This window comes from Thalassophryne amazonica, chromosome 1 (assembly GCF_902500255.1).
Source record: "Thalassophryne amazonica chromosome 1, fThaAma1.1, whole genome shotgun sequence".
Taxonomy (NCBI): Eukaryota; Metazoa; Chordata; class Actinopteri; order Batrachoidiformes; family Batrachoididae; genus Thalassophryne; species Thalassophryne amazonica.
Window position 1 is genome coordinate 166,730,720 of NC_047103.1, and position 121,896 is coordinate 166,852,615.

At 40.3% G+C, this 121,896-nt stretch overlaps 3 protein-coding genes across 3 annotated transcripts; all 3 read left to right on the forward strand.

Annotated features, from left to right (window-relative positions):
* The first annotated feature begins 2,175 nt into the window (after positions 1-2,175).
* Positions 2,176-35,723, forward strand: mrps9 (mitochondrial ribosomal protein S9). The gene is given in 12 exon segments (XM_034178807.1): positions 2,176-2,286; positions 5,027-5,209; positions 14,631-14,693; positions 18,062-18,092; positions 18,180-18,259; positions 25,637-25,722; positions 27,210-27,226; positions 27,229-27,284; positions 28,788-28,956; positions 31,854-31,962; positions 32,519-32,688; positions 35,430-35,723. Coding segments are annotated over 12 exon segments (1,143 nt in total). The 5' UTR covers positions 2,176-2,199; the 3' UTR covers positions 35,522-35,723.
* Positions 35,724-38,924: 3,201 nt separating this feature from the next.
* On the forward strand, positions 38,925-60,070 carry LOC117517695 (SLAIN motif-containing protein 1-like). Its single transcript, XM_034178821.1, is given in 10 exon segments — positions 38,925-39,302; positions 41,123-41,259; positions 45,390-45,433; positions 45,435-45,534; positions 46,110-46,223; positions 46,357-46,506; positions 51,785-52,141; positions 56,596-56,745; positions 56,855-57,167; positions 59,581-60,070. Coding segments are annotated over 10 exon segments (1,788 nt in total). The 5' UTR covers positions 38,925-38,961; the 3' UTR covers positions 59,663-60,070.
* Positions 60,071-83,068: 22,998 nt separating this feature from the next.
* LOC117517707 (T-cell surface glycoprotein CD3 zeta chain-like) lies at positions 83,069-119,442 on the forward strand. The gene is made up of 8 exons (XM_034178828.1): positions 83,069-83,268; positions 104,136-104,233; positions 108,111-108,155; positions 109,769-109,834; positions 115,030-115,065; positions 115,236-115,289; positions 117,227-117,256; positions 117,380-119,442. Exons 1-8 carry the CDS (start codon positions 83,208-83,210, stop codon positions 117,443-117,445), a joined length of 456 nt encoding a protein of 151 aa, XP_034034719.1. The 5' UTR covers positions 83,069-83,207; the 3' UTR covers positions 117,446-119,442.
* The last annotated feature ends 2,454 nt before the right edge of the window (positions 119,443-121,896 follow it).

The following is a 121,896-nucleotide window of genomic DNA, read 5'->3' on the forward strand; positions in this document are numbered from 1 at the left end:
GCTAAAGACAAACAGGTCCGGTGTAAAGTTTCCACAGTCAGTGATGGTTTTGGGTGCCATGTCATCTGCTGGTGTTGGTCCACTGTGTTTTCTGAGGTCCAAGGTCAACGCAGCCGTCTACCAGGAAGTTGTAGAGCACTTCATACTTCCTGCTGCTGACCAACTTTATGGAGATGCAGATTTCATTTTCCTACAGGACTTGGCACCTGCACACAGTGCCAAAGCTACCAGTACCTGGTTTAAGGACCATGGTATCCCTGTTCTTAACTGGCCAGCAAACTCACCTGATCTTAACCCCATAGAAAATTGTGAAGCGGAAGATGGGACACAGCAGACCCAACAATGCAGAAGCGCTGAAGGCCACTATCAGAGCAACCTGGGCTCTCATACCACCTGAGCAGTGCCACAGACTGATCGACTCCATGCCACGCCACATTGCTGCAGTAATTCAAGCAAAAGGAGCCCCAACTACATATTGAGTGCTGTACATGCTCATACTTTTCATGTTCATACTTTTTAGTTGACCAACATTTCTAAAAATCCTTTTCTTGTATTGGTCTTAAGTCATATTCAAATTTTCTGAGATACTGAATTTGGGATTTTCATTAATTGTCAGTTATAATCATTAACATTAAAAGAAATAAACATTTTAAATATATCAGTCTGTGTTTAATGAATTAAAATAATATACAAGTTTCACTTTTTGAATGGAATTACTGAAATAAATCAACTTTTTCATGATATTCTAATTATATGACCAGCACCTCTAAATTCTAGGTCTGTTAGTGAAGCTACCAGCAACTACTTTTGTATTTCTCTGTTAATTTACCGCTGTTGAACTAAGTGTAGGTGCTTAGGTGCTGTTATTTCCAGCTGACTGATTCTGTTCTCTCTCTATATATCTATCTAAGGTACCATTGCCGGATGTGAGGATCTGGGTTCTGACAGGCTGACATAGTATGATGAACTGGTCAAGAACAGATTTTACCCTGTCAACATCTGGAATACCTTGTCAACAACAGGAATCAAGACTTTGTGACTCTGAGGTCTCGTCCTAAAGATTAACATTGCACGATTATGCACTTTTTTGGACCCTTTTTTGGACCTATGTGAAAATTAACACAGCCATGTAGAAATTACATTTTTTTATAGCAAAAATGTCCAAAAATGCCTTATCTTCCTATAAAAGACAGTAAAAATAAATGTATAAATCAATAAAAACTCCAGAATTCATAGGTCTGGGCAGCTTTGCTTGAGCTGCTGCCCCCGCGACCCGACTCCAGATAAAGCGGAAGAAAATGGATGGATGGATGGATAAAACATGATTTAGATCAAATTAATTTTTAATGAGTCTTCCTCTTGATAATATCCCCATGTAAGTTTTACACCAGATGCCCTTCCTGACCCAACTCCACATTAAATGGAGAATAGGGAGAGGTGGTTTAGAACCAAAAACCTTTCACTCAAGAAACAAGTACACTCACCTTGTCCACCAACTTGTTTCAAGCTTTTTCCATTAATACATTCTTCATGGATTTTAACTACTATTAGTTTGATTTTTGATTTTATTTTATTTTAATTGTGAAATATTTCTCATGAGGTTTTTTTTTTTTGGGGGGGGGGGGGGGGTCTTTTACTCCAGTAACAAACAAACAAAAACATAACCCAACAGCAAAGACAAAAAATGCCAATATTTTAATATATGATATAAATGAAAAACTCCAAACTTATTTTTTAACCTGGGATAAATTAGATTTTTTTTTTTTTTTAATAAAGACGATTTCTAATGTTTATAGTCTTCACTAGTTCATATTTGTAAATTTTTAAGCGAATGCATTCATTTATTGTTAATTAATAGTACATTAAAATTAATTGAATAATTTTATTCTGATTATGAAAAGAACAATTTTTACCACCAGCAAACACCCATAAACTGATAATTTAATTTTAACAATAAATTCCAAAATTATTTTTAATCTAGAACAAACTGTAAACGTTTAAAATGAACTACTTTAAAATGAGTGTTTATTTGTTATTTTGCAGTCATTTCATTTAGTACAGTAATAGTGGGGAGGGGTTGGGGGTTAACTTAATTTAACAGTTTAATTTTTATTTCGTAATAGTCTTTTATGCATTATTTTTTGCACACGTTCTCTGACGTAAAGCGGTGCGATGATTACGTCACTTTCGTCAACAAAGATGGCGTCCCCCTGTGTGCACACCGTGAGATGCTTCCTCGGATGCTTCTTTAAATTAAATGCAGTCACGTTACAGTTTCAGCGGCAGGTAGAAAAAATGTTACGTTGTTTCTTAAACGTTTAGAACGTCGATGTTTTATGTTGAGGTGAGACACGTGGCGATAAAAAGTGACGCCCTTGAATTAGCATTAGCATCCATCAGCAGCTGTCAAATACGCGACATAAAAATTAATACAGGCGAAAGTCTCTAATATGAGTGTGGATAGCTGAACCGAAGAAGAAATATGTTTCAAAAGATAGACATTTTTTAGATAGTCAGTAAATTACGGGACCGGACGGCTAGCGCGTTAGCATTTTCCAAATAAAAGCGTCGTTTGTTGCTGTTTTAACGTTATTTTCCTCTTTTCCTCTTCTGTTTATTGTTTGGTGTGTAACACAAAATATTAGGGGGAAATCCATATAACAATCAGGGTGGCAAGTAACTGTCACTGCCACTATTAAATGTTGTTTTGATCAATTCATTAATATTTAAATGTTGGGGCGGGAGAAATAAAGAAAGGAAGGGAAATAAACCCATTAATGTTTTTGCAAAGCAAGAGGACAATAGGAACGACTGGTTTTGTTTGCACAAGTCCAAATCTTGACAATAAAAAAAAAAAAAATCAGCAGAGGTGGGACGGTTTGGAGACAAAGTCAGAGGTGAAATTGAGATGGTTTGGACATGCAGAGGAGGGACCCAGGGTATATAGGGAGAAGGATGCTGAGGATGGAGCCACCAGGCAGGAGCAGAAGAGGGAGGACAAAGAGGGGGTTTATGGATGTGCTGAGAGAGGACATGCAGATGGTTGACGTAACAGAAGAACATGCAGAGGACATGGTGAGATGAAGATGGATAATCTGCTGTGGCACCCCTTAATGGGAACATCTGAAAGAAGAAGAACTGCAAAAGTCTCAATGCAGACGCCAATAAAATCAAATTGTGAGCGGAGAAAAAAGCTGTGCATTCACTTGAATGGAGCATGTTCAAAGCAAACAGCACACGTTGCGCTCTGCGCTCGTCACCCTATAAAGCTCGACGCGTGTTGTAGTCCAAGCACAAAAATAATCACTGCGCACCGATCTCACTGATGTTCAGATCAGGGAGTGTGTGCCATGCCGTCCTAGGTCACTGAGAGTCCAGTGAGCTCCATAAAGAAATGCCTTCTCCAGATTTTTCCAGAGTGGTATTTATCCTGAGAGTGCTGTAGAAATAAATTTATTAATGTGACATTCTCTCCAGACATTGTAGGCATTCTTATTGTACTTGAAAAGAATTTAAGATTATGAACTCATGTCTGCTTTGTTTTCTTTTTCTTGATGATGAGTTTTTATTCACTAATACAGTTCAGATTGCAATTTATTATGACATTATATTTCAGACACCTTGTTATCATTGTTCTTTAAGTTAATTATACAAGTTGAAAGCACATCCCCCCCTTTTTTGCTGCTGATTTGAAAAACAAGCCAATCTGTTGTGACTTAAAACCGGGATCCAATATAAACTGGGAATGTTGTTATCTGTGACATCTCTCTGTGACATCTCTTATGCAAACACAAAAACAGGGTTTGATTTAACGCATCCTTTTACGCAAAAAACACTAAGAATAAAAAATGATTTTACATACACACAGCATCCTTTGGATGTGGAATGACCAGCATGCCAAATCTGGTGGTACTTGTTCTGTTTCAAACACTGTGTGTAGCTCGGCTTCATCATGAGAGTTTTGACTTTTTTTTCTTCTTTTTTTTTTTTTTTTTTTGCCTAGCTGCAGGGAAAACATTTCAGTCAGAGTGGGGGGACAAAACGTGACGAGACACAGAGCACAACAGTCAGAGAATGTGACACTTCACTAAAGAAAAGTTAATCAGGCAAACAAAATCCTGTTTTGTGATTCTTTCACAGTGATTCAGCTGTAAAACACAAACAGATGGCAGCCAAAGAAAAAACCCCAAAAAATATATTGTGGCTGACTGCACGAGTAAAGTGCATGTGCAAGTAGAACCCCACTGACAATGTTATTTTTTGGCGGTTGATACTTATATCGATATTAGAGAGTTAAAAAATTGACAATGGTGATATGCAGATAAAGAAAATAGTTTTTGATCAAAATATCTGAGTAAAACAACTTCCCTTTCATTTTTAATGCTGTATACAAGAATAATTTAAATATATATATATTTTTTCAATTTTCACAATTTCATTACAAAAAACAAAACCACCTAAAACTATCACAACTTACAATGGAACATTTTAGAAAATCTCCGACATCATCATAGCATACTGAGACACTGCAGCAGCTTATTATAAAAACTACAAGTGAAAACAAAAAAAATGTGATGATAATAGCCTGTGCACACTGGGCAGGAAAGATAAATGGGTTGCATCCAGTTGTACATCACATTTGAACTCATGTGATAACACAAAAACAGCCTGCTTCCTCTGGACCTCTTCTGTTTTCTGGTATCACCTTGTGCATAGTGTGATTTACTATCTTGATATTTCAGCACACGTGGATTAGTTAATTGTTTTCTTGCATGCCTCACTGTGTGGATGATGTAAGTGTGGTGAGTGCTTGAGGCTGTGAGTTTGCATTGTAGGCACCTGCCCCAGCAGCTGATCTTAAACAGGAATTTGAGTGAAAAGCACCTGGTGGAGTATCTGGTTGGAATGAACATCACAGATTGTTGGTCCACCATAGTGTTTGGCCACCAACCATGTAATGGGTCACACTTCTTGGCATTAGCTACCAAGTGTTCTGCACTAAACTTCATAAAATGTTTCTCTGCAGGTCCTGAGGAGGCAGATATGTGTGAGCGCTGCACTCAACGGGAGTAGAGTAACATCTAAGAAGTCTGAGAAGTTCACAGAAGAGTTCATCCAGAAGCAGGTGGAGGAGTTCAACATTGGGAAACGGCACCTGGCAAACATGATGGGGGAGGACCCTGAAAACTTCACCCAGGAGGACATTGACGTAAGAAACTTGGCGTAGTTTTCTGTTGGTGATTTGGTTGCGTGTTGCTGTATCCACCTTGTTGCTGCTTTACTGAATGACTTTGAGTCTTGTTGGGGAACCACCTTGGCAGGTCTGGCAGTCTGTCCTTACCACCTCAGAGTAGCCGCCTGTGATGTGGCCATTCTCTCGATGGGTTTTAATGGTGCTTGGAAGAGGTTTTTGTTAGGATTATGGGTGAAAGCATGATGAACACCTCAGTTAGATTTTTATATGGTGACAGTAAATTTAGTTCCTCAGTGTTTCTTTTCAGTCAAAAAATAATCCCAGCTGATTAACTTAGCATGATGTACAGTAAAATTTGCCTTAACCGGCACTCGCTGGACAACAGCAAAAGGCCCAATGTTTTTGTATAGTTTTCCATGTAATAAACACTTTATATACTGGATTTTGTATAAGAGATTTTCACTGGCATTGGACAAAATGTCCTGTCCAGTCACAATGCATTTCCATTAAAACCCCTTGCATGTATTGGACAGAGCAGTCTGGACATGCCCAATAACAGAGATATGAAATGAAGTTCAGCACTGACACTCGCCGATTCGAGGAAAGTAGGTACCGTATTTCCTTGATTAAAACACCGGCCGTTTATTTTTTCAAACCGTGTGCCAAAACGAGGCAGGGTTTAATTCACAGCCAGTGATTATTAACAAAATGCTGCTTGCTGCCTGCACGGTGATATCGTGTTAGGTTTCACACATATCCCTGAGTGTGACAAACCAAACCGCTTTAGGTCAGAGCCCTCTGTCTGGCTGTGAACCCTCTCCAGAGCCTGATGTGCACCTACTAAAAGACAGACTGAGAGGGCTGTGATTGGTTACTTTTCTGTTTTCACTCCTTCCTCCCCAGTCATATTTTAATAGTTTTTGCAGTGTGCATGTCGATTACATTTCAGTCATGCATAAAATGCGTTTGGCAGAAAAGTCTGCAAATATGACCAACTTTACAACACGAAATCAAAAGATGCTCAAATTACCCACAATTCATGGAGGAAATTGTATGAACCGAATCATTGATTTGGAGGTTGATGATTGTCTGAAAGTTGGAGCTCGTTGAGTGACAAATTAATCCAGAAAAGGCCACTGTTATTGCATTAAGACGCAACAGAGAACTTTAAAAGGGTCACGTGCATGTCAACGTCATTACATGGCCACAGAGTTATGGAGCTGCAGAACCTACAAAGAATGGAGAGGTCTGTAATTTTTATTGTAGGTACACTTCAACTGTGAGAGACAGAATCTAAAAAAAAAAATCAGAAAATCACATTGTATGATTTTTAAATAATTTGCATTTAATTGCATGAAGTAAGTATTTGATACAATAGAAAAACAGACCTTAATATTTGGTACATAAACCTTTGCAATGACAGAGGTCAGACGTTTCCTGTAGTTCTTGACCACGTTTTCACACATTGCAGCAGGGATTTTGGTCCACTCCTCCATACAGATCATCTCCAGATCTTTCAGGTTTGGAGTTTCAGCTCCCTACATAGGTTTTCTATTGAGGCCAGTCTGAAGACTGGCCAGGCCACTCCAGGACCTTGAAATGCTTCTTACAGAGCCCCTCCTTAGTTGCTCTGGCTGTGTGTTTGGGGTCATTGTCATGCTGGAAGACCCAGCCATGACCCATCTTCAGTGCTCTTACTGAGTGAAGGAGGTTGTTTGCCAATATCTCACAATACATGATCCCATCCATCCTCTTTCAATACAGTGCAGTCATCCTGTCCACTTTGCAGACAAGCACCCCCCAAAAATGGTGTTTCCACCCCCATGCTTCACGGTTGGGACAGTTTTCTTGAGGGTGTTCTCATCCTCCAAACTCAGCGAGTGGAGTTTATACCAAAAAGCTCTGTTTTGGTCTTATCTGACCACATGTCCTTCTCCTATGCCTCCTCTGGATCATCCAGATGGTCACTGGTGAACTTCAAACGGGCCTGGACATGTGCTGGCTTGAGCAGGGGGACCTTGCTGCCCTGCAGGATTTTAAACCATGACAGCATCATGTGTTACTAATGTAATCTTTGTGACTGTGGTCCCAGCTCTCTTCAGGTCATTGACCAGGTAGTTCTGAGCTTTCTCAGAATCATCCTTACCCCACAAAGTGAGATCTTGCATGGAATCCCAGACCGAGGGAGATTGACAGTCATCTTGTGTTTCTTCCATTTTCAAATAATTACACCAACAGTTGTTGTCTTCTACCAAGCTGCTTGCCTGTTGTCCTGTAGTCCATCCGAGCTTTGTGCAGGTCTACAATTTTGTCCCTGGTTTCCTTAGAAAGCACTTTGGTCTTGGCTATGGTGGACAGGTTGGCGTGTGATTGATTGAGTGTGTGGACAAGTGTCTTATACAGATAAAAAGTTCAAACAGGTGCAGTTAATACAGGTAAAGAGTGCAGAATAAGAGGGCTTCTTAAATAAAAATTAACAGGTCTGTGAGAGACAGAATTCTTGCTGGTTGGTAGGTGACCAAATATTTTTTTTCATGTAATAAAATGCAAATTCATTATTTAAAAATCATACAATATGATTTTCACTTTTTTTTTTTTTTTTTTAGATTCGGTCTGTCAGAGTTGAAGTGTACTTACGATAAAAATTACAGACCTCTATATTCTTTGTACAACCCCTGGCAATAATTATGGAATCACTGGCCTCGGAGGATGTTCATTCAGTTGTTTAATTTTGTAGGAAAAAAGCAGATCACAGACATGACACAAAACTAAAGTCATTTCAAATGGCAACTTTCTGGCTTTAAGAAACACTATAAGAAATCAAGAAAAAAAATTGTGGCAGTCAGTAACGGTTACTTTTTTAGACCAAGCAGAGGAAAAAAATATGGACTCACTCAATTCTGAGGAATAAATTATGGAATCACCCTGTAAATTTTCATCCCCAAAACTAACACCTGCATCAAATCAGATCTGCTTGTTAGTCTGCATCTAAAAAGGAGTGATCACACCTTGGAGAGCTGTTGCACCAATTGGACTGACATGAATCATGGCTCCAACATGAGAGATGTCAATTGAAACAAAGGAGAGGATTATCAAACTCTTAAAAGAGGGTAAATCATCACGCAATGTTGCAAAAGATGTTGGTTGTTCACAGCAGCTGTGTCTAAACTCTGGACCAAATACAAACAACATGGGAAGGTTGTTAAAGGCAAACATACTGGTAGACCAAGGACGACATCAAAGCGTCAAGACAGAAAACTTAAAGCAATATGTCTCAAAAATGCACAACAAAACAAATGAGGAAGGAATGGGAGGAAACTGGAGTCAATGTCTGTGACCGAACTGTAAGAAACTGCCTAAAGGAAATGGGATTTACATACAGAAAAGCTAAACGAAAGCCATCATTAACACCTAACCAGAAAAAAACAAGGTTACAATGGGCTAAGGAAAAGCAATCGTGGACTGTGGATGACTGGATGAAAGTTATATTCAGTGATGAATCTCGAATCTGCATTGGGCAAGGTGATGATGCTGGAACTTTTGTTTGGTGCCGTTCCAATGAGATTAATAAAGATGACTGCCTGAAGAGAACATGTAAATTTCCACAGTCATTGATGATATGGGGCTGCATGTCAGGTAAAGGCACTGGGGAGATGGCTGTCATTACATCATCAATAAATGCACAAGTTTACGTTGATATTTTGGACACTTTTCTTATCCCATCAATTGAAAGGATGTTTGGGGATGATGAAATCATTTTTCAAGATGATAATGCATCTTGCCATAGAGCAAAAACTGTGAAAACATTCCTTGCAAAAAGACACATAGGGTCAATGTCATGGCCTGCAAATAGTCCGGATCTTAATCCAATTGAAAATCTTTGGTGGAAGTTGAAGAAAATGGTCCATGACAAGGCTCCAAGCTGCAAAGCTGATCTGGCAACAGCAATCAGAGAAAGTTGGAGCCAGATTGATGAAGAGTACTGTTTGTCACTCATTAAGTCCATGCCTCAGAGACTGCAAGCTGTTATAAAAGCCAGAGGATGTGCAACAAAATACTAGTGATGTGTTGGAGCGTTCTTTTGTTTTTCATGATTCCATAATTTTTTCTTCAGAATTGAGTGAGTCCATATTTTTTTTCCCTCTGCTTGGTCTAAAAAAGTAACCGTTACTGACTGCCACAAATTTTTTTCCTGATTTCTTATAGTGTTTCTTAAAGCCAGAAAGTTGCCATTTGAAATGACTTTAGTTTTGTGTCATGTCTGTGATCTGCTTTTTTTTCTACAAAATTAAACAACTGAATGAACATCCTCCGAGGCCAGTGATTCCATAATTTTTGCCAAGGGTTGTAGGTGGGAAAACCTGCAAAATTTGACAGTGGATCAAATACTTATTTGCCTCGCTGTATAGTGGATTTAGATTATAACAGACAGAATTCGCTGGTCCACCTGAATCCATTATATGTGAGTTTTACTTGTCATGTTGCATAATTTCTGAAAGTTTCAGTCTACTGTTAAAAACAAAAATCTGGTGGCACTTTGAACACAGCACCATTTACCCACTTTTGCATGTTACCAGTGGCCCTTTTTCTTTTGTGCATATTTTGTTTGATTCCTATGAAAACAATATTTAGCAGGCAGTCAACAGATGGCAGCAGTGATTTACTGTGACCCCAGCCCATCAACAGTGACTACTGTTTGACCTCCCAGCATGCACTGTGGCAGCAGCCATTTTGGCTGGAACCATGTGCTGTGTTGTTACTCTTTTTCTCGGTTTTCTCAGTTCAAAGGTCTGGTAAATAATCATTTTTGTGATAATTGAACTTATTTTGCTACTTAAGTAAAGGTCTCATGTTTGTTGAATCACATCAATAGGAAAAAAAAAAACACTTAATTTATAAATTATTTGCCAAAATGCGAGTTCTAAGATACCTTTTCAAATGTCTGTCCATTACTTCAACAGCCATTTTTGAACCAACTTTATGGCTTTTATGAAAAAAAACCTGAAGTTTAGTAAATACTTTCTCCTTCTATTAATGTCCGTATACAACTGAAAAGTTAGTTATTTTGTAAATAATCCGCAGGAGTGCAAGGTTAAATGTAGATGTCTGTCCATTACCTCAAGACAAATATGCAAATTGCCGTCTGACTGATACTCAAAAATCTGTTTTGGCAAAATTATAGTACTCCTCACATTTTATGAGAAATTTGGATCATCCTTATGAATGTTTATTAGTTAGAAGAGCAGAGTTGGTAACAGTATACCTATTTTTTGTTTAATATCCCAACAAAAATGGCTTGGAGGGCAAAATTTATTAATACAACTGAGTATTTTTAAAGAACTTTGACACAGTGATACATGCATGTTCTCAATTCAATTCATTAAAAAAATAGCTTCTTCTTTTTTGTTAAAACCAAGTTAGTTTAGTTTAAAAGAAAGACAAATCTTTGATAACACTAATCATTGGATTTAGTTTTACTTTGAAAAGTACTAAAAATGTTTTTAAAAATGTTTAGGGTTTTTTTTTTTTTTTTGACAAAATAAATTGCTTGGTTTATATTGCAGAATATGGTGAAATTGGTATTTCTTATTTCCAGGTCACTGAAGCAGCTTAGTCACCGTGTCTGACTCCGAAGATGCCGTTCCTCTTTACACTATTGGCTGTGAAAGACAAGTGTTTTAATATTTGTTTTGATTGATAAAATATGTTTATTTCTGAAATCTCTACAGAACAACAGCTTTCATTTGATATATTACACTCGTGTCTACTGTAATTTTCATTTTTAAGTCCTCAGGCGCCACATTTTGGGGCGTTTACCATGCTTTCACTCTAATGGAAGAGTGAATTCAAATTTGAGGTGGATACAGAAAAAGGAACTAGGATAACATTTTAAAATTAGCATTTATTGTTAGCCATTAGTTTGCTGAAACATTGCCCCCACCTGGACTTCAGCACTGTTCAGAACAAACGGTGGGCTGTTGGTCCTCGACTCCCTCTGAGGCTACACTTCTCCAGCAGAGAAGACGTAGGCTCTCATCCGAGGATCCTTGTGTCCGCGGATAAACTGCTGCACCAATGGCGCTTGACTGATACGCTCCATGTGTAAATGTTGCCAAGGTGCCCTGTCGTTCAAGACCACTGCTTGAGATGGACAGAACTGTCCTCTTTTGTCTCAGATAGCCACAACTGGTTTAAAGTTTCATCAACTTTGACTGGCGGAAGAGGAGATGTGTGTTAAAGCGCTGGCCTCTCATTTAGCTCATCATCATTAACCGCTGCTGGACTCTCAAGGCAGCTGGGACAACTCTGGTTAATACACAGCGTCAGGGATGTTAGCAACGCCATCACAACACATGTGCATGCTTATTTCAAACTTGGCTCCACCGTAGCTCGCTCCACGTCAACCATTTAGCGTGATTTCCCACTTTTCCTTCGCCCGTTCCCCAGCGTCCCTCGTTGGTAATGAAGAGAGCTGTTGGTGCCAGGCTGTGAAAGCCAAAGTGACGGCTATCATCCCAAACCTGTGCACGTGGATGGAGAGGGGAAAATGTGGGAGGACTGGAGAGTGCAGAAGGGGGCGCATGTTGAGTCCCTGTTCACTGGATATGAGTCCAGACTCTTCAGCTGTGACACTGAAAAAGACCCAAGAAAAATCAACACGATGTTTACAGCTGGGGGATAAATTAGCGTGCGCACTGTCAGGCACAAAAGAGCCATCAGTATGTTTGTAGGAGGGAATAAAGGAAGAATGTGAAAATTTTAAGAAGTACAAAGGAGCTGAGAAGTTACTAATAGCAAATGTTGCGACAAATGAAATAAGCTTTTTGTGTCTTCTATGGGTAAAAATTTGGGGTGTACTTTTTTCTCTTATAAAATAATCTGATATGGATCTCGACACATGGGTTATGCAATCAATTTCTCTTATTCTTGCTGCCAACTAGAGCTGCACTTGATTCCCACCACTAGGGGGGCTGTTTGCAGGATCTCTCCAGAACACGGGTATTCACCCTATTGATGTATCCCATAATCCCTTGCGTGCCAGAGAGTGCAGTCAAACAACATATAGAGAATCCACATGATGACAATTGTAAATTAATATTATACTACAAAAATGTAATTTTTTATGTTTTTTGTCACTTTAATAAGAGACTGCATGCATGATACCCTGTAAACTTGCTAAAACAATTCTAACGAATAATCCGTGTCTGCTGCGTTTAATCTGCGTGGAATTTAATAAGCACAAACCGAATTTCAGACATATTATATTAGTCTGGAACAAAGAGGACAAACAGTGTTGTAAAGAACAATAATCAAGACGTTAAAAAGCAAACTTCACTTTCCCCCAGAACGACATGATCAGGAAGCGAGCATGGCTCACAGCAGCTCCCATTGAAAATAATGGAGAGACAGCCTGTGATTCTCGCATGTTTACATAAAACAAATGCAATAACGTCTAGAAACCCAGAGAATATATTCATGAGAGTTTTAGGCACAATATAAAAATAGTTTTATGTTGTGATGTTAATGGTGTTGTCCTTGTGCAGCGGTTAAAGTGCAGCATGATCAGAACGTCTCAATGCAGTTCTCAGTGTTACTGAGATCTTGCAGCGCGGCAAGCTCTCCGAAGTTTTGCGGGATTTGAAACGTCAATAGGGCGAATAGATTTGAGTGACATTTAGTTGACAGGAAGGTCTTTGGTCATGGAAGAGTTGATTCAGTTTTGAGGCAGGTGGGGCTCAAGCATGGTTTTAAGGGGATATTCACACTGGTGTCAGAGTGTGAACACTGTCATACCGCATGAATGTGTAAAAGTGGTCTGGAGTCAAGGCCAACTGACATATCAGTTGGTCGATATCAGCCGATATGAACCTCTCACTATCGTATTGGTATTAGCATTATTTTTGCCCATATGAAAAGTTAAATTTTACTGAATAAACAATGCAGAAAACACTTGATGTCATGACATAGTTTGGGCAGCAGACAGTGATTCATTGGCATTCTTTACAGTGTTCTCAAGGATGGCTAGAACCCCCATCACTCCTTGGTCAAATTAGCTACAAAAGACAGAGGCAGAGTGACCAGTTGCAATTTATTTTCATTCAGAGTTGGTGTATTACAGCAACAAGAGAAGAGTGGTTGCTGTGCTGCCAGCTGGGTGGGGCCAAAATAGACAAGACAAGGATTATTATTATTATATTTGTTTTTTTTTGCAAATGCAAAATGATGGAACACAGCAACTGCCATTCCCAGTGAAGGCAGTGGGATGTACCAGTTTGAGGGCTTGCTGCAAAAATCCACTGTTCACATCTCCACCTGTGTACATCTGACAGTTCCTTTTGTCCAAACCATGTCAAAGAAAATCCGATGTGTTGTCCACTGCACATTTTTTTGTCCATCTTGTGTATTTTTGGAATTTAAAAGTCCATATGTTAAGTAACTTCACAAGCTGTGGTGTGCACATGTGCTACACTGAGGTCCCTGTCTATTATTTAATTCGCCTGCAGGGAAAACGCTGCGTTAAAAAGTGATTTCCACATACAGAAAAAAGTGAGACATGCTTCAGAAAATGTTACTTATCTTTCAAATTATTTGAGGGTAAAGTGAAGTAAAAGTCCTGAGGGGCAAGCTGTTTTTCTAGACTATGTATAGCCAAAGAAAACCCCATCAGGAGACATTTGTCTGAAGGCGCTAGTTTTAGTAATTTTGTCAGAGCTGCAGTTTGTCAGATTTGGCGCCCTCATGTGTCACGGCGCAGCTCGGCGACGATAGGTGATGATAAGGCTGGTTCTGCCTGGTTGTGTCCCCTGGGGTTCTCTGCCATCCTGTGCCAGATCTCGGGGGGACACACAGGTCTGTCTTTCTCTCTTCTCTCCTTCTTTCCCCTTTAACTTCTCCTCGCTTGTCTTTTCCCTTTCTGTCTCACTCCTTCGCGTGCACGCTGGGTCTTCTCTTCCTGTTTTCTGTCGTTTTGACAACCTTTAAGGCAGCAACCTGCTCCCTTCCTGCCGCACCTGCTGCCTCACTAATTGAAGCGAAAATGCATGGAGAAAAAAAGTAGAAAGATGGTGGGAAGGAGAAAGACAGGAACAGGCTGTCTTAATGAGTGCACTGGGGCCAACATGTCTTCTCTCACGCTTGCACATTTCCAGCACCATCTGTAGTACCGCTAATAATGCGGACACACGGCGGCAGATGAACTTGGACTGAACTGTTGCTTGTCTGTGCTGTCCTCTGCTTGCTGTCACCGCGGCCAAAAACTCGCCTTTTCCTGCTCCTCTTCTCGCTTGCCTTTTCTTCATCCTGGCCAACAGCTTGTGCTTCTTCTTCTGTCACTCTGGCGGTCAGCTGTGGTGCTCTGTTGTTCAGACATGTCAGCACGATCATAATTAAACATTTTTCACTTTGTAATGCATCTTTTTCTCTCTCACACACACAGAACAGCATCGCCTACCTGTTTCCCTCTGGCCTGTTTGAGAGGAGATCTCGACCCATCATGAAAGTAAGTGCAGATCTGAAGAGGTTACGTGGAGGTTACCCTGAAGATTTGATATTTCTTTGATATCTGAAGAATCCCATTGTAAGAACAAATTCCTGAACAAACTGCAGAATAATTAATTGTGATTTTCAGTTTTTTGTGGATTTGACAAAGGAGCAGAAATATTTGGTCACACAATCTGTGCAGGAAGTTCAGGAGTGCCAAAACCTGCAGTTCCATGAATTGCTGCAAAAGCAAATCACTTTCTCGTAGAACCCCATGTTAAAATGTCAAAATACGCTGCAGAAATACATGTTTACTGCAATCTGGTACAAAAAAAATGTTTTGGTCTGTATAGCTAATTTCCACAATGACGACTGTAAATGGGCTGAATTTTTATTTAACTCCTCCGTTTAAGCTATTTTAAGCTCTGAATTTCCAATTAATTAGGGGTGTGGTCGCTTTGATGGACAGCTCATGAGCTGTGTGGCTGTGGGCTTGACCGTGCTTGTCCTTTCTGAGCATTTTATTACAAATATCTGTGTGATACAGCTTGCTTATTGGTGTTGAGTGAAATTTATAATGTAATTTAATTTGTATGTTAGCACCATTAGCACTGTTTAGCAGGTGTCAGTTGCTTGGTGACATTAGTTGCACTGGTGGTGTTACAGTTTTTGAGGGTCTGCCCGTCATACAACCCCAATTCCAATGAAGTTGGGACATTGTGTCAAATGTAAATAAAAGCAGAATACAGTGATTTTCAAATCCTCTTCAACCTATATTCAGTTGAATACACCACAAAGAAAAGATATTTAATATTCAGACTGATAGACTTTATTGTTTTTGTGTAAATATTTGCTCGTTTTGAAATGGATGCCTGAAACACATTTCAAAAAGCTGGGACAGTGGTAACAAAAGACTGGGAAAGTTGATGAATGCTCAAAGAACACCTGTTTGGAACATTCCACAGGTGAACAGGTTAATTGGAAACAGGTGAGAGTCATGATTGAGTATAAAAGGAGCATCCCCAAAAGGCTCAGCCGTTCACAAGCAAAGATGGGGCGAGGATCACCACTTTGTGAACAACTGTGTGAAAAAAATAGTCCAATAGTTTAAGAACAATGTTTCTCAACGTTCAGTTGAAAGGCATTTAGGGATTCCATCATCTACAGTCCATAATATAATCAGAAGATTCAGAAAATCTGGAGAACTTTCTAAATGTAAGTAGCAAGGCTGAAAACCAACATTGAATGCCCATTAACATTAAATATCTTGTGTTTGTGGTGTATTCAATTGAATATAGGTTGAAGAAGATCTGCAAATCATTGTATTCTGTTTTTATTTACATTTCACACAACATCCCAACTTCATTGGAATTGGGGTTGGCATTCATTTTCAATCAGGGTGGGCTGTGCCGCCAGCTAGGTGGGGCCAAAATAGACAAGAGGTCTATTTTATGCTAATGCTGAGCAACGCCACATTGCGACTGCTAATCAGAGTAAAAGTTTAGTACGATGTCAGCTGGCTGTTTGCTCGAACAAAACCAAGATGGCAGAAAACGCTCCGCAACAGCTTATATTTCTGTGTAAATCTAATATGTTTGTCATTTTTCCTCATATATATTCTGTAAAATATGGCATGAAATAAACACTTTTTAATCTAAAAATGCTGCTTTTTTTTTAACCTGAAGTGATATTCAAGACATTTTATGTCAATGTTAGCATGCTAACCAGTGGTATAAGAACATCACTGTGAAAGACGGAACGAAACAAATCAAGCAGATTTTTTTTTTTTGTATTAAAAACTCATCATGATTCTCAGGTTTTTCCATCCTTTGTAATTTATCATCAAACACTCATCAAATGACAAACTCCAACACTTTGTTCCCCTCATTTGAAGCTAATGTGACCGCTAATGCTTCATGATCCTGGATCCAAAATATTTTCCCATCAAATTCAAAATATCAGTCTTCTCACCAAATTTCATTAATGTGCACTCACAACTTTATGAGTTAAATGTTACTGTGTGTCAAACAACTGGATCTCAGTTCCACAGTTTGTTCCGGATCACCTCCAAAATTGAATCACTTACTGTGGGGAAAATAAGTATTTGACCCCCTGTCAGTTTTGCAGGTTTTCCCACCAACAAAGAATGAAGAGGTCTGTAATTTTTATCGTGGGTACACTTAAACTGTGAGAGACAGAGTCTATAAACAAAATCCAGTAAATCACATTGTATGATTTTTAAATAATTTGCATTTTATTGCATAAAATAAGTATATTTGACCTCCTAGAAAAACAGAGCTCAACAATTGATACAGAAACATTGGTCTGCCATTACAGAGGTCAGACATTTCCTGTAGTTCTTGACCAAGTTTTCACACACTGCAACAGGGATTTTGGTCCACTCCTCCATACAGATCTCCAAATCTTTCAGGTTTGGAGTTTCAGCTCCCTCCAAAGATTTTCTATTGAGTTCAGGTCTGGAGACTGGCCAGGCCACTCCAGGACCTTGAAATGCTTCTTGCGGAGCCCCTCCTTAGTTGCCCTGGCTGTGTGTTTGGGGTCATTGTCATGCTGGAAGACCCAGCCATGACCCATCTTCAATGCTCTTACTGAGGGAAGGAGGTTGTTTGCCAAAATCTCGCAATACATGACCCCATCCATCCTCCCTTCAATACGGTGCAGTCGTCCTGTCCCCTTTGCAGAAGAGCACCCCCAGAGTATGATGTTTCCACCCCCATGCTTCACTGTTGGGATGGTTTTCTTGGGGTTGTTCTCATCCTCTAAACATAGTAAGTGGAGTTGATTCCAAAAAAGCTCTATTCTGGTCTCATCTGACCACATGACCTTCTCCCATGCCTCCTCTGGATCATCCAGATGTTCACTGGTGAACTTCAAACGGGCCTGGACATGTGCTGGCTTGAGCAGGGGGACCTTGCTGCCCTGCAGGATTTATACCATGACAACATCATGTGTTACTCATGTAATCTTTGTGACTGTGGTCTCAGCTCTCTTCAGGTCATTCACCAGGTCCTCCTGTGTAGTTCTGAGCTTTCTCAGAATCCTCCTTACCCCACAAAGTGAGATCTTGCATGGAATCCCAGACCGAGGGAGATTGACAGTCATCTTGTTTCTTCCACTTTCTAATAAATAATCATAACAGTTGTTGTCTTCTACCAAGCTGCTTGCTTGCCTGTTGTCCTGTAGTCCATCCCAGCCTTGTTCAGGTCTACAGTTTTGTCCCTGGTGTCCGTAGACAGCTCTTTGGTCTTGGCTATGGTGGACAGGTTGGAGTGTGGTTGATTAAGTGTGTGAACAGGTGCCTTTTATACAGGTAACAAGTTCAAACAGTTTTGTCATATCATTCACAAAACTCTCTTTATTTTTTAGCATCCAGAGGAAATATTTCCAAAGCAGAAAGGTACGTGATTCAAGTCATGTTCCTCTGGATATGTTTGAACATTTGTGAGTGTCGTCTAAACTGGTCCACATCTGTCTTTCCTTCCAGCTGTCCAGTGGGGAGCGGACAGACGGCCTTTCCATTTCTTGTTTTACACTGGCAAACCGTCGTACTACTCCCTTATGCACGTGAGTATTTCAGCCTTCAGCTGTCGGGCTTTCAGCTGAGACAGAAGTGCATCTTCATCCAGCTCAGATCCGCACTCCTGCACCCTCGGGTCATATTCTATTCAGAAAGAGCGAGTTTAGAGGAGTCTCTGCTGTCCCAGAGGGCTCTGACATCAGATCCTCTGTTCCACACAGCTGGGGTGAAGCGGCAGTGCAGAGATTAGATGAAGGTAAAACAGGGAGAGAGGCTGGAGTGAGGGCTCAGGTGTAGTTCAGCTATAACAGGTGAACATCACATGTTCTAATAAAATGACTACACTAAGCGTCGGGTGTTCGGACTCCGTATGGACGTATCGAACAGTCTTCAGCACAGAATTAAATGTGAGGATCTGCAGAGTTTTTAGCTTTGTTTGTTTGCTAGGTTTGTCAGTGTGCCTTCTGTGGTATGATGCTAGGACTCCCTCTTGTGTCAGTTTACATACAAGCAGTGGTGGGCACACTTCCGATAATCTGATAACACATAATTATCGAAGATAATGTTTTCATTATCAGATTATCTTTTTAGATAAATTTAAAAACCATCATCGGACTAATTATCTTCCGATGAATTACCATCCGATAACTTTTAGACCGATAACGTACTAAACTAAGCTAACAGTGAAAAACATTTTTAAAACTGTTAAAGCTGTTGAGACCTACCTGTTAAAAGTTTCCTAATAAGCATGTTTTTCTATCCTCTGCAAACAGAAACCACTCTATCGTCTGTAAGCAAAAGAGAACTGGTGACCAAAAAAAAAGTCATTTCCTTTAACACTATACTAATATAATCGCAATGTCATCCAGAGGCATACATGTTTAACTTATGGTTCAAATTTTAACCACTCATTTTAGACAAGTTATTTAAAATTATTGTCATGTCTGAAGTTTATAAAGTGAAAATATCAGATATATGTTTTCGTTTTAAAGTAATGTGCTAATTTTTAAGGTTTTGTGAGCACATGCTGTGCCAGGCAGCAATGCATTATGGGTAGCATAAGGTAATCTCAGATGTTCACGACAGGACAAATGCATTTCAGACACGCTGTTCAGGGTCCACAGATAACAGCATTAAACTCTAGTGCCTAAAACTCTTGTGAATATATTCTCTGGGTTTATAGACGTTAGTGTATTTGCGTTTGTTAAATTCCACACATCTTAAATGTAGCAGACACGGATTATCTGGAATTTTGTTTGACATTTTTTCAAGGCCGCTACTGCCATCTACTGGCCAGGAGTGTTCATGGCAGTATTAAACGTCTGGGTACATGGCTGCTCTCAAGTGTTGGTATTGTCCATTGTCCAGGCGCTTTTTGTGTGCATATATTTGTTAACTTTGTATTCTAAAACTATGGTTTAGAAGTAATTCCGACTCCTTATCGGTCCACACGGACGAGGTTGGCGCCATGTTTTAGTTTTTCTGGAAGTGACGACAAGAGAATAAGGCTCCTGATTGGATAGAATTTTAATCAGTACCGCCACCCAAAGGTTTGGCAGACTAATTACAACACATTTATATGGTTCGATGCGGATGGATTTTTTTTTAAACGACATAGTGTGGATGAAGTTTTTTCCCCAAACTGAAAGGGTAAGCTATTCGGTTTTACAAATACCCAACAACGTGTGTACATGGCCTTATGTCTGTGAAAGGCACTATATAAATAAATTTACTTACTTACTTACTAATATTGAGTGCACGTTTTACATCATAAAAGTTTTAAAACATGCAATTGCGATGACACTTCCAGGGCTCCGTAAAAATGCCTGTTTTTACAAATAAAAATGGAATATTTTACAAAAGCACATTTATCTTTAAACCAACACATGACACACGTCACATTAACGTATTGGTTTACATAATGGATTACTGAACCAATCACTGTTTAGCACTTTTACCCAGAATGCTTTGCGGTCTGTGTTTGTTACAAAACCTCAGAATTAGTGCCTTATTCAACATTAAAAGATATATGTTAGATTTTAACTTTGTACAAATGACAGAATTGACATTAATGGAGTTATTATATCAGTATTTTCAAAAAAACATAAGTTAGTATGACTTTATTTTTCAAGACCGCCGCCTGACCGGAGTGTTGAAAGTGAGTTGGCATTATGGCTGCACTTGGTGTGTCTCTGTGGTGGGAGTGCTGTTGTAAACAAGAGCTTCCAGCAGGGGCAGAATGTTAAAAGAAAAATGATTATGATTAATAGAGCTGATTTTGTGGGTGCTCTCAGGATTTGTCTGTGCTGCTTCCTGCAGAGGGCAGCATGGTCAAACATTCTTGCTTATTCTTTAGGTCTTTTACTGCTTTTGATGCTTTCAAAAGCGATCGTGTTAAAAATCAATTACAGCTCTTTAGTAACTGCAAATTGTTGTGTGTTGGGGGGTTTGGCTGGATGTTTTTGTGTTGTTTTCTTTTCTTTGCTCTCCAGGTGGTATGCAAACTGGTTTTTGTCTGTGGAGACGGTGCTGGCAGAAGAGTCCTTCACCCTCATCAGCATTATTAGCTGCACCTGTGGAGGATGTTCACGTGCAGGCCTACTGACTCGCAGCACCTGTGGATGATGCTCACGTGTAAACTTAAAGACTTTCAGCTGAAGCAGATAATGAGATGGCGTTCTGCATTTAAGCCATGAGTGGTTCAAGCAGAATTGCCGGGAACTCGACCTTGTGACGTTCGTTTGTGAGACGCTGAGGACCGCGCCAGGGTTTGACACATCGTGCCTGTGAAGGAGGACGGGTGAGGGACACATGCTGTCAGCACACATCAGAGGTGATTATTGTCTGAATGATTGTTAATAGTAATTTGGCATTTTGTTACGCAGTATATTTGAACATTGATGAGAATTGTGCAGTTTGCTTCTCACTGCCGTGGCGTACGGACTGATGATCCTCCACCTGTTGTGAGAAGCTGCTCATTTACATAAAGCTTAAATTCAGACCTGAATGTGTTGCTGATAGTGTGTGCCTCTGAGGGATATTTGCTGTAGCTCTGTTGACTTACCTCACCTTTTCCATCCTTCACAGAGTCAGTTTGTCGTGTCCACCTGGGGGGTGTTTGGCGGTGAATCTGAGTCCAGAAGCGCCGAGGCTTCGATCCTTTTGGGCGCTGGAGAGCGCGCCGTCCTCACTCCGCCAGACAAACCAAATATTTATGTTGTACACTAATTATTGCACTGGAGGGGAAATAAAATTGTTTTGTTTGTGGAACCGCTTTCTGGTTATTAGCGCTGGGTTTCGGTCAGACGTTGGTCCGCTCCTCAACCTGCGTCTGCACATAACACAAATGTCCCATAGACAACACCGGAATTTATCGGTTATCGATTATCTGTAGCTTCTGATACATTTTTGAGTGGTTTATCGGTTTTTCTTTATCAAAGATAACTTTTCAGTTATCTTATTATCTGTTATCGAAGTTAATTTTTTGGTTATCTGTGCCCACCACTGCATACAAGTGCCATAAAACAGTGACAGTTGGGCATGTGAAACACTGGGAAACATTCCAAAGCCTTCTCTGTACTGCTTCATCTCGGCATGAAACCATATTGCTGCTCACAGATCTTCTCCTCTTTTCTAAGCATAGCTTCTGTTATTCTTTCCCATAACTTCATGCTGTCGCTGATCACGTTTGTGCCTCTGTAGTTACTGCAGTTTTGCACATCACCCTTGTTCTTCAAAATCAGTATCGGCATACTTCTTCTTTACTCTTGAGGCATCCTCTCACTTTCATACGTAGATTTTAATTAAACAGTCTGGTGAGAAACTCCACTAATCTCTGCTAAACATTTCCATTCCTCCACTGGTATGTCATCTGGACCAACTGCTTTTCCACTCTTCATCGTCTTCATAACTGCCCTCACTTCATCCTTATTAATCTCTTATACTTCCTGACTTATTCTGTCCACATCATCCACCCTTCTCTTTCTTTCATTTTCTTCATTCATCAGCTCCTCAAAATACTCCCTTCACTTTCTCAATACTCTCTCCTTCCTAATCAGTACATTTCCATATACCTCCTTTATCACACTAAACGGCCACACATCCTTTCCAGGTCGGTCCCTTTGTCCGGCCAGTCGCTATAAGTCCTTTTCTCCTTCCTTAGTGTTCATGTACATCTCGCTATATCTTAGCCTTTGCCACTGCATCTCCTTGTACTCCTGTCTACTTTTCATCACTTCTCTGACTATCCCAATTCTTTTTCACCAACTTCTTCCTCCTTATTTCATGAACATCTTCATTCCACCTTCAACCAAGTCACCCAGTACCTTCCTAGCTGTCTCCCTGTTTAAAATTACTTCACCTCCATCCAGTGCTTGTCTCACCTCCTCCCTGAATATTCATAGATCAGTCTTCCTCCTTCAACTTCCACCATCTGTTTCAGCTCTCAGTCTCTTCTTCACTTCTAAAGTCATCCCACAAATCACCCTCCAATGCTGTCTTGCTACCATTTTCCCTGCCACTACCTTGCAGTCTCCAATTTCTTTTATTTCTTTTAAGGGCTCAGTGGTGTAGCCAGAGGCACGAGGAGTCCGAACGTCCTCCCAACCCACTTGGACTAAAGGTCCACTTTTGAAGACATTTTAAAAACTTTTTTAATATATATTTTAAAACTAAACACACTGGATAAGTAGCAGAAGGTGATTATGACTCTCCCCTCTTGGGAAGATCTATACGGTTCCTGCTGCCTCAGACAAGTCCAGAACAGTTTATTAGATCCAACTTGTCCTGGACACTCACTGTTTGAACTGCTGTCCTTAGGCAAACGGTTCAGGACAGTAAGAACTTGGACTAATAGATTAAGAAATATTTTTTATCCTGAAGTAATAATAACACTCAGTACTGCACTAAACGTGACTCCAGTATGACCATGTAGGACCAGCTGAATGTAAAATACTATGCACATACATACAAATACTGAGATTTTATTCTCTGTTTTTATTTAAATATTTGCGTATAGTACCTTTTCATTCTTTACATTCTGTTTTTTTTTTTTGTAACACCAACGGACTTGTGCAGTCTTGTTGTATCTGATATACAACGACGACAAAGGCCGACTTAAATTGAGTTGAAATTGAATTGAATGACTCTGTGTCCTCATACTACGCTTCTGTTAAACCGGACCTCTACTGATCCAGTGCGGAAAGTCAGTTTATGAGTTGCAGTGGTATTTTGATGGTACGTAACGTTCTGGCCCCACCCCAAATGTTTGACTTTTGATAAAATTTAAAATTTGTAAAATTTTGGGTTCTGCACAGTCAGTGCTTCTTGCAGTAATAGTTTGAGTTTGTGCACGTACAGTGCTTTTTGTGTAGAAATTTTGATGTTTAGTGAGCTTTGCATAAAAATACATGAATGCTGTCCACTTCGGCCGGTCGTCTGTCATTTTATCTGAACATTTCCCTGTAAATTATTCTTCAAAGTTGTTGAGTCCAGTGTTAGCAAGCGTGCAACACAAGCTCCGTATACATCCGACTGTTCTTTCTGATTCCACCCCTCCCCAGCAGCCGTTCGGTGGCTGGTCGGAGTGGCAGCGGATTAGGCACACTCTATCAAAAAGGAATTAAACATCTGGTGAATAATTTACGGGGAAATGAGTTCTCACCCCGGTGCTGGTGACAGGGGGGAGGGGTCTGCCTGAGGGACGTGACCGGCGTGTCTGCCCTCTCCCTGTCTGTCCGTCTGTCTCTGCTCTCCTCACCGTGATGTCGTCGCCTCAGGTTGTTCTCGATGCCAGGCTGATCTAATGACAAACGAGCCCTGAAAACACCTCGCAGTTTATTTGGTTTATGCACCACGCTTCCTCCCAGCTTTGCTCTGGGCTCTTCAGCTCACAGTGTGTGAAGTGTGATACAGTCACAAAAATGTCAAATTTTTTTTTCTTCTCTACAAGTTAAATCGAAGCGACCCAACAAACTACTGCAATGGTCCACAATTCCCAGTGGACCTTTTGAAAATGTGAATTTTTTCCAGTTAACGTGACAGAAAAACTGTCAGAGATTCATTTATCTGTTAAACATACAACCCCAATTCCAATGAAGTTGGGACGTTGTGTAAAATGTAAATAAAAACAAAATGCAATGATTTTCAAATCCTCTTCAACTTATATTCAATTGAATACACCACAAAGACAAGATATTTAATGTTCAAAACTGATAAACTTTATTGTTTTTGTGCAAATATTTGCACAAAAACACTGAGGATACTAATTGTGAATGTCCTCAGTGTTGTTAGAAGGAAAGGTGATTTAACACAGTGGTAAATATACCACTGTCCCAGCTTTTTTGAAACGTGTTACAGGCATCCATTTCAAAATGAGCAAATATTTGCACAAAAACAAAGTTTTTCAGTTTGAACATTAAATATCTTGTCTTTGTGCCGTATTCAGTTGAATATAGGTTGAAGAGGATTTGCAAATCATTGTATTCTGTTTTAATTACATTTAACACAACATCCCAACTTCATTGGAATTGGGGTTGTAGAGCCCAGATTTTGTAATTGACTGCTACAAGTCCAGAGCATCATTACATGACAGCCATCTACTGCCAGTGTTCATGGCAGTGTGAGCAGCCACACATTCGCTAAAAGTGATGAATCACTTAACAATCAGAATTTTCAGTTTTCAAATTGCCATTTTTTTCACAAATGAAAAAAATTACATATTTACAAATACAGATTTATTTGTAACACCCACCACACGTTTCACCAGCCAACTACTGACGTCAGGAAACTAATGTACCCATAATGTAATGCGGCATGTGTATCGAAACACTAAAACCTTCAAAATTAAATTAAAATAAATTAAAATTAGTGCATTACTTCATCACTAAAACATATAGCTGATATTTTCACTTTGTAAAATGAAAGCCGTGATGGTAATTTCAATAACTTGTCAGGAATTAGTTTGTTTAAAATTATAACCATAAGTCAAAACAGTCTGCCTCTGCAAGACTCCAGTAAAATGACCGGCAGGTCTGTATGGTGTGAAGAGAAATGATTCCCCCCCTTCACTCTGATCACCAGGTCTCTTTGCTGAGAAAAGGTGATCTGAGACAGAAGTGCTGACTCGTTGTTGTGTCAGTAGCTGCCATGTACTGAAGTCAATACGGAAAGTTAGCGGTTTAGCTTTTATCTGTAACTTCTGCTAATTTTTTTTAGGGATTTATCGGTTTAGCTTTATAAAAGTTAACTTTTCAGTGAGCGGATTAATGGTAATTAAAGCTAACTTTTGGTTAGCTGTGCCCACCACTGTTTATTGTAGATCTGTACTTGATGTTCATTTTTCTCATCCTGTCCCAGTCACCATAAATGTGTGAGGTCTGACTCTTGTTTTTCTGTCATCCTGAATTAGTCATTGTTGTTTTTAGGAAACATTTGATAAATTACAGAACATTGAGAAGTATCAGGATCATCTGATGGCTAAGGGGCTCTTTTCCAAGGACTCATCAAAGGTGTAAGTGAAGGAAGAAGGCACAAAAGTCTTTCAGGTGACCTTTGACCTTTGTTCATTTAAGGTTAGAACCATCATGGGGTTTTTGTGGGACTTGCACCTGTGCCGCTCCATGCACTCTCCTTTGATCCAAATCTGAACCAAGATCGAGAGTCAGACTTTTATTTACGTTTTTAATGGACTTTTCATTGATTGGTGAAATTGTCACTTCTATTTATTTCTACGATGCCAAATCACAACATAAGACGCTTTAAAGCGCTCAAGACCAGGGCTGCCCAAATCTGTCCTAGGGGGGCACGTTTTCATGTCTAACTACACAACTGGCACCTGAATATTTAAATCCAGTGTTTCCAGTTCCTTATTGGCTGAGCACACCTGCGGGTATCTTGTGTCAAGTGGGTGAGACGTGGGCAATTGAGTGTAATATGTTGTAATCGGACAACTGTTCTCAAGAGCAGATTTTAACAGGAATTTTAGCTTTTTTGAATAAGTGGTGAAAATGCGGTGGTAGAGCTTATACATGCACAAAAAATGATTGTATAATGGGAATCGTATGAAACTGACTAATCAGCAATAATTGGTTACTGTCGTTATAGTTGAAGTAAAATAGAAGGTAATAGTACAGACTGAGATTAGATGAATTTTGGTTCTGATTAAAAAATAAATATATAACAAATTTGGGCCATATTGCTAAATTTGAAATTGTGGCCGAAATTGATTCAGGCAGATGATGTGAAGATGAAGTATTTCCATGTATGTAATATGTTAAACTAGGTCAGATAAATGAAGACTAAAACATCGTTTCTGAGGTAGGTAAGGTTAGACCTTACTTGTGTTGAAGCACCTTGAGGCAGCTTTGTTGTGATTTGATGCTATATACATGAAAAATGGAAATTGATTTTTAAATCACATGGCTTCTTATTTCTGTTTTTAAAATAATAATAATAAAATTACAGGAATTTAAACTTTATGAATCATGTTTTATATATATATATATATTATATATATATATATATATATATAATGACCCTCATGGCCTGCCTGCAGTACCTCATGGCCCACCAGTGGGCAGCGGACCATACATTGGGCAACCACTGGGTCCAGTATTTATCCACCCCCATGAGCACATCTCCTGACAGTGTTAAGGGAAAAACTCCTTCATTGTTTATTTTTAATTAGAAGAAAACTGAAGCAGCCCATACTCACTGAGGTGACCATCTGTTGACAACAAAACAAAAGCACAACAAAGAGTGCAGGACATGCAATAACACAAACTGACGCTGCCAACGACAGTCTGCTGACCCTTTGGCTCCTACTCATCGATGACATAATTCGTCTTCATATCTGCTGGTCTGCACAGAAATGATGCAGATCACGATTCTCTGGGTAAATCCAGTCATCGATCTGTGGTGGTTTACACTGGTAGGCGAAGGTCTGTAAAGCAGATGATGGTCTTCCATGGTCCTGACCACCTGATTTTCTCCTTCAAGTTCTTTAGGATCAAGTCGGGGCTCACAAAGGAGGAACTGGAGGAAAAGCTGGTGGAGAACATCTCAACCCACAATGTAAGATCAGCCACAGTCACTTCCTGAAAGACATATTCAATCTACAGTATTTCGAGTGTTTATCTCCACTGGAGGCCCATGCATCGCATCTTGCACATTTTCTTTTCCTCACACTTCCTTTTCTGAAGATTCCTTTCTGCATTTCAGTTTTTCTCTTCCAACACAAACAAAGGTTTTTAAGTAACGTTGCCACATTTGGCAGTAAAAAGGTCTCATTTTAATTTCTGCATCATCTCCAAATGTGTGATTTTATCTGATCCAGGCAGCAGTCGCATCACCAAATAACACTGCAGAATCCGGCTTGCTGTTACATGGTTTACAGTCTCCCCGGGATCAAGTTCTGCCCTCCAAACTTTAAAGAATGAGTTTTCTACCACTAAATGTACCAATATTCAGAAGTAAAACAATGTACAATACCAATATATCTGCAGATATATACACATTTAAAAAATGAAGTGGGACAGAGGAGGGTTTTCTTTCACCAAAACATCAAATCTAGGCTTACATCTCAGATGTACCTTCTGGCAAATTGTAGCTGAAGTTTCAGGTCTTCTTTTTAATAAAATCCTCCTCTATACCACTTCATCATGAAGCTGTATAACTGGGGATACAAATGCAAAATATGCACTATGGCAATTACTCCAATCACAAGTAGAGAAGCCTGTAACTTCTTCTGGGTTGTCTGGGTGTCTTGGTGGCTTTCCTCACTCTTCTCCTTCTTGCACAGTCATACAGTTTTTGAGAACTGTCTACACAGATTTACCATAGAGTGCCATACTGTTTGTATTTTTTTTATAACTGATGTAAATAAAGTTCAAGACAGTGACTTGGAAATGTTCATGTATCCATCTCCTGACTTGTCTGAAGAAAAACTGGCAATTAAACTGATTATTTACAGGTATTATACCAAAGGGGCTGAATACTTATGTAACCCATCATCTTGGCTTTTATAGTTTAATTAATTTATATCAAGTTGTAGAAATTTACTTTCAGTTTTATTCTAAGGAAGATAATTTTTTGAAATTTTTATATTAAGAAGCCTGATTTACTTTTTGTATTTGAAATGCCATAAACAAATTAAAATGCGTGAAATACCAAGGGGGCTGAATACTTTTGCAACCCACTGTAACTATACGTATAGCCAGTGACCAACCCACATGCATCACACTGCCTTCACTCTGATTGGCAGTCGCCATGTTGCCTTCACTCAGCATTGCATAAAATAGTTTTTTCGTCTATTTGAGCCCCACCCAGCTGGCGCCATAGAGAACACTTGTCTTTTGTAGCTGTAAAGTGCCCACTCTGACTGAAAATGAATGACAGTTGGTTGCTTTTCCGTTGCCTAATGTTACCAAGGGGGTAATGAGGGTCCCAGCCACGCTTGACACATTGTAAACAATACCTCTGGTGTGCCCTCTGCTGGACAAACTGTCAGGACACTATTTCCAGCAGCCAAGTTTGTTTTTCAAGGTGTGTCTGCGTGTGTGTGTGTGTTTTCTGCAGTACGATCACTTCATCCAGCTGATGGAACGCTTGCTGTCGATGCCGTACTGCAGCAGAGAGGAGACGTTTATCCAGTCGTTCCGCATGCAGCTGCAGTCTCAGTCCATGAAGCAAACTGTGACCTCGCTCCAGAGGGATGAAAGGGGCGTGGCTTATACCACTGCAGAAGGTGAGGTGTAAAAGAAAAAAAAAACATCCCCAGCTTTCATGGTTCCACAAAGATTAGTTCCACAAGTCCAACTTAGTCCTTTGAGTCAGTTCTCAATATGACTTGGTGAGGTCAGGCTCTAAGCCACGCCCATTTTCATAATGTTCCTTTGTTTTAGCACCAACAAAGTCACCCAAAGTTTTCTAAATTTTGCGTTACCATTGTAATATATTGATATTACAATAGCTGAGATGAAACTGCAGAGGTAATTACTGTAAAAACTGTTCCTCTTTTTTAAACACACAAAGACAAAGTCACCATTTGGAGTGGATTATTAAGTGATTCGGTTAATCAGTAACATTAAATAGATTTTTTTTTATGCTGGTGAAAATGTTGGGCCTGGCTTTGGAGAAATACCGATACATGTTTTATGGACGGAGTCATAGTTGATTGATTGGTTTTAAATAATGAGCATTTTTACTCCGTTTTCCTGCTTAGCTCACCTAGCAGCTAGCTTAAATAGTTAGCATGTAGCTTGCTTAAATATGAATTTGTTGATCAGATTTTTGAGTAGATAATGCTAACGAAAACCCAATATTTGTATTGTTCTTATTGTTTATTATTAGTTTTCATCATTATTATTATTATCATCAAGAACAACAAATGCGTGATTTTGTTTTGTTTTTTGTTTTGTTTTTTTCAATATAGCTACAAGTTGCACTGGAGCAGAAGTCGCAGTACCTCCCAAACTAATAAAAATATAAAAATTCTTTCAAAAAAATGTAACATACTCCGGAGAATACAGTAAATAATTTATCTTTGCATTTGTGGAATAAGTCATTCTTCGTACTGCATACAGGAAAAATCGGCCCAGCATGCATTGCTTCGTCAACATGTTTTGTTGTTTTGTTTTTCCCCAGACGGACGACTTTTGCATCTCATTGTTTTTGATGTTTGACATCCATTTTTTATTTTTACGTGTATACGAGAAAACCGCACAGCTTTATCTGATTTTTGCAAGAGTGTGACCATGAGAGCTCAGAGAGGAAGCGATGTCGCTGTAGTGACCTTAATGGGACAGCTGTGGTGTGGATGCGGACCTGTGACGCAGTTAGCACAGCTAGCTGTGTCTAGCAATGTCTACGTTTACTGACTGTAAGTGGACACATGAATCAAAAGACACAAAGGAGATGGTGGCGGTCGGATGTTTAATGATCATCATGCGGAACCTTGAAATATCAAAGGTCACGAAGCTGTGTGAAGATGCAAATGGTGTCCAACAGCAGGACGGTGTTGTTTCTTAACGCTGGCGGCGCCACTTAGCGCGCAACCAGGAGAACGGCTGAGTGTAAATCTCTTCAAAAGGAGGCACATGATAATACGAGGTCTGTCAATAAAGTATCGGACCATTGGCTGGGAAAAAAAACTGGCTTACCTGGACGGTTGGAAACCTAATCACCCTCGAAGTACTCTCCTTGGGACTCCACACACTTCTCCCAGCGGTGTTGCCACTGTTGGAAGCATTCCAAAAACACCTTTTTTGGGATGGCGCGCAGCTCCGCCGTCGTCGCAGCCATGATGACCTCTCTTGTCTCAAATCGGGTTCCTTTTAATGGTATTTTAAGTTTTGGGAAGAGCCAGAAGTTGCAAGGGGCCATGTCAGGGGAGTAAGGTGCCTGTTGAACCACCGGAGTCTGTTTTTTGGTCAAATAAGTCTGAATTAAATGAAAGGAATGAGCTGGTGCGTTGTCGTGGTGGAGGCGCCAATTTCCTCTGGCCCACAACTCCGGTCTCTTGCACCGCACACCATCACGTAGACAACGGAGGACATCCCTGTAATACTCCTTTGTTATTGTTTGACCCTGTGGTGCGTACTTGTGGTGTACCACACCACAGGAGTAAAAAAAAAACAGTCAGCATTACCTTGATCTTGCTGCACACTTGGCACGCCTTCTTCGGTCTTGGCGACGTGGAATGCTTCCACTGTGACGACTGGAATTTCGTTTCCAGATCGTACCCGTACACCCAGGACTCATCTCCGGTGATTATAGTGTCCATAAAGCTGGGATCAGTGTGAATGGAGTCCAGCATGTCCTGTGAGACTTCAACACGATGTTGCTTTTGCTCCGCCTTCAGCAACTTTGGCATGAACTTCGCCGCCATATGTTTCATGCCCAAATCTTCCGTCACGATGGAATGTGCCGAAGTCCTGTTAATGTCCACTTCCTCCGCAATTTCTCGGACAGTCACACGACGATCCCGCATAACCACAGCGTGCACTTTGGAAACGATCTCGTCATTTCGGCTCATTGATGGCCGACTGGAGTGTGGCTCGCTCTCCACCGTTGCGCGCCCGTCTTTAAACCGGTTGTACCACTCCTTAATCCATGTGCTGCTCATGGCTTCATCCATGAAAGCCGTTTGGATTTTTCAAATTGTTTCTGCCTGGCTGTCACCAAGTTTCTGGCAAATTTAATGCAGTAGCGCTGCTCCAAGCGTTCGGCCATTTTCTCTCAGGAAAAAATCCGACGAGGGGGGTGGAGCGCTCCTCCCACAAGCTGTGCTCACAGGCGAACGAGGGTCAACCTTGTCTGATGCAATCGCACATGATTCAAATCCATATAACTTAAAAAATAAAATAAAATGGACTGTTACTTTATTGACAGACCTCGTAATTTGCCCCCTACTGGAGCCTGGATGGAACTGTATGCGATAGAGAGAATTTATCTACACTGGTTAGCTCCGCCTCCACACCCACATCACAGTAGCTCCCTGCCCCGCCCATTTTTCAATAAAAGAATCTGTATGTTTATTGACTGTTGAGTTTGTGCACCTCACACATTTTAATTTTACTTGGCGATAAGAAGAAAGAAAGAAAAAGTTGATTCTTTTTTCTGTTTGTCTGCTTTGACTTTCAGGACAGAGAAAGACGTCGACCTCATCGGTGGTCCTCAGAGACGGTGGTGCCGGGCGCATCACCATCAATGGCCAAGAGATGATCCAGTACCTCCCCGTGCTGCAGGACAGGCACGACCACTGACCGGCCACCAGCGCCAACAAATAAAGCTTTGCTCCTTTCATTCACGCATTATCTTTAAAATGCAAAGTGTCGTGTGTTTTAGCCCCGAAAAAATGAGAAAGCAGCGTTTTCTCCCTGCGCGCGGTGTGGACCTTTTTTTTTGTAGTGAGTTAATTACACAGTTGAGTGGTCATGAGGATGTCCACAGCTATATTGTTGTCACGCTGTGTGAGGACGGGCTGTAATTGGAGCACAGAGGTGACACTTGACTTTGTCAGCACCCGTCGGCCATTCAGGCCGCGACACCATCCAGAACGCACTTTCTGCCGCATCTCCTGCACTCGCTTATCCTGCTCCTGCTGAGTCAGACAATACTCAGTAATATGTGGTGGTGAGATTGTTAAAGGAGGCTTTCCTCTGTGCTCAACTGAAAAAACATTAAACCGGCTAATCCGGCGCGGGTGATACCGCTATCTGTTTAATAGCTGCTCATCCGCGTTGTATTCTTTAGCCTCATTTTTTTTTAATCTGTCACTTATTTCTTCTCTTTTTTTTTTCTCTCAGAGAGCAGCTGATGTTTCCGCTTCAGTTCATGGACATGCTCGGCCGCTTCGACCTGGAGTGCACAGTGAGCGGCGGTGGGCGCTGCAGCCAAGCGGGGGCGCTGCGGCTCGCCATCTCCCGTGCCCTGCTTGGCTTCCTCTCTGAGGGAGATGTAGAGAAGATGAGACAAGGTAGACCTCTTTTTTTTTAACCCCTACAATCTTCAAGATCCCATTTTCAGGTATCTATTGATAATGTATGGAAGCTCAAGGTCATGCTCACGTTTTTACCAAATTTTACTCTCGGTCACAGCAAACAACATGAACGCGCAATCGTTTCATCATGGTATGCTGTACTTAAAATGTTAACGTGGATGTTTTGTATCTCGAGGTCATCCTGATGTTTCGTATCCACTTTTTTGGGGTCAGAGGTCGTTGTGAATGTAGCTGATGCTCTTTTGTTGAAGTTGAATGTCATCGTACTGTTTATGACCTTTTAGTTGGGTCAGAGGTTGTTGTACATGAATACACTTTCTTTTCATAAATGCATAATGCAATTTGTTTAAAATTCCCCTGTAGCTCAAGGTCCTGCTGTTCTTTCTTACCTACTTTTGATTGAGTTAGTAGTCATTATGTATGCTATTGATACTTATTTATTTCATAAAATCATGCTCCGGTTTATCGTAATTTGTGATGTTATATATGCCTCAGGGTCATACTACTATTTCTCACCTATTTTAGTTGGGTCACAGGTTGTTAGAATGATTAGTCCTCTTTCAGATAACCAAGCTGTGATTTACAGTAGTGTTCAGAATAATAGTAGTGCTATGTGAGTAAAAAGATGAATCCAGGTTTTGGGTATATTTCTTATTGTTACATGGGAAACAAGGTACCAGTAGATTCAGTAGATTCTCACAAATCCAACAAGACCAAGCATTCATGATATGCACACTCTTAAGGCTATGAAATTGGGCTATTAGTAAAAAAAAAAGTAGAAAAGGGGGTGTTCACAATAATAGTAATAATAGCATCTCAAACCTATTATGTTCAAACTGCTTTTTTTTAGCAATCCTGTGAATCACTAAACTAGTATTTAGTTGTATAACCACAGTTTTTCATGATTTCTTCACATCTGTGAGGCATTAATTTTGTTGGTTTGGAACCAAGATTTTGCTGGTTTACTAGTGTGCTTGGGGTCATTGTCTTGTTCAAACACCCATTTCAAGGGCATGTCCTGTTCAGCATAAGGCAACACGACCTCTTCAAGTATTTTGACATATCCAAACTGATCCATGATACCTGGTATGTGATATATAGGCCCAACACCATAGTAGGAGAAACATGCCCATATCATGATGCTTGCACCACCATGCTTCACTGTCTTCACTGTGAACTGTGGCTTGAATTCAGAGTTTGGGGGTCATCTCACAAACTGTCTGCGGCCCTTGGACCCAGAAAGAACAATTTTACTCTCATCAGTCCACAAAATATTCCTCCATTTCTCTTTAGGCCAGTTGATGTGTTCTTTGGCAAATTGTAACCTCTTCTGCACGTCTTTTATTTAACAGAGGGACTTTGCGGGGGATTCTTGCAAATAAATTAGCTTCACACAGGCGTCTTCTAACTGTCACAGCACTTACAGGTAACTCCAGACTGTCTTTGATCATCCTGGAGCTGATCAATGGGTGAGCCTTTGCCATTCTGGTTATTCTTCTATCCATTTTGATGGTTGTTTTCCATTTTCTTCCACGCGTCTGTTTTTTTGTCCATTTTAAAGCATCGGAGATCATTGTAGATGAACAGCCTATAATTTTTTGCACCTGCGTATAAGTTTTCCCCTCTCCAATCAACTTTTTAATTAAACTACGCTGTTCTGAACAATGTCTTGAACGTCCCATTTTCCTCAGGCTTTCAAAGAGAAAAACATGTTCAACAGGTGCTGGCTTCATCCATAAATAGGGGACACCTGATTCACACCTGTTTGTTCCACAAAATTGACAAACTCACTGACTGAATGCCACACTACTATTATTGTGAACACCCCCTTTTCTACTTTTTTTACTAATAGCCAATTTCATAGCCTTAAGAGTGTGCATATATTGAATGCTTGAACTTGTTGGATTTGTGAGAATCTACTGAATCTACTGATACCTTGTTTCCCATGTAACAATAAGAAATATACTCAAAACCTGGATTAATCTTTTAGTCACATAGCACTACTATTATTCTGAACACTACTGTATGTTGTGATTCTGTTGAAGTTCAAGGTCATACTGCTCTTTCTTACCAGTTTTTATGTGGGTCAAGTTAGAATGATTACTACTCTGACATTTCTTAAAATCAAATCGCAAATTTTAACATACCATTATTATTATTATAACATTATAACATAAATTATTACCAAAATACCAAAATTACTATTTATTTTTTGTGCAAAAGTGTAATTAATAATCTCAACATTATTTACACCATCTTCTTAAAGGCAAAACACACAAAACATTTTTTATATACAGCTATATAAATTCAGCATTAAGGGGTTAAGTTGGGTCAGAGGTTTTGTGAATGACATTATTATAATAATTATTATAATAATAATTAATATTAGTAGTAGTAGTAGTAGTATTTTAAATTATGATATGCTGTCTGGCACCAGCAGCCATGCCACATTGTCCCCATGGTCATGCTTGGTTTGAGCTTCAGTAGATCCTCTTGGTCATGTAACTACATTTCCAGATTATGTTGTTTTGACAGTTGAACAGGTGTACCTAATGAAGTGGCCAGTGAGTGCAAAATGGTCATGTTTCAGCATCTTTAGATAAATGTAAGAACTAAAATACTGTCCTGCTCAGGTCTGGTATTTTGATTTTTTTCAGATAAAAACAAGTGCTTAAAAGAATTTGAACAATTTGTTTCTTTTTTTTTTTTTCCTCCAGCTGGTTTGCTGACTCCTGACCCCAGGGTGAAAGAGAGGAATAAGCCTGGCCAGGAAGGAGCTCGAAGAAAATTCACCTGGAAGAAACGCTGAAAACAGACACAGAATGTGAACACTGAGGTGGAACATTCAGCTCGACTGTTGGAAATTACTTTTTGGATCACAGTGACGTCATGTGGAGTGTCTGGCCTCAACGAGCTGCAGTGTGCGTCTTTTACCACCAGATGGCAGTCTGTGATTAGGAATCAATGAAAATGCCTTAGTGAAAATCAATAAATGAATTTTGTTTGCCCCCAGATACTAAGATGTGTTTCTTTTGATTGAATTTTACCGGCTTTGCCTAAAACCTGTTTTTGACCTAACTTGTTGAAAACTTGTGTGAAAGATCTTGTTTCCTGCAGCAGAAACGGATGTAGAACTGAGCGTGCAGTTCCTCTGCCAGAGCACACACATCCAACTGTTATCACCAGCCAACACATGAGGGCACTCTGGTGTGTTCTCTCCTTTTGTGATGTCATAAAGCAAGAGGCTATTACAGGAAAAGAGAAATTAAATACAAATCTCCTAAATTGAATCATCCCTGACTCAGGGACCAGCTCTGCAAAAGGGTTGAAGCCAGAACAATCACAGAATCTTTGCCCCTTTGTGGATCAGCGGAGCCGAACGTTTTCTGCCTCACAGGTAAGTGGATACCAAAAAAAAATGCTGTTTTCACCAGTAAGAGTGAGCTACTGGTGCTGTGATGCACCAGTAGGAGCTCACTCTATTATTATTCAATGCTGTGACTGAATAATTCCAAAACCTTGAGAAGATTTTAAAATTATCATAAGCAGTTGCTCTGTCAAGCACTAACCACTAGGTGTGAGTAATGTATGGAAAACGACTCCAGGTTTTGATTTATTGTGGTTACTGAGGATTTACTCTTATTTTATTTGAGATTAAACTGGTTTTTATATGTGAATTTAAAATTTTGTACACTTTATAATCACATTTAAACCTAATTTACAGGAGTTTAAATGTCTTAAACTGGATTTAATCTGGTTCCATAGACTTCCCCTGCCAACCTCAATCATTTGTTTTGAAACCGCAGCGATTAAGGGCAGTTTAAACAACATAAAAGATATTTTTGAAATACTATAAGCTTGTGTAAATGGACTGTACTTGAGACATTCTATTTGACAGTCAATTATTTTATTTCATGGAAGATGATGGATATTTGACTACGAGGCACATTGAATAAATGTTTTACACACAAAATTTATCTTTAATCTTTACATTGATCATTACATTGTGATTTACGGATTTTTTTTTTATTTTATGTCTCTCACAGTGGACATGCACCTAAGATGAAAATTTCAGACCCCTCCATGATTTCTAAGTGGGAGAACTTGCAAAATCGCAGGATGTTCAAATACTCATTTTCCTCACTATATATATGTGTGTGTGTGTGTGTCGTAGTGACTCAAAATTTCATATAATGAATAAATGTGACTTCATTTTGACTTTCAAAGAAAAAGTTACATTTGTTGTGATGTGCCATTACAAAATTTTTAAAAAGCCTCACTTCTTAAAAGCTGCAAGACCCCAAATTGCACTTTTAACTTTGTAAAATAAAAAAGTAGTGTGGTTTTTTGTTGTTTTTGTTTGTTTTGTTTTGCAAATCACATTTGTTGTCAAAATCCACCATGAAATTGTTTCAACAATTTCTCTGGTGTGATGAGACAAAGATTGAACTCTTTAGCATCATGTTTGGAGGAAACCAGGCACCATCCCAACAGTGAAGCATGGTGGTGGCAGCATCATGCTGTGGGGATGTTTTTCAGCAGCAGGAACTGGGAGACTCGTCAGGATTGAGGGAAAGATGAATGCAGCAATGTACAGAGACATCCTGGATCCTCCAGAGCGCTCTCGACCTCAGACTGGGGCGACGGTTCATCTTTCAGCAGGACAATGACCCTAAACACACAGCCAAGATATCAAAGGAGTGTCTTCAGGACAACTCTGTGAATGTCCTTGAGTGGTCCAGCCAGAGACCAGACCTGAATCCAACATCTCTGGAGAGATCTGAAAATGTCTGTGCACCGACGCTCCCCATCCAACCTGATGGAGCTTGAGAGGTGCTGCAAAGAGGAATGAAAAAACTGCCAAAATATAGGTGAACCAAGCTTGTGGTATCATATTATTGCAATATATGTTAGTCACCTTTGTTTAATGTAAATATTTTTCTTTACTACTGTACCCCTTACCAAAAAGTAGTATATGCAAGTATGTTTCAAGTATACTTCTAGTTTACTTTTTATATACTTATCAGTACTATTTTTTGGTAAGGGACAACTTCTTGCTGATGCAAAAAAAATATTTTTCCCCATTGTGGGATCAATAAAGTTTATCTCGTCTTCAAGAAGACTTCAGACTGTAACTGCTGCCAAAGGTGCATCAACAAAGTATTGAGCAAAAGGTGTAAATACTTATGTACATGTGATTTCTTTTCTATTATTATTTTATTTTAATAAATTTGCAAAAATTTTCATGTTGTCATATGGGGTGTTGTGAGTAGAATTTTGAGAGGAGGGAAAAATTTGAAATGCCATAAATTAAAATGCGTGAAATGCCAAGGGGTATAATACTTTTGCATCCACTGTATATAATATATAATATAAATTTGCAAAAAAATCTCAAACACTTTTTTTCACATTGTCATTGGTGGGGTATTTTGTGTAGAATTTTGAGGAGAAAAAATTCATTTCATCCATTTGGAATGAAGCTGTAACATAAAATATGGAATAAGTTCAGTGAATACTTTGTGGATGCACCATGTGTGTGTTTTGTGTGTGTGTGTGTTTATGTATATATATATATATATATATATATATATATATATATATATATATATATATATATATATATATTATAAACTGAGGTCAAATTTGTTTGCTTTTTTGAGTTATATTAATGAATTAGAATTTGGATGTTACAATTCAAATCAAAATTTCGGCCGTTTTAATTTAAATTCACATTAAAAATCTCAATTTTAGATTTATTTATTTTTATTACACTTGGATGATCCTAACTCAAATCGAATTTTATGTGTGTGTGTGTGTGTGTGTGTGTGTGTGTGTGTGTGTGTGTGTGTGTGTGTGTGTGTGTGTGTGTGTGTGTGTGGTTTGCCTATTAGTTAATTGGAAAAAACAATTCGGGTATTCAAAATTTAAATATTAAAAATATAAACTGCAAGCTTCTGAGCCACAATAAGAAAAAACTGAAAATGTTAACTTCGTCAAAACAAGTCTAAAATATAAATGTGTTTTTTTTTTTTGTTTTTTTTTTTTTTTGCTCGTTCCTGCGCACGCGCACTCCTCTCAGCGGTTTTGACTTCAAAAGTCTAATTTGGACTTTTTGTGACGTGTATTTTTTGAGCCGCCGTCGGGGTTTTATTGATCAGATTTGGTCTTTTGAACAGGTTTGGTCGGTTGCGGTGAGCCGGAATCGGTCCCGTGTGTTTGCGCCCGGCGGTCGGTGTGGATCCGGATCGGATGGAGGCGGCGGCGGCGGCGGTTCTGAAGCCGCCGGTCATGGCAGAGGTGGACTGTAACAGTAAGTCCCTGAACGCAGAGCTGGAGGTGAAGAAGCTGCAGGAGTTGGTTCGGAGGCTCGAACACCAGAACGAGCAGCTGCGGAACCGAACCGGCGGCGGGCCGCCGAGCCCGCTGTTCCACCGGAGCCTGTCGCCGGATCACTTCATCAGCCTGCGGCCGAACCGAGCCGCAGTGTGGCATCATCAGGAGGAGGAGGAGCTGTCGGTTCTGGACGAGCTGGAGCTCCTGGACCTGGACCTGGACCCGGACCCGATCTGCGCCTCGGATGAGGAAACGTGGTCAGTGTCTTTGTTTCGCCGGTCGACGGATTCCATCGGTGCTTTGCTCTGCGACCCTCCAGCAGGGATTCGAACCCGCAACGTCTGTGCAAAAAAAAAAAAAAAATCTAACCAATAATTGTTGAGGGACTGGACCGTTTGGGCTCCGCGTGCACGCGTAAAAACGCTGTGATTTCAGTGGATTCTGTCAATTAATTTCATGGAGAATTACAGGTTCTGCAAAGAATCAGGCTGTTTGATAGATAGATACTTCATTGATCCTTCACAGGAAATGATGCTGTTGCAGCAGCTCACACAGACAGAAATTTCGTACATCTGTCATTATCATATAATGTAAAATAAAATAAAATGAAAGTGCAAATCCACAGACATCATTTTAACAATCAATGTGCATTAAACAGCCTAACAGCAGCCTGGAGGAAAGTCTTCCTAAAACTCTCCGTCTTGCACCTCGGTGCCATCAGCCTGTGATTTTTAACCCGCCTGTCAGCAGGTTAAAAATAAGATTTTGGAATCAACTGTCAAAAATGCAGGACTGAGGGGGACCGGGGACCCTCACAACGGCCTGTGTCAAGAACACCCGGCGGCAGGAGGACGGTCGGGCTTGAGGACGCCCTGTGGTGGCAGGGTGGTTGAACTCGAGGATGGAGGGTGGTGCTTGAGGGCACCCTGCAAGGTGAAGGTGGTTGGGCTCAAGGATGGGTGGACGGTTGAGCCAAGGATGCCCTGCAGTGGGTGGACGGTTGGGCCGAGGATGTCCTGCGGTGGGTGGACGGTTGGGCCGAGGATGTCCTGCGGTGGGTGGACGGTTGGGCCGAGGATGCCCTGCGGTGGGTGGACGGTTGGGCCGAGGATGCCCTGCGGTGGGTGGATGGTTGGGCCAAGGAAGTGCTGCATGAACACCCAGTTCATAGCTGCAGCTGCAGAATAGCTTTAAAAATGGCTAAATGTATGTGATTCCTTCGATCTTTGAAGAATTGGACCACCTGTGAGGGAACATCATCTGCGACATTGTGTGGCAGGTTTGTCTGTGTCTGATCGAGTTTGTTTCACCCAGGGGCTGGAAACACCCACATATCTCCTGTTTGCAGCCGATGGATTGCTACTTTCAGGAGGTGGGTATGGACAAGCTGGATGGTTACCATCCATGACTCAAGGTAGATGTTGATGGTTGCAGCAACATGTGAATGTTCCCAGACCTGACCTGATGCCCGGGTTAACAGTGATCACCACTGGCACTATTTCCCAGCAGCGTTCTGGCAAAAACTGTGCTAACAATTGGGGTGTAGAAGGAGAGATGGAGGAAAAGGTTGGTTCAAAAAGAATTTGCATAGTCAGATGAAGAAAGTAGACAATGGAACAAGGAGATGTTGTACAAGTGGGAGAAAATGCGACTAGCCAGCAGGGTGTGAAGTTGAAAACAAATGAAGAAGAAAGAGACCTGCATCAAGTGGCCCGACAGGATGTGCAGCAGGGTTGAGCCATAAAGAATGCAGGTGGAAATGTGCTGACAAGTGAGGAGAGTGTGTCGAGAAGGTGGAGGCTGTACTTTGAGGAGCTGCTGAATGAAGAAAGTGAAGATGAAAGAAGGCTGGATGATTTGCAGAGTGTGACTCAGGAAGGGTGACAACTTAGTTAGAGAACTGTAGAAGCTGCATGACCAAAATGACTGCAATACAGTTAAACTCCATCTAAAATGGGTGGACGGTATTGCTCAAAAACATACAGTGAAAGAAATGTATCTACAGTCTGCAGTGAGTGATTGCTAATTATTTCTGTCAGGTTAACGTGTTTTGTTTTGGTTATTTATTTAATTCCAGGTTATATTCATCCCTAAAACATAAGGAGACTTCTGATTACTCGCTCACACCTCTGCAGTGGTGCCGGCAGGTTCTAGACGGTCCCAAATCAGAGGTGGAGGCCGCCAGAAGATCGCTGTCCCTCCGACTGGAACAAGGTCTGTATATACGTATATATAGTGTGATTCAATACAGGCTTCACAATGCGATTATCCCGCTGCATCGTTACACAATAAATTGATAGATGCCAAATTTTTGCTATTGTTGACTTCTGCCACCTCAGATGTTGGCAGCAGAAACCTTTTGTGACGTTTGCTATGAATTTGTGTTAAAGATTCTCATTATTGAACTTTATGCAGATGATCTCCCAGAAATTAAATCTGTCAGTTTTCGGCTTCTAAAAGCAAATCTGCTGTTTCTAGTGGATTTAATTATTTTGTCCAAATTGCAAGGGGGACTGTGGCAAAAGGGAAAAAAAAAATAGATTTAATTTAAATGAATTATTTAAATGCTAATCAAGTGGTGGTACCTGAGTGGGGGTTCTGGTACCTACATGGGGGTTCTGGTACCTGAGTGTGGAAAAGCACTCCTTACTTTGTGCCCACAGTGATCAGGGTGTCTAATGTTAGACTCTAATCTGTGTCATGGCATTAGGCAGGTCAGGATCAGGTCACATGACCTGCCTGTCAGCCGCGGTAGAAGGCTTCACCTGATTAGTTTAGGCATTGGCGAGCGAACACATCGCAAACGCTGTGGGGAGGGGGGTACCAAAAACTCTTCTGAGGAGTAAAACCAGACAGTACAAACAAAAGAAAAAAAAACATACAAATGGATGTTTAATTTCTTTATTGTTTAAATTCAATCACCTCATTTCCGTTTTATCCACTCGTTTATTTATCTGCACTGACTGAGTTGTTTGGTGATTCAGATGGTTGCTGGTAAATTGTCATTTCTGAGATGATCTGAATCTGACAGTTTTCCTTTAATGTTAAAGTCAGGCCTGATTTATGACATCATAAAGACCTGATACAGAAAAAAGTCCGATTTTGATCAGTCTTCCAACTCTAATTTGAGTCCTTTTTAATGGGGACAACTGGGTTTGCTCACAAATTTTATAGTAATTTAATTTTTTTTTTTTTTATACTAATTTCTTTTTTTTAAGACAAGTGATTACTTACTATGTCTGGATCAGGATGTCTGGATTTTAATGTTTGTGTCGTTATTAACGAGCACGTCAATTGAGTAATAATGTAGCGAATCATGTGTGCATGTTTTCCAATCATTCTAAATGGACACAAAGTTGAAGATAGTGAAAATTAGTTTTTGTAAATCTGCCTCAGGTTGATTTGTGAGTAATTGTGTAAATGTTTTATGAGCAAATGGGCTTCTGAACTTTGTCATATTCCAAACAATGTGTCAGCTGACCAAATGTTTGGTGACCAGGCTGTTTTTTAGTGATGTCATAAAGAGAACTTTATTTATTTATTTTATTGCATTTTGAAAACTGGATTTCATGTCTGCTGTGTGTTTACAGCTAAACCAGGAAAAAAATAAATAAATACTGAGTCAGGACTAAAACTGATCAGCAGGATCGGGTTTGGTCCCGAAACCATTGTCATAATAGCTACATATTTGTCCATATTTGTAAAAGTAATATTGCGCTCATACACCTAGCATTAAATTTTTTTAAATGTCAATAATAAATAAGGAAACTCCCCAAAGGTTTTTGAAATTAAATTATTAAATTATTTGTTAAGTCTGTGCATTGGGATAATTATTTAATGAGTGGGGAGCACCAGGTGGTTGTTCTTTGTTCATGCATTTTATGTCAAATTTGGCACCTCCTAGAGGCCATGCCCGTTAATTCCCACAGTAAATCGGATCTCATTCCCATGTATAAATCAGGTCAGGTTAAAATAGGATAGTTTGCACACAAAAGCCTCAAAAACTTGATTATGAGCTGACTGTGAGCGCCATCTATCTGCAGCGCTCTGCTGTCAACTGTAAAATGCAAACAGTTCCAGTTGTATAACTGGTTATTGAAGAATTGCAGCATGGAGAGATCAGATCTTGTTGCATCAGATTTTGTCTTTCAAAATTAAAATAAGATAAAAACAAAATAAACACTAATTTTGTGATATATACTTCCTGCAAAACGAGTTTGAAGAAAGTCTGAGTTTGTCACAATAACCACTGAATGCAAAGTGATTTTTAGTTTTTATGGCTCTTAATTGCCGAGTCTTTAATGGGGTTTTGGGTCTTGGGTCTTGGCGTGGATCCCGATCTTGTCGTCTGGATTCTGCATTGCCTCAGAGGTTGTGATTTTATCTCTCACCGCCTCGACTACAGTCTGAGCACTACTTGAAGCCGCAGAGAGAAAAATCCTCCCACCAGCTCGTCCCGCTTCTTGCAGAGTCGAGAGAGATGGAGAGTCGTTGCCATGGAAACCATTTACATGAAAAGAATACGCCTCCGTCTCTGTTAAGTGGCTTGTAGTGGCACAGATGAGAGACAGCTCCTCGTCCTGCGCGTGTCGGCACCAGTCAACGTGCATGTGTGTTAAAATGCAGGTGAGCTTTCGTTCTGTCGTCCGCACCCCGTTTTGGTCATGATGTCACTGCAGCTCCGCCGCCGTCAGGCTCCGCTCGCCGTCTGAGAACAGTCAGTTCAGTGTTTGAGCCGCTGAGGTTCGTCTGTGATGAAGGCGGCTGATTGTGCTCCAAGCTGCTGAATGGTGACAGTTGGTGAGCTGCTAATGTCACCGCCACCCAGTACGGCCCATCGCAGAGGTCAGTCCAAACCCCGAGCCTGCAGCCAGCGTCACCGAGGTCTCTGCTGGGAAATTTGACAGAGGATAAATATACTAAACACAAATTTTCACCTGACGCTGTCACTTCTTGTGGACTTGTGTAGCGCTGCTTTTGTTGCTGCTGTAATTGCAGCAGGATTTTGAGTTATTTTGAACTTGTGGAGGTTCCACCTGGTTCAGGTATCGGCCCCTTCATGTCATCGATGTTCCCTCTCAAACTCCTGCCAAAATTCTACATTAAAATCAAATAATCTGCCTGTTTTTTTTTTCCGAAGGATTCCTTCTTAGAGTGAGCAGCCATACCATTATCTAGGTTTGATTGGTGATGAAGAGCTCGACTCCAAGATGTCGCAACAGCAGTGTTGAAGGGGATGAGCCTCACGATACAGCATCAGTTAGTCGGGCAGCGAGTCAAAAGAATCATCGGACGTTTACATTCTGAACTTTAGTGGTTACAAACTGTAAGAACGTGAAACAAATTGTGTGTAAATTCCATAGTTACTCACTGAGAGAGTGACGCCACCGTCTGATTGGCACTCGACCGTGGTGATGCCCAGAGGGACTCGACTCGTACCCGGACTGTGGGACTTCCTACAGAGGACTTGGACACAGACACGTCCCACGTTACCAAACCGCCAGTGATATGAGCAGAAAACAAGATCAGACTTCTTAAAAATGTTGTGAAAAGCTGGAAGCACCAGGTCCCTGATGATTTGTAAATGTACAGCGCCATCCAGTGGTGGTTTGGTTGAAGTACAGCTGAGTGAAAGGATCCTGATACCCCTATTCCACAGAGCGCCATTCCTTCACGTTTCATCCCGAATAGCAAATCGGGATGCGTTTTGAAGCATCACAGCAGCTCCTTGATCCATCTTTTGTTAATCTTGAACAAACTTGGTATCCGCAGTACTTACGACCGTCATCAGCACCACTTTTTAAATCGAGGTGAAATTTTTAACCTGTTCAAAAATTTCATCCTGATTTGACATATCGGCACCATTATGCGATCACTTCTAGGTGTTCGTAGTCTTAACAGCTTCAATCACGTTCAAACATCTTTAAACGGGGTCGTCCCAGTGAGTACAGCTTGAAACATCTTTGTTTGTGCTCCATCGGGGTAAAATTTTGAAGTGAAAGCAGCGTTTGTGGAGGTTCTGGCTGAGAATGCAGCTGGGTGCAGCTTTACTTTCATTTTCAGTCAGGTTGCCAGGTCTGCACTTTATAAGCCAGCCTGAGAGGAGGCACGCCAGAGTAAGCCGTTTCATCCCATTTTTTGCACTTTATCTAAATTGTGGGTGATTGTAATAGAACGGCGCCGTGTGGAGTAGGGGGTGTTAGACTTTGTGTTTGTTTGAAGATTATGCTTTTGTTTGTTTCAGTGGCAGAATGTTAGATTTTGGAAGACACTTTTTTCTGACTCGAACATGCTTGATTACAGGATTGGAACAGTGAATGTCGGCTTGTTGTGCCCTGCTTCAGTCTCTAGGTGGCGTGGCTCACTGTCCAGCTCCCCATCGTCTTCCTTGCCCCCCGGCCCCCCCTCAGGGTCGAGTTGCTGTGTCGCCCATCACTGTTTCTCCGTCAGTAAAGTCCTGCTCCACCCCCCAGTCCTCTGAAAGTCATGGTAAACCGCCACCCTATTATTATTATTGTTGTTATTTTTCATACCTGGAGATCCGTGTTATAACCGGGTCTTAACCGGTTAAGACGTAAAATGTTCGTTGTAGTTGTTCAGACACAATGTTCTAAATCAGCCTGATTTGTTCTTGACAAACTTTTCAGATTTTCAGGTTCGAGAATTCACAGTGGGTCCACGTTTTTTTTTTTGTTTTGTTTGTTTGTTTTTTCCAAAAGTGAGTGAGACTTGTGTCCTGCCACTGTTACTGCGGTTGATATGGGGGGATCCATGTCACATTTTGTGGTGATGGATAAGACGTACGTTTTCGTTGTTAGATTTTGGCCAGTCAACAGTTTGCAATGCCGTCGATGCTCATCTCATGTCTGGATTTTAATGTTTGTGTCGTTATTAACAAGCACGTCGATTGAGTAATAACGTAGCAAATCATGTGTGCATGTTTTCCAAAAGCAGGTTTTTAATTTGACGGTACATTTTAGGATTCAGGTGCCGTTTGTTTAAACTCCAGTCTGCAGCATGAATTCTTCATCAAACTTCTAAAATGTTTCCTCTTCCTGTCTTAGCTCCGCCCCTCTTCTCCCCACTCCAATTCCATCAGACATCGAGTCCGGTCGGGAAGGAACTCTCCCCCGTCGCCGAGAGGACGCCCACGTTCCTCCCTCATTTGGCCAACCGCAGTAAGCACAGACAGCACTTCTCCTCTGCCTCATGCTTTTCAGAATAAAAGTCTGTGTATCTGTTACAGTCCTAAATCAGTTCATTAAAACGATGAAAAAGACTCAATCAGCCAAACAAACGTTTTGTGTGCAGGTCGTCTCCTCCGGCACTCGACCCTCAGTCCTCAGTCGTCAGTGGATGGTGATGTTGGCGCTGCAGAGATGGACGATGACTCCATCAGTCTGGGATACAAACTCCATGACCTCACAGACGTCCAGGTCATGGCCCGCCTGCAGGAGGAGAGTAGGTTACACACCTGTACTTTTATTTTGAAAACAAATATTCACCGTGCATAGATGAACTGTCTTATTGCGATACATGGATGCCTCGTGTTATCACCCACTGGTCGGTGCTCAGCTGCACACCAGGAACACCTCTGGGTTTATGAACTTTGCTCAAGAGACCATGGCAGTTTTCCTGTCTGACAGCGAATCGGACCAAAGATCCTGGAGTTATCAGCTGCCTCACTAATGAGATCATCACCTTTAGTCCATGAGAAAGAAGCCAATTTTAACGTACTTGATACACTAAAGAACTAAAGAAGGGGGTAGAGTATGCTGAGGCTGGAGCATCTGGAATCATGAGGTTGGACAGACATGCTTAGAGATGCTGATCCAAAGGTCCAAATCTTCAGGGTCTCTTCAGAGAATCCTTATGTATCAGTATTTCTGTGTAGGCATCCATCCCACTTTGGATGGAGCAGCTCTCATTTCTAGAAATCTGGCCAATTTTCTTAAATCCTCCAAACCGTGACTATACAGGGTTGGGACCAGGAAGCAGAGTTGTAGTCTTACACACCTCTCTGCAGCTTCTCTCCCCCTGCCATCCCTCATTACCCCATCCCCGTAGAGACGGTGCCTGCTCCCAGACAACCAATAACCAGTAAAAATCTATTTAAGCATAAAAATTCTAAAAGAAAAAAAATAATATAGCACCTTCAACTGCACCACAGACTAAAACAGTTAAATGTGGTCTATTAAACATTAGGTCTCTCTCCTCTAAGTCCCTGTTAGTAAATGATATAATCATTGATCAACATATTGATTTATTCTGCCTTACAGAAACCTGGTTACAGCAGGATGAATATGTTAGTTTAAATGAGTCAACTCCCCCGAGTCACACTAACTGCCAGAATGCTCGTAGCACGGGCCGAGGCGGAGGATTAGCAGCAATCTTCCATTCCAGCTTATTAATTAATCAAAAACCCAGACAGAGCTTTAATTCATTTGAAAGCTTGACTCTTAGTCTTCCATCCAAATTGGAAGTCCCAAAAAACAGTTTTATTTCTTATTATCTATCGTCCACCTGGTCGTTACTGTGAGTTTCTCTGTGAATTTTCAGACCTTTTGTCTGACTTAGTGCTTAGCTCAGATAAGCTAATTATAGTGGGCGATTTTAACATCCACACAGATGCTGAGAATGACAGCCTCAACACTGCATTTAATCTATTATTAGACTCAATTGGCTTTGCTCAAAATGTAAATGAGTCCACCCACCACTTTAATCATATCTTAGATCTTGTTCTGACTTATGGTATGGAAATTGAAGACTTAACAGTATTCCCTGAAAACTCCCTTCTGTCTCATCATTTCTTAATAACATTTACATTTACTCTGATGGACTACCCAGCAGTGGGGAATAAGTTTCATTACAGTAGAAGTCTTTCAGAAAGCGCCGTAACTAGGTTTAAGGATATGATTCCTTCTTTATGTTCTCTAATGCCATATACCAACACAGTGCAGAGTAGCTACCTAAACTCTGTAAGTGAGATAGAGTATCTCGTCAATAGTTTTACATCCTGATTGAAGACAACTTTGGATGCTGTAGCTACTCTGAAAAAGAGAGCTTTAAATCAGAAGTGCCTGACTCCGTGGTATAACTCACAAACTCGCAGCTTAAAGCAGATAACCCGTAAGTTGGAGAGGAAATGGCGTCTCACTAATTTAGAAGATCTTCACTTAGCCTGGAAAAAGAGTCTGTTGCTCTATAAAAAAGCCCTCTGTAAAGCTAGGACATCTTACTACTCATCACTAATTGAACAAAATAAGAACAACCCCAGGTTTCTTTTCAGCACTGTAGCCAGGCTGACAAAGAGTCAGAGCTCTATTGAGCCGAGTATTCCTTTAACTTTAACTAGTAATGACTTCATGACTTTCTTTGCTAATAAAATTTTAACTATTAGAGAAAAAATAACTCATAACCATCCCAAAGACGTATCGTTATCTTTGGCTGCTTTCAGTGATGCCGGTATTTGGTTAGACTCTTTCTCTCCGATTGTTCTGTCTGAGTTATTTTCATTAGTTACTTCCTCCAAACCATCAACATGTCTATTAGACCCCATTCCTACCAGGCTGCTCAAGGAAGCCCTACCATTAATTAATGCTTCGATCTTAAATATGATCAATCTATCTTTATTAGTTGGCTATGTACCACAGGCTTTCAAGGTGGCAGTAATTAAACCATTACTTAAAAAGCCATCACTTGACCCAGCTATCTTAGCTAATTATAGGCCAATCTCCAACCTTCCTTTTCTCTCAATAATTTTTGAAAGGGTAGTTGTAAAACAGCTAACTGATCATCTGCAGAGGAATGGTCTATTTGAAGAGTTTCAGTCAGGTTTTAGAATTCATCATAGTACAGAAACAGCATTAGTGAAGGTTACAAATGATCTTATGGCCTCAGACAGTGGACTCATCTCTGTGCTTGTTCTGTTAGACCTCAGTGCTGCTTTTGATACTGTTTAGCATAAAATTTTATTACAGAGATTAGAGCATGCCATAGGTATTAAAGGCACTGCGCTGCGGTGGTTTGAATCATATTTATCTAATAGATTACAATGTGTTCATGTAAATGGGGAATCTTCTTCACAGACTAAGGTTAATTATGGAGTTCCACAAGGTTCTGTGCTAGGACTAATTTTATTCACTTTATACATGTTTCCCTTAGGCAGTATTATTAGACGGCATTGCTTAAATTTTCATTGTTACGCAGATGATACCCAGCTTTATCTATCCATGAAGCCAGAGGACACACACCAATTAGCTAAACTGCAGGATTGTCTTACAGACATAAAGACATGGATGACCTCTAATTTCCTGCTTTTAAACTCAGATAAAACTGAAGTTATTGTACTTGGCCCCACAAATCTTAGAAACATGGTGTCTAACCAGATCCTTACTCTGGATGGCATTACCCTGACCTCTAGTAATACTGTGAGAAATCTTGGAGTCATTTTTGATCAGGATATGTCATTCAATGCGCATATTAAACAAATATGTAGGACTGCTTTTTTGCATTTGCGCAATATCTCTAAAATTAGAAAGGTCTTGTCTCAGAGTGATGCTGAAAACTAATTCATGCATTTATTTCCTCTAGGCTGGACTATTGTAATTCATTATTATCAGGTTGTCCTAAAAGTTCCCTGAAAAGCCTTCAGTTGATTCAAAATGCTGCAGCTAGAGTACTAACAGGGACTAGAAGGAGAGAGCATATCTCACCCATATTGGCCTCTCTTCATTGGCTTCCTGTTAATTCTAGAATAGAATTTAAAATTCTTCTTCTTACTTATAAGGTTTTGAATTAGGTCCCATCTTATCTTAGGGACCTCATAGTACCATATCACCCCAATAGAGCACTTTGCTCTCAGACTGCAGGCTTACTTGTAGTTCCTAGGGTTTGTAAGAGTAGAATGTGAGGCAGAGCCTTCAGCTTTCAGGCTCCTCTCCTGTGGAACCAGCTCCCAATTCAGATCAGGGAGACAGACACCCTCTCTACTTTTAAGATTAGGCTTAAAACGTTCCTTTTTGCTAAAGCTTATAGTTAGGGCTGGATCAGGTGACCCTGAACCATCCCTTAGTTATGCTTCTATAGACTTAGACTGCTGGGGGGTTCCCATGATGCACTGTTTCTTTCTCTTTTTGCTCTGTATGCACCACTCTGCATTTAATCATTAGTGATTGATCTCTGCTCCCCTCCACAGCATGTCTTTTTCCTGGTTCTCTCCCTCAGCCCCAACCAGTCCCAGCAGAAGACTGCCCCTCCCTGAGCCTGGTTCTGCTGGAGGTTTCTTCCTGTTAAAAGGGAGTTTTTCCTTCCCACTGTTGCCAAGTGCTTGCTCACAGGGGGTCATTTTGACCGTTGGGGTTTTTCCGTAATTATTGTATGGCCTTGCCTTACAACATAAAGCACCTTGGGGCAACTGTTTGTTGTGATTTGGCGCTATACGAGGTCTGTCCATAAAGTATAGGTCCTTTTTATTTTTTTCAAAAACTATATGGATTTCATTCATATGTTTTACGTCAGACATGCTTGAACCCTCGTGTGCATGCGTGAGTTTTTCCACGCCTGTCGGTGACGTCATTCGCCTGTGAGCACTCCTTGTGGGAGGAGTCGTCCAGCCGCACCGTGAAAAGTCCTTAAAGCGACAGAATCACCTCAAAATCTCTCATCAGCCGTTAAAATTTTCACTGAAAACCAGCTTAATTTTTCGAACCATGTCCACTTCGATGTGTCTCACAGGTTTAGAAAAAATTTTGATCAAACAAAGCGCCAGTCTCTCAGCAACTTCTCAGACGAAGGAATTCCGACGAGGGGCTGGACGACTCCTCCCACAAGGAGTGCTCACAGGCGAATGACATCACCGACAGGCGTGGAAAAACTCACGCATGCGCACGAGGGTTCATGCATGTCTGACGTAAAAACATATGAATGAAATCCATATAGTTTTTGAAAAAAATAAAAAGGACCTATACTTTATGGACAGCCCTCGTATAAATAAAATTGATTTGATTTGATTTAGGCTCTCAGTTGTCCAGGTGGTTGACTAAAACTGCTTTGATCTGAGTACCCCATCAAAGATCAAAGCAGTTTCAGTCTTTTGTTCATGGTAATGAGTCATTCACACCATCAGGAGAGGCGTCAGTCCCAGCGTTAGGAGGGACAGCTGCCCTGTCATTAGGAGGTGCTAACTAGAGCACAATAGGTGCTAATTAAAGCAATTGTTTAATCACTAGCCAATAGCAGGTTGCCTCTCGGTAGGAGGCGTCTGGTTAGGTTTAAAACTCCAGCTTTTGTTGGCTTCTGGTTTATTCTTCTCTACAAGAGTCAAGACAGAAGTCAGACTACCAGAGCAAGAATTTTAGCTGCGGAAGCTTCTGTGATTTGAAGTGAAACGTCCTCGCGTCAAGCAACCCAGTCCAGTCGAAGATTCAAGCTCCTCTATTATGTATCAGTAGAACGACGGACCGTTACTTTGGGCCACTCTAGTGAGGCCACGCCAACTTCAACACAGAGTCTTGCTTTTTTAAATCTAAATATTGTCTTCATCTTACTGTGTCCATTGATGTCTCCTGCTGTCTTTCTGTCTCCTTTGTCCCTGCTTTTCTAAAACTTTTAACTTCTAGACCTTAGAGCTCATCGCTGCTTCAGCTTCATTAACCTCCAGAGGTGACGAGTGTGTCTTTCTGTGTCGCGCGCACGCTTGTTTGTTTTGCTCGCCTGTCCTCATTTCTGGCTCCGTCAGGTCTAAGGCAGGACTACGCCAGCATGTCATCTGTCCTGGCCAACCGCCGCAGCCAGAGTTTCACCTTCCACCTCAACCAGCTCAGCGCCGCCCCCGACCTGGAGGAGGAGGACGAGGAGGAAGAAGACTACGGCCTCCTGCCTCCGCCGCAGCCGCGCCTCACCCGCCTCCCGCACTCCCACACCTTCTCCAGCGTCCGAGACTGGCAAAGAAGCACCAGCTCCCTGTCCACCCCTCCTTCCACCCCCTCCACACCGCCGCGCCCTTCCGCTGGGTTCACCTTTCACGGTCAGCATCCAGGACTAGGACTGGGCAGCCCCTATCTGTCCGAGCAGCAGGTCTTCAGGCCAGGACCAGGTGAGGAACACCATCAGTTTTCTCAGACTTATTGTCTCAGCAGCAGCAGGAATTCAGATTTCTCTCCAAAATACAGATTCAGTCCCCATGAGAGTAAAAAAAATTAACCTCCTTTGGTTCTATATCTGCTCAAGTATCAGGATTTGTGAATTTTCAGTGTGTTCAGGGCTGGTATGATTTAAATCACTGTTAAAAAAAATAATCAAGAAGACCATCAAAAATTATTTTTAATAAATCAGCACCTAAAACATCATCAAAATATGAAGTCAGTACCATTAATTAATGGTACTTATGATTACTTGGACAAATGATGACTGTAAATCTCATCAGTAATGTCCTGTTGAGATCACAGGTGGATTAATTAGAGGATAATCTCCAACAGGGTCCTGCTCAGTCATAGATGTGAATGAAGCCTTTTTCTGACACTGCTTCTTATGATGAGAAGGAAGCCTGAAAGTTGCAGCAGCGTGAACGTTGCATATGGCTAAATAAGTACCAGATAGGACTAAAATGCTTTCAGATATTCAACAGTAACATTTTCCAAACTGAGAATTTCCATTCAGATAATGGGACACGTTAGTTTGTCATCATTCTATTTAGCATGGAATAACCTTGCACATGTTGTATTTGCACCTTTATGTTTTAACATGTCAATAAAGATTTTAACTCAGGATATTATTTGTATAGTCTCATTTAGAAGAGTGAAATAATTAAAAATGAAAAAAAGTCAATTTAAATCAATAAAGGTCGATTTCATTTAAAAAAAAAAAATCAATAATCATGACTTTTTATATAAAAAAGTTGATTTCTTTACCCACCCCGAGTGTGTTATATAAAGTAAAATTGATGTTTGACTTTTGAGTTTTGGGGAAAATACACATTTTTGTTGAGCTGTTCATTAAATTTGTAAAAATACAATCAGAACTTTTTTAAATAAAAAAAATTTTATATACAACCCCTGGCAAAAATTATGGAATCACCGGCCTCGGAGGATGTTCATTCAATTGTTTAATTTTGTAGAAAAAAAGCAGATCACAGACATGACACAAAACTAAAGTCATTTCAAATGGCAACTTTCTGGCTTTAAGAAACACTATAAGAAATCAAGAAAAAAAGATTGTGGCAGTCAGTAACGGTTACTTTTTTAGACCAAGCAGAGGAAAAAAATATGGAATCACTCAATTCTGAGGACAAAAATAATGGAATCATGAAAAACGAAAGAACGCTCCAACACATCACTAGTATTTTGTTGCACCACCTCTGGCTTTTATAACAGCTTGCAGTCTCTGAGGCATGGACTTAATGAGTGACAAACAGTACTCTTCATCAGTCTGGCTCCAACTTTCTCTGACTGCTGTTGCCAGATCAGCTTTGCAGGTTGGAGCCTTGTCATGGACCATTTTCTTCAACTTCCACCAAAGATTTTCAATTGGATTAAGATCCGGACTATTTGCAGGCCATGACATTGACCCTATGTGTCTTTTTGCAAGGAATGTTTTCACAGTTTTTGCTCTATGGCAAGATGCATTATCATCTTGAAAAATGATTTCATCATCCCCAAACATCCTTTCAATTGATGGGATAAGAAAAGTGTCCAAAATATCAACATAAACTTGTGCATTTATTGATGATGTAATGACAGCCATCTCCCCAGTGCTTTTACCTGACATGCAGCCCCATATCTGTGGAAATTTACATGTTCTCTTCAGGCAGTCATCTTTATAAATCTCATTGGAACGGCACCAAACAAAAGTTCCAGCATCATCACCTTGCCCAATGCAGATTCGAGATTCATCACTGAATATGACTTTCATCCAGTCATCCACAGTCCACGATTGCTTTTCCTTAGCCCATTGTAACCTTGTGTTTTTTCTGGTTAGGTGTTAATGATGGCTTTCGTTTAGCTTTTCTGTATGTAAATCCCATGTCCTTTAGGCGGTTTCTTACAGTTCGGTCACAGACGTTGACTCCAGTTTCCTCCCATTCGCTCCTCATTTGTTTTGTTGTGCATTTTCGATTTTTGAGACATATTGCTTTAAGTTTTCTGTCTTGACGCTTTGATGTCTTCCTTGGTCTACCAGTATGTTTGCCTTTAACAACCTTCCCATGTTGTTTGTATTTGGCCCAGAGTTTAGACACAGCTGACTGTGAACAACCAACATCTTTTGCAACATTGCGTGATGATTTACTCTCTTTTAAGAGTTTGATAATCCTCTCCTTTGTTTCAATTGACATCTCTCGTGTTGGAGCCATGATTCATGTCAGTCCACTTGGTGCAACAGCTCTCCAAGGTGTGATCACTCCTTTTTAGATGCAGACTAACGAGCAGATCTGATTTGATGCAGGTGTTAGTTTTGGGGATGAAAATTTACAGGGTGATTCCATAATTTATTCCTCAGAATTGAGTGATTCCATATTTTTTTCCCCTCTGCTTGGTCTAAAAAAGTAACCGTTACTGACTGCCACAGTTATTTTTCCTGATTTCTTATAGTGTTTCTTAAAGCCAGAAAGTTGCCATTTGAAATTACTTTAGTTTTGTGTCATGTCTGTGATCTGCTTTTTTCTACAAAATTAAACAACTGAATGAACATTCTCCGAGGCCGGTGATTCCATAATGTTTGCCAGGGGTTGTATATGCAGTCATCATTTGACAATAATGAAGAATAATTTGATATTTTGAGTGGACCTCAATTCATTATTTAATTATTGAGCTTTGTTTTTTTGGGGGGGAGTATTTTTTTATGATCATTTAATTATATATATTTAATATTATTTAATATTGAAATATTGTTATTGTTATTATTATGATAAAATTATTATTTTAATATCAATAATCGACTGGCTCCCAGGAAAACTAACCAGTCCAGAAGAGGCCTGCCAGTCATACAATGTGAGCCTCACGTTACTGTCTTTATTTTAAGAATAAATATTTTTAAATAAACCACATGCACCAGTGATGCTGCTAAAATGAAATTAGTCCCTGATTTTTATGTGGGGTTTTTTTTTTGTTTGTTTGTTTGTCTTTAAAATGTTCAGTGTTGACACAAATGAATTGATTTGGCCAAAATGTCTGAATGTGTTTGAGCCACAAAAACTTTGTGCACATTAACATTCTTCTTGCACTTTGTATAAAACTCTTATCTTTTCTAATGATTGCACTACTTTTACACTTTGAGTCAAGAAAATCACGAACGTTTGGAGTTTTCACGCAACATAATGTAGCACTGATTTGTTGTAATATCCGATTTTAATCTGCACCGATACGACCACAAATCTGCATGTTTGTTACTGTGTTTAAGAGTTTTAATAAAAGGTTGAATTCATGTAAAATTGATGCTTAATTTTTGAATTTTGGCGAAAATACATATTTTTGATGAGCTGTTCATTAAATTTGGAAAAATACAAACAGATTTTTTTTTTTTTTAATAAAAAAAAAATTCACATATGCAGTCATCATTTGACAATAATGAAGAATAATTTGGAGCTGACTGGCTCTTATTTTGAGTGGACCTCAATTCATTATTTAATTTTTGAGCTTTGTTTTTTGGCGGAGGAGGGTGTTTTTTTTATTTAATTATATATTTTTAGTTTTGTTTAAACTGTACAACACTTCGTATTTTTTTTTCTTGAAAGTGTTTTTTATATATATCATAATAACAGTAATATTCCTTAACCTCCATAAGAACAGAGGCGTCCAGACAAATTTTATTTGGCAAGATTGAGAACATTTACATCTTATTTGTGGAGAACGCTTTGAGGTAACTTTTGTTCTTATTTGGTGATAAATCAATACATTTAATTGATTATATTTTGCATGTCAGGAAGCATATTGTACGTACTGTATGACACAAATTGGCAGTGGTCATCAGCGGTTAAGATGATGATTTTGTGTTGATGGTGCACAAAAACTGTGAACCCCTTTGTGATCTCAGAGTCTCACTGATTCATGTTTGTTTGTTTAGTGGGATTATTTTAATCTTCTTGAGGATGGAACCTCAAAGAACAACCGCAACCAACAGTTTTTGCCTGTTTCCATTTACTATTCAGACTTTCCGAAAAACATATTTTAAAGGGGTCGAATAAACAAAACATCTTGAAAGTTCCAGGCGTCTACAACTTTATGTAAAAATCTCTCTTGTTAGAAATAAATTTAAGGTGGAAAACTTTTTACTTGTCTGTGACATACGTCACGGAAGTCCATATTTGGTAGGAGTGAGCCAGTCTGCACTCTGCGATGCTCCCACTCCACCTGTGGGAGTGAGACGGATGGTCCAGACATGACAAAAAGTCTGTTAAATCACCCGATTTAAATTTTCAAAATGCATCACAACTTTTTTGTGTATATTTGTTGAATAATTTGTCAGTGTCCAAATCATGTAACTCTCCAGCATCCATCAGTCCAAAGTGGACTATCAGTGTGATTAACTTTATTGATTTGTGTGTGTGATTGACAGATAAGTTGCGGAGGAGCATGCCCAACCTAACCAGAACTCCCAGCATGCCTTGTGTGCCCATTCTAACCAATCCAAGTGCTTCCCCGTCTTTACTTCGTAACAGCCAGAGCTTTGATTCTTCCAGCGGCCTCGCCTTCCTCCAGCCCTCTAGTAAGACCTTTTTTTTCTTTGCTGTTTGGAGATGAAACTGTGTTTGAATCTGGTTTGTTCAAAATGAATGAATTCCTCTTTTCCTGCTGTAATCTCGGTGCACCGGCAGTCCCGACCCCGGGACAGCTGCAGAACCGGGTCCAGAGTGTGGGGAACTTTGCCTCTCTGTCCCAGCAGCCGTTGAAGGCCACCGCTTACGTCAGTCCCACCATCAAGGGCTCCGTCTCCATGGCAACCTCCAGCAGCCTGCAGGCGCTCAACGTCAGCGGGGTCAGCAGCGGGATCCCGCTGTTTGGTAAAGCCACCAGCAGAGGGGGCAGTTTGACTGTCACCACTCCTCGTAGTAGCCTGCCTCGCCCTGCCTCTTTTGTCTGCACCACAAGCTCCACCCCCCACAGCAAGATTGCCCAACCAGCACGCAGGTAGTAGGCGTTTAATAAACTTTTGCGTGGGTTTGCCGTGAATGCGCTCAGTTTTGGGGTGCTTAAAATATATCGGAGCATTTTTGACTCTGGCAAAGGCATCTACTCTGAGTTCCAGTTGCATTTAAAAACCTGAAAATTAAAAGATTTTTCTTAGACTGCAGAGCATCAGGCAGCAGTCAGCTTTTTATGATGTGAGTAAAATGTGCTGCAGTCTTGTCCCAGAAATATTTATTTCACCACCAAAGACCTTATGCAATATCAAGGTTCGATTGTTAGCAGGATTATTCAAATTTGCTTTGAAATTTGGTGTCGGGTTGGGACACAAGCAAAGGAAGAACTCGTAAAGTTGTGGTGGTCCAATCCTGATGAAGGAGAAGATCCAAACTGCAGAACTTGCATCGTAATTGCTGACCTGTGATAGTGATCACTGATCTTTGATCCTGATCGCTCATCTTTGAACCTGTTACTGAACTTTGATCCTGATTCCTGGTATTATATCATAGTTGGTGATTCCCAGATCCAGATGAAAGTTCTACAACTGGGATTATAAAGCTCAATGTTCAAATTCAAACCATAGTGATCAGGATCAAAGACCAGAAATAAGAAGCAAAGATCTGGCTCAGGATCAAAGATCAGCAATAAGGAGCAAAGATCAGGATCAAAAGTCTGTTTCCTGATTGCTTTTCAAAATCGTTTGTTATTGTGGGGGAGGGGTGTTTGCACTATTTAAATTATACTACAACATCCCAGTTTTAATGATCATATAGAGTGCATCCTTATTGAACATAAATTTCAGTTTTGAGGAGGTCTCTTCTTCTTCCAGGAGATGAAGCTTAATAAAAAAAACAATAAAATTCAGCGTGAATTGAAACTTGTCAAGCTGTCAGTCAAAAACACCAATATGACCTTGAGTTTGAATGTTGAACCAATGTCTTTTTTTGTTTAATCTTTGACCTTTTATAGCACCATCACTTCCACTTAAGGTATTTAATGCAGTTTTCTGTAATTCAGACTGACAAAAAAAAGTTAGTCAAAACAGAAGAGTGGACCTTTGACCTTCCATAGCATAATCTGTTATCCAAAGAGGATTCAATAAATCAGAAGTATTTGTGAAGATAGAGTGGTAACAGTGATGGACAGGTGAGACTGATATCAAACAACAACATTGTCTGGGTACAAAAGTATAAATGGCAACTAAGGTGACTTTATTTTAGTTTTTGTTTTATAACAAGAAAACCATCTTTGCAAAAAGAGGAAAATTAAACTGAAATATGTCAAGATTTGCGTGAAAGCAGAATGAATTGTACAAATACATCGAGGCAAATTTAAAAACCACCTTTAAATTTATACACACAAGCGCACACACACACACACACCACAACATATATATATATATAATATATATATATATATATATATATATATATATATATATATATATACAGTGGTATGCAAAAGTTTGGGCAACTCCTGATGATTTCCATGATTTTTTCTTTATAAATCATTGGTTGTTTGGATCAGCAATTTCAGTTAAATATAGGCAGACAAACAGCTTGAGTTTATAGGATTTACAGAAAGTGGCAATAATTCTTTAAACAAAATTAGGCAGGTGCATAAATTTGGGCACCCCAACAGAAAAATACATCAATTATTTAGTAGATCCTCCTTTTGCAGAAATAACAGCCTATAAAAATGCTTCCTGTAGCTTCCAGTGAGTGGATTCTGGTAGAAGGTATTTTGGACCATTCTTCTTTACAAAACATCTCCAGTTCAGTCAGGTTTGTTGGTTTCCGAGCATGGACAGCCCACTTGAAATCACGCCACATATTTTCAATAATATTCAGGTCTGGGAACTGAGACGGCCATTCCAGAACGTTGTACTTGTTCCTCTGCATAATGGTCTTAGTAGATTTTGAGCAGTGTTAGGGTCGTTGTCTTGTTGAAAGATCCAGCCCCGGTGCAACTTCAACTTTGTCACTGATCCTTTCTCATGACTGGATTCACCTGTGTAAGGAGGTCAAGGGTCAGTGAACTTACCAAACCAATTTTGTTTTCCAATAATTAGTGCTAAATGTATACAAATCAATAAAATAACAAGGGTGCCCAAATTTATGTACCTGCCTGATTTTGTTTCAGTAATTATTGCACACTTTCTGTAAATACTAAAACTTAATTGGGGTTTCATCTGCTTATATGATGTATTAACTGAAATTCTGATCCAGACAACCAATGATTTATTAAGGAAAATTGTGAAAATTCTCATTGGTGCACAAACCTTTGCTTTACAAACTGTATATACTTTTTAGTGATAGCTGATTTTTATTTATTTAATTTACTTATTTATTTATTCTTAACTTTTTTCTTGATGGCTGATGCTGATTTTTTTTTTCATGTTATGATTTATTTCCAGTTTACTGCCAAAGAGCTTGTCCACCTTCAGTGCCCTTCGTGACACCACCTGGAGAGACGGTTTGCTACTGCATGATGACTGACGAGGCGGTGCAGTGGCGCCCCCACTGGCTGGGGTCACACACTCCATCTCAAGAAAATTTGTTCCCTGGACAAATTAAGGTGACCCTTAAATCCAAGATCCTGCATAGATGAAGTAAACCTTATCCAGCCACACCCCGGTCCCGTCCGGTCCCTATGCAGACTTTCTTCTTCGGGTAAACCGGGTCGTTTGTGCGCATCGGGCCTCGTTTTACCGCTGGCCGAGTTCTGTCTGTGCCAAAGGGAAATCTGTCCTTTTGTCACTCATGTGCAATAATCTACTGGCTTCCAGGAAAACTAAACCAGTCCAGAAGAGGCTGCCAGTCGTACAACGTGAGCCTCACGTTACTGTCTTTATTTAAGAATAAATATTTTTAAATAAACCACACGCTCCAGTGATGCTGCTAAAATGAAATTAGTCCCTGATTTTTACTTTTTTTGTCTCTAAAATGTTCAGTGTTGACATGAATGAATTAATTTGACCAAAATGTCTGAATGTGTTTGAGCCACAAAAACTTTGTGCACATTAACATTCTTCTTGCACTTTGTATAAACTCTTATCTTTTCTAATGATTGCACTTCTTTACACTTTCAGTCAAGAAAATCACAAATGTTTGGAGCAACATAATGTAGCACTGATTTGTTTGTAATATCCGATTTAATCTGCACCGATACGACCACAAAAGTCGCACCTTTGTTACTGTGTTTAAATGTTTTAATAAAGGCTGAATTCACTCCGTTCCTCGATTTATTTTGAAAACTGACGCTAACATATTTTCAGAATAACACATCCCCTAGGGTCATACTGTTTCGAGCAGCTTGAGGGAGGATTTCTAAAATTCTGTTTATGCTTCATAAATAGTACCACCCTGTTAAAATTCAAAATATCTGCCGCCACCTTGTGCTGAGTTTAACATACAGTTTTTATCATTTGTACTCAAGGCTCACAAATAAGCAGTTTCACCATCTGATGGATGTCGTCTTTGAAAACCACACTGGTGGTCTTCTGTAGGAATGTTTCTCTAACTTCTTGCACCATGTGAAATTCTTAAAGTCACTGGAACTGCTTGAGGAAGAACAAAGGTTTGAACCAACATGTTACAAGTCGGCCATGCACTTGCTTGATCCTGTTGCAGTACATGTCAGCAATGTCCAAAATCTTAGCCCAGTGGGCTAACATCTCAGAAAACCCTCTGCTCTACACCTTCAACCTTCTACAGGGATCCCAAAGTGTTCTCAGGCCAGATGTAAGGATGTGGAAAGACCTCAAAAGGGATATCCATGGAGTTTCTATGAGATGCCTCAACCAGCCTATGAATGAGCAACAGTTCTGAGCCTCTTCCAGAAACCTTGTCCCAGGAGCAAGCACGTTGGTGTAGCTAAGCAACCATATGCAGTGTTCACAATGAAGCCTAAAAGGACAACCAATAGGCAAGGAGCTTAGTCCTAGAGTAGGTAGGTGAGTGGATCAGTAGCTAGCCTGCCAATATGTAGACCTGGGTTTGAATCCCCTTCAGGCTACCTGTCTGTGAACTGTGTCCTTGGTCAAACCACTTATTCTACGCTGTGTCAGTCCACCCAGCAGTCAGTGGGTAGTGGGTACTGACCTTGGCTGGGGAAGGAACCTGTGTCAGACTGGCATCCCATCCAGTGTGAGTCGTAGATTCATCCACTTGAAGCTATAGAATCCAGAGATACGTAGCAACACCAACGGGCCTCAGGACTTACAGCTGAGGCCCAGCCACACCAGTCAATCAATGACCACATCGATGGCGGATCAGTCGCTGATAACTAGGACATTCCCCCAGTTTTACCAGAAGACTCAACTGCTTAAAGAGAAGGAGTTTATTACAGAAGTTGTTATTTCTAATGTTCGTTTTGGACTTGGTCCCCATTGCGGCAGTGAGATGAGCCGTGTCTCTCGAATTCCTGCCTCTTTCAATCGTGGGGAGCGGATCCCATCCCCCCGCAACAGATAGGGACCAACTGGTGGCGGAGGGAGCTTCGAGCAGCAACTGCAAACAGAAGGAAGTGAGTAAAACAATGAGCTTTTAATGGTGAATTCTGCACCATATTGGTTTCGGTAATGTTAATTAGAAGCAGCTGCTTCAGATTAAAGTGTGCAGCTGGATTCAATTAGCTGAATGAATAAGGAGCTGATTCATGAGTCTTCTGCCAGAACAAACACTACGCTGCATTTCCAACCCCTACACAAGTGTTGCTTCACACCTCAAGCGACCAAACTATTTAGCGACTAATATGACCAAGTGGTGTTATTTATAACCCATTGACTTTATATTGGAATACTCTATATAAATGATTGTTTAGGGTTCTTCATATTTATTTCACTCTCTAATATAGTTGTCCGTCGTCCTTTTCATCCTCACTCTGGGCATCAAGAATCAGTCTCAATGCTTGTGAAACTGTAAATCTTGCTATTCTAGGTCTGTTGGCTTCCTTGCAAAACAGTAAAATATGATGATTAGAGTTGGCAAATTACAATACTATCTGAAGATACAATGTCGAAAATCTCAGATCTTTCCTGGGAAGATCTTATGACCCCACACATGGTATACTTGCCACACAGCTTGGTTGATCTTAGCAAAATTCTGTGAACAAATGCAGGACAGATGGACTGACAAATTCATGGTAGGAAACTTTTTCTGTTTAGAATTAGAAAATGGTGCACAAAATACAGTGAGGAAAATAAGTATATGAACACCCTGTGGTTTTGCAAGTTCTCCCACTTATAGAAATAATGGAGAGGTCTGAAATTTTCATCTTAGGTGCATGTCCACTGTGAGAGACATAAAATCCAGAAATCACAATGTATGATTTTTTTAATAATTTATTTGTATGTTACTACTGCAAATAAGTATTTGAACACCTACCAACCAGCAAGAATTCTGGCTCACACAGACCTGTTAATTCTTCTTTAAGAAGCCCTCTTATTCTGCACTCTTTACCTGTATTAATTGCACCTGTATAAAAGACACCTGTTCACACACTCAATCAATCACACTCCAACCTGTCCACCATAGCCAAGACCAAAGAGCTGTCTAAGGACACCAGGGACAAAACTGTAGACCCGCACAAGGCTGGGATGGACTACAGGACAACAGGCAAGCAGCTTGGTAGAAGACAGCAACTGTTATGATTATTTATTAGAAAGTGGAAGAAACACAAGATGACTGTCAATCTCCCTCGGTCTGGGATTCCATGCAAGAGCTCACTTTGTGGGGTAAGGATGATTCTGAGAAAGCTCAGAACTACACAGGAGGACCTGGTCAATGACCTGAAGAGAGCTGGGACCACAGTCACAAAGATTACATGATGCTGTCATGGTTTAAAATCCTGCGGGGCAGCAAGGTCCCCCTGCTCAAGCCAGCACATGTCCAGGCCCGTTTTAAGTTAACCAGTAATAATAATAATAAAGGAAAGGGTGCTGTCAAGGATGACACCCAGACTCTTGACCTGAGGGGAAGGGAGGACAGTGGAGTCATTGATAGGGATAGGAAACCTGCTGGATTTGGAGATAGTGGCGGACATGCCTACAAGGAGGACTTCAGTTTTGGAGCTATTGAGATTGAGAAAATTGGAGGAGAACCAGGTGTTGAGTTCCTGTAGACAGAGGGTGAGGGAGGGAGGAGGAAGTGATGAAGGTGTAGTGGAGAGGGTAGAGCTGGGTGTCATCTGCGTAACAGTGGAAGTGAATATTGTATTTACGAAAGATGGAACCAAGAGGGAGAATGTAAATAATAAAGAGAAGGGGCCCCAGGACAGAGCCCTGAGGCACACCAGCAGAGACAGGGAAGGGGATATATTTGTGAGATTTGAGCTGAACAAACTGAGTATGGTTAGAGTGATAGGAAGTGAACCAGAAGAGAGGAGTGTTAGAGATGCCAATAGACTGGAGTCTGTGGAGGAGAGTGCTATGGGAGATGGTGTCAAAAGCTGCTGTGAGATCAAGGAGGATGAGATTGGAGAGTAAACTAGAGTCAGAAGCTATGAGGAGGTCGTTGGTTGTTAGTCGTGAGATGGAAGTGAAGTTGAGAGGCAACAGTTTTTTTTGAAAATTTTAGAAACGAAGGAGAGGATTGGAAATTGGGTGGAGATTGTTAAAGTTATTAGGTCCAAGCCAGGTTTTTTCAGAATGGGAGTTATTGATGCAGTTTTGAATGATGAGGGACAGTTCCAGAGGACAAGATTCGTTATAAGGACTAGATGTTGTAATCCCTGATGTTTGCACCACTTTTACTTCAGGACTTCTTGGTGAATGGCTGCCATCAGGCTTTCCCAGCGGGACACATCATCAGTTGTGTGCCTCAGCGACACAGGGTTTTTCGGCCATTTATCACAAGACACCCTCTGCTTAGGCAGGCCCACCACAGGTTGATCAAGCCCGGGTGTGTGTCCCACTGTTACATGTTTGCCCTAGCAGCCCAGGTGGGGTCACTCCTTTTCAGCCACAGCCAATGACTCGTTCTCTCTGCAGTGTTGGCCAGCTCCTTGATGGCTTGTCTGTGCTTCTGGCCCCTGATTCCGAGCTCCCTAAGGAGCTTTACAGTTGTTCTGCTACGAAGCCTCTACACCCCACCTCCACCGGGCGCACCCTTATTTTCCATACTCTGTCCTCTGCCTCAGCTACTAAGTTGGAGTAATGCAGCTTCTTACGCTCGTACGCTTCTTCGAAAGCGTCCTCCCAAGTAAGTTCCATGATGTAGGCGAGCCGGCAGGCATTAGACCAGAGGACAAGATCTGGTCGCAAAGTGGTTGTTGCGATCTCCAGGGGGGAAATGAGCTTCTGATCTAGATCAACTTGCATCTGCCAGTCCCTGGCTGCACTCATTGGGGTCAGATCGGGGTTTGAGAGGCTACCTCTTGGTTTGTCCCCCTCCCGGACAAACGATAGAGGTTGTCGGCTCACATCCTGGTTGTTAACAGGTTGGGCATTGATGGATACCCTTTTGCACTCGATTTTATCGGCTAGAGATCTGAGGACCTGGTTGTGTCTCCACATATATCTGCCCTGAGTGAGGCTAGTCCTACAACCAACCAGAATGTGCCTGAGTGTTGCAGGGGTTGTGCACAGGGGGCAAGATGGATCCTTTCCAAGCCATAGCTGCAAATTTGTGGGAGAGGGCAGCACATCATATATAGCTCGGATGATAAAGCTCAGCCTATTAGCTTCCATGCCCCAGAGTTCGCTCCATGTGAGTTTCCTCTTCTCTGCACCCTCCCACCTCATCCAGCGACCCTGTTTAGCTTGTGCTATGGCTTTGGAGCATCTGGCTGCTTCCTCCTGTCGGCGCACCTCCTCTATCACCATGGATCGACGTTCCGTTGCAGATGCCTTTTGCCAGAGACGTCTTACAGTTCCAAGGCCAAAGCCTCCTCTGCCTTGTTGGACATAGCCCACTACATCACAGTGGAAAAGAGCAGATTTACCCTGCAGTACTGCTGTGCCTGGAGTCCACTTCCTCCCTGTTGCTAGGGTAAGAGCGATGCCTCTCACCACCGGGTCCCGGGAGTCAGTGAGGGACATGTTCAGCCTCACCTTGGCACACTTGAACTCTTCAGCCAGACTAGAAATTGGCAATGACAGAGCTCTGTCACTGTAGAGACCAACACTGCTGAGGCATTTGGGAAGCCCGAGCCACTTTCTCACATAAGAATTCACCAGTCTCTCCAGTTGACTGGCATGGCTAACTGAAACCTCGTACATGGTCAATGGCCACAAGAGTCTTGGAAGCAGCCCAAACTGGTAACACCAGAGCTTCAGTTTTCCGGGTAGTGCAGTGTTGTTGATTTGCTCAAGGCCGTTAGCTGTATCCTGCCGTAGTTGCTCAAGCTGCCAGGTGTCTTTAAGGTCTGCATTGTACCATTGTCCAAGGCTCTTGATGGGCTTTTCCAAGATTGTTGGAATTAGCTCATCGCTGATGTAGAACTGCTCGCCTGTCAGTTGGCCTTTGACAATGGAGATGCTGCATGACTTGCTTGGCTTAAACTCCATTCTGTTGTGTGGGCCACTGAAGAGGAGGTACTGCTGGCCCACCACCACCAGATGGCGCCCTGCTTGAAGTGCGGGCTTCAAGCATGAGAGGGCGTCATAGCAACCGGGAGTGACAGCTGTCACTCGTCATCAGCACCAGCTGTCACTCATCCACATCACATCACCAACACCATAAAGGCCGGACTGCAACTCCACCTCCCCGCCGAGAAATCAGCTACCAGAAGAGGTAATATTCTCTGCTGTGTCTGAACCCTGACTTCTTGTCTGAACTTCTTTGCAGCCGTTTTTCCTGTAGTCGTGCCTTATCTGTGGGATTGGCGTTTGGTGTGATCAGCGACGGCTTCGCTTCACACCCGAACCAGATAAGTGGTTAGATAGGAGCTGCACGAGTGTGTGATTGGAGGTGGAGGTGCTCAGGAATGTTCATGAACTCTGGTGCGGAAAAGAGTGCGTGGAGAACTAACCTGGATGCTTGGGGAATAATTGGTGTTGAAATTCGTTACTAACGTGCCGGCTGATAGCATGCGCTGTAGGGGTTAATTTAGGGGAGTATACTGACAAATAGATACAAGGTAATACAAGGTTATTTAAAGAGTTTAACAGAGACTGAAGTGAAATAAGTGAGAAAAAGAGTTTAACAGAGAATACATGCAGAGGAAGCACAAGATAAGCGCCTGAGGGGGCGCAGTAGAAATACCGTACGTGATAAAAAGAGAAAAGTGCAAAGTAGCACAGCTGACAGTAAGTAAAAGAGCTCAATAAAGGACGTCATTTTTTAAGAAAAGAGAAAAACTATAAAAAAAAATAAAATAAATAGAGAGTTAGTGCAGAATACATGAGAATTAATGAAGCAGAAAATAGTGCAGTAAGGCACCAAATACACGCTTGTGGGGCGTGGGAGAAGAATAAGTAATTAAGTACACAGTAATATGAGTTTTTTATAAGAAAAGAAAAAGAGAGTATTTTCAGTGCAAAGGCACATTAAGCTCACGAGGAGCTCAGTAAGTGAAGAAAAAAGTAGAAGAAAGTGCAGAAAGGCACAGGATACGCACGCGAGGCGCGGTAAGGCGTAGAAGTAAATGAAATATTGTATGCTCAGAGAGGAGCTTGTGAAAAAAAAAAAAATATTAAGCACAGGATACGCACGCGAGGCGCGGTAAGGCATAGAAATAAATGAAATATTGTATGCTCAGAAAGGAGCTGGTGAAAATAATATATTAAGCACAGGATACGCACGCGAGGCGCGGTAAGGCGTAGAAGTAAATGAAATATTGTACGCTCAAAGAGGGCTTGTAAAAAAATAATATATGAAGTTGCTGGCAGCGCCGGAGAAGCTGTCTAACGTGAAGAAGAGAAGAACACATTGGTGTTAAGTGAATAAAAAGGTTGTTTAAAGCCGCGGAGTGAAAAGTGGCAGAAGTCTAGATAGAGATATATAGAAAGTTGTTTTTAATAATTTTTGTGTATAAAGCTTTTGAAGATTGGTGTGTGGGAGAGCGGGGAGTTGCAGGCAAAGCTGTGAGGGCTTGCAGGCTGGCTGACATACAAGATTAATGTGAAAGAGTACGAGGAGGAGGTGTTTAGACCCAACAGAAGGACTTGGGAGGTGCATGACAGGCAGAGAGGAAAGTGTGAAATAGAGACAGTGAAGAAAAAGACAGGAGAAAAGACTGCTATGTAAATACAGAGAAGGTAGATATTATTTCAAAGAAAGAAAACTAATAAACAAACATAGCAGAAAAAGACAAGAAGCAGAAAGTTAAAAAAAATTAGAAGGAAAATAGAAAGTCGAGAGCAAAGACATTAGGAAGTGTTAGGGTTGTAAGAGGATTAAATAAATAAAATTGGTTATAAATCAAAAGAGATAAAGCTTAGATTATAGTGAAAAAGCTGACAGACTGATCAATGCTTGGGACAGTCATTGATGGGAGACTTAAGTGATGATGAAATGAATACTACTCCCAGAACATTACTTGACTGACGGAGACATCGAAACCCAGGGAATCAGGACACATTTTTGGCTGGAAAGGACCTATTTTGACAGGGTAGGAGCAGAACATTGGCAGGACGAACAAGAGATCAATCAGAAATTATGGCAGATTACTAACGTAATCAATCTGAAGCAAAAGAAAGAACAATTCCCTCTAATTAATTGGGAGCTGCTGATAAGACGTCTGTGGCATCAGGGTTTAACCCCGTGGCTGGAGCTGCTTTGTGCTGATCCTAATAAAGAAATTAGCATACCATTAAATCATTTAATAACACTGCCAACCGATCCAGGTGAAGAACTGTTTCCTAGGTTGACTCTGACTGTGGTCCCAAGGAAGGTTCGGTGGGAAACAGGTAAATTTTCATATTTAGTTAAAGAAAAAGAAGACGGGCATAACAGTTGGAAATTTAATCCTTTTAAGGGTTTAAAATACAAAACAGGTGTTACAGCCGGCAAGTTATTGGTCTGGATCAGGACAGCCCCTGAGGGACTACCACAACACCATAGAAACACCTCACATAGCGTTTGTCAGGGTTACATGGGTAACTCTCAAGGTCAAGGTCGGGAAAGTACCCCGCTAGACTTAGTACTAAGAAAATATCCAGGAAAACGCACTAAGGCCAACCAATGTATGAGAAAGTGGCACAAAAGGTCACATGGGGGCAGGCAATGGCCTTTGGAGGGATCATTTGATCCGGTGATGTGTGAAGCAGTTGCGGTAGAAATACAGAAAAAAGAAATTAAAGATCAGCAGAAGAACGTAAATAACAACAAAAAATGCACTGAAGAAAAAGAAGTTTTGGCCTTGTTCAAGCAGGAAGCACAGAGGCTACAGCAGAAAAAAGAAAAAATGACAGAGGAAAGATCCAAAGACACTAAAGCCAGTGCACCGAGCTGGGAAGCAGAGCCACCCCCATATAAACGTCATGATATGGGAAAGACAGCTGGACAATTTCTATTAGGAACTCGTGAAGAGGACCAAGGCATGGATGTGGAGGGCAAATTCACACTGACACTAAAAGCTCGAGAGCCACAAGGAGACAGGTCCTCAGTCTGTCAAATGGATCATACAAGGTCTCCAAGTCCGAAAGTAAGTGGTCGCTCACCACGACCAGCAGGGGGGGGTCACAAATAACAGTGACACGGAGGCAGACGAGGATAAAGAGAGAGACCTGAAGTCTCCGCCTGCACATCGAGGTCCACTGAAAACCGTCCCCTCCCACCATAAGTCAGCCGACTGGACCTTCACAGGCTATAGAGGCTCCGAAGAGTGGCACAAGAGCTTCTGTGACACACTGGATCTGGCCAGAAGAGATAATGAAGAACTAGCTGAGCAGCTTCGGCTAGCGAAGGAAAGAATACAAAGACATAGGGACGCCGAGGAAAGAAGAATATTACAACAATCGACGCCCAATCAAGGGAATCACATGATAGAGCCACCCACCCGAAAAATTTCTGGTGAGATCGTCATTGAGAGTGCAAAAGAGGCCCGACTCAGGCAAAGACAACAATGTGTAGCCAAAGACATAGCGGCTTAGAACAGGATATAACCAACTGGATAGACTGCCTGGAACCAGTCAGTCGCACTCGATCTGGAAGACAGTATGGAGCCCCCACAGAAGAAGAGGAGGACGAAGACCTCATATGCCCATTGGTGGTTAGAATTGGTCATCATGTGTATACCCCATGGAGCTGGACAGACATGGTGGGGCTGGCCAACAGGCTGCCAGACATCACCCAAGGAGCTGGGAGATGGATAACTGCCTTAGAAGAAGGCACTGCAGGGGTAACCTTGTCTTTAGGTGACATAAAAGCCTTGCTAATGCATGTCATGGGAAAACATGACACTGAAGAATTAGCAGGAAAGGTTGGACTAACACAGATGATGGGCACTAATCAACATGATGAAGTCCCCTTTAATCGCTATAGAAACTCCATGTGGGAAGGACTGAGAAGAAAGTACCCTGAGGTCTTGGATCCCTCTAAATTGGATGATGAGGAGTGGACACCTGAAGAGTGCCCAAAGAAGTTCCTGCACCGATTCCATAAGAGATGGGCGGAGGAAACAGGAAATGCATGGAACCATTCTCCAGCAACTGAAATCCTGTTTAAAATAACTGTAAAAAAGTCTCTACCAGATGAGGTTCAGAAAGCCCTAGATGGAGTCGTGGGACTATCAAAAATGAATTGGGCTTTATACTCTGAGCATATTTGTCACCATCTTGAAATCTACAAGAAAGAAAAACAAAAAGAAGAAGATGCAGCAAAATCCCTGACGAAAAAATTGGTGCAGATGCAGTTGGGAGAGCTAACCAAAGTCAAGAAAGAAAAAACAAAGACCCAGGCACCAATGATGACCCCTGTTCCTTCTGAGCCGGCAAGCACAGGCCCTACGGCAAACACTGCTGCCACCATACAGGCACCTGTGGTAACAGCCACACAGAGCCCCCAAGGAGCAGCAGGAAGGACTCCTACAGGAGAAGTCTCAGCACCAGTGGAGCATCACTATCACTACCATAGCACTGGCACACCTGGAAATGGACCCACCTACAGTCATGGGTGGAGAGGAGAGTCACGGAACTTTCAAGGTCAAAGAGGAGGGTGGCGAAGAGGATCTCGCCAACCTTCATTTGGAAGCAGATTCCAGAACTCAGCTCCCAGGAACAGTCAAGCGGGACCGCCTATGGGATCAACACCCCCAATAGGGGATCAACCCTCTAATGAGTGTTGGAGCTGTGGACAACCTGGACATCGAATGAGAAATTGTCCGGCCCGACCTTGGGTTGGACCCTCTGCCTATTGGCAATAGGGGGGCCTAGAGAAGACAGAGGGGGAAACGGTGGCATTGGCTATTTCGATGATACCTAAGGAAGAGCCAACCGTCACCGTTAATATACAAAACAGAGATTTCCCTTTCATGGTGGATACAGGGGCAACATACTCTTGCATAGGGAAAATGGGCGCTCATCTCCCCCTCTCTGGGTCTGTAATTAAGACCATCGGCTTCTCTGGGAAAACTCAAATAATACCTTTTACACGCCCACTTCCTGTAACGATTGCAGGAAAAACAATTGAAGCACCCCTGTTATACTCACAAAATACACCTGTGAATTTGCTGGGAAGAGACATTTTATGTAAGCTACAAACCCAGATAGTGTGTACCCATCAAGGACTGCAAATACACTTTCCTGACGAAGCACTCGCCAACATTATGGTGCTTATGGACATGGAAAACAAGGTCCGACCTGTGCAACCCATGGTATACTGGCTGAAGTTACAACCAGAAAATTCAAATCTTCAACTGGAATGGGAAAAATGGAAGCCCTGGGCAGAACAACACTATGCAGCAGTATATACACCTAGTTTACCTTTACATGTCACTCTGATGTTCAATGCCAAACAAGAACAGGCTGACTATGCATGCTGCTGGGATGCATTGATGAATCAACGGCTGTTTCACATAACCACCACAGAAATTTATTTAGGCCCCCAAGGGGCCGCAGTTTCTGTCAAGCTAACTTCGGCTGAACAACAATGGTATCAAGTGCCGAATGCCACGCCTCATGTGACCCTTTTAGTCTCAGAAAAGTATGAATCCCATGACCTAGGTCCAATGGTAAAGACAGCCTCAGAAGTTGAAGAATGGCAAAACATGGAAAGTCCACAAGTACATCTGTCAAAAGACCAGCAGTTTATACGAATTAATTTAAAAGTAAATGATGAGGCAATAGCTCAAAAAGTGGAGCTCAATCCTAGATCAGAGGGACAGATGGTGTTATCGGCCCAACAAGAGAAATTGTTAGAGCAAATACCACCAGTGGTGTGGTCCAAAAGCAAAACAGATGTAGGACTAGTAAAAACAGCCTTACCAGTAAAAATAAAAGTAAAACCGGGAGCAAAACTGCCTCACCAAAGGCAGTATCCATTAAAACCTCAGGCTATTGAAGGCATAAAACCAGTAATTAAGGGACTAATGGCAGCTGGAGTTTTAATAAAAACTGCAAGCCCATGCAATACTCCTATCTACCCTATCCCTAAAAACAATACCAAAGAGTATCGGCTGGTACATGATCTGCGTCCTATCAATGCAATAATAGAAATGGATGCACCTATAGTACCTGATCCGCATACTATACTATCAAGCATCCCTGCTGGAGCAAAATGGTACACAGTAATAGATCTGTGTTCAGCCTATTTCAGTGTGCCTGTGCACCCAGACTCACAACATTTGTTTGCATTCACATTTCTGGGACAACAGCTAACGTATACACGGCTACCTCAGGGACTGAACCTGTCCCCAGCCATTTTTAACAAAGTCCTGGCTGAAGATTTACAACACCTTGACATACCCAGTACATTGGTGCAATATATGGATGATCTCCTTATTGCATCAGAGACTCAAGAACAGTGTGAAAAGATTCATTAATTGTATTGCATGCATTGGCAGATGGAGGTCATAAAGTAAGTAAGGACAAATTGCAGTTCTGCAAACAACAAGTAGAATACTTGGGAAGACAGTTGTGTGGGACCACGCAATGTATAGCCCCAAGCCAAGTGGAGGCTATGATCAAGGCTCCCAAACCCCAAACAGTGGGACAGATGCTTTCATTCCTTGGGATGGCAGGGTACAGTCGGCCGTGGATTTGTGATTATGCTATAAAAACTGCACCTTTGCGTGCCATGATTAGAGCAGTGGGGCAAACAAGCAATGCAGCTCTCCTCGTCTGGACAGATGAGGCAACGGGAGCTTTTGAGGCCCTAAAAACAGACATGCAATCTGCTCCCGCGTTAGGTAACCCAGATTATGGGAAACCTTTCCATTTGTATGTTACTGAAAAAGCTGGTTATGCTTGTGCTGTACTAATGCAGGAAACAAATGAAGGAAAACAACCATTGGCCTATTATAGTACAAAGCTTGACAACATTGAAACAGGATTGCCACCATGCTATCAGGGTCTAGCAGCAGCTGCCTTTGCATTTCAAAAAGCATCATCCATAATCATGGGACATGCAGTAACGTTGTACACGTCGCATCAGTTACATGCCCTGCTAACCAGTCAACGTTTTGTCTTAACACAAGCTAGACGCACTGGATATGAAGTTGTGTTGTCCGCTCCAGAAATAACAATACAACGTTGTCACACGGTGAATCCTGCCACCAAATTGACCACACCGTTAGATGGTACTCCACATAACTGTGTGGCAGAGACAGAGAAATTTTTGAGAGCCAGAGAACATTTGTATAATCACGCCATAGATGCAGATCTAACCCTGTTCGTGGACGGCTCATGCTTTCGGGATGCCGCGGGATTGCATGCGGGTATGGGGATTGTTAAACTAAACACGGATGGCGAAACCTTTGAATTACTGGAGTCCCAAGGAATTGATCAGCCTTGTTCAGCCCAACTGGCAGAAATCAAAGCCTTAACTATGGCTTGCCAGATAGCTAAAGATCAACGTGTTAATATCTACACAGACTCAGCCTACGCTTATGGCGTATGTCATGTACATGCAAACATTTGGAAACAAAGGGGATTCCTGAGAGCAGATGGCACCCCTGTCACTCATGGAGAAGCGATTTCCCAACTGTTACAAGCTCTCCAATTACCATCTGAGGTAGCCATCATTAAATGTGCAGGTCATCAAAAGAATAATAACATCATAGCTCAAGGTAACAACTTAGCAGATGACGCAGCTCGCAAAGGAGCACAAGGAGAAAATATGTTTCCCCTGCTAACCATCCAAGATTGTGCCCCACTGGTTTCATTTGACGCACTGATAGTGGCTCAAAGTAGGGCCAGTGGAGAAGAAAAACGAATGTGGGTTAAACGAGGCGCTATTGAGACACGCAGTCAGGGGCCAGCAGACAAGCTGTGGCGCAGTAGTCATGGACATTTTGTGTTACCCACCAATTTATTACGACATGCAATCATTTGGGCCCACGGACCCGATCATTGTTCGCGAGTCCAAATTATGAACAAACTAAAAGCTGTCTGGTGGTCACCATATATGGCAGCTACAGTGGACCGTTTGTTGAATGAGTGTGAGGTATGTGCACAGTACAATGTCCGGAAATCATTCACAGCCCCTTTAGCCCACATTCCGGTCCCTGATGGGCCATTCAGACATCTTATGATGGATTTCATAGACATGGGAGCTGAAAATCGAGTTAAACGAATGAGATATGTTTTGGTAGTGATATGCAGATTCAGCCGATGGATTGAGGCAGTAGCCTCTGCAAATCAAGACCATAAAACGGTAGCCAAATTTCTGTGCCGAGATGTCTTTCCAAGATTTGGCATTCCAGATACTATCTCATCTGACAACGGTAGGGCTTTTATAGCCAAGGTTACACAAGAAACATTCAAACAATTGGGTATCAAACAGAAGTTTGGGTGTGTTTATCACCCTCAATCAAATGGGGCGGTGGAATGGGCTAATGGCATTTTAAAGAACAAACTAGCAAAAATCATAGCAGACAGCAATGGCAAACTAACCTGGCTGGATGCGTTGCCGCTTGCTTTATTGTCAATGCGCTCACAAACTAACCGACTAACCCATTTGACACCATTTGAAGCTCTTACAGGTCGGCCGATGCCTATTCCATACCTGAGAGGACCCTACGAAGGACCATCGCTGGAGCAGCTACAAGACGAATGGCATAATTACCTGAGACAGTTAACCCAAATACACAAAACTATCTTTTTGCAGGTCAAAGGTGCTACAGAAGACAGAGAAGCAGAGATTCCACTTGAAAATCAGAGCATCCAGCCTGGTGATCTGGTTTACGTCAAAGTGTTCAAAAAGAAGTGGGACAGGCCCCGCCGAGAAGGGTTGGTGGCCCAGCGCCCCTGCGGCCTCGGCAAGCTCGTCTTGGCAGAGCCGCCGGGCCAAGGGGGGAAGCAAGAGAAGCCAGAGACCCTACAGCAGCACCGAGGGATGGCCACGCCTCCCTGCAGCCAGAAGAAGCACCGAGGGAAGGCCACGCCTCCCTGCAGCCAGGCGAACACCGGCCAAGGCGCTCACAGAGACTGATTGAACAAAGACGACGCACAGCTTCAGAGAGTAGTGGATCCCTGCCAGATAGAGCAGCGACAGACTCAGATGCAGACTCAGAAACAACTGGAGACGCAGGCCAACAGACAGACAGAAATACAGACCGACAGATAGACAGGCCACAGGAGACATCAGACTCGGACAGCAACTCAGTAGATTTACCGACAGAAGAACCGCAGGAAGTACAACCCAGACAAAGCACAGATACACCACACATCCCTAGTGACAGCTCATCTAGTGACGGCTCACTCAGTAGCACATCTAGTAGCACATCTCAACAGTCACCAGAGCAATGATTAAGGAATTATTCAAGGGATTGACAATACTACTGGTGGTCAGTATGGGAGAAAATAGACATCCAAAACATACAACGGACTGTGCCGTGGCCATGGCCGCAATAGCAGCTAAACAAGGCATTCTAAACACAGGAAAAACATATAATTTGGTATACATTAAATCAAAAGCCTACAAGAACATAGGAATACAGGGAAAGCTGGGGGATTACATATTAGGCGAAGCCATTAGCATCAAATGTGAAGAGGAGGGAACACTCAACATAGAGGTAATTTGTGATAAAGGAGGATGCAGGGAAACCAAGCAAGACGTAACTGTTACAGTACATGAAGCCACAAAATGGGTAAAAATCAAACCAAGGAAAAAGAGGACAATTAGAAGCCTAGAAACAAGCAGTCACTTAGGGAGATGGGATCCCAGTACAGACCTAGCCCGCACACAAGGGTTGAAGACCAATTTATTTTACCAATGGTTGAAATTTTCGGCTAGGCAGATCAGTGAAAAGCCTTGCATAGCCTGTCACCGGAAAGGTGTGATACCTCAGGCTAAACCCCTACCTGATATCAACAACTGTTATAGGAGCCCCCAACATAACTCAGACCAAGCAGAATGCTATACACAATGTGTTATGAAAATGGCAGTAGGTGATGAAAAATATGCTGCCGACAGTAAACTTTGTCCAGTGCCTCTAAGTACAGAAGGAACCGTTCCACCTATGATTAAAATAGAGAAAGGGATGATACACCCATTCTGTATAGCTAAAGGCTTAGTAGCACAATACATAAGCGATTGGCAGGTAGGGACGACCCAGCCAAAACACCACATACAGTGTATGCAAAGCAGCAAGAATACAAACCGGCCAAAACAGCATGGAACATTACCGTCTGTCACACCCTGCCAGCAGCAGGCATACAGTGTGAACAAATAGTACCGGCCACAGGGGGGTCTGTAATTGGACTGAATCTCACCCATGCTTCATGGGTATCTACTCCAAATTTAGCTAAGGGAACGGTACCCTTAGCTGACATCTTTTGGATATGCGGACAAAGAAGGAAACTCCTGTCATCGCTGTCCCCTAATTGGAAAGGCCTTTGTGCTCCTGTGATGCTCACAGGAGCTATAACAGTAATTGAAATGCCAAATTCAATACAACCCATGCCACAGAAACTTCGTAAGAAAAGAGGAATAATGACGTTTAAAACAGACTACAACATCACAGTAAGAAACGGGATACCAGAAGGGATACCCCGACAGTTAGAAGCCATAGACAGTAGCAGAGTTAAAGCAGATGAAGACGCGGATAAATGGGGATGGGCATTGGCGCTGTTCGGGGTTACGCCAAAAATCCGTTCTATGTTCCAGGAGGTGCAGTGGATTAATTACTTGTGGTATAATCAGCAAAGATACCTGAACTGGACATTGGCAGCAGTAGGACCCTTAACCGAACAGCTGCACGCCACCTCGCTAATGACAATGCAAAATAGATTAGCTATCGAGATGATGATGGCTGATGAACAAGGAGTTTGTATTATGATCAAAGCCACCGAATGTTGCACAGCTATTCCCATGCGTACAGGGGAAGACGGAAATTTGACAGAGCTCTTAATCACACTTGAAGAGATGCAACAGGAACTGTTAAGTAACTCCATAGGAGGGAGAGATGAAACTGACGATTCTGGATACATTGTAGGGAATGGAATGAATATTGGCCCACTGTTTTCACTGTTTGGGGCTCTAAGGAGAGGGTGGATATCATGGAAAGACTGGTTATATCAGATAGGTGTAATCTTGGCACTAACAGGGGTGGCGGTCTTGCTGGTAATATGTTGTGGTATTCCCTTGATAAAATTTCTGGTCAATAAATTGATTTCATCCACAGTAGGACAGCTCCCACTGTTAGCCATCCGAGCCCTAGAAGAAAGCACAAACGAAACAGACAGAGAACCAGAATATATGGAAATGGATGAAATACCAATTATCCTCCCCGACAGCCCCCAGCTCCCTAATATTGTGACGTATACCCCAGATAGGGAGGACTGGGATGGACCGTGCTTGGTGATATTGTAGACGAGGAAGAAGACATGCACGCACATTTACATTCACACACATGCACCCACAAAAATGAGGGATAGGATAGACAATATCTGAAAGAATGACATGGAGCTGTAATAATGAACGTATATGTATATTACTAGGACACAGGAGTATGGCTGAGAGACCAGACTCCCCTGATCAGGGACCTATGCCTGATCTGCCTCTATCAAGTCTGATTGGACTCTCAGAACTGTTTGGAGAAGAGGATATACAGGAGGGATGGTCGAGACATGATTGGTCGCCACAGCCGCCATCCATCCAGCAGCTAAACCAGTTGGCAACAGAAGGATCTTCATCGTTCCAGCACCTGGCGATGACGGCTTCACAGAATCTGCCTGCAGCAAGAGTCGGCCCAAGGACTCCACCATCACCTGAAGGACCCTTTGGACTCAGGAACACACCCCTTCCGCAGATGCCATGGAGACAGTCACATGTGCCAGTGGCAACGATACCCTCCAGGGGAGGCAGCCAAGGTCGGCCATATGCAGCAACCGCCCGAGTGCATCCTAGACCCAATTCACTGCTAGGACCTGTCCCCAGCTTTCCACCCCCAAGGCAGGAGAGTTATTCTGATCAGCCCAGTACCTCTGGAGGAGGATCAGCAGGGGTGGACCTTAGCCGAACTCACCCACCAGGACAGAGGGGAGCTTTGTACAGGCTGCTAAATGCCCAGAGTGTCCCAACCACTTGCCTGTGCGACATCAACAATACTCCGCCCACACACGAAATGCCTTCCCCCTTGTACTTCCTGTCCCCTGGACTGCACAACCTTAATCTGGTCATGGTCACCCCACAGGACATGGCAATCTTGGTTCGAGAGCTTCGTCTTCCACAAGAGTCTGTTCCAAAAACCTTGGAGCAGCTCCTGCCCCTCACAAATCACATTCCCCATGAGCTATTTGAGGAAATCATGCCACAACTAAGTCAGACAGCTGCATACCTGTTCAGGATACACCATGACAATGCCAACATCTCTTGTGCTCAGGAGGGCCTCCATACTCAACTGTGTGGTCTTCAGTCTAGTATGGACATGCTAGCCAGCATGATGGAGCATATGGAAAGGGAACAGCTAGGGCTGGCCACCACCACCCTGAATGTGGGCAAGAATTCTCTGGGGGCCCTGTACAACCTGGCCAAGCAGCACAAGGAGCTGGAAAGATCCATCAGAGAACTGCACGACTGTCTGAAAGCCAGAATTCCTGATCCTTCCCTCACTACCCCTGAAAGGCCAACCTCCCCATATTCCCCAACTTCTCCCAAAACTTCAGACGCTGAGTAAATGCTGAGGAGCGCGGACTGACGTAATGGCACTGAAAACGGACTATGATCTTGGTTCTTGAGTTTGAATTGCGGACTGGTTTCAGAAATCTGAGTGTAAATAAAAACAAAGAAGGATATATGTTAGTAACGAAGGTCGGGTAAATGTCTGTCCTTACCATCATCTGCGTAACACAGATAAAGCTAAATGCGTACACATAGATATCACATTGCAAAGTTATAAAAAGGGGACCCTTACACGGCGTGTTTGGAGATTTAGTAGTAAAGATGCACCATAGGGACCCCTTTTTCTTAAATTATAGCATGCCTCAAGAGACATGCATCGCCTAAATTTGGCGTCTGGCCAAAAAGGGCATTAGAAAACAAGCTGAAAAAGAAGAAAAACAAAGTGGAGAATGTTGAGAAATGGCCTATAATGAAAACCATTATATGATTGACTAAGGCAAATGACTTAAGGACAGACATGAAGGGAAACCATGTATGGTGTTTATCATTTAACTAGACATAGCTGCGCTAACCTTAGAATAGTTTCTTGATTGGTTGACTAAATAGTGGTAACGTAGGGGTTATTTGATGCATTTAAGTAATAAATGTGTGACTCTTTAACAAAATAATATGTAGAACCAAGTATAATGGGTTGGAGCCTCTGGTTGAGTGAGTCAATAGATGCCAGAAGATGATTGGTTGCACTGATGTCAATGTAAAGCCTTTACTTTGCCATGATTAAGAAGTTGCTGTAACTTGTTTTATGTGGCCATTTTAAGTGCCTTGAATTACACCAAAACTCAGTGTTTGAATGTCACCTTGCGTTGATATAATCCAGCTAATTGATCACCTTGTGCCTTAGTATGTAGGTTCACCTGCACTTCAATATATTTACCGTGTGAAGTATCACTGATATTCATATCCGCACCAGAGTTATCAGTAATTCGAGTGATGTGTTTTTCTTTTTTATTGCAATGCACAAATGAGGATGTCTTGTCGGTAAACAACCCAAGAGTATAATTGATGTAATGGGACTCTTTCGAGTCCCAGAGGAGGGACTGTAGAAGAATTTTTAGGTCCTTATTTGAACTATGATGAACTATCAAGTGTCCTGATCCGAACTGTATGTCCTCTGGTTGAACTAGCAGGTGTTCAACCCAAAAAAAGGGCTCTATTAGTCATTCAGTCTGTCAGGGGCTTTCCAAGGCCTTTTAGGTGCTTTCCCGCAGGCCACGTGCAGGGGCCTCAGGCCAGCTGCACCTGTGGCTGAAGCCACGTGCAGGGGGGGCCTCAGGCCAGCTGCACCTGTGGCTGAAGGTCTTTTAAAAAAATCAGTTGTAAATCCTTCACGTTTTAATGGGAGCGTTTGTCACATTGAAATAATGGCCTAACACCTGCTTAGGGTTCACTAGAGGACGCTTCCAATAGAAAACCATGTCTTGGGAATGAAATAAATAAAAAAGTCGAAGGAGGAGCGATGCCCGCGGGTCTCCAATAAATAGATGAGCGCGGTTGTCATATTCAGTCTCTCTAGAGGACTCAGTTTGTCTAAGCTCTGTGTCGAAGGCTTAAATAAACTTAAAAACTCTGTGCATTTTATCTTGCTTAAGGCTGAATTATTCTAAAGTGTTGTGTCCTTTTCTAGCATATCACTTGCAATTAGTTTGTGTTATCTAAAAGACGACATCCCGAGAAGACTAAAGACGAGCCACGTCACAGTACCAGGTCTGACAGCTGGAGACTGTGGCCACCTGGGGATCCAGGACTTGGCGGCTCCGGTGTACTTCAGATCCGTTGGCGGTGAGGGCCGTGTGGGATCCGGCTCGGTTCTGGACGGACGTCTCCTATCCTCAAGCCTGCCCACACGTCACTCAACATATAATTGTTTGTAGTACCAAAACTGTATTTGTCTGTATTCCGTTGTGCACTTCACAACATTAAATTGTTACTGTTTGGCTTATCCATTGCCCATTCATTTAACGCCCCCTGTTGTGGGTCTGTGTTCCTACATCTTCACAACACATTCTTGCCCACTGGATGTTTTCTTGGAGTTTCTGAAGCAGGCGCCTAGTGCATGGTTTTGTTGTTGTGATAATGGTCATATCGTCCATGTAGGCTCTGATTGGTGGAAGGCGCAGGCCATTGTTGGTCCTCTCTCCTCCCACTACCCAACGAGATGCCCGTATGATCAGCTCCATTACCATGACGAATGCCAGAGGAGAAATTGTACAGCCTGTCATGACGCCTATCTCCAGATTCTGCCAAGCACTAGTGCCATTCTCAGATGTTACACAGAACTGGAGATCCTGAAAGTAGCTCTTGACCAACTCTGTGATCTGATTTGGTACGCCAAAATAGTTGAAGGCCGTCCACAAGATCTTGTGAGGGACTGACCCGAAGGCGTTCGCAAGGTCTAAGAAAACCACGTGCAGGTCTCTCCGTTCCTTTTTGGCAGTTTGTATCTGATGCCAGATGATATTGGCGTGCTCCAGACATCCTGAGAAGCCCTGAATGCCGGAGAGGAGTGAACAATGTTAGTGATGAAGGGGGCGAGTGAGGAAAGACAGGATTTGACAAGAACAGTAGGGAGGGGGTCGAGGGGACAGGTAGAGCTTTTAGATTTGAGAATTAGATCAGAAATGGCTTGGACAGAGGGGAGGGTAAAGCTAGAAAATGATGTGATGGGGCTTGGAAATGAGAAAGAGGTGTCCACTCCAGACAATGCAGCTCTGGTCGTCAGGAGTTGGTGGATAGAGGTGACCTTGGAAATAAAGAAAGACATAAGTGAATTACAGAAATCAGGGGAGTGTAGGTAGTTGGGGAGGGAGTCTGGGGGTTTGGTTAGGTTGGAGAGAAGGGAGAATAGAGTCCTGGAGTTACGGTGTTTGGAGTGGATGAGGCCAGAGTAGTAGGATATTTTAGCTGAGGAAATAGTGTCCTTGCAGAGAGTGATGTGGTTATTGTACATTTCTTTATGCATTGTGAGTCCAGTTTTCTTGTACAGTCTTTCAAGTTGTCGTTCTTTGGCTTTGAGATGACGGATAGTGGGAGTGAACCAGGGTGCAGAGCGGGAGAAGGAGACAGATCTAGTTTTGAGAGGAGCATGGCAGTTGAGGAGTGTGTGAAGGTGGCTATTGTAATGAGTAACCAGTGACCATCTGGATGATCCAGAGGAGGCATGTGAGAAGGTCATGTGGTCAGATGAGACCAGAATAGAGCTTTTTGGAATCAACTCCACTTACCATGTTTAGAGGATGAGAACAACCCTAAGAAAACCATCCCAACAGTGAAGCATGGGGGTGGAAACATCATACTCTGGGGGTGCTCTTCTGCAAAGGGGACAGGACGACTGCACCGTATTGAAGGGAGGATGGATGGGGTCATGTATTGCGAGATTTTGGCAAACAATCTCCTTCCCTCAGTAAGAGCATTGAAGATGGGTCATGGCTGGGTCTTCCAGCATGACAATGACACCAAACACACAGCCAGGGCAACTAAGGAGGGGCTCCGTAAGAAGCATTTCAAGGTCCTGGAGTGGCCTGGCCAGTCTCCAGACCTGAACTCAATAAAAAATCTTTGGAGGGAGCTGAAACTCCAAACCTGAAAGATCTAGAGAAGATCTGTATGGAGGAGTGGACCAAAATCCCTGCTGCAGTGTGTGAAAACCTGGTGAAAAACTACAGGAACCATTTGACCTCTGTAATTGCAAACAAAGGCTACTGTACCAAATATTAACATTGATTTTCACAGGTGTTCAAATACTTATTTGCAGCAGTAACATACAAATAAATTACTAAAAAATCATACATTGTGATTTCGAGATTTTTTTTTTCTTATTTTAGATTATGTCTCTCACAGTGGACATGCACCTAAGATGAAAATTTCAGACCCCTCCATGATTTCTAAGTGGGAGAACTTGCAAAATCGAAGGGTGTTCAAATACTTATTTTTGTCACTGTCACAAAGAGTCTCACATTCTATAAGCAACTCCAAGCTCCAGTGTACCTCCTCTGTCCAATACTGTGACAAAATGCCAGAGGTGTCACCCTGTGGCTGAGTTAGCTGAAGGTCCTATTGGACAAACTCAGCCAACTGACTAACTAACTGAACCCATTTGGGTCATTCAGTGCACCAATGCCTGCATGGAGATCCTTGTAGCCAGCTAGAAATTTTTTTGTTGTAGACTCCCATTCACTTCATGCTGGGGTCTTGAGGGATTAACACGGGCCTGGTGGCTCAGAGCCTGGATAGGACTTTCTCTGGGCCTTGGCCTTCCAAAGTCACAGAGACACTCGAGCTCTAATCCAACATGTCTGGTGAGTTTTCCTAATCTTGGAATGGTTTTTAAATTTCATTCAAATCATTACCTGGAATCAGGGGTGCTGCCAGGGATTTTGGCCCCATGAAAATAAATCTTATGGGGCCACCCCCATAATATTTTGTCAGTATTAGAATTATATTAGGGGCTTCTCTGGGCCCTTGTCAATCATGGGTCCCTAGAATCCTTCTCCTTATTCTCCCCTTTTCGGCACCCCTGCCTGGAATGCAATAAGAAGTCTGTCAGTTTCCATCACTAGATGTGCAGCGCGTGCACATGGGAAACTGGTTTCTGTGCCAAACTCACTCACGTCTCTGTCTTTGATGAGCATGTGTGTGGGGGAGGAAGATTAATGTATGCAGATGTGTCACATGGTACTGCAGCCCTTTACCACTTCCTGTAACACTTAAAAAAAAAGAAAAAAGATTGAGCAATCATCGAGACAGAAGAGTTCGAGTCATCTCAGATCTTCGCTCGAACTGAAACCAGTCAGACGTCTTTGACAAAACCAGTTTGAGAATGGAGCTCCTGATGTGGGTCTTTGGTCTTCTCGCCTTTGCCTCCATGCTGACTCCAGCAGGTAAGGCTCATGGTCAAACTTCAATGCTTTATGAAGAACTGCTTTGTATATGTACTGACTAACCTCTAGAAAATAGAGGTTAGTCAGTACAAAAAAAAATTTATTTTTTGTCTTTTGTTTTATGGCGATAGAAGGAAATATAATTTTGGTCAACAAATGTGACTGTTACAGGAGTGCGACAAAATAAAGTTAGCAAATTGGACAACAGCAGCTAACACACCAACCCCTTCTCGCAAATGTCAATTTCCTGTGTGAAAACACTTAACTTGTAGCCGATTAACCCCAGTCATCACTACGTAACAGACACCAAATAAATTATTTTTCAAAAAAGAGCAGACATGAGATCTTGGTCATTACCTGTCATTTTGTGCAATAAAAGTGTCATGTTTATGTATACTACATTTCTATTGAACGCAATGCATTCAAATGTAGTTTTTTCCAGAGGGACAAAAATGTAGCGACGCTAAAGAAGCTACTTTGATGTTTAATGGTACTAAAGTTTTTTTGAGTTTCTATTTTCAATTTTGCAGGAATAAAATAGTGGAAAGCAAAGACAGTTTTCACTGCAAGACTAGAGAAGTGATTTTTCACAGAACTGAAGCAAAAAAAGCTTTTTTTGTGGTTTTAGCGTGCTACCTGGCAGCCATTTTGGATGCCTCCTGTTTAAGTTTCAACTGGAACAGTTTTCTTTTTCTCTCGTCTGTTTCCGACTGTGAACTCATCATAAAATGATTATCTGCCCGTTAGCTAAGCCAGCGTTGATTCTGCTCAGCTAACCACTGATGTGTTTTTAGCACATCTGTTTGGCACACAAGCTAATTATGTTGTTGTCAGCTAGCATTAACATGTAAACATCAATGTAAGAAAGACTAGTTTATGAAGGGTCATCATCACTGGAACATGTTGGTTTCATCAAAGGGTTTTTAAGAATTTCTTTTTTAAAACAACCCAGTTTTACACATTTAAAAAAGAAAAACTGAAAATTGATTCTGCCAGCTCAGTTTGTTCACAGCAGATTTCATATGTATGGAGATTTTTACGGAAGCTCTGAGCTGCCAAGCCCCAATATATATTTGGCTCAGTATCATGTAATTACGTGAAAAGTTTCATGTTATAATGTGATATTTATCATGTTATAACGTGATACTTATCACGTTATTTCGTGATATGAAATTATCATGTTATTTCATGATGCGGTATTTTCACATTATAACGAGAAATTATCACGTTATTACAAGAAATTATTACACGTTATTTCGTGATAGGAAATGATCATGTTTTTCTGAGATAGGAAATTATCACGTTATTCTGAGATATGCAACTATCACGTTATTTCGTGTTAAGCATTTATCATGTTATTTCATGATATGTAGGCTATTCAGCGCTTCAACACTTCCCAGGTTCCGTCGAGGAACATGGCTCGTCTACATGACTTAATTCAGTTCTATTTCAAGCTTGGTTTAAGGCATGGTGACATTCTACAGTTGTTGAGCACTGTAGATGGTATTGTTGTTAGTATGCGTACTCTCCGAAGGATTTTGAAAAGCATGGGGTTGTACCGAAGAAAGAATGAAGATGACATGACGTGAAAGAGAAGTGCGCTAGTAGACTGGCTTGGCTGTGTATCAAAGTAAAACCATATTGATGTTTTCACATTATAACATAAAAATATCATGAAATAACGTGATAAATGTTTATCACAAAATAACATGATAATTTCATAATTCGAAATAACGTGATAATTTCATAATTCGAAATAACGTGATAATTTCATAATTCGAAATAACGTGATAGATTCATATCTCGGAATAATGTGATAATTTCTTATCACGAAATAACATGATAATTTCATGATAAAACGTGAAAATACCATATCATGAAATAACATGATAGTTGTGCATCACGAAATAACGTGATAGATATCACATTATAACGTAATAAATATCACGTTATAACATGAAACCTTTCACGTTATTACATGTTACTGAGTCAAATTATATTTATATGGCTGGCAGCTCCACGTCGCCGTAGATTTTAATGCTACACAGTCATAAATTTGTAAGCAAAAAAAAAAAAAAGATAAACTGTGTATTTGTGTGCTTTATGTTAAATAGCATTTTACAGGATGTCATGTTGAAACATTTTGAGCTCTTTTTGTCATTGTGATGTTTGGTTACACTTCAGAAGCTTCAAATATTAAATTATTTCAAACAAGAGCAATCGGAGATTTCTGACATCTGTCAAGGGTTGATGAGGACTCAAAATAAGATATGTGATTCACATTGTGACCCGGACTTTACCTGCAATCATTGGATACTGATCCAGAATGGTCCAACTGATCAAGATGTTGCAATCTGATATTTAATTCACAAGCTGAAACAAAATAGGTTCTTCCTGATCTTGTTTTTACTTCGTGATGTCGTATCCGTGAAGTAGTTTTGACGTAATTCTTAAAAGTCTACAAAGAGAAATCCTGATCCAGAATCCAGATTCAGATCCAGATCACCTCACAAATTTGATGGAGTCTTTCAAGGCCTAACATCAATTTGTGGTGAAAATTTGGTGTAAATCAGTTTAGTAGTTTTGACGTAATCCTCAAAATCTGTCAAAGTGGAGCGTACATATTGAAATCTGGATCCGGATCCGGATCACCTCCAAAATTCAGTGGAGTCTTCCATGCCCTAATATGTATCTATGGTGCAAATTTGGTGAGAATCTGTAGTAGTTTTGATGTAATCCTTCAAAGCCTATATAAAGTGAAATCTTGATCCAGAATCTGGATCCAGATTACCTCCAAAAGTCTTCCATGTCCTAATATCTATCTTTGGTGAAAACTTAATCAAAATCTGTGCAGTAGTTTTTATGTAATCCTGCTAAAAGGCAGACAGACAAATAAATAAACGCCGAGGATTTTATTATGTCCTTGGCGGACATAATAATGAATGTGTGAATGGTTCCATGGATTTGCGTATACCTAGTGCAGCACATAACTGAAACAATCTTTCAAATGATGATACAAGCACCAAATTTGGCACAAATACGCCTTAAACGTTACTCTTTTGAAATAGTAGACTATCCACTTGATTTTTCACTAGGCGGCCCCCTGTCAGTTTGGACAGGGGGCCAAAGTTAAAGTTGCTCCAATTCTGGTAAAAAGTGATGCAAATTATTGGTTGAGTTAATAGGGTTTTAAAAAGGAATAGTTTGCACCATGTATCATGCTTAGTTATCATGTTATAGGGTAACATATGTCATAGAATCCAATGGATGTCGACATTGTTTAACCTTTACTTTTGACAGTAAACATTCAACATGGTCAGACCTATTCCATTTATTAATCCTTTTTGGAATCTTCATGATCAGATAAATAATGTGGTGTACTTTTCAATATGATTGGAGCATCTTTTAATTTTGACCCCTGTGTAATTCTTCATTGACCCTTACCTGCCTGTTGAAAATTCAAGTGGATAGTCTGCTTTTTGAAAAGAGTAATGTCTAAGGAGAATTTGTGTCAAATTTGATGCTTGTATCACCATTTGAAAGATTCCTCTGTAAATATTCTCTTATCTGCTGCACTAACAGGGGCATGCAAATGTAAATTCTAATCAGATTACATTTTTTACGCAAATCTGATTGGTTAATCATGTAAGATTTCAGACCGTATAATATCGGGGTAACAGTGGCAAAATATTCAACCGTTTCACATTTGGATGTATTACTCGGCTGGTGTTCTGACAAGAACACCGACAAGAACATTCCTGTCGAATATCATTCCTGTCCTTCACGCAGTTGCTCAATTTGTGAACTTATAACCAACATGAACATCCTCAAATCATCAGACACAACAGGGTTATTCCCTAAATGTTTGACTTTTAATGGCCTCGCACATGTTGATCTGCTGTGTGCTGTTTTAAAACTCGGAAGTTTCTCCATAAAGTATATGATGAATAGTTAATAGAATTTAATCAAAATGTTGGGTGGTAAAAAAAATATCATATCTTCGAAGAGTACTGGCAGCAGATAAAGATTAAAAAAGATTTTTATAAATTTTTTGTGTTGTGTAAAATATACAGCACAATGAACACATTTTTATTTTTAAATATCTTTTGACCAAAACTCAAGAAAACAAATCAACTTTGTCTTTACAAAAAAAGAAGTGCATTTTATGTTTGTTAACAAACCGTAACTTAAATTCTCTGCCTTTTTCACTGCTATCTTTATAAACTTTGACATTTATAACTTAGTTTTAATGTCTTCTGTGTCGCTCCAAATATGTGTTCCAAACATCAAATTTGAACTAATGTAAAGGGGATATGTTGATTTTACATTTGTGCTAAAGATCTTTTTTTTTTTTAACAAATCCTAATCATGAATCACATTAAATTGACTGGATTAAATATAATTTTCCTTTTTTTTTTTTTTTTTTTTTTAGCCGTCCTTGGAGTGAGGCCATATTTAGTGACCTAATAATTTAAAAACAGGTGTAAGGTATTTATTACAAATATTTTTATTAGTTTAATTTTGGAAGCTACAGAGTCCTCCATTGAAATTGTTTAGAAAAATATTTGTGGCTGGTCATGCATTATTAATTTGTGGCTAGGTAATATTTTAAAAATATGTAGTTTGAATTGTGTTGAAACAACACATCACATTTAATGAACTCTGAACTCACAGAGTGAAATGTTACATAATCAAAATAAATTTCTCAAAAGGTAAATAAATGCCAACATTTCAAATGTCCAGGGCCACAAAAAAATTGAAATTCTTAAAAATCTGATATATTCTTCAAAATAAAACATTACAAAAAAGGAACTGGATGAGTGTAATTGAATACACTGCTTTCTTTTAATTAAACTGTTTTGCTGAATAGGGCAGCACGCTAAGTTAGTGGTTAGCACTAGGTCACAGGATCGATTCCCTTCTGTGGCCTTTCTGTGTGGCGTTTGTGTGTTCTCCTTGTGTTTACGTGGGGTCCCTCTGGGTGCATCCAAAGACATGCAGATTTGGTGGATTGGAAACTTTAAATTCTCCGTAGGGTTTGAATGTGTTTGTGGCCCTGCGACAGACTGGCATCCTGTCCAGGGTGCACCCACCAAACCCTCTATGACTGCTGGGATAGGCTCCAGCCCGCCGTGACCCTTAATTGGAGAACGCAGTTGAAGATGTATGTGTGTGTTTTGCTGAATAAATCATAGAAGTGTTGATGAAACTTGTCGTCTGACTTTGCTGCAGAATTAAAATGTATTTTTGTCTTTTGTTGGAGATAAAGAGCTTTTTAAATCCAGTTTTATCGACAGTGAAAAGGACAAAATTTCAAGAAGTTACTTCAAGTGATGACACCCAAATGAATGAAGTTTGTCCAAATTAAATTAACAAACCACTGCGCTGCCTATGGGGATCCATGGGCTCTAGATTGGGTAGTGTTTATAAAATAGGCAGCTGACATTTTTGAAGGGTGGTAATAAATTATACAAAGTTTTGATAATGAGTTGGAATAATGTGAGTCCAGAATGTAAATATCAACGTCCATTGTTCACTGTTGTTACATAATGTCCTTAATTTCTCCAAAAATATTAGTCCTATTAACTTGCCGTTTTTGTAAGCATAGCAAACGGCAAATGTTGGCTCTCCCCAGTTTGTCCGTGAGCGAAACCATACGTATACAACCCCTGGCAAAAATTATGGAATCACCGGCCTCGGAGGATGTTCATTCAGTTGTTTAATTTTGTAGAAAAAAAAGCAGATCACAGACATGACACAAAACTAAAGTCATTTCAAATGGCAACTTTCTGGCTTTAAGAAACACTATAAGAAATCAAGAAAAAAAGATTGTGGCAGTCAGTAACGGTTACTTTTTTAGACCAAGCAGAGGAAAAAAATATGGAATCACTCAATTCTGAGGAATAAATTATGGAATCACCCTGTAAATTTTCATCCCCAAAACTAACACCTGCATCATATCAGATCTGCTCGTTAGTCTGCATCTAAAAAGGAGTGAACACACCTTGGAGAGCTGTTGCACCAAGTGGACTGACATGAATCATGGCTCCAACATGAGAGATGTCAATTGAAACAAAGGAGAGGATTATCAAACTCTTAAAAGAGAGTAAATCATCACGCAATGTTGCAAAAGATGTTGGTTGTTCACAGTCAGCTGTGTCTAAACTCTGGACCAAATACAAACAACATGGCAAGGTTGTTAAAGGCAAACATACTGGTAGACCAAGGAAGACATCAAAGCATCAAGACAGAAAACTTAAAGCAATATGTCTCAAAAATCGAAAAATGTACAACAAAACAAATGAAGAACGAATGGGAGGAAACTGGAGTCAACGTCTGTGACCGAACTGTAAGAAACCGCCTAAAGGAAATGGGATTTACATACAGAAAAGCTAAACGAAAGGCATCATTAACACCTAAACAGAAAAAAACAAGGTTACAATGGGCTAAGGAAAAGCAGTCGTGGACTGTGGATGACTGGATGAAAGTCATATTCAGTGATGAATCTCGACTCTGCATTGGGCAAAGTGATGATGCTGGAACTTTTGTTTGGTGCCTTTCCAATGAGATTTATAAAGATGACTGCCTGAAGAGAACATGTAAATTTCCACAGTCATTGATGATATGGGGCTGCATGTCAGGTAAAGGCACTGGGGAGATGGCTGTCATTACATCATCAATAAATGCACAAGTTTATGTTGATATTTTGGACACTTTTCTTATCCCATCAATTGAAAGGATGTTTGGGGATGATGAAATCATTTTTCAAGATGATAATGCATCTTGCCATAGAGCAAAAACTGTGAAAACATTCCTTGCAAAAAGACACATAGGGTCAATGTCAATGAGCAGATCTGATTTGATGCAGGTGTTAATTTGGGGGATGAAAATTTACAGGGTGATTCCATAATTTTTTCCTCAGAATTGAGTGATTCCATATTTTTTTCCTCTGCTTGGTCTAAAAAAGTAACAGTTACTGACTGCCACAATCTTTTTTTCTTGATTTCTTATAGTGTTTCTTAAAGCCAGAAAGTTGCCATTTGAAATGCCTTTAGTTTTGTGTCATGTCTGTGATCTGCTTTTTTTCTACAAAATTAAACAACTGAATGAACATCCTCTGAGGCCGGTGATTCCATAATTTTTGCCAGGGGTTGTATACGCATGCACATACATAGAGGCCACTTGGCTTTTAAAATATAGATTGGTGTAAATATAAAGTAAATAACAGTTTTGAACAAGGATATAAAATTATTGCATGTACTTTAGCCTCTGTGTGTGTGTGTGTGTGTGTGTGTGTGTGTGTGTGTGTGTGTGTGTGTGTGTGTGTGTGTGTGTGTGTGTGTGTGTGTGTGTGTGTGTGTGTGTGTGTGTGTGTGTGTGTGTGTGTGTGTCAGCGTTTTGCTGACCACAGACGGTGAGCCACTCCATCTTCAGGAAGCAGCTGTGTGGTTTTAAGCTTTGACTCTAAATGAGCTTGGCTCTGGTTCAGCGTGGCAACCGTGTGACTGATGATGAGACACGTTTCGGTCTCAGTCACACGTTCCCTCAGTTACAGATCAAAAGTATTAGAAAACTCAGAATTCAAAACTGCAACTCAAGGCCACGACTGAAGCCTTTTCAAAAGTGTTTCTGCAGATTTGACATGAAACCAAGTTCAAATTGAATTTATTTAATACAATTCATTGCACATATACCACAGAATGTACATTAAAGGTACATGGATAGCACCATAAATTGCATAATTGTAGTTTTTCAGACGAGAAAAGCATCAACGAGATAAAAAGAGAGAGAGAGAGAGAGAAATGAGGTGTCCTGGATTTTCTTTCAGGTGTTCAGGAACAAACGACTTCCTGTGTAACCGCGTGAACAAACTGACGCTTTTTCTCTTTCTTTACACCAAAACACAGACACACATCATGCAATTACTGTATGATTGTTTTATTCATTTATTTTTTACAAATAATAAATATAATAACAGTAATAATAATGTATACAATAAAAAAATAAATAACGACTAAACGATTAGAGAACCACTAGTTTTGTAATTGTAATTTTAGATGTTTTTTTTTCCACCCTTGAAAACAGATTTTTATTTTTTTTTTTTTAAGATCTTAACAAGAGACTGTTTTTGCACTTTTCCCTGCTTTCATTTTGTGATTTTTAGATTAAAAACATGTGACATTCAGATGTGATAATCATATTTATTTAGTAGAAATTAGGCAACATGTGGGTTGTGTTGCTACTCCGTGTGAGCTGATAAGACTTACATTTACAGGAACTGAGCGCTTAATGACGTAATAGTCACATTTTTCCACATATGTAATCTAAATTTGAGTATTTCCAAGAAAGGTCAGCTCATCAAGTTACTAAGTTAATTCTTGAGATAATAAATCTATTTTTTCTTTTCGCAGTGTTACAATTTTTTTCCTCATGTATTTGTGAGATTCAGGTGCATATGTATTTAGACAGTGGCAACTTTTATAATTTGGCCTCTGGAAGAAGCCAGTTGACTCCAGAGCTCATATGAAGTTTGGTCCCAAGCCAATATTAATATATTAAGTGATATTTTTTGAATTAAAGTTAAAAGTCGGCACAAAAGTAATGTCGTTTCGTTTAAACTCCACTGTGGAGGTGAACAGATGCAAAATTACTATATATATCAATGTCCAAATACTTATGGACCTGTCTTTGTATTAATATTAATTCCAAAATTTGAGTTATCTTTTCCGAGGAGTTTGCAACTTTTACGGCTATAACAAGCAGTAAGAAGTGTTAAATAAGTGCAGTCAATCCAGTAGGAGCTGCCCCACTCGCAGGAACTTGGCGGCGCGATGACGGGCTCAAAATGTGCAATGCATGTTGGGAAAAGGACCAAAATGGAGTTGTCGCAAGTATTACAGAAAAAAAAACCTGGAGGAACAAATATTTTGATGTAAGAAATTTTCTTCTGGCACAGGTGGATGGTTTCACACAGAGAAAACACCAGCAAGTTCAGAAACTGTTTTTAATGACTCACTCAGGCAGAGGGCAGAGGTCAAAGGTCAGGAGATGGGAGAGGAGTCCTAAACTGGCCACAGTGTCCATGGGGGGGGGGGCCAGAGGAGGAGGACAGACACAGACAGGCACCATGACAACGTCTGGGGTAACTCCGTGAAATTGCTTGTGGGATCTTTCCGGGGCTGTAGGTGATTTTATCACCAGTGCACCACTGCAGAGGTGCAATGCATGATGGGAAGAGATCAGTGGGGATGTGGTCAACGTAAAATTGAGGGAGTGTGAAAAATGCTTGAATCAGGAAGTGGCTGACGGCGGTCAGCGGAGGGCGTTCAGTCACGATTAGAGCCTGACTGATATATCGGCCAGCCGATATTATCGGCCGATATAAGCCCTTTTCAAAGTACTCACTATCGGCCGAAATTTTGCCGATAGAATGCTGATAATTTCTCATAAACAGAACATTTACTGAAATAATGTTTGTGTCGGCAATGTAAAATGTCCTTGCACCGTTTGTCCAGTAAATGGAGCTCTGACTCCATTCACCTAAGAGCTGCTTACACCCCTGCTTAAGTGTGTTCATCACCGGCCTCCGTAGTTCACCGTCATACTGCATTGATAGGCTGACAAAAGCAAACAAGTAAGTTTATAAGGATTTTTTTGAACTTGAAAATTAAACTCTGTTATTCTAAGTTAATCAATATGAGGACAAAGCTTCAGCTTTTAGCTCATACCTTTTTTGTTAAGGGTCCAAAAAAAGAACATTTTATTCATTTAAAAAAATTATAATATCGTCTGATTTATCGGCTATCGGCAAATCAGCTGATTTATCGATTATCTGCATTTTTTTTCATCCAAATATCGTTATCGTCATCGGCCTCAAAAAATCCATATCGGTCGGGCTTTAGTCACTATGATTTCTACATGATACGATAACTGTTTGTCTCACCTGCGTTTTGCAGCTGTTCCAGGTGCGTTGGTGGCTTCCCTCACCTGTCTCCATTGCACACACAGACTCAGTTTTGAAGGTGGCCTGCACTCAACACACTAACCATGCCATCTAATCTTCTCCACGTGCTTTTTCATAGATTCATCCTGCTGACGTGCAACACTTGAAATCAGTTCTGACAAACGTATCGAGGCTTTCTGCTTTTCTGAAGGCAGAATATTCTAATCTGGTTTTATCGTTCTGTAGAACAACATTTTTGTTCACCTTGAAAGCAAAACCAGACCAGTGACCTCCAAGTCCTCTGGAACCCGTGTCCATGTTTAGTTTGGTTTCATTTGCTGCATTTGTAAAGCTAGGACATCTTACTACTCATCACTAATTGAACAAAATAAGAACCCCAGGTTTCTTTTCAGCACTGTAGCCAGGCTGACAAAGAGTCAGAGCTCTATTGAGCCAAGTATTCTTTTAACTTTAACTAGTAATGACTTCATGACTTTCTTTGCTAATAAAATTTTAACTATTAGAGAAAAAAATTACTCATAACCATCCCAAAGACGTATCGTTATCTTTGGCTGCTTTCAGTGATGCCGGTATTTGGTTAGATTCTTTCTCTCCGATTGTTCTGTCTGAGTTATTTTCATTAGTTACTTCCTCCAAACCATCAACATGTCTATTAGACCCCATTCCTACCAGGCTGCTCAAGGAAGCCCTACCATTAATTAATGCTTCGATCTTAAATATGATCAATCTGTCTTTATTAGTTGGCTATGTACCACAGGCTTTTAAGGTGGCAGTAATTAAACCATTACTTAAAAAGCCATCACTTGACCCAGCTATCTTAGCTAATTATAGGCCAATCTCCAACTTTCCTTTTCTCTCAAAAATTCTTGAAAGGGTAGTTGTAAAACAGCTAACTGATCATCTGCAGAGGAATGGTCTATTTGAAGAGTTTCAGTCAGGTTTTAGAATTCATCATAGTTCAGAAACAGCATTAGTGAAGGTTACAAATGATCTTCTTATGGCCTCAGACAGTGGACTCATCTCTGTGCTTGTTCTGTTAGACCTCAGTGCTGCTTTTGATACTGTTAACCATAAAATTTTATTACAGAGATTAGAGCATGCCATAGGTATTAAAGGCACTGTGCTGCGGTGGTTTGAATCATATTTATCTAATAGATTACAGTTTGTTCATGTAAATGGGGAATCATCTTCACAGACTAAGGTTAATTATGGAGTTCCACAAGGTTCTGTGCTAGGACCAATTTTATTCACTTTATACATGTTTCCCTTAGGCAGTATTATTAGACAGCATTGCTTAAATTTTCATTGTTACGCAGATGATACCCAGCTTTATCTATCCATGAAGCCAGAGGACACACACCAATTAGCTAAACTGCAGGATTGTCTTACAGACATAAAGACATGGATGACCTCTAATTTCCTGCTTTTAAACTCAGATAAAACTGAAGTTATTGTACTTGGCCCCACAAATCTTAGAAACATGGTGTCTAACCAGATCCTTACTCTGGATGGCATTACCCTGACCTCTAGTAATACTGTGAGAAATCTTGGAGTCATTTTTGATCAGGATATGTCATTCAATGCGCATATTAAACAAATATGTAGGACTGCTTTTTTGCATTTGCGCAATATCTCTAAAATTAGAAAGGTCTTGTCTCAGAGTGATGCTGAAAAACTAATTCATGCATTTATTTCCTCTAGGCTGGACTATTGTAATTCATTATTATCAGGTTGTCCTAAAAGTTCCCTGAAAAGACTTCAATTAATTCAAAATGCTGCAGCTAGAGTACTGACAGGGACTAGAAGGAGAGAGCATATCTCACCCATATTGGCCTCTCTTCATTGGCTTCCTGTTAATTCTAGAATAGAATTTAAAATTCTTCTTCTTACTTATAAGGTTTTGAATAATCAGGTCCCATCTTATCTTAGGGACCTCATAGTACCATATCACCCCAATAGAGCGCTTCGCTCTCAGACTGCAGGCTTACTTGTAGTTCCTAGGGTTTGTAAGAGTAGAATGGGAGGCAGAGCCTTCAGCTTTCAGGCTCCTCTCCTGTGGAACCAGCTCCCAATTCGGATCAGGGAGACAGACACCCTCTCTACTTTTAAGATTAGGCTTAAAACGTTCCTTTTTGCTAAAGCTTATAGTTAGGGCTGGATCAGGTGACCCTAAACCATCCCTCAGTTATGCTGCTATAGACTTAGACTGCTGGGGGGTTCCCATGATGCACTGAGTGTTTCTTTCTCTTTTTGCTCTGTATGCACCACTCTGCATTTAATCATTAGTGATTGATCTCTGCTCCCCTCCACAGCATGTCTTTTTCTTGGTTCTCTCCCTCAGCCCCAACCAGTCCCAGCAGAAGACTGCCCCTCCCTGAGCCTGGTTCTGCTGGAGGTTTCTTCCTGTTAAAAGGGAGTTTTTCCTTCCCACTGTTGCCAAGTGCTTGCTCACAGGGGGTCATTTTGACCGTTGGGGTTTTTCCGTAATTATTGTATGGCTTTGCCTTACAATATAAAGCGCCTTGGGGCAACTGTTGTGATTTGGCGCTATATAAATAAAATTGATTTGATTTGATTTGCTTCAGTTTTTTTACCCGTTTATGTTTTCGCCTGTTTGTTTGTGAACATCCTGGAAGCCACAATTTTTCATATATTGTTAATTTTTGCAGAGGATTCATATGCTGACAGGCAAGAACTGATTCAATTTTCAAGGTCATAGGTCAAAGTCAGGAAAAATCTTGGAAAAATCCCTATCATTTAACAATGATTGAATTTTCCAAAAATCATAACTCTGTCAAAAAAGATTGAATTTCTTTTATATTTAAGAGTCTTATTTAGGATGGTTTCCTTTATCGGCTGACAAAGTTTGATCCGTATGACAGATTTTGTGGTCATTTAAATTTAACATTGAAAACCCCATTTAATGTATATTTTACATTATGTCTTAATCAAACGTGCCACAATCACATTCATATTTGAAACTGAGGAGCAGACTGGCACTCACTATCACCTAACAAAGTTTGATCCAGATCTGATCCGGACTGTCGATTTTATGGACGTTTGAATTGTGATTCGGCGCTATATAAAAAATTTGATTGATTGATTGATTGAATTTAATATTGAAAAGCCCATTTGGTGTATATTTTGCATTATATCTCAATCACAATCTCAAGTGCCTCAGCCACTCTTCTTAATTTTTCTGTTATGGATTTAACTACACCATCAAAATTGGATGATGTTCCAATTTTATGCCTGTTTGTCTTCCAGTTATCAGTCGGAAACCAAGTGCCAAAAAGAAATGACAAATTGTGCATAGCAGAAATAACCAATGTTCTGTGAAAATGATCTGAAAAAGAATTCAGAAAGTGAAAAAGTTGAACAAAAAATTTCAATTCAAGTGCATGAACTAAATACATCCTCCTGACATTTGATCACATGACTTTTGACATTTGATCAAAAGTCACTTCTAACAAGATGTTGACCTTGAAAATTTTTTTCCAAGGTAAAAATTTGTGGAATTGGAAACTAGTGTTGGTGGAGATTTGCATTTTTTAAATTAACAGTAATAACTGTTAAAAAAACCTTTATATTTATTTATTTCAGTTTTTATTCTGGAAATTGTCGGCATTAAATGTCACATTTCATAAAACTTTCAGGCGCCTACTTTAATAACTTCACAAAGTGCTGATCTTCATAAAACAGCTTTGTTTCTGGTGCAGTTTCCAGTTGAACCTTTTAACCTGTTTAGTAGTTTCCATCAGTGATTACTCAGCACAATCACACAAACAACAGCCCAGTGGAAAACAGGCTGATGAATAATGCTGTCGAGCATAGATGTTGAACGCATTCATCCCTCACGTCCTCCTGAAACAAGCTCATGTCAGAGTGAAGTGACTTTTTTCCAGCTGCCTCAGACTTCCAGTACATGTTGACATGAAATCACCAGTTCACATTTCAGCTCTGGGAGTCACTTTAAATAACAATGTGTACATTTGATATCTTTGGGGGGGAAATAAGTAAAAAAAAAATCAGTTTAAAAAAAAAAATCTGAGTCTTTAATTAGCTGTTGGAAGGCGCTGGATGAGTAACATTATTTAGCTCAGTATAATCTGATCCCACTGACCGGACATTTTACACAAAGTTACTTCTTGATGACTGCTGGGATCCAACACCCTACCCGACAAGTTACTTTTTTAGTTGCAGTTACTTTAAGCAGTTACTTCATTAGCAGCTTTATGCAACTGATCCTCATCCCAGTCGCTTCACACTCGGCCTCATACCTGCCCAGTGTACACTGCCGAACAGAATGACATCATCTGCAAAAAGCAGAAAAGTATTCAACTCTTTTAAAATATAAAAGCTGCAAAAGTAAATAAAGTGTGCAGTTAGCTGTCAAGCAAAGCTGGATCAATAAGAACGTTTAGCTGCAGTCATTCATATTTACCTCCGCCAAGGAGGTTATGTTTTCAGTTGCGTCCGTTTGTTGGTTGGTTGGTTAGCAAGATTACTCAAAAAATCCTCGACAGATTTCAATGACATTTTTACCAGGGGTGTATCTCGGCCTAACTTAGACGTCATTAAATTTTGGTAATGATCCAGAACACGATCCGGATCCAGTATTTTTTTAAGGATTCTTTATCATTGCAGGATAGGACCAATTTCAACATTTTTGCATCTAACTTCATGAAGAGGGGTTACAAAGGCTGAACAAAAATTAAGTTAAAACAAAACAATAATTTAGCATTTGTTTCTCCTCAATGAATAAACTTATTAGAAATTTAAAAAAAAAACTTGTGTAGTTCATGCAGTTTCTCTTTATAAATACATTTGCTGAAGATCTAAGGGTTTAACCACTGAATCTGAAACATGACGGTAGATGCGTGAAATGACGTGGAATAAGTCTCTTAAGCCAAAGGGTATTCCATGTGACGTCAGTGACCCTATGGCCTTGGCAGAGGTTTGCGATCTCCGAGTGCTTCTAGTTGTTTGTACAATCCCAACCTCTATATTCCAACTTACTGACCCAACATTTTACGTAAAGCCACTTTTTGTAATGTTCATACGTAAACAATGTTTAAAAAAAAAAAAAAAAACCTCAGTTTAACAGGTAAAAATGCTACAAAACAAATGATTCAATTACCCATCTGATGGAGTTGGATAAGTAACAACAGTTAGCGACAAACACTTGTTTTAGTGTGTACAACCCAAACTTGTGTGTGACATACCAACCTAACATTTTACACAAAACAGCTTTGATATAACTATTAAATTTTAAAAGTTTAAAAAAAAAAACTCAATTTAAAAGGCATCTGGTTCACCATCTGGTTTAGCTCGATAAGTCCTGTCATTTAAATACAGATGTTGTTATTTGTCGATGCAAGCCAAACCCATCCGTTGCAACGTACCAACCAGACTTTCAACAAATCCACTTTTGTGAAAGAATTAATTGATTGTTGGTTCTCGATTCCACATGACAATTTAGCTTGTACAAGCTTTTATGGTCTTTCAAGCAGATGATGTATTCTACTAATGCACAGGTGTTCATCGGGTCATGTCAAGACCTGATTCACTTGATAATTTTATGAACTTGCTGTACCCTGTCATCAGAATGTTACATATTTATGTATGTGTCACGCAACACAAATAACACAGCTCCGAGGTTCCAGCCCCGCCCACTTCAAATATTTTTCCATCATTTGAATTGCTCGTCTCTAATCTGCATCTTTAACAAAATGTTCAACATTGAATGAATACAGCCGAATATGAGCACAAAAATAAAATACAGCCGTTTGTTTTTTAACCAACTAATTGTTCAATATATTATTCATATTAATAATATCATACAAATTATAATTAATTACCAAATGTTTAATATGTCATTAATAAATATGTTAAACTTATGAGAAATTCTTAAGATATTTCTATGCAAATTTAATAAAAATATGAGCTGCAATTTTGCAAAAACTTATTAATTTAATTGTTTGGAAAATAACTGAATATCCAATATTTCTGCTTACAATTAGCATATTTATAAGGAATATATATATATATATATATATATATATATATATATATATATATATATATATATATATATATATATATATATAATATTCTTTATGAAATAAACATGAATGCAAATACTTTAAATGTTGGCTTCTTAAATGGTGTTAAAGCACGTTAAAGCTGTGTGAAACAATGAAGAAGCGAACGGCACGCTGAACGGCATGAAGCCCATTTTTTTTTTATAAAACTTTCCGATGAAAGCATGTTTTATGTTGACTGTGTTGATGAGATTAGCGATCACTCAGTGACCACCCACTCATAATGCTTCCTTCCTTCTGCAAATATTATCAGAACGTTTCTGGTTTTATCTGAGCAAAGGTACCCTGTAGCCTGATAAGTGAAATCACCAGCAACTTGTGGTTATGCTCTTTTGAATTCATGTCTTTTTTTTAAACATGCATTGAAATGATTGTCCAGATATATTATATTTGCAATGAATAAAAACTCAGTCTGGAGATGCTGAAACAAGTGTCTTCATTTTTAACTGATAAATTATTATTTATTTTTAAAATGGAAAATACAGCACTGTCTGCACATGATTACTGCAAGACCAGAAATTGGGGTTTGTGTTTTTCTGTGTGTGTACTTACTTCACTACTGTAGTTAAGTACGTTTTGACTTTGTACTTGAGTTTTTTTTTTTTTTTTAATTGAGCTTACTTTCACATTTACTTCACTACATTTCCAACCTTAATTGCATACTTCCACTCCGATACATTTTCTATTCGCCATGCCGTTACTCATTACAAAAAACAAAACAAAAACAAAACACACACACGTAAAAAAGTCGTATTTTCACCCAGAGACAACTAGTGACTGCAATGAAGTCAGGCTGATTTGTCATGAGGCATGTCCGGTCTGCTTTTTTGCAGTTGCACACTTGGGGGGTGTTTGTCAGGACGATTTCATTGATTACAGACCTGCAGCGGGTCTGTAATCAACTTTTCTGCAGCGCGGCTTTGCTTTGAACCTTGAACCAATTGAAGCAGTGATTCGCAGGTCGAAGCAGTGCTTTGATCTACGATTCGTGGATTGATTGTTTTATTTCGCTTTAAACTCATTTTTTCCCGCTAAAACCCTGAAGAGCATATGTCTGTGAGTAATATTTAATATTTTTATGTTAAACCGGCCTGTTATGGTCTTCTGAAACAGTTGATAGATGTATTTTAGAACTTAAACACGGGACCGATGCTAACGCGTTAGCACCTCTATGGCGTTTTCAGTGTTAAAGTTAGCATTAAGCTGTTCGCATCAGCACGTTTGTGTTGATTTGTTTTCTGTATAATTAATGGCTCAGCGTTTGTTGTCATAAAAGAATCAAATTGTAATTTTTTAATTTATTTTTATTCATATATTAATAATAGCAACAACAATAATAGACAATAATAGTCAGTAATAATAGACTAATAATGTTACAATACAATTTTAGAGAAAGAGACAAAAAGAACCTAATGAAACAAAACACAACAGAAAAGATAAAACCATGTAACAATGAAAATAAATAAATACATATAGAAATAAATGTTTCCTGTGAACACCTAGTGAGTAGCCTTCTCTCGTTTAGGTTTTGAACCTTGTTTCTGAAGTGTTTTTGTGTGATGTGCACAATTTTCAGTATTTTGACTAATACTACCAGTCATTTACAAGCCTAGATAAACTTTTATTAAAAAATAATCAGTCTGTTTTTGATTATTAACATTTACTTGTACTTTCAGTACTTGAGTACATTTAGTTGTACATTACTTGTCATACTTAAGTACAATAAATACTAGATACTTTAAGACTTTTACTTAACTTGAACTTCTACCAAAGTCATTTTTTATACAACGGGGGGGTGTTTGTGTGTGCCTCATGCTCATGCTTGGGTCCTCTATTCTGGACAGAGACCAATGATATTGTGCCTTGTACTTTCCACATCTGCTCCAGTTGCTCCTTCAGCCCTGGGTACGTCTTGATTTTCTTATGCTCCTTCTTTCTGATGTTGCTGTCAGCTGGGATGAGATTCTTCTTCTCCTTGTCAACCACTACAATGCCTGATTGGTTGACCAGCAGCTGCCTGTCTGTCTGGAATTTGAAGTCCCACAGAACCTGAGCCCTGCCCTTCTCAACCACCTTTGGTGGCATCTCCCATTGGGACTTGGAGACTTCTGATCCGTGTGAGGCACAGGTGTTCGTGTACACAATTTCTGACACTTGGTTGTGCCTCTCAGTGTGTTGTCCCAGCTTGCATCTTGCTTCCTGCTACTATGTCCTGGACTGTCTCTGGGGCACATTTGCACAGCCTGTAACTATGGTCCTATTGGCTGTCTTAGACCCCTGCCTCTTTGGATCTGGTGCTTTGGTCCTGTTCTTGTGCTGCTATGTTCAGAGCCTCTGTGCTGTCCTTTAGTCCAGCTTTTTCCAGCTGCTGGTAGGACTTCTTGATGTCAGGTACTTCTTCTATCTGTCGATGGTACGTATACATCATGGAGAGGCTTGGTCTTCCATGAAACCTTCTCCTCTTGTTCTTTATCACCTCTTGCCACAGGTGATGTCAGGTGGCCATCTTTCTGATGTACTCATGAATGTTCCTCATTTCATTCTGCATCGTGGCTGTGACATTCACTAATCCTCATCCTCCTCTTTCTGTTGCTTGGAGGTGCTGGACTATGGGTGGTAACCCCAGTGCTTGTCTTGACATCCAACACGAGGTCCACAGGATAGACCTCCAATGTTACCCAAGTCAGCCTCAGAACATAAACAGGCATAAAGCTAAAGCCATACCAGCTCAGACGATGCCCGAGTTAACGGGCGGCATCAGATGTTGGGGAAGCGAGACATAGTGATGACAACTGGACGTCTGGAACAAGATGTCAGGGAGATGCAGTCTGGGACATCTCTGCAGGTCTTGTGATAACCTTCTTATCACGTTTGAATAATGTTTGTGGAGAGTATGAAGAGTTTGCATGAATGTGACCTGGTTTTTCTGTGGCGGTGATGTGCGGCACACTTAGCGCTCGAGTTCTTCTCTGCGTGTGCACGTGCATGCACACGCACAGCTGGAGGTTTCAGTGAGCACTGAGGAAACCGCTGAGACACATTTCACACGTGACATGAAAACAAAACCTTATGAACAAACTGGTGTGGCTCAAAAATTTATAGTGTGAAAACCAGACAAATGGATTTAACGTAATAAAAAAAAAAATCACAATTTGTACACAAAGAAAAAAAATTTTTTTCCTCCAATCAATTAGATATTTATGTTTTTATTAATCATACATTCCTGCGGAAGCAGTCAATATTTGATAATATATATTTCAGGATGCATTTTAAACTAGAAGCACTCAGAGAGTGCAAACCTCCGCCAAGGCCATGGGGTCACTGACGCCATAACATCTACACGCCGTGGAATCATTGAACCTAAAAAAGTCTAACAATGATGTTTGCTAGTAAAAAAAAAAAAGTTTCATTTGCTGTGACTGGATAGCATGTATCCTTAGCGCTTGGCATCACAGTTTATTGCAACTTGCACCTTTCCCAGAAGCTACTGTCATCTGAGCACTGATATTGATATTGCATGTGCTTAAAGACAAAAACAAATAAGAGACAAAATTCAATTTATTATTCAACTAAACTGCAAATATATTATTTTTTTAACATTTATGAAACACTTCTCTAAATAAATAACAGTAAATTCTGAAATAGAACTATTTTTTAAGTGTTGCATCTGCTACACAAGGCCATAGGGTCACTGACCCTAAAGAGATTCCCTCCTTGGCACAGTGATCTATTCAACAATTCAGTGTTACAACCAAAACTATGATACATACACTTTTCTTTCCTTTATATTTGACATCCTTGACCATGAAAACATACCACTAGAACTTGGAATCACTTTTATGTCTTTATTAGTTCAAAAGTTATTGTATAAAAATGATTTTTTGGTAATGGCGGTTTTCTTCTGGATCTAGCTCCATAACATTTGAAGCTACATCAAATCTGATGACACCTTACTGAATCAGTACATATTCAGCTACAATTTGGTGTTAGTTGTGCATCTCTAGCTTCATTTGTCACCTCACACTAACACATTTTCTAGTTTCCCTATATTTTTGCATATTCTGGATCACCAGATCTGGAATCCGGATCCGATCATCACCAAACTTTGTTGTTTGATAGAACATTTGACTATGTTACACCCTAATTTTTTTCAAGCCTTTCTGCCTTGTTTTTGTGGAGTTACAAACTAGAATGTCAAAATTCCCCCTATCCCGCAATGGTGAAGAATCCTTTAAAAAATTCCTGGATCCGGACCGTGATCCGGATCACCACTAAAATTTAATCACTTGTTCCTCTTGTCATTTCCAACCACTCCACAAAATTTCATCAAAATCTGTTCAAACCTTTTTGAGTTATCCTGCTGAAAACAGACAGACAGACAGACAGACAGACAGACAGACAAACTTGACTGAAAACATAACCTCCTTGGTGGAGGTAACAAAGTGTGAGCATGCTTAATTGAACAGCTATTGGATTAAATTATCGCAGCCCTTTATAAATAATAAAGGGCACACACACATTTTTCGATCTCCAGTAAAGCAAGACAATCTAGAAAATTATATTTGAAAAAATTCCCTTGTTTTCTATGTTCCTGGTTTTACTGTTCAACATCAAAGGCTTTTTTTAATGGACACATCTTATTGTGCATGTGTGCGTGCGTGCGTGTGTGTGTGTTTAAACTCTTTAGTCCTCAAAAAATTAAATATGTGATGGAAATGTCATTAGCAGCTCTGGTAGTTTTGTATTGTGCTGAATGTTATGGTGTTGTTCTGCTGACCTGTGACCTCTGACTCCTGTAGAGGCTATGATGGTATATGACCCTCAGATGTGCTTCATCCTGGACGGGGTCCTGGGTCTGTATGGCCTCATCGTCACCGGCATGTTCATCAAGGAGCGGGTCAGTCCCACCCAGCAGACTCTATATGCAAATTAATGTATTTATTTATTTTTTTGTCTTTGAAAATATACCATCAGATTTGACTCTGAGTGACCTTGAAGGTCAGACTTAAGGTCATTGATATTTTTCATATACATATTGTGGCTACAGGGTGTCAGACACACCCATAGTTACTATTCGACATGAATCGGAAATCATATGTTTGTTTTAAAAAACATGTCATTGCATTTTATTTTGAAGGTCACAATGAAGGCCATTCAAACTCTTTGAGTATAGTGGCTAAACTGTGCCAGGCACACCCATAATTACTATTAGAAATTAATGAGAAACCACACGTAGGTTTATCATATGCATTGTCTAATTTGACCTCGAGTGACCTTGACCATATTCAAGATCAGACCCAGTGTGGCAGACCGAACGGTCTCCCTAAAAATCGGTCTCGTTGATGACATGGTTCACGGATTATCACCTCGTTTCTGCTTCAAACTGCCTCCGGTCATCATCTACAGTAGTGTTCAGAATAATAGTAGTGCTATGTGACTAAAAAGATTAATCCAGGTTTTGAGTATATTTCTTATTGTTACATGGGAAACAAGGTACCAGTAGATTCAGTAGATTCTCACAAATCCAACAAGACCAAGCATTCATGATATGCGCACTGTTAAGGCTATGAAATTGGGCTTTTAGAAAAAAAAAACTAGAAAAGGGGGTGTTCACAATAACAGTAGCATCTGCTGTTGACGCTACAAACTCAATACTACAACCCCTGGCAAAAATTATGGAATCACCGGCCTCGGAGGATGTTCATTCAGTTGTTTAATTTTGTTGAAAAAAAGCAGATCACAGACATGACACAAAACTAAAGTCATTTCAAATGACAACTTTCTGGCTTTAAGAAACACTATAAGAAATCAAGAAAAAAACATTGTGGCAGTCAGTAACGGTTACTTTTTTAGACCAAGCAGAGGAAAAAAATATGGAATCACTCAATTCTGAGGAATAAATTATGGAATCACCCTGTAAATTTTCATCCTCCAAACTAACACCTGCATCAAATCAGATCTACTCGTTGACATTGACCCTATGTGTCTTTTTACAAGGAATGTTTTCACAGTTTTTGCTCTACGGCAAGATGCATTATCATCTTGAAACATCCCCAAACATCCTTTCAATTGTCCAAAATATCAACGTAAACTTGTGCATTTATTGATGATGTAATGACAGCCATCTCCCCAGTGCCTTTACCTTACATGCAGCCCCATATCATCAATGACTGTGGAAATTTACATGTTCTCTTCAGGCAGTCATCATTATAAATCTCATTGGAACGGCACCAAACAAAAGTTCCAGCATCATCACCTTGCCCAATGCAGATTCGAGATTCATCACTGAATATGACTTTCATCCAGTCATCCACAGTCCACGATTGCTTTTCCTTAGCCCATTGTAACCTTGTTTTTTTTTTCTGTTTAGGTGTTAATGATGGCTTTCGTTTAGCTTTTCTGTATGTAAATCCCATGTCCTTTAGGCGGTTTCTTACAGTTCGGTCACAGACGTTGACTCCAGTTTCCTCCCATTCGTTCCTCATTTGTTTTGTTGTGCATTTTTCGATTTTTGAGACATATTGTTTTAAGTTTTCTGTCTTGACGCTTTGATGTCTTCCTTGGTCTACCAGTATGTTTGCCTTTAACAACCTTCCCATGTTGTTTGTATTTGGTCCAGAGTTTAGACACAGCTGACTGTGAATAACCAACATCTTTTGCAACGTTGCGTGATGATTTACTCTTTTTTAAGAGTTTGATAATCCTCTCCTTTGTTTCAATTGACATCTCTCGTGTTGGAGCCATGATTCATGTCAGTCCACTTGGTGCAACAGCTCTCCAAGGTGTGTTCACTCCTTTTTAGATGCAGACTAACGAGCAGATCTGATTTGATGCAGGTGTTAGTTTTGGGGATGAAAATTTACAGGGTGATTCCATAATTTTTTCCTCAGAATTGAGTGATTCCATATTTTTTTCCTCTGCTTGGTCTAAAAAAGTAACCGTTACTGACTGCCACAATCTTTTTTTCTTGATTTCTTATAGTGTTTCTTAAAGCCAGAAAGTTGCCATTTGAAATGACTTTAGTTTTGTGTCATGTCTGTGATCTGCTTTTTTTTCTACAAAATTAAACAACTGAATGAACATCCTCCAAGGCTGGTGATTCCATAATTTTTTGACAGGGGTTGTATTATGTTCAAACTGCTTTTTTAGCAATCCTGTGAATCACTAAACAAGTATTTAGTTGTATAACCACAGTTTTTCATGATTTCTTCACATCTGCGAGGCATTAATTTTGTTGGTTTGGAACCAAGATTTTGCTGGTTTACTAGTGTGCTTGGGGTCATTGTCTTGTTGAAACACCCATTTCAAGGGCATGTCCTCTTCAGCATAAGGCAACATGACCTCTTCAAGTATTTTGACATATCCAAACTGATCCATGATACCTGGTATGTGATATATAGGCCCAACACCATAGTAGGAGAAACATGCCCATATCATGATGCTTGCACCACCATGCTTCAGTGTCTTCACTGTGAACTGTGGCTTGAATTCAGAGTTTGGGGGTCGTCTCACAAACTGTCTGCGGCCCTTGGACCCAAAAAGAACAATTTTACTCTCATCAGTCCACAAAATATTGTTGTTTAACAGAGGGACTTTGCGGGGGATTCTTGCAAATAAATTAGCTTCACACAGGCGTCTTCTGTCACAGCACTTACAGGTAACTCCAGACTGTCTTTGATCATCCTGGAGCTGATCAATGGGTGAGCCTTTACATTCTGGTTATTCTTCTATCCATTTTGATGGTTGTTTTCCGTTTTCTTCCACGCGTCTCTGTTTGTTTGTTTTTTTGTTGTTTGTTTTTTTTGTTTTTTTTTGTCCATTGCATTGGAGATCATTGTAGATGAACAGCCTATAATTTTTTGCACCTGTGTATATGTTTTCCCCTCTCCAATCAACTTTTTAATCAAACTACGCTGTTCTTCTGAACAATGTCTTGAACGTCCCATTTTCCTCAGGCTTTCAAAGAGAAAAACATGTTCAACAGGTGCTGGCTTCATCCTTAAATAGGGGACACCTGATTCACACCTGTTTGTTCCACAAAATTGATGAACTCACTGACTGAATGCCACACTACTATTACTGTGAACACCCCCTTTTCTACTTTTTTTTTTACTAATAGCCCAATTTCATAGCCTTAAGAGTGTGCATATCATGAATGCTTGGTCTTGTTGGATTTGTGAGAATCTACTGAATCTACTGGTACCTTGTTTCCCATCTAACAATAAGAAATATACTCAAAACCTGGATTAATCTTTTTAGTCACATTATTCTGAACACTACTGTATCTCAGCGACAGATATCTGAAGCTTTTGTAGAACGATCATGAATTCAGCATTATTTCATTATAAAAGGCAGCAAAAGCGATCAGAGCGCTGAGGCTAAACGAGCTGCTTGCTGATGCGTTCACTGCGCGTCGGACATTTCGATTTCGCCTCGTTTCTGCTTAAAACTGACTTTAGAATGATTTAAGAGGGTTTACCTTTATCATCTGATGGTTAATAATCACATTAAGCCATTTTATTGCTTTGGGTGAAGAGACTCCATCTCAGACGTGCTGCTGTGGTCCGAAATGACGCATGCACAGATGCAAAAGGCGGACCGATTTTTAGGGGAAGACCGTTCGGTCTGCGACACCGGGTTTCTGTAATGATTTGGAATATACTTTAGCTACTGATACAGCGTGTCTATGGTGGCCTTTACACTACTAAAGTGTCACCAGTTAATTTACGGTCGTTTTCTGATCTTCCTGATTTGTTTTTATTTTCATTCTGTAGTTTTTCACAACCAAACTGAAGGGGGCGGAGGAGAGCACCTACGCTGTGAGTCATCAAACATAAATCACTGGTTGTCTTCATGTCCATCACATGGAACCTTTGGATGTTGTGTTTCCTCGAATCGTCGGGGGAGAGAACAGGGAAAACCCCAAACTGTGACTGCCAAATCAAGCACAGCCTGTTTACTGATCTCCTCCTATGATTTTGTTTTTCCACCTTCTACTGACGTTACCAAAGCTTAATTTCTGGTATCATGTGTGTCACCACAACTACAGCATTTTTTTTTTATGTTTTTTTTTTTCTTTTTCAGATAGAGTCATAGTTCCATAATGTGAAGTGACAAATACTGAGCCAACTACAGTTAGAAACATGTAAAAAACAAATTCCATATTGAAAAAGTGAAAAAAATAAAAGCATCAAAACAAAAAACAGACAATAGCATAAGCGATGCTAAATAATAATAATCATAACAAATAAATATGGTTATAGCGGCAGATATTGGTGGCAAAACAACATTAAGCAAAAACAACGAGATGTTTTAGCTACTGTGCTGATGAACGGCATACTTACTGCGGTGGCTCACCAAGGCAGCTAGCTTGGCTCGCTAGCTTGTAGCTAACTTTAAAAAGTGATACTGTCAAGTTTGTTTTGAGCAAATAAATAACATGATCTCATTCAGACACATCAAATACTGTAGCAACGCTTTGTCAAAGTGTCGCTGCGCTAACGCATATGCTGCCCTCCGCATTAGCAGTGCAATGCATGTGAAACTAGCATTTATCAGAAAACCTTAAATAACTTTCTCATTTTACTGCCATTAAAATTGTGGTTAGGTTAGTCACAGTCACGGGAATCATACAGTGATTTCTGACGGTGAAGAAAATCATTTCCTTCCATAATCATTGTGATTCAAAGGGCTTTGACAAAATGTTGTGATTTGATGGCTTGAGGAATACAAACAGGCTGCGTTGATGAATGCATTTGGAATATATACCATATACCATATATACTCAGGCTACATGACAGCATTCACCAATTATGATTAAATATAAAAATTTTAGGAGGACCTCTCGGGAACATGTTTCTTAGTATTTTCCCAATAAATGCTCCAAGGAAGGACAAATAATTTAACAGATTATAGCCACATTTATTAGCCATAATCATAATAAAGTATATTGTATTTATCAACTCGTACAGTATTTCAGAAATACCATGACTCCGGAAACCTACTAAAATAGTCAGCTATTGCTATCTGAGAGATTTAGTATACTTATTTAATTTAAATTAATACATTTGCACAAAAAAGTATTTTTATTTTGTGGAATTGTGGCTCAATTAGAGTGACTTTATCCACAGGGACTACATTAATCAGTCACCTATTTTGTTAAGCTCTACTCATTAGATAGCATCAAGACATTACGCAGTTTGTATCAATAATTCACTGTAGCATTCGTTACTTGTTTATGACAATTAGCTTTGTACTAGCACAGTTCTTGAGGAGGGATTTCTATATCACCCATTTCTAGCCTCACCCTTTCTGCTCGAATATATGAAGAAAAAAAAATTAGCAGCAGCACGGCTAACATCAAAGGTGATCGCTGAGAGGGGGCGGGGCTACAGGTCTGTATTGCATCATCTTGTGTTTTGTGTGTGTTTAGGATCTGAAAGGACAGGACACTGAAGGTTACACACGGCTGATGACCAGAGACGTTGAAAGAGGACGGGTGAGTACTGAGACGCCGGTGTGCGACTTCACAACTGAATGTGTTTCAAACTAACGGCGCCTGTTGCCAACCTCTATGAACCAGGGCCAGTTCCACAGCTTTGGTTTTTGGGGGGCAGAGCATGGTTATTTAGGAGAGAAATGTGCAAATAGCCTATACATTTAAATACAATTCTAGCACTTATTTCACATATATAATACATGACAGATTGAACAAACCATTATTATTTTATTAAAAAAAAAAAAAGAAGCATAAATTACCTTTCTGAAACACAGAAATTAAAATGAAAACCTACAGTCAGAACAATAGAGAAACTCCACAACTACTAACAAATAGCACAGTCAGGATATACTCTGTTCACCTGTAGGTGGTGCTATTCTCCTTCAATATTATAGAATGTTCAACTGTGTTCCTCCCATTTATTCATTACTTAATTTCACCAGGTTCTGGTTAATGGATAGAGTTGTTTAACAAGAACACAAACTATTTTTAATCATGACACATTAAAACAAGTGGAACAATATTTTTTTATTTTTTTATTTTTAAAAATGAACTATATGTTGCAGGGGTTTTGTTTTTAATTTTTTAATTTTTTTTTTTTTTAAGTTTGGGAGGACCTGCTACTTATACTCAGATGCAACCTATATGTACTAAAGAATCATGCTTTTGCTATTCATAATAATAATAGTAGTTATAGTAACTATTTATACAATTTGCTTATACGATATACATACACAATATATATATATATATATATATATATATATATATATATATATATATATATATATATATATATATATATATATTTAACTATTATACATCTGGAGTTGGTCCCCGGGCGACAGACTGTGGCAGTCCACTGCCCCTAGTGGTTGGATTGTGTGTAACTGTAATTAGGATGGGTTAAATGCAGAGGACAAATTTTGTTGTATGTATGTATGTACGAGGTCTATTAGAAAAGTATCCGACCTTATTATTTTTTTCAAATACCATATGGATTTGAATCACGTGTGATTACATCAAACATGCTTGAACCCTCGTGGGCATGCAAGAGTTTTTTCACGCCTGTCGGTTACGTCATTCGCCTGTGGGCAGTCTTTGAGTGAGGAGTCGCCCACCCTCTCGTCGATTTTTTTCATTGTTTAGGAATGGCTCAGAGACTGCTGCTTTGTTTGATTAAAATTTTTTCAAAACTGTAAGGCACAACTGAGTGGACACCATTCGATAAATCCAGAAACGCCGCCACCTTCTCTGGGCCCGAGTTCATTTGAAATGGACAGACGCAAAGTGGAAAAGTGTGCTGTGGTCTGATGAGTCCACATTTCAAATTGTTTTTGGAAATCATGGATGTTGTGTCCTCTGGACAAAAGAGGAAAAAGACCATCCAGATTGTTAGCAGCATCTGTGATGGTATGGGGGTGTGTTAGTGCCCATGACATGGGCAACTTACACATCTGTGATGGCAGCATCAATGCTGAAAGGTACATCCAGGTTTTGGAGCAACACATGCTGCCATCCAAGCAACGTCTTTTTCAGGGACGTCCCTGCTTATTTCAGCAAGACAATGCCAAGCCACATTCTGCACGTGTTACAACAGCGTGGCTTCGTAGTAAAAGAGTGCAGGTACTAGACTGGCCTGCCTGCAGTCCAGACCTGTCACCCAATGAAAATGTGTGGCGCATTATGAAGTGCAAAATACGACAACAGAGACCCCGGACTGTTGAACAACTGAAGTCGTACATCAAGCAAGAATGGGAAAGAATTCCACCTACAAAGCTTCAACAATTAGTGCCCTCAGTTCCTAAATGCTTATTGAGTGTTGTTAGAAGGAAAGGTGATGTAACACAGTGGTAAACATACCACTGTCCCAGCTTTTTTGAAACGTGTTGCAGGCATCCATTTCAAAATGAGCAAATATTTGCACAAAAACAATAAAGTTTATTAGTTTCAACTAGAGCCCGACCAATATGGATTTTTTTTTGAGGCCGATGCCGATAACGATATTTGGATGAAAAAAATTACAATAATTGATAAATCAGCTGATTTGCCAACAGCCGATAAATCAGCCGATATTATTTATTTAATTTTTTTTTAAATGAATAAAATGTTCTTTTTTGGACCCTTAACAGAAAAGGTATGAGCTAAAAACTGAAGCTTTGTCCTCATATTGATTAACATTATAACAGAGAAGAATTTTCAAGTTCAAAAAATGCAATCAAGAATTAAACCTTTGTGAAATTAGCAAATATATATCTTTAAAAAGAGTTGTGAAATACATCTGATCTTGTACTTCTTGTTGCTGCAACTTAGATATAGGTTCAGGATAAGGATATAGATCCTTATAAACTTACTTGTATGCTTTTGTTAGCCGATCAGTGCAGTGTGACGGCGAACTACGGGGGCCGGTGATGAACACATTTAAGCAGGGGTGTAAGCAGCTCTCAGTTGAATGGAGTCAGAGCTCCATCTACTGGACAAACGGTGCAAGGACATTTTACATTTGATTTGATTTCATTGTTTATTTAGTCCCCATGGGGGCAATTCAGGTGCAGTCAGTAGTAAAAATTGCATTCATAAAAACACATCATACAAGTTCATAAAAACACAGCAGAATAAATATACAAAACAAAAACCAAGAAATAAGGTGCAAGTCAGTGTAGACTTAAGTGCAACAGTGAGTCCTTAGGTGTTATTTAGGAGAGCAATGGCTGTGGGAATAATAGATACATCTGCAGCAGTCACAAACAGTTGAGGGAATTCCCTCGGGAGGTGGAACGGGTGCAGAGACACTGACAGGAGTTCGATGTCCTCCGTACACACAGACTCCCTCACAATTTCGGTCTTGCACCAATTTTGGTTCACGTACAGGCATACTCCACCCCCGAGTGACTTACCGGTCACTTGGGAGTCCCGATCGAGTCTGAGTGGCTGTCCAAACTCAGCTAAGTCCAGCTCCGAGTTTACATCCTGGTTCTTTAGCCACGTTTCTGTGAGCGCGATGAGGCAAGAGTTTTTATATTCCTCCAAGAAGTGCACATTGGCTCGTAGCTCGTCGATTTTACTCCGTAAGGACTGGGAATTAGAAAGCATTATCGTAGGAAGGGGAATCCGACGCATCCCCTCTCTTCTTAGCCGCTGGCGAACTCCACCACGTCTTCCCCTTTTCTTTGGAAGAAGCATTTTATGCCACCCAAAAGCTTCTCTAACTTCTACCCTGGATCTAAGCATTTCATTCTGGAAAACCACTGATGGATTAATAGATCTTCATTCATATGTTTTTACGTCAGACAAGCTTGAACCCTCGTGCGCATGCGTGAGTTTTTCCACACCTGTCGGTGACGTCATTCGCCTGTGAGCACGCCTTGGGAAGGAGTGGTCTCGCCCCCTCGTCGGATTTTCATTGTCTGGAAATGGCGGAATGAAAAGGACTTTTTTTCCATCAGAATTTTTTCAGAAGCTGTTAGAGACTGGCACCTGGAAACCATTCGAAAAATTTATCTGGCTTTCGGTGAAAATTTTACGGGCTTCACAGAGAATAAGGTCTGTTACTACAGTTTTAAGGACCCCTTTAAGGATGCTCGGTGCGCCGCGCTCTGAGCTGCGACGACGCGGCACAAGCCACCGGACCATTTCTAAGCTGATGGTTCTGTGGATATGAGACCATCGTGTGCTCTTTCTCTGGTTATCACAAGAGCTGGACATCAGCCATTTTCCGGCAGATTTCACTTTTAACAAGAGATTTTGTCATGGAAAGCCGCACGTAGGCTTCGCGCGTCACGACCGATTTGCTTTGGAAGTGAGACAAAGGAACACCTCCGTTTCGGCGTGTCAGAGGACAAGTTTGGACATGTCTATCTCGGCTTTCAATGCTTACCAGTCCAGTAAGTATCAGTGAAATTGTGGAGAGCTGGACATGTCCAAACTTGTCCTCTGACACGCCGAAACGGAGGTGTTCCTTTGTCTCGCTTCCAAAGTGAATCGGTCTTTATGCGCGAAGCCTCCGTGCAGCTTTCCATGACAAAATCTCTTGTTAAAAGTGAAATCTGCCGGAAAATGGCTGATGTCCAGCTCTTGTGATAACCAGAGACAGAGCACACGACGGTCTCGTATCCACAGAACCATCCGTTTAGAAATGGTCCGGTGGCTTGTGCCGCGTCGTCGCAGCTCGGAGCGTGGCGCGCCGAGCGTCCTTAAAGAGGTCCTTAAAGCTGTAGTTAAAGTCCTTATTCTCTGTGAAGCCTGTAAAATTTTCACCGAAAGCCAGATAAATTTTTTTGAATGGTTTCCAGCTGCCAGTCTCTAACAGCTTCTGAAAAAATTCTGATGGAAAAAAGTCCTTTTCATTCCGCCATTTCCAGACAATGAAAATCCGACAAGGGGGCGGGACCACTCCTTCCACAAGGCGTGCTCACAGGCGAATGACGTCACCGACAGGCGTGGAAAAACTCATGCATGCACACGAGGGTTCAAGCTTGTCTGACGTAAAAACATATGAATGAAATCCATATAGTTTTTGAAAAAAAATAAAAAGAACCGTTACTTTATTGACAGACCTCGTATACTCCAGTGTTACTTGTATATGGGTTTTCTTCTTCAAGAAGCCTTTTTTAACAGGTGCAACTTGTACTCTGGAAAAATATGGTATACGAGTGGCATGAACTTGGTCAGTTGATCCCAATACAGTGCAGTATTTCATGAGTGCCGTGGAAAGTGGGGGCGCTATAGGACCAGATTAGTGGGAACATTGTGCTGTGAAACTGTGATTAAAAGCAGAATTATCAACAAAAAATTACAATTTTCTGGTGGTGTTATGGTGAAGTTGCTGAATCTCTTAGTGGTGGTGTTGGTGGGGGGGGGGGATTACAGCCCCATCAAGCTCAGCCCTGCAGCCGCCTATGTTACAAATTATAAACATTGGAGAAAAAAGCAGAAATGTCAGTGCATAAATGTTGCAAAACTCATTTTCTCTTTGAATGGTCACAACTACATAATGAAAGCAGAGAGCACTCAGAGTGCATACTTCCACCAATAACAGTGTCGACCCGAGGACAATCGCACCACAAGACTTTATCGAAATCTGTGGAGTTTTCATTGTTTTTAAGTAATCGTTGCCTCTGCGATGTCCTTTATTGTTTAACCTTGAATCCTGCCAGACACTCAGCTGATCAGCTTCGTTCTATTTGCTTCCACAGAATCGCAGAGCGCCTGATGACAACAGCACCTACACGGTAACCAATACACAAGCACACCCACACATGGGCTAGTGAAATATTTGACTGTGTACTGCATGATGTGAGGTCTGCTGACATAAAAATGACAAACAGCAGCTTTTCTCTTTATTAACTTAAACAGTGATTTAGTACTAAAATGTGTGAATTTTATTCCTCAAAATATTCAGGATTTGAAGAAACACACAGAAGGGGAATACAAGGAGCTTCCTGTCAGAGGACAGGTGAGTGGGCATTCATAATATCATATACCTATAAATGATATGCCAATATGATCGGATAAAACACTAAAGAATAAATAGCAATACACCCTTGTGATATTTTTCGCGGACCGGTAATATTTTTCATACCACCCGAGTAAAACCCACAAAATGGATGTCGCCTTGGTAATCAGCCAATCCATACATATGTTGTGATGTCACGGCACGTGATGGCTTTTTACACCCTTCACAAAACCATATAACATTTATCATTTATAGGTATATGATAAAATCGTTATCAAGTAACGAATTATATTCATTGGTGAACAACTTGATAACTGATAATATTTTGTGAAATAAAAAAACACTTTTCAATATTACATGCATTAAATGTGATTATTCAAAAAATGTCATTATTCAAAAAAAAAGTGCTTGTGTTTGCATCATGTAGCTAAACATTATGTGAAAAAATGTTTATAATTTTTTTTATTATTTTTCTCTAAAAAATAATAATATTGCAGAACCTTTTAAAAATCAAAAGATAACCCCAAATCATAAAAAAGTTGGGATGCTCTGGAAGAAAAAAGACAAAACAGTGATCCTGTCATTTTCTTTGACTTTTGTTTCATTGCAGACTGTATGAACACATGATATTACATTTCATATGTTAATATGCATCCATTCCTGCATTTAAGGCCTGAAACACATAAAAAAGTTAAACCTGGGGCAACTTATTCTAAATAAAAAGTAAGTCCCTTCGGCTGCTCCCTTGTTTGCATTCGGGGTCGCCACAGCAAATCCAAGGTGGATCTGCATGTTGAATTGGCACAAGTTTTACGCCGGATGCCCTTCCTGACGCAACTCCACATTACATGGAGAAATTTGGCAGGGGTGGGATTTGAACCCGGAACCTTCTGCACTGAAACCAAGCGCATTAACCACTTGGCCACCACCCCGGCAACTTATTCTAAATAAAAGGATGAAATCATCACTTTTACAACCGGTTTTCTTGAGACAAGTCAGAATACGAACACATGAACATTTCCAAGTAGAAACACTGTGGTTCTGTGTGGTCAATCTGTGTCAAGTAGAAGGAGTCTAGTCAGTGAGGGAAACCACCAAGACACACAGACAGCTTTGAAAAGATTTTAGGCTTCTGTGGATGTGGATAAAATGGGAATGGTATAAACTGTTTCTGTTATTTCCATTCACAGATTCATGTTGGAGTGGAGTAGAGAAGGACTGTAAGACAGGAAAACAGATCAAATCGAGGCTCACATTTCCCGTGTACCTTCTTTTTAAGAAAATCCTCCTCTACACCACTTCATCATGAAGCTGTATAACTTGTGCTGCAACTGACAAAAGCTGCACTTTGCACACTTTCTCCAATCACAGAAGCCTATAACTCCTTCAGTTTTGTCTATGTGACTTGGTGGCTTCCCTCACTAGTCTCCATCCAGCACAGTCACTGAGTTTTTGAAAACTGCTTACTTGACACTTTTAGTTATTTTTTTATGTGTTGCAGGCCTTAGATGCAAGTGAATTTATACGAGCAAATTAAATTAAGTTGACCACAAAACAAACAACCAAAAAAATAAAATAAATATTTTGAGTTCATACAGTCTGTAACGAAATAGAAGAAAGAAAATGTAAGCATCACTGTGGGTTTTTGTTTAAGGTTAATTTTCTATGTCATCCTAAATTATTCAGTTTTGTATTTGTATTATCAAAACTTTTGTGTTAAGTCCTCTAATTTATTATTATTATTATTATTGTTGTTGTTGTTATTAATTAATCAGTCTTTAATTTTAAAAGTACACTGTGCCAGTAGTTGTAAAAATGATTTACTTTTAAAATGTTATTTGTTTGAATTGGACAAAAACTCAAAAATGAACACAGACATGAAATATCTAACATATTGTAGTTTTTAAAATAAAATAATTTATCTTGTTTGTCTGCAGCGTCACCGAAAAAATGAGCAGCTTTATCAGGTAAATGGAATAAATCTCTACAAAAATGAATTTTCCCGTTGATTGATGTTTGAGTTTGAGATGGTGTCACTTTTGCTCTGTGGTCATTGTGATTAAGAATGATTTTTATTTCATCCTGCTCAGGGTCTGAACACGACCACCAGGGACACCTACGACTCCCTGCAGATGCAGCAGCTTCCTGCTCGCTAACATCGCACAGCTCGCTGTTGACATTTTGACCCTGAACCCAACCCGAACCCTTTATCCGTCACCTCCTCCTTTCTGTCATCTGTTTTTGGCAAACCGCGTTATTGCCAGCTGGTCCAAGTCCACCACAAAGTGTTAAGGCGGCGGTAGCGTGCTTCATCCTAGCGACTTTGTCCACACCCCGTAGAACCGGACCAGAACATTCTCCATATTTTTAATGGTGGCCAAAAGTTGGACTTTTGTTTTTCACAGTTGTGATCCATTTTTCGTTGATGTTGCTTCATGTCAGCTCAGCACACCGCTGTGTTTAGACTCACTGCTGGAACCCATTTTTAAAGGTTTGAGGGCAAAATATTTCATTACATTGTCCAATTAAATTTTAATGTTCTTTTCAAACATAAATTGCAGATTCGTTCTTCTCGTCCCTCATATTCATGTCAAACCGTTGGATTTTTGTTGAAGTAAAGGGAGGATGTTTGGCTGGACAGAAGCAGCTCAAAGGTGGATATAAGATTTGTGATGATGTTTGAATTTATGGTCACACTTGTGCATGTGAGAGGATGACATCACTCGTGAGTGAGTGGTTTTAATGAATGCTTAAAGCTGTACAGCCTTTGTTTGTTTTTTTTTAAAAGATTTAAGTCATAAAATAATTTTATTTGGCGCTACTATAATTGCATTACTTCGCATTTAAATAAAGGATTATAATACGATTCTGCCAATATGATCAAAATTAGTGCTGTCTGGAAACAATTTATGAATTTCTTCCCCTGATGGGTCAAAATTCAAGTGATCAGACACCATGATATACTTTTGGTAGCAGCATCATGCATCTTGTGGGAGCTTCCCCCGATCTGCATAAGCATGCTGGGAAGTACATGGTGATAGCCAATCGTAGTAAAGAAGGGCAATGTGATGTCAGCTGGCTGCTCACTCAAACAAGATAAAGCAAGATGGGGGAAAATACTCTAAAACAGCTTATCTCTGTATAAATCAAATAGTTTTGCATATATTTTGTAAACATTAATGCGAAATAAACACTTCTAAATCTAAAAATGCTATTTTTGAAACCAGACAACACCTCTGCAGAGATGTACAAAAACAACTTATGGATATTAGCATGCACACCCCAGGAAAATGCATCAAGAAAGTGGGTCAGGTCACAGGTCATCTCAAAACCTTACGTATATGCACACGTGCATGTAAAGACATTGGAATTCCCCCAGGTAAATCTGTTCTTTTCATTAAAATGAGCTGTAAATTTGCAACATGTTACAAAAATAAAGTGACATAATAATGTTTGGATTTCAGTACAAATTAAATTTTCAATCAATCAATGTTGATTCATAGAGCCCTTTACAACACTCAAGCTGACCAAAGTGCTTTACAGTAAAATAAAAACAATATAGAATAAAAAATTAAAAAACACATTAAAACAAGACAAGAAAACACAATAGAAGGTAAAACTGTCAGCGTGCTACTCAGTGTTAAAAGCCAGCCTGAATAAAAAAGTTTTGAGCCTCGACTTAAAAAGACCAACATCAGTTATAGAACGCATATCAGAGGGCAGTTTATTCCAGAGTCTGGAAAAATTTTGTCAGTTTCGTTCACTTTGAAAGGCCGTACAGCTTTAAACATATATTTTAATGTTTTGTTTTTTCCACTGTCTATTACTTTGTTTGACTGTAATGAACCCACTTTGACTTTGACTTTATTTTTTTTTAACGTGTATTACTTTCATTTTCATGAAGCAGAGAAGCTCTTGTTGATGGTCTTCCAGTGTGACTTTTGTCATTAACATGGACAGAAATATCACATTATATGTATATTATTTTGAAATTTTCCTGAGAATTTTCCTGCACTGATGATGCATATTATATTGTTTTGACATGTTGGTTGTCAGTATTTAGCTTGATCATTTAAAAATTCCTGTATATGTTCTGTAAAAGTTAAGCTGATTTTATGGTGCATTTTTATTGTTTATTAAACCATCTATATTATATTATATTATATTAGTGGCCTGTGTGTGTGTGTGTGTCTTTGATCACGTAGAAACCTGGGACAGCTTACATTTGCCATTTGGTATGTTTATGTATTTTGGATCAAGGATGATCACTGCGATAACAGAAAGTTGATAGGACTAATATTTTTTAGAAAAATTAGCGATTTTAGCTAACCAGTAAACAATGGACAATGTGCTGCAATGCACCATGGGAGTTCAGAGTTTTGGGGTTTAAAATGTTATTGTGGATCATGTTAGTTTAACAGTGTTGTTAGTGTTGTTTTTTTTTTTTGTTTTTTTTGTAGTTCAATACAAGCTTTGCATCGTTTATTACCACCTTATTAAGTATTTTAACGTGTAATGTGCCAGTGTTTTAAATGTATGCAAAAACACGTTTTGATTGATTAAATGAGCAATGTCATAATTTTGAGTACAATGGTGAAGCCTAATTTTTTTAGGCCTGAAGTGCATAACATTTTTGAAAGGCAAAAAAAACAATCATGGCTACATTTTGTTAATACATGTGTATGTTACACTAACAGCTTTGTTCCCTCCTTTTAACTCAAACATATTTTAATATCTGGTTTTGGTTAGTTATTATTGTGATGATACCTGCAACTGTTATTATGCAGAAACATGAAAAGACTGATCTTTTTTATCGGCCTGGAATTCATGATATCAAGTTTACTGCAAAGAATCCCAAATGAGAGACACTTAAATATTGAACAATATGTATCACAAGCCCCCTTAAAGAAAGCTCAGCTGTACTGGGCCGTTCTTTTGTACTGACTCTTATCTGTATTTTTCTATTTTATGAAGATTTGGCTTTTTGTTGTGAAAATAGATAAGTAAAGATTCATGCTTAAATACATTTTTTTATTGTCAAATCATGCCATCACACAGAAAATTGTCATATGAGCGTCATTCTGAAATATATTGTCCTAAAACAAGCTGAAGTTAGCAAAATGTACATACAGTACATGTAACATTTTAAAATTTGAGGTATTTTGGGATGTAATCTGGCAATATTTGCACACTTGCATTCATTTGCCCACTTCTAATTGTTACGGTTGAGTGATATTTAAGAGAAGTGTATTTCCATCAAAAATAAGCAAAAACGCTTTGGTATCAAATACAAAAACAAATATGAACAAACGTGTACTAAATTCCCCATACAAGCACGGCATGCAGATTAGTGTCTACTTGTCTTATGACCACGTTCTAGCTTCATTACGAAAATCATAGAGCATCGCAGAAAAAACAAAAACTGGTTTTAGAAACATGTAGCCCCTTTATTTATTTTTGTGTCTGTTGTTCAATTTATTTCAGCTTTTATGGCAAAGATGTGTTATATTTAGTCAGAAAACTAGAGGTGGACGATACCGGGAATTGGTATTGATCCGATACCAAGTAAATACAGGCTCAGTATCGCGGATATCGATACCAATATGATACTTTTTCATATTTAAGCTTCATAGATCCAAAGGATCCAAAAGACCCAGGATAGAATTTCACCAAACATTGTATGTGACAACAAAATACTTTATTATCACAATCAAAAATGTGATAAATGAAAAAATATCACTCAACACAACTTAAAACAAAATCTCCTGAGGTAGAGGGCTGACAAACCACAATACAAGAGTGCGCTGCTCCGTGTTGTGTGACACAGCGCAGTGCTGCTCTTACAGAGAGTAGACTTTGATGAATCTGCGTGCGCAGCAGTCAGTGCGTGCAGGAGAGAAAAAAATCTTGAGTATCGATCTTTTTACACGAGAATCGTTCAATATCAATACCAGCGTTTGTATTGATATTATCGATATTAGGATTGATCTGCCCACCTCTACAGAAAACAGCATTATGCAGTCAGCGATATACAGTAGTGTTCAGAATAATAGTAGTGCTATGTGACTGAAAAGATTAATCTGTTTTGAGTATATTTCTTATTGTTAGATGGGAAACAAGGTACCAGTAGATTCAGTAGATTCTCACAAATCCAACAAGACCAAGCATTCATGATATGCACACTGTTAAGGCTATGAAATTGGGCTATTAGTAAAAAAAAAAGTAGAAAAGGGGGTGTTCACAATAATAGTAGTGTGGCATTCAGACAGAGAGTTTGTCAATTTTGTGGAACAAACAGGTGTGAATCAGGTGTCCCCTATTTAAGGATGAAGCCAGCACCTGTTGAACATGCTTTTCTCTTTGAAAGCCTGAGGAAAATGGGACGTTCAAGACACTGTTCAGAAGAACAGCGTAGTTTGATTAAAAAGTTGATTGGAGAGGGGAAAACTTATACGCAGGTGCAAAAAATTATAGGCTGTTCATCTACAATGATCTCCAATGCTTTGAAATGGACAAAAAAAAAAAAAAAAAAACAGACGCGTGAAAGAAAACGGAAAACAACCATCAAAATGGATAAAAGAATAACCTGAATGGCAAAGGCTCACCC

What these genes read in the sequence shown, in the direction of transcription:
- LOC117517707 (XM_034178828.1), top strand. Translation starts at nt 83,208, where the DNA reads ATGGAGCTCCTGATGTGGGTCTTTGGTCTTCTCGCCTTTGCCTCCATG. An exon ending in CGGAGGAGAGCACCTACGCT is followed by an intron (nt 108,156 to 109,768) that starts GTGAGTCATCAA and finishes GTGTGTGTTTAG; the next exon opens with GATCTGAAAGGACAGGACAC. An exon ending in GAGACGTTGAAAGAGGACGG is followed by an intron (nt 109,835 to 115,029) that starts GTGAGTACTGAG and finishes TTGCTTCCACAG; the next exon opens with AATCGCAGAGCGCCTGATGA.